General features: G+C 37.4%; 1 protein-coding gene across 1 annotated transcript; it reads left to right on the forward strand.

Moving 5' to 3' along the window:
• Positions 1-18,473: 18,473 nt before the first annotated feature.
• Positions 18,474-104,683, forward strand: TNIP3 (TNFAIP3 interacting protein 3). The gene is made up of 15 exons (XM_047798140.1): positions 18,474-18,756; positions 21,272-21,309; positions 22,514-22,599; positions 57,277-57,397; positions 71,213-71,299; positions 74,930-75,007; positions 77,090-77,155; positions 78,527-78,655; positions 80,911-81,039; positions 84,603-84,722; positions 87,575-87,700; positions 91,968-92,018; positions 92,917-93,015; positions 95,858-95,918; positions 103,223-104,683. Exons 1-15 carry the CDS (start codon positions 18,474-18,476, stop codon positions 103,252-103,254), a joined length of 1,506 nt encoding a protein of 501 aa, XP_047654096.1. The 3' UTR covers positions 103,255-104,683.
• Positions 104,684-137,580: the final 32,897 nt, after the last annotated feature.

The following is a 137,580-nucleotide window of genomic DNA, read 5'->3' on the forward strand; positions in this document are numbered from 1 at the left end:
GCATCTCAGCTGGGTCCTTCAGATCTTGGCAGGGCTGATATTGGATACCTACTCCCACTCCCATTCAGATCTCCTCTCTTACTGCTGATGCCTGTGTTGAATCAGGGGCCAAATATTTTGAATATTACCTCTGCTTCTCTAGTTCTCCTCATAGATAATAGGGGCTGGTTACCTTATTTGCTAGTTACTGGAAAAAACACATGAGATAATGCAATGCTTCTCAGAACTTACTATTTATTAACGAGATTCTCTCTCATACCCAGAGGTCTTATTAAAGTGTAGATTTTTGATTCAGTAAGTTTGAGATGGGGTCTGAGATTCTGTTTTTCTTACAAAATCTTGCTAATCTGAAGACCTCACTTTAAGTAGCAAAGACCTTACTTTGTAAAGCATCTGGTACACAATAGATGATCAGAAACTATTGCCAGTCATTATTCCCAGTTATTATCATTATCAAACTTATAAATGTAAATTGCTTCCATTTATATTTAATTATCATGCAACACAACAATGACAAAGTCATTCAATTATCCAAGCTAATTTTTCTTATAAACATAATTTTATCAATGGGCTCTGTCCATATGTGCTTATTCTTTATATTGCACGGCTCATTTATTCACAATTTTAGAAACCAGAGAGAATGACCACGAAAATCTCTTCAATTTATATATTTTTTTAAACTTCTCTCTCCATTTTTATAGATAAAGGAGAAACTACAATTCATTGAACTACAAGAAGTATTCTTAGTTTCACCCAATCAAAAATATTGTCAATCATAATTCTTATTAGAGTCATCCAGTAACGAAAGATTACACTCAGTAATGATACCAATATAATGTGTATGGAGAAGAAAAACATTGGAGGAATACACAGCAAATTTTATGAAAATGGTGTTAATTTTGGGAACCATAGCCTAATAACAGAAGTTATTTCTCCATTTTATTCTCTTTCTATATAATATAGTTTTATACTCTTAGAGTTTGCATAAGTTCTATGTTTGACATTTATAATTTAAAAATTAAAAAGAGAAAATAATTATTATTTTGAATTCTTGGTTACTCTTAACTTTCCAGAACACTAGCATCTTTGTAAGACAGAGAAAATTTCCTTCAGAGTGAAGTACTTTCCTTTACTGTCAAATATTTTTATAGAACAATGAAGGACATGATGAGAACAGTTTTTCCTAAGGCCTAGGTACTGCTTGGCAGTTAATTGGGCATTCAAGTATACGACTTCTTAATTGTGCTGGAAGTTCAACTCCTCTAGGTCTGGTACTTTGCTTTAAGAGCTAAAAGAGTTAATGTAATTCCATATGTAGAATCCACTCAGAGTAGACACACTGTAGAACAAAGTGAGAGTTATATTTTTTGTGATTTTTTTCTCATCTACACAAGAGACCTTAAAAAGCATAAAACCAATCAAAATGAAAAATTTTTTTGCTATTCAGGGTGATGCTGAACCATAGAATCTTTGACCATGATGGGATTTTAAGCATTATCTGTCCCAATCACATTTTTAGGTAAAGGAATTGAAATCTCCAGGGGTTAAATGACTTTCATATGTAATGACACTGTTAGAATATATGCCATGGGGGAATAACTCATTGGTTTAAATTAAACTTCTATAAAGAGATCTCAGCATTTTGCTCCTTGGTATACAAAATTATTTCCAATACAAGCTTCAAAATTACCTTGTGAGTTTCAAAGTTTTGCATTTGTTATGTAATCTTCTGAGTCCTTTGGGATAAAACACTGAGGGCCCCCTCTCAAACTTTAGCACAGTAAATGACTTTTCCATAAAATATCCATAAAGCTAATCATTTTAATGACAGTATCTACAGTTTTAAAGTTCCGGTCTATTCCCAAGTGTACAAACTCTGCAATGCTGCAGATTTGGACTCAAGATCTGAGGATCACATGAAAACAATTGGCAGCAGATGAGGGTCATGGAAAGTGGAAATCACAGCTTAAGATCAAAAGTCATTTTTCTAATTTAGATTTTCAATTGAAAACAAGAAGCTTCTATAAGAAAAATGTCCCTTTGTGCAGAATGTCTAGGCTTTCTAATGCTCAAACTCAGTTTTTGCACAGATGGAGAATGTGTAGACTATTCAGTGCTGGTCTTACAAAATTCAGTCCAAAATGCCTGACTTCCAAGTTAATGCTCTTTGGGTGGTAATTCCTGCAAGATAGGAATGATGAAAAGCAAATTTAATGTTGAAAACAGGTATGGTTCTTGAATTTGGATGAGAAAATACACTCATGTCTATTGAAGACAGGAAGGGATTCAGTTGTGGGGAGGGTAAAAGTCTTAGGGATCGAGTGTCAAAGAGGTCTCCTGAGATGTCTCCACTCTGTCAACACCTGGGGCGTCTTATAAAGATCTCCACATCTTTGGGCCTGGCGCATAGTGATAACTAGACTTTGTCCCAAACAGCTGCATTTCTGATTTATCTACATCCGTGATTCATGTCTATGGTTTCTTTCTCTTTAGAAATGAGATTTATGCCCCTTCTCCTCCCTAATTGCTTTTCTGATGTATCCTCTTTTTGTCAGAATTTTATAGAAAAAAAAAAAAAGATCTAGTTCTTAGGGAAAAGTAGAACTGTGATATTTTAGTAGTTTAAATTATATTCCATTTAGCCTTTTGTTATCCATGCTAGAATTTAAAAAAAAAAACAATGTATGCATACACATACACACACACAAACACACACACACGCACACACACACACACACACACACACACACACACGGTAATGAAGAACTCAGTGAAAATGCATACAATTACTCAATTCTTGAAAAGGATAGTTCTGTGGGATGGGGGAATAGACAAAAAGAAATCAAATTTGACCATTAAAGCACAACTATAACTGTTCCCAGAGTTTTATGAACAGGTATTCAATTTTTCAAAATGAAGAAAAAATTGTTCTCTATGTAAATTTTCTTCCAGATGAAGATTTATCAAACAGCGAAATCATCTGTACTCCGCATTGTTATGGGAATTTGAATCGGGGAAGGAAAAAAATGACATTTTTATGAAGTAGAAAGGGGAAATTAACACTAAGTTTTATTCTTCATAAACTAGGCTAGGAGACAGTAGAGCAGAAGTCCTAATATTACTGTTCTGCTTTGATATCCATCCAGCTGAGGCTGCTGGCATAACCATCTCCGTCCCTTAAGTACTATTACAGGTGATATCCTGAGTTCTAATGGAAATACACTCTCTGGTTGAACCTCTCATAGAAACCATGAGGACCAAAGTCTGGCAAGAGGCCATGGCCTCCCTCTTGAAGGACTCTGGAGGATTATCAAATGTCCTTCATCTGCAGGAAGCTCTCACCCAACAGATGGAATCTAGCTTGAACAACTCCTGAGAAAACTGTATTTTAATGCGACAAACATTATTAGGTTGATTTTACCACATTTCTTGGAAAACCTTACAGTGATGAAGGCTTTGAAAGTCAATTTCTTATCTGTGGTACCTAGGTGATTGTCTGCATTCAACCTCCATTCTTCCTCATGATTTGGAATCTGGGGTGTTGGGAAGCTGAGAGGAAAAGGAGCCAGAATTATGGCAGAGAGGGAGAGAAGCAGGCCTGGAATTGGGCCAGAAAGCAAGCATGTGGAAGTACTTTGCTGTCTGCCTGAGGACGCCTGTGGACGGCCTGCACATGAAGCACAGCTGAGGTCCATTGGAGCTGTGTGACTAAGTGACACATTCAGTTCATCTTTAGAGACAGGTTGGATTTGCCCTTTCCCAAGCCTAAATTTGGGAAACTTCCTTACCTTAGCCCCTCTAATACTCTCAATATTACTTCTGGACAAAGGAAGAAATATTGAATATGACTTTTTTTTCCCACATTCAACTGTCAATGGCTTTGTCTTACTTTTCCCTCAGACACTTGTACCCTCAAGCCATATGAAATTAATTTTAGATCAATCACATTAGGTACTAGTCTTCGGGTTTTATTTTCCACCCACTTCCTTATTTTTCCCAAAAGGTAAATCACCAAACAATATGCTTTTTCACGAACAGTAAAAATCACTTGGTCAGCAGATAGCCAGCTTTTGCTTGCAGTGGATGTTAAGTGGCTAAGATGTGTACTAGAGGCAACATAGTGCTTTATGGACCAGGAATGCCTTTATTTCATGACGGTGTTCTAGAGAGGGTCCAGCTTCCCCTTTATAGTTGTGTGAGGTAGAGATAATAAGACCTGTCCTTCTATTTTAGAGACCCCTCCCTTCTCCAACATTTTCGTGAGGTAAATGAAAATAATGTCTTATTCCATCTTCCGTTGATAAGCATCACCATCCTCACTGTCCATCCCATGGTTTTTAATGGAAAGAGTGTTCCTGCTTCATCTTCAATAAACTCTGAAAGAAACTTCCATGCTTTCTTCACACCTTTTAATTTAGGGGGTCGTCACAAGATTGATCCTTGGATACACTCTGGGAACACTTCAAAGTGTTTACAGCAACAATGACATGGTACATTTGTATAGCACTCTGTCATTTTAAAAGAAATTTCAGAAAAGGAAAATATCAGTTAGAACTAAATCTTCCAGGGTGTAAGAATGACTTGGCTTTCCACCTTATTGTTGTTGGCTGATAAATGTCTCCTTGCTCTTTTGGTATTACACTAAAATGGCATATTCTTGTGAAAGTATGTATTTTCCTCACATGGATAGAAACTAATGGTGTAAATGTCATTTTGTGTTAACTCAAAAGACCTTTTAAAAGACATACTCAGAAGACTTTAGGAGATCTTGAAACAATCATAGTGGTATTTTCACATCAAATATGTTTACATTAATAAATCAGATTAAAGACTATTTATTTACCCCCTAATTTCTGTTTAGATTTTTTTACTGATTGTATGTACAAACTACATTGCACTCTGAACTTTTTTTCTTGTGGAAAAAATTTGAAGTTATAGAAAAAGCAAAAAAAAATATCATAAACTCTCATGACTTCATCACTCAGCATGGATATTTATGACATTTTTGTCATTAAAAAAAGATACCTTTGAAGTTCTCTTTGGGAGTCACTGAGTTTCCAGTGTGTGTTTGTGGAGTGAAATTATAGAAGTGGAATCTTCTCACTGTGTCAATCTGTGTTTCTGAAGTACAATGCCTCTTCTGATGAGAGTTGAAATGCAATAACAACAAACTCTGATATAATCTGTCTTCTCAAGAGTGTTGATCACTTACTATTGGCCGTTTAATTAATCTCACCATGTCCACCAGAAAAAATGAATATCCAGTATAATCAAATGGCATAAATAACCACTAATTATTACTCTTGGGTATTTCATCCACAATGATTTCATTTATGAAATGGTATATTTTTTTTTACTATTTTGGAGAGGTTTGCCCCTGCCAATAGTTATACAGACTATCGTCCAGTGCAATGAGAAAAAATATGCATAATTCCTATCTTACAATGCCAGTGAAGCAATACAATTTCCCCTGTAGGAAGACACTCAGCAACTCCTTTTTATTTTATTTTTTTATAAGAGAGTGGGCTTATTTCTAAACTGTTTTAAAGAGTGGTTAAATGTTAACCGGGGTGCTAGCTCTCTCAGGGAAAGAAATAGGAAGATGAAACAGGGGAACATTCCTAGAAATGAGTGTGTGACCTATGTGGTCTTTACAGTAAATTATACTAATTCTACATTTATGTTTATGTGTTGTGGCCCTATTAAGCTGATATAACTTTTCCATTAAGTGGGCAGGTGGATTTCCTGTAGTACCTTCAAGTGCCTGAAGAGGTATATTGTTTTCTTGTGTTTCCATTACAACATAGAGACTAAGAGGGAATCCTCTGTGGTATTTTTTTACATAGGTTGTGAATCTTGTTATCTGTAGGCTGTATTTGTATCCGAAAGGTGAATATTAATAGCCTCTTGGCAGCAGAGTGACTTTCTTAAAAAAGGGGTTTCCCTGTGTATGGGTGGATTAACCTTTCAAAATATATGTTTCTACTTAAACCACTTAGTTACTGTTTGATTCAAAGGTTGTCATAAAGACAACCTCTCCACATCTTTATTAGACCTTGTAGTACGCTTACCTAGATCTGAGAGGAACTTTCAGTATAGAGCATGGTGAGTAACGGATGCCTTGTGCCTCTACTTTCGTTTCGCTTACTTGCTAGAGTTTGCTATAACGTATTTCTTTTTAAAATGCCTGAAATTTTTGTATTAAGACGGCATGTGTGATTTTTGAGTTCGCTAATATTAGCAAGATCTGGGTTCATGTATTCCAGGTGGGAAATGAGATAGAATTTATAAAATGTAATAATGTGTGATGTTCTCCTGCAAAATTTTTATAGCTTTCATGAGTTATCCCCTTTGTCCATGTCAGATAAAGTAAGCTTTTAAGATGACACATTTAACCATATGGTGTTATCCTATACACTTAACTATTCCTAACAATCCTGTAAATACTAACTAAATTTGAGAACTCACAAGAATAATCTTACTGTGTTTGTCCTCTTAGGCTATATTTCAGGGTTCAACAATCTTAATTAAGCAATGATCAGTGCAAGGTGCCAGGCAGAGTGTGTCACAGTAGTGGAGAGCCTTGCTTGTATTCTTCACGGTATTATGTAATCCTGTTGATGGGAAGCATAAAAGTTCTAAAATGATGTATTTCTAAATATGAAGTCACTGGGTTTGTTTTATTTAAATAGTCAAATTTTCCAAAAGAGATTGGAAAAAAAACTTCCCTAGGTAAAATTTAGTTGTAAGCCATCAGATGGACATCCAAGGAAGCTTCATTTTAAAATCCAGCAGTGGACAAAGACAGACCAGATAACTATAAGCACAGTGATGATTTATTTTAATTAATTTAGCAACATTAAATTTCTGGCTTAGCCACAAAAAACTTTCTGCTGTGACATTCTAAGAGACTTCATTCTTCTTGGGAATCTCGGGCAATGCCTTGTTAAAGAAACTCTGAAAGAACTTTTTTAAATGGCAAAGCATCCAAGGACCTGCTCCCATAGCCTAAGGCCCACACAGGAGCTTAACGTTATGGGTGACAAATAAGTATATGCAGGATGGGTCAGTCTTAACACAGACTATTTTTAGAAATGCTTTCCTCAAATTTTTGAGGCTATTTTTAAAAAATCAGATTTGTAATATATTTTTAGAGCCCAGAAAATAAAAGGGAAAAATTTCTCTAATTTTCTCCTTTGCTTTTCACTCTCTGTCTCCCTCTCAGCTGGCTTTTCTCTCTCTCTACCAAGTCTACACTAGTACATCATAGGCTTCCAGGATAATTTTTCCATTGAAATTTGAAACCACTGTACAATTTCCCAATATTAATGAGATAAATGAGGCATGAATTTGTAAGAAATAATAATTCTTAAACATGGGAAATTTAGTATTAAACTCAATTCCTCCTGCTAAAGGAACCTGAAACAAAGGCATCAGAGGGAACTGTGGAACAACAGAAGAGACACGCACTGTTCTACATGCCTCATCAATCAAGGTCCCTGACTCCTTGACCATCTTTTTCCACTGAGTTTAAGCATCTTCACCTAGATTGTGAGGGGGGAGGGGAAGGAGACTGAAGATGCTTAGTAAGTTCTTTGTCAATTGAATACTTCCTGCCGAGGATAAAACCTTAGGCCTCATTTTAACTGCTAACTTTTTAAAAAATTGCTCTTTAATGTTTTATTCTTAAGCACTTTAGCTATCAATTTCTAAGCTTTGCTTCCTCATTAAGATTAGATAATGCAGAACTCTCAGAGGAAAACCTTTTAGTCACGGTTGTTTTCCTATCTGTTTGGTGTTGTGACAGTTTAAATCTTTCAAATATTGTTTTCGTGAAGGAAGAAGGACTTGAAAGAAATGGACTTTACACACACATGCCCCCAAGACTTTAAGAAAGAGGCGGGAATTTTTAAAAATGTCTTTCTACTGAAATTGCACAGAACATGAGTAAAAAATTAATTTTATTTGAAAACACGGTGAAGATTAAATATCTCCAGGGTTTTTAAATAAACACAATATATGGAGGAAAATTATCCTAGTGGCTGCAAAGCACAGTCCCATCAAATGGATCTCTTGATGGACCTAAGAATGTAAAAAGTATTGGAAGACAGAGAGAGTCACAGTGGGGCAGTTAGTACACAGTTAATAGAATATTAAAATAATCAAAGCTAATTATTCTATGTTTTTGCTAATCTGACACAAAAATTATGCAAGAAGAAATATATTAAGCAGCATAATTAATAAATATATTTGAAAGTAAATTACCCCTTTTATAGTTTTAAGTTACATCTTAAATTATAAAGATAGCAAAATGTTTCCTTTTGCTGTAAATAAATATTGATCAGTAGAACAGGTTATGTCCTGATGCCCCTGAGATAGTTTGTATGCTCGCAGGTGCATCAGTACATTCTTCAATGGGTTGCTCTATTCACTTCTTTTCCTTCAATTTTGAAGAATACATTACCATTTTTCACAAGCTCTTTACCAGGAGAAGTTGTTCAAAATTGTTCTGGGAAGACAGCTTACATTATTTTAACTACAAAAGGAAAGCAGCGGTAGATATTAAAAATAAAAGAAAAATTGTTCAGCCTAAACATGAAAATATGCTTCCCTTTTGAATTTTTCTTTCTTTTTTTTTTTTTTTTGTCTTTTTGCTATTTCTTTGGGCCACTTCCACGGCGTATGGAGGTTCCCAGGCTAGGGGTTGAATCAGAGCTGTAGCCACCGGCCTACGCCAGAGCCACAGCAACGCGGGATCCGAGCCGCGTCTGCAACCTACCCCACAGCTCATGGCAGCGCCGGATCGTTAACCCACTGAGCAAAGGCAGGGACCGAACCCGCAACCTCATGGTTCCTAGTCGGATTCGCCTTTTGAATTTTTCTTATAGAGAGGAACATAAAATACTGGAACACTATCAAAACAATCAAATTTGATTTACAATTGAAAAAAGTGAGTAGGAAGGTTTTCAACTTTAAAGTGTATCATAAAGACAAATTTAATCCTACCTAAATATGTGTCAAAAAGATAAAATTCTAATTAGAGACCTTTCAGTTGCATATTTAAAAACAAAAAATATATCAAAATCTAAAACCGTAACATTAACATTTAGGTAAGACTAAGGCAGATACTATATAATTAGTCTGAAAGAATCTTGAACTTTACATGTAAAAACCAAAGGATAGATGCTGTATCTGAATGACCACGGGTCAGTTCTCATTCCAACTTTTCATTACCAACAGAATGAAATTTATTTATTAAAATTTATTATTATTATTATTTATTAAAATCTCCAGGCTGAGCCCAGTAATTATCAGTTCTTATCATACTAAAGAGTTTTTAATTTATTTTCATTTGAGTCACATTGAGATAGCATAGTTCTTTAAACATAAGTTTGTTAATCTTGTGATAATCATCTGGATGTTAAAATTCCAGGTAATTTCTACATAGTCATAGCTATTTAGATTTATCACAATTGCTTGATTTTAATAATAATTATTTTGAAAGTATAGTCAATGACATGAGTGTTTTTGCTAAAAATTTGGTGCAAGTCAGAATACACTCACCTGAAGCACATTCCCATAGAACAAACAATACTGGCTTTCATGATTTTCATGATTTTCAAGAAAACAATCAACATTCATAAATAATAACATACATAAAACAATCATGTCCCCAAAAAATCACTTTCTCTACAGGCTTTCCAATGAGTTTTGAATGTTAAACAGTATTTAAATTTTACAATGTTTATTTAGACCTTACTATTCACCAAGTAATTTGGGCAAATTTCCTTGTAGAGGAGGTGAACTGGGAATGCTTTCAGACATAATCTGTTGTTTAATCTTTATGTTTTTTCCTGTTGAAGGTAGGAAGTATTTTTCCTGCTTCACAGAGGAGGATATTGGGGCTCAGAGAGTTAAAATAATTTGCCAAAATTCACTAAGTTTGTTGAGTATAAGAGATAGTTTGTTAAGTATAAGAGATAGGACTCACATCTTTTGACTCTTAATCCAGTTATCTTTCTAATACACATATTAAGAAAGATGAATTATAATTTGGGGGACCTCACCGAAGTTCTTCAACAGAAATCCACGTATGAAAACAATTCCTCAGAGAGGAATAAAGACCAAAAGTAGGCACATGCTTGTCTTGCTGCGGGGTGAAGGACTATTCTATGGACAAGATCTTCTCTACGGGATAAAAACTGGCCATTGGTCATGTTTCAGTAAGCCTCTAAGACACATGCATCACAAGCGATACTGCACTATATATAATTCCAGGATGACCCATTTCACAGCAACTGAGTGTTGGAAAGGCTCTTAGCCATTATAATGTCCAAAGGCCCCAGATTTGAGAGATGGTGATAAACAATTTACCCAGGGACAAGCAAGTTTATGGACAGCCCTGGTGACAGAATCTTGGTCTCTTGACTCCTGTTTCAGGAAATTTTCCAATTTCAGTCCCCAAATGTTAGTTTTTCATATAGAAGTTGTTCAGGTGCCCTGAAGTGCTTGAGTTGTACAGGTGCCCAGAAGTGGTGGTAAAGAATTTTACTTTATTGCTATAAAACAAAAAAGACTTCTTAGAAGGAAATAGATGATAAAAGTCCCCTGATTTGGCACCTTTCTCAGAAATAAGAAATGGAAAAAGGGGGGGGGGTTCTTCTTTTAGGTATTTCTTTCTTTTGGTTTAACCAAACAATGTGTAGCCAAAAATCTTTCTTAGTCTCAATTTCCTCCGAGTTGTTACCGTAAATGTGAGTGAGATAAAATTTTCCTCTCTTCCAATTCCTTCCACAACCACAATCAAAAGGCCTTAAGTGCCTGTTTTGAAAAAGGAATCATATTTGCTAGAGAAAATAAATGAATGAAACCTAAAACGTATACGTATTTTTAATGGCATTATCATATTCTTAAAAAATAAAACCTTGAGCATTTGCCAAATTTAGCATAGAAATTATCTGAAATATCTTAATGAAATCCTAGCTTTGTGCTTATAAGTTTTAGGTTGATTTTTGTAATCTCCTGATATACTTTATAGTCTCTGTTCCTAGGTTAATTCGATTCCTTTTTTTTTTTCTTTTTTAATTTTTTTCAAGATAAAATGACTTTGATGGGGAATTCTGGGGATAAATTTTCTTGAACATACAAACCAGTTTAAAGAGTAATTTAGACTGAACTAAAGTATCATTAGGAAACCATGTTCAAGATTTTTAATTAAAAATATTACAATTCCATATACCACTAGCAGCTGACATAATTAATATCCTTCAATTCAATCATTCATTATGTGTGACACATTTAGCATATTTTGGCACTGCACCAGGTACAGGGAATTCAGCTGAGAGCAAAACAGATGTAAAAATCACAGGATTTAGAGTCTAGTGGAGAAGATGGCCTTAAGCAAATACTCATTTCATACCAAAACGGTGAAATTACAATTATGGTAAATGCTACAAAGGGGAGATGCATACAGTTGTAAGAGTGCATTTTAAAGGAATTTGTCCAGTGTAAATCAGGCAAGATTTAATTTGATGGAGGAAGAATCTCATGAGAAGGAACAGTACCTTCAAAGATAATAGCAGAAGGGAGCATGGCACCTTCAAGGAACTAACAAAAAGGCCAGTGGGTAATTTTTAAAAAAGAGAAAAAAAGAGGCTGGAAGATACTTCTGAGTCAGTGGGGGAAGAGGGTAGCATTTTTGGTTATCTTAATGACTATGGCTGGTAATGTTAAGCACCTTGCCATACCAGAAGAGTTGCGACAAAACAAAGAACCATCACTACCAATTATCCAATAGTGACAGTTTTGAGACATGAGAGCCCTTTAAGCTATCTTAAGGACTTTGGTCACTGTAATGGAAACCCATGAAGATGGTTTTATTGTGGGGATGAAGAGACGGGAGACGACAAGATCAAATATGTGTTTTGAAAAGTATTCTGGAGTTCCCATCGTGGCTCAGTGGTTAAGGAATCCGACTAGGAACCATGAGGTTGCAGGTTGGATCCCTGGCCTCGCTCGGTGGGTTAAGGGAGGGTCTGGCATTGCCCTGAGCTGTGATGTAGGTTGCAGACGCTGCTCGGATCCCACATTGCTGTGGCTCTGGCGTAGGCCGGCAGCTACCGTTCTGATTTGACCCCTAGCCTGGGAACCTCCATATGCTGCGCATGGGTATGGCCCAACAAAAAGACAAAAAAAAAAAGAAAGAAAGAAAGAAAAGTATTCTATGTCTACCATGTAGAGAGCAGATTGATGGGAGCCAGCAGTGGGAAGGAGCACACCAGTTAGGATGCTACTTAAGTGGTCCAGGTAAAAAGAAATGGTATTGTCAGTGGTTTGCAAGCATTGGAAAGAACCTGTAAAATACATAAAGTTATTTCTTTCCAGCCAATGTAACATAACATTAAACATAAAGAAAATTTATTTGGCCCATTAGCTCCCCACTTCTTTCTTGAGTTTTGTACAAGTCATTTAATCCTACTTTAAGGAGAACCAAACACAGACAGCAATAGACCCCTGTCACCTTCCTGCCATAAGTGTTAACCCAGTAGTGATCCTGGTCATTGTACCCAATGCTGACAACAAATATTTGGCAATGATCATCATGGAATTTTAGAACCCACGGAACATTAGATATAATCCAATCAGGCCTTGATTCTGCAGTAGAGGGCTAAAACCTAGAGAAAAGAATTAAAATGCTTAAAATTTTAATCTAATTAATTTAGGAATTGGGACCAGAAAAAAAAAGTAAAAACAAACAAAAAATTTTCTGATTTCTAATCTAGTGCATTTTTTTTCATCATTTTTTTCTTATTAATAATGACAAGAGTCTCAAAACTCATGTATTACTAGCTACATATTGGCAACAAATATGCTCATACTTCAGAAAGTTACAAAAGGCTGTGAAAAATAGATCTGATGGTTGCTGAAAGTCAACAGAAATATTGTTTAGGCATATTGCTCTTTGTTCACTTTGCTTTTTGGGGTTTTTTTAAATTGAATTTTAAAAACTTTAGGCAGGACGTTCATTTACTTGTTCTCCACAGGCCCAACCACTGCCTACTGTCACCAATTTATCTTAATTTCTTGACCCTGCCGGCATTTTCCCACTCCTGACTGAAACCGCTGCTATTTTTCCAACCTCCATTTAACCTGCTCAGCATGAACTGACCATGCATGCTACCTATTCTGTTTGTAAAATGTAGATTGGCACTCAAGGCATGCCTAATGCTGGAAGCTAAGGACATTCACTTACTTCTGTCTCCACAAGTTTAGTGGTACAAGTCAGTCATATTTATCCTCCCAAGCTATAGGGAATTGCATGATTTACTTTTTTTACAATTACGTGATTTAAATAAAATTTGTATAAGCTGATGATACATGAGTACAAAAAATATAGTTGGTCTATGCGTGGAGTTCCTGTCGTGGCTCAGTGGTTAACGAATCCGACTAGGAACCATGGGATTGTGGGTTTAATCCCTGGCCTTGTTCAGTGGGTTAAGGATCCGGTGCTTCCCTGAGCTGTGGTGTAGTTCACAGACGCGGCTCGGATCCCGAGTTGCTGTGGCTGTGGCTTACACTAGATCCCTAGCCTGGGAACCTCCATATGCCACGAGTGAGGCCCTAGAAAAGACAAAAAGACACACACACAAAATTGTTCTATGCAAGATAATTTGAGTATCTTGGAAACATCCAATAAAGGTGAGTTGTCAAATTTAGATTGGATGTGGGTGAGGCAAAATTAAAAGATTGGAAAAATAACAAAAAACCTAAAAGCATTCTATTTTCAGACAGCTTTGTAAATGTCTTATAAGTTTAATTCTCTTGTAAAGAAATTAAAATTCACAGATTTGTTGTGGGCCAGAAAGCCTAAGTGGAACACCATCGGTAGATCCCTACTGAGAAAATAGGTCTTGGCAACTGACATGCACTTGCATATTTTAAGTTACAATAAATTAATGTGGTTTTAATATATTATTCTTTATGAGTCCCAGTTTTAACCAATTTTTGGATCAATTGACTACTTGTAGGTCTCTTATGTGATCAATAAGAAAGCATTTATGTATTAGGCTCCAGTATGTCATTTCTTTAAAAGTCAATGTAAGACTATAAGTGCTTTTATATATGTACTGAGAATATAGGTATGCACGGTTTTCAGCACATTATAAAATCTTTATTATTTATCACATAAAGATGTAAGGATAATAATTTTCGTGATGGTTTAGTACTTACCTAGGACACTTCATCTTAAAAATATATTGAACCTAGTTAACATTTGATTTTGAATTCTGTTAATTAAGGTGGACTCTGGAATGAAACAGATTTTCTGGGGAAGTATTATGAGTTCTAAATTATATGCCCCAGAGAGCAGAGCATTTTATGCAGATAAAAATCACTTGTCAGCCTCAGGTTTTACTGCTTTTAGTAAAATGTTCAAGTTTTTGATTGCACATTTATTTTGATACATTCCAATGCTATAGCATAGACTTGACCAACATAACAAATTTATACAATGGTAGAATTCTTTGGCAATTTTTAATGTGATATTTCCAAGGTCTGTAAAACCCATTTCTGCATAGTTAGCAGGTAATACTCTCACCATAGTCCCTGAACCTGACTTTAAAAATCCAAGTGTATTAAATGGCAAAAAGTTAATAAAACTTGGTTTACTTCCAAAAGTAAGTTTATCCTCTAAAGCTGGGTTATTTTGGAACTGCGAATTGTGTAAACTTCTGCTTAAACAATCAAACAATTTATGATCTTCACTGATGTTCTGAAATCCATCCAAGAATCCAGGACATCTTTTGGTTAAATTAAACAGAAAGCAACAACTGCTTCTTGAGCAGTAAGAAACTCCTTAAAAAGAGGAAGAACTGGTAGGAGAGAAGAAAAGGAAGAATAAAGTAACCAAACAATGGAAACAAAGAAATGTGTTTGCTTTTAGCCAAGAGGATGCTGTCAGCCAGTTAGGTATTCTAACTTCTATGATCTTTTAATTGTAAATCTTTTGGTTCCCAGAAATTATATGTGGTTTATACTGGTTTTCTCCCATGAAAACAAAAATATAAAACAACTTTAAGTAAAAATTTAAGCCCTCTCATTTTCAAATTTCCTTGATTTAAAAGACAAAAATAAAACAATGTAAACAAACCGCTAATGTCTGAGCACTTCTGTTGGCTATAGTGAGTCCTTTTGTCCTCAAACTCTTAATTGTCACTATCACTCATTTTTCATTTTAACATCTCTCCTTTCACACAGTTAGGTATCTTAATTCTACCGTTAAAATATTTGGTCCTCACTGTGCTTTAAGCACCATGCAGGATTCTGGGGATGAAAATAAGAAACACCTGGATTTGTGCCTCTTAAGTTTAGCGTTCTATTTTCTCAGTAGGATGATGAATTCTTTGAAAGCAAGCACCTGTTTCTTTACTTGGAATCTTAGAAGCTGAGAATTTGAGAGTCAAAAGGAGCCTTCAAAGATATCACGTCTGCTAACACCTATACCAAGCTCTCCCAGTATGAGTTCCTCCCAACCACCAAGAGTTAAAGTGGCGAAATGACCGTGATTACTTCCCTCTTCCCTCCTAAGATTCCATTACAATGACACCCGTTAGCAATTAGAACTCACTAATCATATGCCAGGCACTACTGTATAAATTTTATTTTCCACTTTTAGATCTGTATGCTGGCTTATTTAAGTGATTGCTTTCCAGTTGTGGTTTCCTCCATCCTGTCTCATCTTACTTCTTTTTTATTTAGAGAAGCCCTTTCAGTATTTCTTTTAGAATGGGTTTAGTATCGCTGTTCTCTTTTAGCTTTTGTTTGTTGGAGAAATTCTTTATTTCCCCTTCTATTTCAATAATATTCTTGCTGGATAGAGTATTCTAGGCTGCAAATTTTTTCCTTTCAGAAATTTGAATATATCTTGCCACTCTTTTCTGGTTTGTAGCGTTTCTGTAGAGAAGTCAGCTGATAGACTTATGGGGGTTCCCTTATGATTAACGCTTTGTGTTTCTCTTGCTGCCCTTAGAATCCTCTCTTTAACTTTTGCTATTTTTATTATAATATGTCTTGGTGTGGGCTTGTTTGGGGCCCTCTGTGCTTCCTATATCTTGATATGTTTCCTTTAGATTTGGAAAGTTTTCAGACATAATTTTTTCAACTATATTTCAATTCCCTTTTCTTTTTCTCCTCCTTCTGGAATTCCTAATATGCATAGATTATTATATTATCCCGTAGATCTCTTACATTGCCTTCATGTTTTTTCATTTGGTTTTCTATCTGCTGTCCTGATGGGGTGATGTCCATGATTCTATCCTCCAAGTCACTAATTCATCCATCTGCATCGCTCATTCTGCTCTTTTCTGGCTTTAGCTCATTTTGCATCTCTGCAAATGAATTTTCTAACTTTTCTATATTCCTCCTTATATTTTCTAGTTCCTTCCTAAAGGAATCTGCACTTACTGTTCACATCTGCTCTTAGTTCCTTGATATTCAGCCTGAATTCCCTCAGTATTTTCACTATCTCCCTTTTGAACTCAGTGTCTGTCAGACTGCAGGGGTCTGTTTCACTGCTTGCTGCTTCAGGTGACTTCTCCTGCTCTTTTAGCTGGGAATGGTTCCTGAGCTTCTTCATCTTGCTTATGTTTTTTCTTTTTCTGTGAGTTTAGGGAAGCCAGACCGTAGTCTTGGGGGGCTACTTCTGTGCAAGAACACCCCTTTGTATCTTGTAGGGAGGTTACTATTTATTTCTGGTGTGGGAGTTTGGATATTTGCTGTCTTTTTCTTCAGTGTGAGCAGGCTGTTATCCCCACGGTGCTGAGTGTGTTTCCAGGGAGAAGGAGGCAGTGGGTAGGGCTAGTAGTCAGTGCCTGGTTGCTGGGCTCTTCACAGCAGCAAGGACCTGCAGGAAGGTGGTGCAGGCCACTCCTAGTCACAGGGCCCTGGGAAATGGTAATGAGCCTGAGGCAGATTTACAAGGTGGCCGGAGCATTTGGCAGTGGCAGGCGCAGGGTATGAGTTCCCAGGGAATGAGAGCAACAGCAGGTAGTGTTAGGTCGCAATGCCCTCCTCTGAGGTGATTGGGCTGCAAGTGGTGTCTGTTCTTGGACCCCTAGTGGTGGCAGGCCATGCCAAGCTTGTGGGCACTGCCCAGAGTGTTCAGCAGTAGCAGCAGTAGGGCCAGTTTGCTCCCAGGGGTGGGAGAGCAACAACAGGTGGTGTTTGGTCACAACGCCCTCCTCTGTGGTGCCCTCTGAGGTGGTTGGGACCGCAAGAGGTGCCTGTTCACGGTCCTCTAGTGGTGATAGGCCACACCCTCCTCTGGAGTCAGTGATAACTGTGGTGGTTTGCCTTGCCAACTGTAGACCATCCAAGAGGCACCCTGTCCCACTTAGGCCACACAGGAGGTGCTGCACAGGCTGTTCCTAGTTGCAGGATCCTGGAAGTGACAGTGATCAAGCTTGTGGGTTGAGAATTCACCTGAAGCAGCAAGCAATGAAACAAATCTCTGCAATTTGATTGGGGCCACAGTGGTGCTTGTTCACGGAGTGCCCACCTCTGGAGTCAGAGATAACCTCAGTGGCTTGCCCTTGCCACCTCTGGACCATGCAAGAAGCACCTCGTCCTCTTAACCCCCACAGGAGGCGCTGCAAAGGTTGCTCCTAATTGTAGGTTCCTGGGAAGGAACAGCGATCAAGCATCTGGGCACTGCCCAGAGCATTTGGCAATGGCAGCAGCAGTGTGTGTGAGCCCCCAGGGGAGCTAGAGCAACAACAGATGGTGTTCAGGTGCAATGCCCTCCTCTGTGGTGCCCTCTTGAGGTGGTTGGAGCTGCAAGTGTTGTGTTGCCTGTCCTCGACCCCTAGTGGCAGTAGGCCATGCCCACCCCCGGAGTCAGAGATAACTGCAGTGGTTTGCCCCCACCACCTGTAGACCACACAAGAAACACTCCGTCCTGCTTAGCCCATATAGGAAGTGCTGCACAGTCTGCTCCTAGTTGCAGGGTCTTGAGAAGGGACAGTAATCAAGCACCTTGGAGCTGCCCAGAGTGTTAGGCAGTGGTAGTGGCAGGGCAGGTGTGTTCCCAGGGAAGTGAGAGCAATAATGGGTTGTGCTCATTGGCAGTGCCTGCTTTTTTTTTTTGCAGACCCCTGAGGTGACTGGGGCTGCAGGTGGAGCCCACTCACAGGTTCCCAATGGTGGCAGACCCTCTGAGATGACTGCCGCAGTCTGTCCCTGCTGCATATACATCAGGCAAGGCCATACTTAGCCCGCCCCCCGCCCTGCTGCCCTTAGCCCACATAAGAGGTGACCATTCCTCTGAGAGCCCAACTGCGGGTGCAGGGAAATTCCTATTAGCTTCCTATTCCGCTAGCCTGCGCAAGAAGTGCCCAGTCTGCTACAGCCAACACAAGAGGCTTCTCGCCACCGGTAGCCTGCACCAGAGGGGCCCCGCCCTCTGAGAGCCCAAGCGCATGCGCACAGGGATTCCTATGGCCGGCCGCCCCTCCTCCTCTCACGTCCCCAAGAATGGCACTTTGCTCCTCCTGCAGGACCAGACCTCCTCCCAGGTTCCCTCTGCCATGGCGTCCCACTCCCCAGACCATAGGACATTGCTCCTCCACCTGCTACACACGCTCCTTAGCCCCTCAGGCTGTGCCCACACACCCAACCTTAGGCCTCTCCCCTCAACTGACCTCTGGAGCCTGAATCTCAGTGCCCAGCCGCCGCCTAAGCATTTCAGGCTGTGGTGTCCGGGTAAGTGGTGCAGATGATCTGAGCGGCTCTCGCTCTGCTTTGTCCTCCTCAGTCCAGCTGCTGCACTTTTCTCTCGACTGTGAGGTCCCTCCATCTCAGCTGATCTCCCCATCGGTTAGGTGACTTCTCAGGATTTGGGTTCATTTTCTCTTTCACAGCTCCCTCTCAGGATACCTTTTCTCTCTCTCTCTCTCCCTCTCCCTTTTTCCTTTTTTTTCTTTAGTTCTACCCAGTTATGTCAAGAGTTTCCTGCCCTTTTTGGAGGTTTAAGTTCTTCTGCCGGCATTCAGTAGAGGTTCTGTGCAAATTGTTTTATATGTAGATGTGGTTTTTTAATGTGTTTGTGGGAGAGGGTGCCATCTTGATACTTTAACGTATAAATTTTACACATATCAACATATTCAAACATCATTATAGCCCTAATGAGGTAGGTACTGTTATTATGACCCTCTTACCACAGAGGCACAGAAAGGTTGCAATCTCTCAGTCAACGAGTCACTAGAGGAGAAAGGACTGGACTTGGGCAGTCTGGCTTCCAAGCCTGCTCTTAGTCACTATGCTACCCTGCTTCTGTATGTGCAGAGAAAATACATTTTAAACGTTTACAAACAGGAGAAGGAAGCCAGCTCCATTATTTTTCACCCTACATTTTTAAACCGCTGATAGGACTAAGCTTTCCTATCTTCACTTTATTTACCAAAATTTAGCCTGATAATTTAGGCCTTTTCCAAAAATTTTCAAAAGAATGTTAATCTAATCTACTTCTTCGATTCTAGAAGTAATTTCAGAGGAGAGATTTCAGTATTTAAGTCATAGTTTTGTTGGCAGAGAGTAGTCACCTTATGGTCACACTTCTTATCAATAATAATAGTGTACAAAGCTTCTGTGTCTGGTGCACCACAAACATGAACATTTCTGGGAGAAATAAGGACTTCTCAGATGACCCTGCAGGGTAAGGGACAAATGTCACAGACATGAGAGAAAGGAAACATCTGTTGAGTTCTACCTTAAAGTTAACAGAACTAGGAGTATAGCAGGCAGAGACCATAATTAGCGTACAAAATTGAGCCGTTTATATTGTAAGGACTTCAGGATAAACTATCTGAGAAATTCACCTTGAATTGGCAAAGGTTAAGAGGAGTCTAGTATCCGATCTTTCCTTTATCTTTCTACTATTCAATATTGATACAATTTGCTTAAATGAAAGTTGCATGATCCATGTCTGGCTTGTCCAATTTAGGATTTGTTTCAAGTATTCAAAATGTTGATCAAGGCAAAAATGTTTGTGAACCTCACTTAAACTGCAACAGGCTGCAGCATGCTGCTAGAACTCAAGAGTTCTGACTACGGTGTTTCCTGGTTTGGTGGAGCAGGTGCTTTGCTTCCTGCCCATTTTCATGTTTCCACGCCTGTCAATTAAAATCCGGGAAGTCCATGCCCTCCCTTCCAGGCTGGTTTTGAGAAAAATTAAACGGAGTGAGAACTTCAGTAGAATTCCTTGTCTTATGGTTTAATGTCCTCCTGACTTACAATTAGTAGAGGTAAAGTGCAGAGAGGCACGTAAATTTCTGCTATGTCTTGGGAGACTTCTGAAGTTGTTCGTTTTCTCTCAGACTCAGAAAAAGTGTGGCACTGATACTGAGAAAGGCCCTTGGTCCTCAGGGTTGGTTTAATTTTATTTGCTTCCACTTGAAAGAGAAGCCCTTTTATTGCTGAGTGTCTTTTTCTGATTGTCTTCTTTGTTATTGTCTTTGTTCCATGTGGTAGAAATGGGTAAACTATTATAAATTACAACTGTTCCTGGGAAATGGACCTTTCTGACTATTGCTAATTGATATTTGACTTCCTGGAGAAGAATAACAAGTGTAAAATTCCAACCTATGAAAAGTCTCTTTAGAAAGGAAGTACAATATTTGGTAAACTGCACCATTGAGACTATACCTATCTTGTCTGTTTCTAGTGCCTTGGAGGCATTTTCTGTCCATTTTTAACTGTAAAATTTTAAGTTTGGAATTTTCCCTCTCCACCTGCTGTTTTGGGGGTTGTTCACCAGCAGAGCTTAAATAATACAATGCCATTGACTAAGAAATATATTTTTATGAGTTTTCATTTATAATATAAGCATTTCATATTTTACTGTTTAAATATTTCAGTATTAAAATTAGATCTCACCTTGTTTCAAATGTGAAATTTCCTCTGTTCATTAATGGAACAACAATAGAAAATCATTGAGTCAAACAGCTTGACATCTAATCTTAGATCAGCCACTAATTGGCCAAATCATTTCCTCTTTGGGCTTCTGTTTTCTCTGCTGTAAAATGATGGTGTTATAATTCTCAGTATTCTCCAAGGTCTCAAATTCTCTGATTCCCTGATACTCCAAGACTCTGTGTGTCATTTTAGTTCTACTGAGAAATTAGCATTTTTAAAAGGAACAGTGAAACCATTGAAAGCATTTTTTAAACTTATTGCAATTTTACTTTATAAATTAAATTTTAAAAACATCATCTTCCAGAAATTAGAGAGAATACTCAGGCAAGTTACTTCTGTCAGGTAGGACCTCACTTGTGTGCCTTTTTGATGCATCCGCAGAATTGTCTATAATTTCCAGAGTGTCACATGAAGAAACTGGACAATTTTGCGATTTTGTATAGGTAAAAGATTAGTTGGTGGTCTAATTCCTCCAACAGTCCTGAAAGACATTTGCTTTCATCTAGAAACTGGCTGCCATGGTGGTAATGAATGACTTTTAAACAGCTGTCACAAGCTGAAAACCAAACAAAATTAAAAAGCCACCCTCCCACACTATGTAAAGACAGCTTGCCAATAGCGAAAACAAATCCTTCTTGGAGCATTTTAACAAACAAGCTTTTTTTTTTTTTTTTTTGCTACAATTAAATAGAAACTCATAAAATTCAAACAAATGCCATATTTCAAACATGGCTTCATGTTTCCCACAGACCTGAACTGCCTAACTTTTCTAATGGGATCCCAGCAATTAGTGGTTTCCAGATGCATTTAAAATGTGTTAAGTGCCTGCAGGAATTGGCTTGTAAAATATACACAAAGTCTTCACATGTTTCAATCTCAAGAATCTACTATAATCCCCATGAGGGACTATGATGTCTGTATAATGTTCGGCCACAGTTTGGTGCTTAAGTTGCAATTAATATTAAATAGGAAAAAAAGTGGGAAATGAAAAAATTTCTGTATCTTAAACACATTTTAAAAAAATTTCCTCCTTCTGTTTTAATGATCACATTACCAGTCCCCTTGCTATCTTGAAAATCACAGAAATAGTCTCTAACTCCTATTGGAGAAAAGAGTTGAGAAGAAAACTCTTGGTGCCATTGGGTTGTTAGGCACTCCTGGAAAACTTATTCCTGGACTGTGGCTAATTGAACTACAAACATGTCAATCTGACAGCATTAACAGTTTATGACTCGTGCGTTGGAATGTCCAGCTTTCTTACTTGCTCCTGGACAATTTCTCCCTGTCATGACACTCTTCCTTCACTGAAAGACTGGGTCCTTATGTTTACACTCCATATTTTACCTCTGATTAAAACTAGGCAGAAGGCAAGTTTGCAGTCTGTCTTCTTATAATTGGCAGCACTGGAAACAAGACATGAGAATAAAAACATGGCTTTGGGGGGAAATGCATTTAACAGGTGGTTTTTCCTCCAGTGACTGACATAGTTATCTTCCCTTGAGACACAGCCAAGCCTCATGTCCTTTACATTTTTTTTTTCTTTTAGATTCCAAGGGGAAGACTCTTAAGTAAAAACGAGAAACACGAAGAGAAACTGGTCATGTTCACCAATCAATCAGAAGATTCCGAAAGGTAATAACATTTTATTTGGAGGATGTATGCCTCTAATAGTTATGTTCTAGTAGGAGCACTTTGCTTTCAGACAAGAGTGATGAGTCTATTAAGAGTAGATGAGAATCTATCTGGATACAACCATAAAGCACTGATAAGTAAGATATGGTGGTTAACAGTGTGGACTATTTGAACACATTTTCTTTCTTTTGTGGCTATTCAAGGGGCAAGAAGCATGGCAGATTATGGAAGTTATTTGATTTTTTAAAAGTATGTGATAAATTTCCCTTAACAAGTTTGGATCTTAAGAAAATTTCCCTTGAATAGCACACATTTTCTCCTGGGAATCAATTCTATTCCGTTAATAAGGGGAAGAGTAGCTATACCTTCTCTCCTGAGTTATTAAATCCTGAGCTCAGGTATAGGATGAGAAATATGCTAGGTATCTTGCCAAAAACATCTTCTTCAGTCACTTTCCTCATTCTGGCTTCAAGCTTCTCTCTATTCATTGACTTAACATAGTTTTTTCTATGACTTCTAATTTGGCACCTTTAATGTGCAAGATGTTGTGCTAGCTGTTTGCAAACCATGAGTCAGATCCAGTGCTTTTCCTCTAGCTGCTTGCAGTTTAGAAGTGAAAAGCTGCATATGTAAGTGTATGTTGAATCTTTTGTCTCATAAAAGAGGCACTGATAATCTGAGAAATCATAGGAAGGTAAGATTCTTAGTTGTAAGCATAGAGAAATACATAAATAAGGATTTGTTTGACTTAATTTCTGGCAAAAATAAAACAGGGAGAAAGATGAAAAAGGAGGGAAAAAAAAGAGTATTCCAGGCTGAAGGAATGTGTATGAAAATGTCGCGTAGTAAGTTGGTTGAGGACTTGTGTTGAGACCAGTGAGTGATTCAGTTTAGTCTCCACATCCAGCATGTAATACAAAACCTATCATGACTGAGAGACTAACTAGCTGAGAACTTATTCTAATAGGCCAATGTTTCTTCGTCTATAGAGACAAAACTTTTTTCAAGTGAAAGATAATTTAAAGAAATAATAACCATCAAGTTCTCGAGTTGCTCAAACTAAGATTCTCATAACCTGCGGATTTGGAGACATATTCTCAGGGTTCTTGTTCTGTGAAAAACTTTTCATTAAAAGGGGCCCATATGTACTTCCTCTGTGAGAATCAAGACTGTGCACAAGGGGACCCATTTGGAATTTTGAACAAGGATTAACAATAAGCTAATCTGGTAACAGTGTTTGAAACTGGCAAGAGGGACAACTAGAAACCTGAATAAACATAGAAATGCTGATTTCTCCTGTTCCTCTCAACCAGCTACATTTAGTATCAACAAGCATTTTAGCCTTTGATTTCATAAATTTGGCATTTTATTATGCATTACTCTTTATTATTCTGTAACTGTACTATGTGTATGTTTTATCTCCTTGATAAGATTTTACCTTCCTCAAGGGAAAGAACTTGACATACAACAGTATTACCTTCTTTAACAGTAGGTTTATAATAAGCATTAATTAATTTTATATAAATTGTCATAAAATGTGTAAGTAAAACATAAATTCACATCACAGGAATAGTTTGAGGACTTACTGATTACATTGACAATCTCTAGAAACTATGACTATTACAGAAGCATAGAAAACAACATATGATACTGAATGACTTCCAGGAAAGATGATCCCAACACTCCATTAGTAGCAAAGGTCCATATTTGGCAAATTTTGCATTTAAAAAAAAAAAGAATGAAAGAGAAGAAAGGAAAGAAGAATAAAGAAAGGAAGGCAGACAGACCTGTTGTTTCTGTGTTCTGAAAATATGTATATCCTGGCTTTTCTTTCAGTATGGCCATGATGCAAAAAGCAGGGATTATCCCCCCAACACACACGCGTGTGCACACAGGCACACACACCATTTTCTTCCATGTGGAGAATTATAAAGACTCTGCTCCTGAGCCCCATTCTATTACCTCCTCTCCTCAGCCACCCATATTAATGTTTAGACTCTCTCTATTTACCCATGATGAAAATTACTCAGAATTTAGTAGTTAACATGGTTTCTGCAGTAATACAATTTTGTATTTCTGAGAGAATGAGAGGTAGGTCCTTTGACAGTAGTTTAAAATGTTCCGGAGATACTTTTCAGGTTACCCTTTATGATGTATATGACTTGGGGTCCAGAAGAAGGATAGATGGATGAGGCAGATGCTGCAGTCCATGCCTTTGTCTCAGGGAAGGTGAGAAAGAGAGAAGAAAGAATGGCATGAAGACATGCCACAGGATAGGAACAGAATAGAGTGCTGGGCATCTTTCTCTCCTGAACCTACTCCTTCTACTTGGACTATTTCAGGTTCTGCAGGGATGAAACTTGCTACCTCTTGAAGGTGATACATTGGTATCATAGTTGTCAAACCAAACTTCTTTTCAGAGTAAAGGAGCAGAGTAAACAAACTTGGACCCCAGTGAAAAATTATCAAAGTAAATACAATACTTTATGGTTTTTATACTTTTCTTTAACAAAACCTTGAAGCATATTGTTTAAAAACAGCCCCACTCAATATATTATGATCCTGGGCTCATCTTTGTTTTGACATACTCTTATAGGACCAGCTCCTCACTTGAATTTTTCTAAAGCACATTATTCTAAAGCATTTAAAATTTTCCCTGTACTAACACTTATTGTAAGGAATATATTTTTAATAAATTATGTGTTCATAAAATTATAACCTAGCAAGGAAAACTGTTATGATTCATTATAGCCTCAAGTAAAGTAGTCTCTGGAGAATAAAATGAATATTAAATTCTTATGATGTGCCCCCTTTATCTGGCATTAAACTCCTTCATGTTAGTACTTGTTCAACCTATGTATTAAACAGTCAAATACAGTCTCTGTTATTCACTGCCTTCTGGGAAAAATACACTGATTTCAGATGCACTTAAGGAGCTCCCGTGTACTTCCCCATATTCAAAGTATTCAAATGTCCTTATGTAAAACATTGACGTACTTTAAAAAATTAAACAATAGGGTTTTTTTCCATGTGTATAGTATAGTAATAGTACTATAAAAATAGTATTTGTTAGCCAACAACTTCTGGCTATTAAATGTCATTTAAATATTCATATTTTTGCTCATAAAGGGAAGAGTGGCGTATGGCGGTTTATGGGGTGATAGGCAGATGTTTTGGTTGGAGCAAGACTATGTGGTAAGCGAAAGCTAAAATGACTATTTTTATGATAGTCTCCGCATTTTTACAGTTCTTTTGGCCTCTTTGTTCTTAACTTTCTTCTTACCTGACCCTAAATTAAACTATTCTGGAAGGGCAGCAATAAAGGGCCATTTATATAGTTGCTATCTACATTGTAGAGAAGTTAATGGCATCGTCTACTTTCTCAGACAGACATACATTATTTTCTACCCATTCACATTGTTTTGTCAGATAAATTACTTTATATATATAATGATTTACTTTATATAATGATTATATATATAATGATTTTTATTTTTTTCCATTATAGCTGGTTTATAGTGTTTTGTCAATTTTCTACTGTACAGTACAGCATGGTGACCCAGTTACACATACATGTATACATTCTTTTTTCTCACATTATCATGTTCCATCATAAGGGACCAGACATAGTTCCCAGTGCTACACAGCAGGATCTCATTGTTAATCCATTCCAAAGGCAACAGTCTGCATCTATTAACCCCAACCACCCCATCCATCCCACTCCCTCCCCCTCCCCCTTGGCAACCACACTGGCATGTTCATTGCAGCACTATTCACAATAGCCAAGACATGGAAACAACCCAAATGTCCATCGATGGATGATTGGATTAGAAATTACTTTTGAAGTGCTGAATAAGTATTTTTAATGACTCACAGAACATTACAGATCATAACATTTTTCTCATAAATTTTACTAATTCTTAGTCATGCTTTAATTTAAATAGTTTCAGTATTAAAATTCATGAAACAAATGTGTTAGTTTTTCAGAAATTATACTTTTTCAAACTAATAAACATCCACAGTTATATTGGGCTTCTGGACAACAGTCTAATTAAGTCTCTTCTCTTTCTAAAATAAAGAAGTAGCATCTCAAGCATGTGTTTATGTGTAGTATATTACATAAAGTTAACTTTCATTGGATGGATACATTCACAGAGATTTAAGATAGGGTGGCTTTTAGAAAACTTGTGTTTTCAGCCAGGCTCCACACATTTCAGAAAAACTTTTTCCACACAAACCACACCCATCGGGAGTTCCCATTGTGGCTCAGTGGTTAACGAATCCAACTAGGAACCATGAGGTTGTGGGTTCGATCCATGGCCTCGCTCAGTGGGTTAAGGATCTGGCATTACCGTGAGCTGTGGTGTAGATTGCAGACACGGCTCGGATCCCACATTGCTGTGACTGTGCTGTAGGCCAGCGGCTATAGCTCCTATTCGACCCATAGCCTGGGAACCTCCGTATACCGAGGGTGCAGCCCTAGAAAAGACAAAAAAAAAAAAAAAAACCACACCCATGGGATGAACACAGACATTCCATTTTCTAAGGTCCATCTTATACAAAATGCCCAAGAAGATATCTATAGTGTATCTTCCATTTTTTTATTTTTATTTTTATTTATTTATTTATTTCGCTTTTTAGAGCTGCACCCACGGCATGTGGAGGTTCCCAGGCTAGGGGTCGAATTGGAGCTACAGCTGCTGGCCTTCGCCACAGCCACAGAAACACAGGATCTGAGCCACATCTGCAACCTACACCACAGCTCACGGCAATGCCAGATCCTTAACCCACTGAGCAAGGCCAGGGATTGAACCCACATCCTCATGGTTACTAGTCCGATTCATTTCCGCTGCACCACAACGGGAACTCCTTTTATTCAGTTTTTAATATGGCTACATAAATTCTTTGATTGATCCAATGCAACAGTCTCTTATAAAGTTTCTGGTATGTGCTAGGAAGTGTCTGGGGAAATGTTATTGAAAGGAATACCAAATTAAAATTCTGCAAAGGAGCTTATCAGTAACCTGTGAAAACTGGTATTACCTCTTAGCATGAAATTTGTGTGTCTGGAGACTGGATCTGCCAGCTTTTACCTCAGTGGAAAAGTCTTTGAGATTAACTGTGAAGGCACAGAACTTACTTGGAGGTCTATAGTAGGCCCCAGGCAGGCGGCAGAAAACATGCAGCCAGTAGAAAGATTTATTAGTCTGTTCTTTGTGTGTATGACTACTCTTAAGATTTGCCCTTTTTTCACAGAAGGCTTCAGAGTTTAAGCTAACTGCATGTCCTCCAACATGGTAATTAAATACACATACCCTTTTAAAGCAATACATTTAGTTTCTGTGGCTTGAATTTGACATTGTTTAAAGCCAATTAGCATGATGGAAGATTTGGCATTAGCAAAATTCCAGTTTTCAGGGAAAGTTGGAAATAACAAATTCACAACTCTTTATGCTGACAGGAAATTATGTAAAAGCACTAAGTGAGGAAATAATGGGGAAAAAATGAAGGGACTTGGAGTTTGAAAAATTCACTTTGGTTTTGGTTTGAATCCTTCTCTTTTATTCCTTTATATATATAAATTGAAATTTTAAATTTAATATCCTCAGCGAATTGGATTTTTTCATCTCTTGTAGGCTTCTACTTTGAATACTAGTACCTCTTTGTTCAAACATAGGTTTACTTTAGAAAGTAGTCAGGTTATGTTCAGAATTTGTTTGAAATAAATTTTTATTCCCTGCTTTTAGTCATTTATATCATGCGCTAATTATTACATTGAGATAGTGCTCACTTTATATGCTGAATATATTGCTCTGCTAGGAAGGATAGCAATTTCATAAATCCCACATCACCTCACTTTCCAAGGCAACTGCACTAGACAATCATTTTTCCATTTGACATCAAGGAAATATTTCTAAGTTAGAGACATCTGCTCTCCAAATACAATTACTTTCATTGTTCTAACCATGGAAGTGCCATTATTCTCTTTATATCACCAGATCAGTGTTTACAATTACTGCAGAAAATATCAGCACATTAAAAAGTAAAATAAAATTTATTTAAAGACAAATTTTTTAGATGATTTGCCTTTTTTAAGTAATTTTTTTCTCTGTGCAGTATCACGCTTTTATTAGTTTTAGAATATAAACAGGAAGGGAAATGTAAATTAAGATGAGCTTCACACTCTACATTGTTATTGTCAGTATTTGATTATGAGATTCTTAGGGTCATATTCATAATCAGATTTACATTTATTTAATATTTTACACAGCATTGACAGTCTTTTCACATTTAAATCTAAATTTAGAGTAGATTACAAGATACACAGAAAAGTAAATTTCAGTATGTGATTCTTGATTACGTCCAATTGCTTCTGTGTCTTACCTGCTGAATAGTGATTTGCTCTTTATGGAAAAAAGAGCTGATCACAGTGAGTAGCACACAATAAATACTCTGAAATGTTTGTTGAAGGAGTAAACAGAGCATTTTTCTGATCATTACAAATTAAACTGCCACCTTCTTATTCTCTTTGTCTTCACCTTTCTCTTTCCTTTTGAAAATAGCTTTTTTATTTTCTAACTATCAAATTGAAACATAAGTTATGTCAGTTCTTTCTCTATGTAGCAACTTCTTGTTCAGTTACTTTTTTTCTAACACCCTCACTTCTTGAGCTTTCTGTCCTTCTCTCCAATCTGGATTGTCACTCTTTGGCCAATGGTGCAGCCTTTTTCCTAGAACTGTCTTTACTGCCTGATAACATCTAATCATTGGTTCTTTTCTGATCAGTTTTTTTCGTGAGGGTTTTTCCAATTTGTAGTCTTGAGATACATGAATGGCTGTAGGTATTTAGAGCAAAAGTGAGGGAGGACTTAGACTACTACAATTTATTGTGCAGATTTTCATGCAACCCCTCACTCCCAAACCAGACCTCTTCTATGTCTCCTGTCCCTGAATCCAGAGGCTTTTAGTTTCGTCTTCCTCAAAGAATCAACCTCTGGCCGTGTGAGTGGTAGTTGCTTGGCCACCGAGGTTCATGTGAGAAGAGATCTGGGGGTTCGAATGCTCCAAAAATCAGAGAACAAATCACTTCCCTTGTTTTCAACTTTTTCTTCTTCGGTCCTTTCAAGTACTCAAGCTTCTCAAAGACCCTATGGGGCAAATTGGCCTCACTTCTTGGTGGCTTCTCTCTCTAAAGACATGGGTTTTAACTTCCTCTGCTCCAGTAATTCTGTTACAACTTCTGCTTTTCTTTTTCTAAAAATGGATTGTGAAGACTTTCATCCAGTGTTGTCTCCTCTCCCAGTTCTCTTTGTCCTTGTGGGTTTATGATGGTCTAAAAAATTCATTTCTTAGGATTTTAACAGGACTTTAAGGAAAAGTTAAATTCATATGTGCTATGTACCTTACAGGTATCTTCTTGTTACAGAAGCAGACTAAATCAAGATCAATTTTGAGGATTATTTTATAAATGAGACTTGGTGTTTAGATACTATCTGAAGCTTAATGTTTTCTGACATTTTCAATTTAATGGCCAGAGACCCAGTAAATCATCAAGTGTATTTGCATCCAGTTAACTTCATAGAGTGTTAATGTGTTTCATTCAATACTTTGCACCCGAATTCTCCACATTGCTGATTTCAACCCTGGCATTTGCTGTTGTTTTCACTTGTATACTTTGCCTTGGTCCAGTCCCTTACCTTTAGCATCTCAGAATCACTTGGTTTTGGAAAGTCTTTTCTACTCACCATAGTTAGGGGTTTTGCTTTGTAAGCTACATTCAAACCTTGCTCATTAATAATCCAAGTTAAGCCTATTTATATATGTTGATTTGATCAGCATATGTGTTCTCACTACTCTTATTAATGTTAATATTAATTTTAGATTTACTGTGTTTCTCAATTTGTCTTCTTTGCTTATTTTTAGTACTTATTTTTGCATTTAGGAAAACTTATATTTCAATGAACTTATTCTAATTTATACTTTTTCCCTTCTACAATTTTTAATTTTGTCAGAACACATAATTTACATAATGCCTTTTCATACTTGTTCTCACCTTTTAATCTTGGGCATATTTTTAGATACATTATTCTAATACTAATCAGTAGTTCTTTTGTCAAAATTTCTTTTAGTTGTTTTTTTTTAAATTTCTTTTAGTTTTGATACATGTAAAACAGCTTATTTGGATACAAGATACTTTACTCATATTTTCCTAAAATTTTTTTAAGTGTTGTGTCATTTTTGTCTTGCTTTTTATATTTCAGTCAAGAAACTTCGTAAGTTTCTTGGTATTATTTTCCCAGAGGGCCAATTCTTAAAAATTGAATAGTTTCACTAGACTCTGTCTCGTAATTTTAAAGGTAAGTGGTGGTCTGGGGGGACTTTCAACAAGATTTTTTTACTTTGATTATAGTTTTAATTGTAGTTTTATTTCATTGTTTTATTTTTCTTATTCAGAAAAATCAAATGTGTATTGGATCATTTTTGCTGTTCTATACCAAGTACTTTCTTTCTGATCCTATTTATTTCTTCATTTTATTTTTGTTCCTTTACTCAAAATCTGTTATGAGTCTCTATGAGACTATCCTTCCTTGTGTACTTTGTAATTTTTTCTTCACCTATGAGATAATTTTTATCTTTTTTTCAATTTTCTTTCCTGAATTTAGTTGTATCTCATTTTAGTTTGTGCTTTTATTCACTTCTGTCCTGGGTTTTTTTGAATTTATGATTTAAGGTCCACCTTTATAACCAGAAATGCTTAATTAGAGCTGTTTAATTCTCATTAGGGTGTGTGTTTTATTACAATTTTCCTGTGCTTTGAGTCTGGATTTTTAGAGAATATTTTCATTGGCTAAAATCTTTTGATTCTCACTTGCTGTTTTCTTCTTATAGTTTGTTTGTTTGTTTGTTTGTTTGTTTTCCTTTTTTTTAGGGCTGCACCCGTGGCACATGGAAGTTCCCAGGTTAGGGGGTGAATCAGAACTACAGCTGCCAGCCTACACCATAGCCACAGCACATGGAATCCTTTACTCACTGAGCAAGGCCAAGGACTGAAGGGTTCGTTACCACTGAGCCACGAAGGGAACCCCTCTTAAAGTTTTTAATGTTCATCGCTCATCACTTTATAATCATTTTCCTGGACTAGGAATAATGTCTCTATGTAGCCTTGATGAGAATGTCTCTCTAGTTTTCTTAGTTCAAGAGAACCCTCCTCTGCTAGAAAAGAGAAATGCTTTTTTGGTGTACTTGTTCCAGGTTGATGTGTATCCTGATTTTATTTCCCTGGAGTTAATTCCACAGCCTGATTTCTTAGATCTCTTCACCACCAGACTCCACAGGATGCTTCTTCCTTCCAAGTCTCATCCTCTCCTTCTCACTGGTGCCCTCCGAAGGCCACCACTGTCAAGAGACAGATCTCCTTGCATCTCTCACATTCATGCATTCATGTATGTCTTACAAGCACAGGCACTGATTAATTGTTCTGGGTTACATTTTCAAAGATATTTATTTTTAAAACTTCTTAGAAGACAAAAGCAATGTCTTCTCTGGACTAAAGCACGTAATTGCTTAAGTCTCATAATACAGTGTCTCCCTTTGTAGCTGGGGCAGGCAGATTTATTCATTTTCCTAAGATCAGGACTCCGCCTCTGTAATGCAATAATCTTGGTCACAAGTGCCACCTGGCTTCCTTTGCACCTCATTGTGAAAACTAAACTTGAGGAATTAGCCCAGTTTAGCAAAACACTGACACACTGGCTATAGCTATTTCTGTGAGCAATAAAATCCTTTGTTTCTCATATAGAAGTCCCTCTCTTTGTCAATATCTATGAAACAACCGATGAGCTAAATTGTTAGCCTACAAGTGGGTTAAAGTCTCAGCCTCTTCACAGTTCTTGATGGTAGCATTTTAATCTTTGAGTCCCTAGGAGCTAGTTTTCAGACATATTTTGAGCATTTTCCCATTCAGAATGGGAATTTTTCCTGTTTTTTTTTTTATCAAAATATCTGGTATATTCCTTTTTTAAAAAATGCATTATGAATATTTTCAAGTACACACAAAAGCAGAGACGGTTTTATGATGAACCCCATAATCATCATGGCATTTTTTATTACATTAAATACATGCGCAATCTTATTTCATAAACATCCACAGCTACACCTCAACTTTCGAAATTTTTTAAAGAAAATCCAAAATGTCATTTCCTCTGTGAATATTTCAGTATTTCTGAAAGATAAGACTTTCTTTTAAAAAAGTATAGCCACAATATCACTGTTAAACTTCACATATTTAACAATATTAACAGCAAAACTTTCACATCAAAAAATATCTAGTGTTAAGCTTTTTCCCAATTCACTTATTTCTATTCACGCTTTATTGAGTTAAGATAAAGCATTTGAGTTTATTGATCTAGCTCCTAATTATCTTTTGGTGTACAGCTTCCTCTTATCTTTCTCTTCTTTTTTCCTTACAGATTTGTTGTTTTATTTTGCTGTTGTTGTCTCTTAAAGAAATTGGGTAATTTATAACATTTGCCAACAGCAATCATGTTGATCATATAATAGATGTTCTTCTGTCTGATGTATTTACTATAAATTGCTCTTTAGATCTAAAGGCATGGTCAGAATCAGATTTTATTTGTTCATTTGGCAAGACTGCTTTATAGGTGGCAGTGTATACATCTACCAGAAAATACTTAATGTTTGTTCATCTCTTTTTTGAATTATTATCAGCCTCTGACAGTTGCCTAGATCCATTCACGTATTGTTATGATTATAAAATAGAAATGGAGCATTCTACCATTTCTTCTTTATTGTGTAAAATACTTCTATAAATAAAAGTTTCCCCCCAAACCATGATTATTTTGAGGTACAAATTATAAAAGAGAGGCAATGTAAATAATGTGATTCTGTCATTTATCTGTTTTTGAAATAATGAGCATTTTTCCTTTCTCAGGGAGATTTTATTGATACTCATCACCACTAGAACCCAATGCTCATCACCAAGAGGACTCCAATTGCTCCTCTTTTCAACCCAGTCCTAATCAGACTCCATTCTGGCATGGTTCCCAAACCTAGCTCTATTGGTTTGGGATTGAAATTTGTAGTATTCTCTGCCTCCTATTGCTATGGACTGAATTATATTCCTCCAAAATTTATGCATTGAAGCCTTAAACCCATGTGACAGTATTTGGAGTTAGGTCCTTTAGGGGGTGATTAAAGTTAAATGAGATCATAAGGGTGGGGTCCTGATGCAATAGGATTAATGTCTTTATGGAAAGAGACACCAGAGAGCTGGCTTGAGCTCTTTCTCGCCACACATAAATACACACACACACACACAGAAGAAGAAATCATATGAGCATGCAGCAAGATGGCACAATGTGCAAGCCAAGAGAACAGCCCTCAGAATAAAATCCACTTTGCTGGCACCTTGAACTTGAACTTCCTAGCATCCAGAACTGTTAGAAATAAATTTCTGTAGTTGAAGCCACTCGGTCTGTGCTATTTTCTTATGGAAATTCAAGTAGACTAAGATACTTATTTATGCTACAGATACCAATTATGGTTTTTATTTGCCCTTCTTGTTGATCTTAAAAATTTTGGAGAATGTGTGGAGGAATGTGGATTACACAACTGCTAAAATCTAACAGAAATCTAGAAGTCCAGGCAATATACTGGGAAATATTCTCCTAAAGAAACACACATACTTTTATTATCAAAGTTAGGATTATCAAACCTGGCTCAAGACTATTAGAAATGTTGCAGAGTTCAAGGATTTATTTTCTCTATATATAGTGGTAATCTTTCTTTTTTTATTATATAGTGTAACTTATTAGAAGATAATGAAAACTCTTCTTATCAATGGCTCAGGGAAGCTTACACACATCATTTGAGCAAAGTTGATATAGTTCTTATTTATTGACAAGTAAAGAGTATCAAGCAAAGCTGATATAGTCCTTATTTATTGAAAGTATGGTGTTTCTTTCCATAAAGACACTAATCCTATTGCACCAGGACCTATCCTATTGCACCAGGACTCCACCCTATATTTATTCATTCTCTATATCAATGTCACCATTTAAAGGCAGGACTGTGGTTAAGAGTGTGGTTTCTTGAGTCAGACTGCCTGAGTTCAGGTCGTACTTTTTAGGTAAGTTACTTAACCTCTCTAAAATCCTCATTTTCTCATCTTCCTGATGGGGATAATAATAGTTGTGAGGATTAAATAAGATAATACATACAGAGCTCTTGATGCATAGTAAGCATTCAATCATCTGACAGATGTATTTTAAGCAACCAACAACCAACCAGCTTGGTTTATGTATAGAAAATATTTTGTCTTAAGAATATTTCAAATTTCAATAATTTTTTTACTTAGAAACAGTCATTAAAATTAGGTACAAGTCTATATAATACTCCAAAATGTGTCACCGACTTACTTCTTATAATAAGAAATATAAGAAGCATCTAGGACAATTTTTAGGCCATACTAAATGTCAATAAATATTTGTTGAGTGAGTGAAGTAAAACCACAATAAAATTGTGAAACTGATATTTATCTCACCCATTTGGGATCAAGGATAGAGGATCTTGAGACTTCTGTAATTATGTTATAGAGCTTCAGAGACACACATGAGTATATGTGAGATTTTCCATGACTTTACTGATCTGAATGTACAAGGCTGTATGGAACTTTGTTATTCTCTCTGGGATCAATAGCCTTTCTATTTATAATTCTACTTGGGTTTATATAAGCATCACTTATACCCACTATAGCATCTTTTTTCTGACACCAAATGAGTGATTTTTTTCCACTCCCAATTCTCCAAAACCTCTGGGTGTCCAACAATTCAATTCAATTCTGATACTAACTACCTGAATTTAGACCCCACAGATTAAGGGCTCAACCCACAAGACTACCCCCACTTTGAACTCTAGTCACAGGGGCCACCTATATTTCTGACTGACCGATTATAAACTTGGAGGTCCCATAACCCTCTCCTCAAGTTCTATAATTCACTATAATATTAATACCTTAACTCAGAGTTAGAGCAGCTAAATAGAACATTTAAAAATCATCAGACTTATAAAATAGTGTAGAGAGCTTTAAAGAAATATGGTGTCTACATAAAATTAGTTGCTTAATACATTGACATTTAATAAATCACGTACAGAGACCCCCAACTTAAGATTTATTGAATTTATGATGGTGCAAAAGCGGTATGCCTTCAGCTGAAAAGGTACATCAGATTTTGAATTTTGATCTTTTCCCAGGCTAGCAAAGTACAGTGCCTTACTCTCATGATGCAGGGCAGCAGCAGTGAGTGGGAGCTCCCACTCAGACAAGCGATCTCAAGGGTAAACAACCAATACACTTACAATCATTCTGTACCCATACAGCCATTCTGTTTTTCACTTTCAGTAAAATATTCAACAAATTACATGAGATATTCAACTCTTTATTATAAAATAGGCTCCATGTTCGATGATTTCTCCCAATTTTAGGGTAATATAAATGTCTTAGCACCTCTAAGGTAAACTAAGCTAAGCCATGATGTTCAGTATGTCAGGTGTATTAAATGCATTTTCAACTTATGATGGGTTTACTGAGATATAGACCCATCATAAATTGAAGAAGATCTGTATTGGTGCATCCTGGTTCCTACCAAACTTGAATAGATTTAATATTGATGGAATCTTCTTTGATTTTCCTGAGATTTGTTCATTATTTTCCCTGTGTAATTTAGGAGTTCCTGAATTATAGCTGTCAAAGCTTAATGCCTTCTTTATGTTTTGAGCTATATATTGTTTTTTTGTTTGCTTGTTTTATTTTTTTACTGATCTTGAGGCTGCTTTCCTCTGCACTTCTGAACAATTCTCTGAACTTTCACAGTCCCTTCACCTTTTCTCTTCAATTGTGGGTAGTTAACAATACCAACAAACAGCAAAAAAATAAAACAAATCAAAAACCCCAGACCACACACATGGTATTCTCATTAATGTGACTCTCCATAACTGTTTTTTTCCAATGAGAAGATTTTCCTCCACCTGACCACCTTTTTTTTTGCTCTTAGCTCTTTGCCCTTTGGAGTCAATATTTAAATTTATTTATGTTTTGAAGCAAAATGTCAAGATGGACATACACACCCCATAAATATAAAATTAGATAGCTCTGTACCCTCAGGAGCTTAAAACAAGGAAAAAATCCAGGTTATATCCAAGTGTAACATTTCAACACCTTTAAGTAAATTTGTATTTAAAACGTCAGAACACTAAATAATGTGTTTATGATAAAATGCCTCTGACAATAATGAATAATTCCTAGACTTCTCATTTCTCAAACAACCCAAATTTGCTCCTCCCTGAGTCTTCTGTCTCAATAAAGGGCAACCAGCATCTCTGCGCAGATTACTGAGTGGCTTTCTGACTAGACTCCCTGCCTTTACCCTTGCCTCCCTACAGACTACTCTAAACCCAGCAACCAGAGTGATCTTTCTAAAATATGTCACATATTACTCTTTTGCTCAAAACCCTCATCTCTTCATAGTAAAAGTCAAGATTTTTTAATACCCACAAGCTTCCTTGAGCTGGCTCCCTTTTGCTTTGGTAGCATGAACTACAGTTCACCCTCCAGCTCCCTCTACTCCAGGCAGACCTTCCTCCTTGAGTTCCTTGGACACAGCAGGCAAGCTCTAGTCTTGGCACTAGCTACCTCAACAGGGAATACTCTTTCCAGTAAGCCATGTGGCTCAGTCCTACACCTCCTGCAGATCTTGCTGAAATGTCACCTTCTCAATGGGCCCTGCCTTTGATCACACTATGTAAAGTTGCAATCCTTACCTCCCCAGGCCAACATTCCATAGTTTTGATCACACTTACCTTGCTTTGTATTTTTTCTATCGCATCTCTACCTGCTGAAATGCTAGCTAGACAGAGAAGTGCTACAAATGCAAAAGGGAAAAGACATCCATAAAGAAAAATCAGTCAAGAACCAAGACTAATAACTACAGAAGAGAACAAGCAAATAAAAATAAAGATATTGAAATGAGATCAACATGATTGTTAATTAGGAAAATACAAATTAAAACAACAATGGAATACTAGTTGTTGGCAAAGATATTAATACATCTAGAGCTGACATCAATTGTAGGAAAATAAGAATTTTTACACATGGCTGATATAAATAAAAATTGCTATAACAAATTTTGAAAGTAATCTAGAGGCATTTTTCAAATATTAAACTTTTATATCCTTTGACTTGATAACCTAACTTTGGTTAATCTATTCTATGTAAATAAAGTACCAGTATGTAAGAATGTATCTATACAAATATTTCTTTTACAGCATTGATTATAGTGACATTAAAAAGAAAAAACAATTAGAAACAAATTAATATTCCATCATAAGATAACACAAATTTGATCCATTTATAATTCTCAATATTTGGCCATTAAAAATGATTAGTTAGGAGTTCCCGTCGTGGCTCAGTGGTTAATGAATCCAACTAGGAACCATGAAGTTGCGGGTTCGATCCCTGGCCTTGCTCGGGGGGTTAAGGATCCGGCACTGCCGTGAGCTGTGGTGTAGGTCGCACACGTGGCTCGGATCCCATGTTACTGTGGCTCTGGCATAGGCCGGTGGCTACGGCTCCGATTGGACCCCTAGCCTGGGAACCTCCATATGCCGCGGGAGTGGCCCTAGAAAAGGCAAAAAGCCAAAAAATAAATAAAAAATAAAAATGATTAGTTATATCTATGTGTATGAACCTAGAAGAATGTTCAGAAACATGCAAGATAGCCAAATAATTAGCAGAGTAATATATAATATGACAAAATTTTAATTTTTTTGAAAAAGGAAGAAAAGAAATATATATAAATATATAAATATACACATGTCTGTATAAGCATAGAGAAAAGCATAGATACTGGTGCTAACACTAATTATCACATAAGTGGAACTGAGAGAAGAAAAGATTTTTTTTAAAGTCTTCTTTCATGTTTGCTTGTTAAAGTGCGAAAATATCCTATACAGAAAAAAATAAAATGCAATATTATTTGAAAATACATGTCTTAGTACTTTGATAATGCATAATGAGGTTATGTATCATAGCAAAGTACCTATATTTTTATCTTAGTCCTCAAAAAAAGTTTTAACATCACTTATGTGATTCCATTATTGAGTTGATCTAGGGTAGTTCCTTTAATTTGCATAGCAGGAAAATGAGCTCCTCATGGCCCAAGGCAGGTTCTCAGTATATGACTAAGGAATAAATGAATGGATGCATTAATTACTAGACAAAGAATGAGCTAAGTACTTGCCCAAATCACTGCTAGCAGTGGCAGATGTACATCGAGAATGCAGATTCCAGGTCCAGGGCTCTTTCCATTAGGAAGTAGGCATGGGAAAACAACACGGAGAAAGATGTGTGTATTGCTTACAGCAATGATAGGCTTATTTGGAAAACTCTTATAGCAGTCTGGCTCTGATTTTGCCTAAGGCCAAAATCAAGATGCACACAGTAAAGAACCATAATTATCTTTCCCTCTTAGAAAGATTATTACTTTCTGTTTTGGTTGTTTTGTTGTTGTGTTTGTATTTTGCATTTTAAAGCACACAGAATAATCCTTAGAAACTGCTTTTAAACAGATGAGAAACAAGACAGTGCCTAATACCCAAATGTTCTACCCTGGAGCCTACTGCTCTGTCAGAAGCAGGCCAGTGACCACCCACCATCTTGCATGGAACGGGCTTGTGGTTTCTGCAGTGAGGCCTCCCGCAGTCCTTCCAAGCACTAAATAAAGCTTCAGTATGGCTACCCAGTTGTTCTCTTTTGTGGAACATTTGATTAGCATGTTTTCTGGACTTTCCTTACACCCCAAAACTTCCTCTCTTGCCCCCTACTCATTCAGGCTCGTCAGAAGTGTCCACTGACGTAGCTTAAGGTCCATTCATAAATTAACCGTGGTTATCGTAGCCACCAAATTTCCCACTTGACCTTCAACTCCTACTCTCTTCCCCAACACACAGTTCTGCTTTTACTAATATTCAGAGCCTCTTACCAAAAAGTGACCTTTACTTTCACTCTCACCTAGCAGATCCAAAGAACCAGTTTCACTTTGTAATACTGCCCTGGGGGTTTAGTTCCACCTAAGGTATGTTATTTTCCAGGGCAGTTCTGTTTTCTCTCTTAATAGAGACTGAGCAGAGGACTTGAAATGGCCAGCTGGCCTCGGGGCTGCAGAAATCTGCTGGATGAAAAGGAACAAAAAGCTCTTTGAGGGAATAAAAACAAAAACAAACAAAAAATCTGTTGAGGAAACAATAGCCAACATGCCTGTTTGCTGGCAGTAATCCCCTGATCATTAAATCAACCACACTAAGTGTCAGCCACAGTTCTGTCTGAACCAGATTGTTGTGTCATAGGAAAAAGATGTTTTCTAGTCGGCAGTCGGTTGGTGGTTACCTAAAACGCCAAGGGAGCTGGGAGCCTGCTGGTCAGGACATGTGTGCTCCAGGGTCTCTTTATGCATCCAGAGACTGCCAGTGACCCAACAGCTGCCAACTGCCAGCGACCCAGCAGCTGCCAACTGCCAAAACTTTGTGTAATGATGAAAAACGTTGCTCAGAAGTGTGGAAAACCCCCTGAGCCTGGCAAGTACTAACTAGGTACAGTTTTGAGAAACTTGATCTAAATAAAGACAGTTGAGGCCCCTACTATAAGGTTTTTGAGAAACTTTGGACTTACAAGTGTCCTCTTCTTAATTTAAGATTATGCGAAGGGAATTTATAATTGTTATGGTGTCCTCTTTGTGAAGACCTTTCTGAAGTTGTCCCAGTAAAGCCATTGTCTAACACTCTTAGGTGTGGTTGGTGTCACCTATTTGGGTGAGAACAAAGGCAAGAGGAATTTCCTTTAGTGAATCTGTGTCCATTTGGGGGCATTAAAGGAACCCATTCAAAGTGGTTTCAGTGTCTCAACAAATGAACAGAAGAAATGCCAGATGCCACCCCAGTGTTGCCAGGTAAGGGCTTTATCTCTGACGATGGTTTTTCAGAGAGGACATAGTTACCAGGGCCCCACTAGCCAATAGAGTTGCCTTTGTCTAATTGTTCCTTCTCCTGGGTGTACACAGCCCCATGCAAGAGCACCTGGCTTGGCAAAAGGAGAATGGATGAAATTCCAGCCTCCCCCAACACCAGCCAGGTGCTCTTACACAGCAATCTACACAGCCGTCATCAGTGAGTTACCCTGACAAGTTACCTGCTCTGATGTCACTTCCCAAAGTTTAAGCAAGCTTCCTTAGATTCCTTTCTTATCCTAGGGTATCAAAGGGCTGCTTCAACTCCAGACCTTGTGACGTGGGGTTGACATGACCCATTTCTTCTTCTCTGGGACATTCTTCCCCAGCCATTGCAGCTTGGTACACACAAGCAGTTCCAGTTCAGTGTAGGGGAATTTGGAAGATAAAAATCAGTTCAGTTACCGGTTTAATTTCACATCTCTCAGCTTGTCAAGGGTTGAAACCTTCAATCAATTGTTCCCAGTTGCCACTTCCTTTTCTAATCCATTGACCCCCAACTCATGCCAGGAAACTTGGAGTCCTTGTTTTCCCTGCCCACTTACTTCTGCCAGGCAGGGATATTTCCAATCTACACACGTAGCATATTTCAAATAGGCCTCATGTCTAATTTTTTAGCTTTTTGTTTTTTAATTAAAAAAAAAATTTTTGGCTTTACCCTAAGCATGCAGAAGTTCCCAGGCCAGGGATTGAGCTTGTGTCAAGGCAGTGACAACGCAGGATCTTAGCCTGCTGAGCCATGAGGGTACTCCCTGACTTCTTTTACTTTTAAATGGAAACTGCTTGCAAAGTAAAAACAAACTCCATTGACTTTGCCCTGTCGCTATTACTAATATTTTACTCAACTCTTCCTGGCTCTCATATCCATCCCTTGAGTCCTTGAGGTTGGTTCCCCACACACACACCCTATCTCCTGGAACACTTCTCAGGTTTCCTTTTCTTTGGATTTCCTCCAGATTTTCTATTTGGGGGGGGTGGGGGGGGGTTGGGGCTGGGGGGTTGTTTTTGTTTGTTTTTTTGGCTTGAACTATCACTTCTCTCTTGTCCTTGCGCTGTGTTTTCAACTGGGCCTGCCATGTTGCATCTAGGTTCTCAAGTTTTTTATTTGCTTTGTTTTCATGTTCCACTAAACATTCTCTTAATTTTTCTACAAATTTGTATTTCTAGCCATCACAGAAGATCTATACCCCTTTTGAAAAGATCTCTTTAAAAATATTATGTTGAGGGAGTTCCCGTCGTGGCTCAGTGGTTAACGAATCCGACTAGGAACCATGAGGTTGCGGGTTCAATCCCTGGCCTTGCTCAGTGGGTTAAAGATCTGGCATTGCCGTGAGCTGTGGTGTAGGTTGCAGACGCGGCTCGGATCCCGCGTTGCTGTGGCTCTGGCATAGACTGGCAGCTACAGCTCCAATTCAACCCCTAGCCTGGGAACTTCCATATGCTGCAGGAGCAGCCCAAGAAATGGCAAAAAGACAAAAAAAAAAAAGTTAAAAATATTATGTTGATAATCTCTTTCCTAGTAAACTCCATAATTCTACTTTTTTTTTATTTAAATACCTTGGAGCTGTGTGAGTGTTTTATGAGGTAAAATTCTAGGTTCACATATTCACTTTTGAGAAGGTGTTGTTTTCATTACATTCCATGATTTTATTAACATTCTCTTTGAACCTACTCAAGTAGATATACTAAACTCTTGATTACCTTAAGGCAGTTAATCTTGATCAGCATAGTTAGTCCTCACTAGATCTTCTAAGCCATGTTTATTAACCAAATTGACACCAAATTCCCTGTGAGTTTGTTCAGAGGCAGGAAGATGTTATAGTTGCTATTTTTAAGAGATTCTGAAATGTAAATTCTACAAGCATAGGGATCTTTTTTTTCTTTTCTGTTCATTGATATACCAGAAAGAGTGTCTGGCATATAATAGATGTTCAATAGTTATCAGCTGAATGGATAAGTGATAAAATCTAGTCTTTTGTGTTTTCACCTCTGTAGCTCTGAGAGGATGATTTCATAAGGAAACAATCTTCAAAGCCTTCAAGGCCAAGTAAACCTCTTTGTAACTAAAAATTTAGGCCACAGATATCAAACTCATATGTTTTGGGCTATTTTTTCCTCTGAAAATGATTCTCTACAATGAAGCTCATGTACTAATTTTCAGACTATTTCTGTAAGTTTATGTATCTTTCCTGTAGTCCAGTCCTTTTGTCTTAGCATTTTGGTTTAAAAGTCTTTTTAAAATGTCATTGTAATTGTTTACCTTTTCTTTCCTGTAGTTTACAAAAAAAAAAAAAAGAAATCTTCCCTCGCCCAGATTCCTGAAAGAAACCAAATATTTATGCTACCCAGAAATTTGTCTATTACATACATCCCTTAGTTCTTTTCTAAAACATGTTTGAAAGACACAACAGAACATTTTTATATTTACTCAATTTTTAAAATTGCCTTTGCCTATAATCTTGGCAAAAAGATTTTTTGTGTATATTTAATCAATCAAGCAAGATTTATCCTTACAGAAATTCTTTCCACAGATTAAATGACTTTCGTTAGTAAATCTCTATCATAAATTCCACTGCTCATTGAAAATAATAATAATAGTCTTCTTATATGACGATTCTTATTAATTAAAACAGTATTAGCAACACTTGTGTCTCTGGTAGCTAACACATTTTAAGGAAAAATCCTAAATGTGTCTTCAAGTTGTTTCAGAATTCTTGGATGAATCCCAATATTTTGTTTATGTTTAGCTTTATAGATAGGTTTAGAATAGATCTTGTGTATACTTAAGCTTGGACTTAGATGTTAAAGAACACTCAAAGTCTTTAACAGTTAAGTCAAAAATCATTCTTAACAACCATCTACTTGATAAATACAACTTTTGCATTGTACCGATATCCCCCTCCCTGCTGTTTTTTGAGTGGTTTTTGCCTGTCTTTGGTGTATTGAAATACATTGTATTTTCTTAAAGTTCATTAACCCTAATACTTGGCGCCAAGTCTATTAATGTTTGTTCTTAAATGTTTTAAACCGAATTTCTATTCTACCCACGGATCTCTTTACTAAAGGAAAAGCCTTTAATGCTCTGATGATGTATTAACAAGAAAAGGTAAAATATAATACTTTACATTCTCATATTCCCAATTTACAAAAATACATGTACATATAAAGAAAAAGGATAAATTTACCATGATTTTACTCTAAAATTTCTATATTAAAGTTGTATTACTATTATAGTAATTATTGTAAAATTTTTACTACAGAGGATTGCAATATGTGTTATCCCTATTTATCCATTTACCATTTATTATGACTTGATGCTGCTAGAGATGCATACTTATATTTGGTATGAATGTATGTTTTTAAGCAATTATTAATTTTTTTCATCTTCAAAACTAAATACCTTTCCCTGAGTATTTTATAATTCCATTTTTCTAAAAATAAGTCTAATTCTTTGGTTATCTAAATTTCACTAGAATTCGGAATATAATTGTGTTATGATCTCCATTAAACAGTCAAGCATACATAATTACTTCCTGTTTCAGTTCCTAATTTTTAGCTCTTAAAAACCAGATGTCGTACATGGCCCTTTCTTGTCTTACTGTCTTTAAACGAAAGCACATATCATAGAAAAAAGAACTGTTTATGAAAAGATATAAAAAAAAAAAAAAGGGTGTTCCTGTCATGGCTCAGTGGTTAACGAACCGACTAGTATACATGAGGATGTGGGTTCGATCCCCGACCTTGCACAGTGGGTTGAGAATCCCGCGTTGCCATGGGCTGTGGTGTAGGTCACAGACACAGCTCGTATCCTGAGTTGCTGTGGTTGTGGCATAGGTCAGCAGCTACAGCTCCAATTCAGCCCTTAGCTGGGAACCTCCATATGCCTAAGAAGACAAAAAGACCAAAAAAAATTGTTTTAAATAAAAAGATCTATCACTACAACTACCACTGGTTGATCTGTTCTAATTTTTTTACCTTTGGCAATCTATACAAAAGCCCTGCTCAATAAAACACAATGGTTGAGAAGGACTCAACTTGGGCAGGTTACTTCATCTCTATGAACTTCCATTTCCTAAACTATTAGACAAGGGAAGCAGTCCCTACCTCAAGGAGCCTTTCTATGGATTGAATGGGATAAAGCATAGACGGTGCTTAATGCAGTGCCTGGCTAAATAGATGCTGTCATCGCTGTGACTAGCCTGGCCGGGGGACTGTGTGTACATGTTTCAGTACATGTCATCTGAGTAAGAGTAAATGTCATTTTTTTAGTAGAATGCTACTGTTTCCCATTCATAAAAATAATGTCATCTCATCCACCTGCTGGTCCTTGTTTTCACTACAGAATGCTTCCGGGCCTTTGGAGGTGATCTTTTTTCACTTGCTCACAGAAATGCCAGGTATATGTGAGGTTCACTTCTGCTTGCCAAATATTCTAACTTACTCAGTTTTTTAATTCCTTCCCTGGTCTTTGTATAGTTGCATTTATACAAATATGTGAATTGCTTTTATGTCCATCCTGTAAGGATATTTGAAGAACAACAGCAAAAAAATTTATACCAAATAACCATTTCACTTCACTGGTTTCTCACATAATCATGACCCTTGATAATTTCCATCTGAATTAAATAATTTGATATTTTGTAAAAAAAAAAAAAAAAAAGGAAGCCAGTGTTTTTTTCCATTTCACTCTAGAATAAATGATCCATTTTCTATACTCAGAAATAGACAAAGTCAATAATAGTTTTATTTTATAGGTTTTGTATCTAAAAATAATGCTGTGATTAAAAATCCATTTTAAATCCCTGTGATAGTCTTTGATGCCAGTGATCATGTCGCTGTGTTTTAAAAAAGTAATTAATGAAAAAAATCTTATTTGATGCGCATTTCTTTTAGAATCCTATCCAAAATCATGAAGAAATAGACTTTTGAAGGTTAATGGGCTTTTTACATAAAGAAGTTTTAGAGAAATATTTGTTGAATTAAAAGAAAAAGTCTTTGAGTTTGGGTTTTTGGTTGGTTTGGTATTTTTTGGTGTTTTTCTGTTTGTTGGTTTTGTTTTTTTCGATTGTGCATGGGTTTTAGCACTAGCTCACATTTCTAAACTCAGGCTTCTATAATCTGAGGATTTCAACAGATCCTGTATGTTTATTGTAAGAAATCCACGGGGAGGTGAAATGCCAGACATTACAGAGCAAAGATGAAGACATTCAAGGTTTGAGGCCTTTTTTTTGTGTTTTTTTCCTATCTGGGCTTAAAATATTATGGTGAAAATAGCTCGTTTCATTTTTGGAATCCCTTTGCTAGACCAGACTATCAGAGTAATTTAATTCACATGAATGCTTTTCTTCCATAATCTTTGAGAAAAGCATAATAAAACACTAAATCAGCTTGCTTTCTTTTGGTTTGCACTAATTTCACAATCTGAAAGATTTATTGGCCTGCATCTTAGTTTCTGCAACATAATGAAATGCTAATTTCATTTTTAAATTCTGTTTTTATTATAGTTGATTTACAGTGTTGTGTTCATTTCTGCTATACAGCATACTGACCCAGTTCTAATACATTGAGTATAGATGTCAAATCCAATTTTGTTTTATAGGTTTACTCTTTACATACATTTTTATTCTAAAATAATTTCAAGCTTCCAAGAATATCCAAGTGTACAAAGATTTGTTTTTCCCCCCAAGTCATTCAGAAACAAATTGCCACTGGATTATTTAGTGTGATGTTCCCACAACCAAGGACATTCTCCTATGTAATCACCAGATGAGCATCTATCAAGAAGGAAAGCACATTTCCTCTACCTTCTTAGGTTCAGGGTCAGGGCCTGCTAATTTTAACTGACAAAGACAGTAACAGGATAAAAAAATATACATTATTAATATTTTATTTGCATTTGAGTTCACAGAAAAGAAATAAAATTTAAAAAAGCAGTTAGACTAAGGAGCTTCTATACCCTTCTTAGCAAAGGAAAGAAGGTTTGGACTTGAGGGGACAATAACTTGTAGAGAAGTGACTGGGAGACACATGTGCATCTTAGTAAGGTTTATGCAGACTCATTTTGGTTGCCAGCTCTTCAGCTGCAGCGATGAGTTCTTCCTCTCATCCTGGGACAGGAAAAAGGCAAAAATTATGCTACCTTCACAAAAAGAAATTTATGCCCTGCTTTTAGGAAGATCAGGGAAGAGCACATGCCTCTTCCAGTACTAGTTTTTAATTGCCTTCAGCTCAAAATAATCCTCATATCAAAGTGGCATATTTTGAGGGTGGTATATCCTGATCCTTTTCATATCCAAATCAGAAAATGAACATTACAATACTACCATCTAATCCGTGAAGCCATTCAATCTTTTGCCAGTTTTTCTGTTTGTGTCATTAGAGAAAGAAGGATCCAATCCAGGATAATAGATTGCAGGTAGTTTTCATGATTTTTAGCCTCCTTTCAATCTGGGACAGTTTCCCAATTTTTGCTTGACTTTCATGACCTGACACTTGATATATATTTTCAGCAGGAATACCACAGATGTGAAGCTATGTTTTTGATACATCCTATCAGATAGTCAGTGTAGATTTTCCTCACTACGGCTGATTTTAATCTTGATCATTTGATTCAGGTGGAGTCTGCCAAGATTCTCCAATGTAAAGTTACTCTGAAGTATTTCCTTTAATGTTCACTAAGTATTAGGGGAGGAAATTACATAAGTATGAAATTATGTAACTATCTCATTCCTCATCAAAATTTCAGCCCCAAGTTTTAGCATCCATTGATATTTCCTATTTAAATTATTACTATAATGGCTGGAGTTCCCATCGTGGCTCAGTCGTTAACGACTCTGACTAGCATCCATGAGGACACAGGCTCGATCAGTGGGATGCAGGCTTGCTTAGTAGGTTAAGGATCTGGAGTTGTCATGAGCTGTGGTGTAAGTCGCAGATGTGGCTCGTATCCTGTGTTGCTGGGGCTGTAGCAACGGCAGCTATAGTACCGATTTGACCCCTAGTCTGGGAACATCCACATGCCATGGGTGAAGCCTAAAAAAAACGCTACGATGGCTATGAAACTGATTTTCTAATACCGTAACTTCTTCTATATTTATTAGTAAGTATTCTAATATAAAGATTTCTCCTGTCCCCACTTACGTCTATTTCTAAATTTATTATCAGTATAAATTAACTAATCCTATTTAATGAGTTATAATGCATTTTTATCAGCACTTATTTTGATGCTGAAATTGTTCTATATTTAACCAGTTCTTTAAGTACTTCCTAATTTCTGGCACAAAAAAATTCTAGGCTCATCAATTTCACATCCACATGAACATCACAGGAAAAAAAAGAAAAAGAAATAAATTAATATGGACCATTGCAATCTTTAATAATGTCAGCTTACACTGTAGCAGGAAAGTTATCAGAGGAAAATCTATTATGTAAAATTTAAACAATGACTGCAAACTAAAATAAAAAACTTTTATTAAAAAAGGAATATAACTTTATTAAAAGTTTAAAATCCAAAAAAAAATGACTTGCAGTTACTACAGAGGTATACACCACACATTTCTTTTTCCTGAACTCAAAATTTAAAGTAAAAAAAATTTTTTCCTTATAATTTTTATTAAAATATAGTTGATTTATGATGTTTTATCAAGTTCTGTTATACAAAGTGATCCAGTCACACACATTTCCCTGTGCTGTACAGTAGGATCCCATTGCCCATCCATTCCAAATACAACAGTTTGCATCCCCAAACCCCCCAAATGCCCATCCATCCTACTCCCTCCCTTTCCCCCCCAAGGAACCCAAAGTCTGCTCTTCTTGGCCATGATCTGTTTCTGTTTTTTGTTTGTTTGTATGTTTGTTATTTTTACATAGGATCATCTGTTTCATATTTTCAATTCCACAAATAAGTGAAAATTTTAACAAAATGTGAGCAACATCAGAAACTAGTTTCTACCTGAACTGAATGCACAGTGCCCTCTAGAGGGATCATTTAATCAATGCACTATTTCCAACTGCAAAAGAACCTGTTTGTATCTCGGGACAAAGTTTCAGAAGTTCTCATTAAATACGTAGGTTTACTTTACACATTCTAATAACTGATCATGATATGATTCATCATATTATTTACTACCTCTAACAAAACTAATGTAAGGAATCCAACAAAAAGTGGCTGGCACTTTATGAGGTAAAGAATTGGGTCATGTGATCACAAGATAAGAAAAGACATCAAATTTTCTTATGTCAGTTTGTGACTTTTGGTAAAGCTTTTATTAATCTCCCAAAAATTTCATGCAGAAAAAATGCCTCCATAATTTATTCCATTATTTCCTCACCATCCATAGACAAATCAGGTGTAGATTCAGCTTGGAATCTGCTTCACTTGTCAGTCTTCCCTTGGCTCTGTTCTGCAAGTCCTGCTGCATATTCCAAAACTGCTGATTAATTAAAATCAGAACTGTAGTCATGTCTTGAAATGACATTCTAGTACAGATGTGAAAAATTCACATTTAAACTGATAGAGTTTAAATAAATATTACTTGATGGTCAAATAAATGAAAGATAAACTATTTCTCCCATTATAAAAATTTTATACTGTTCTCAAGTATATGGCATTTAAATTACTTAATACCTCAGATATAGTTATAAAAATATCTCTTTTTTATATCCCTTGCAGTAATGCTAAATAATCTGAATAAAATTATTTCACTAGTGGCTATCCATTTTTTTCTTTATTCATTTTTAGGGCTGCACCCAGGGCATATGGAAGTTCCCAGCTAGGGAGTCAAATCAGAGCTACAGCCGCTGGCTTACACCACAGCCACAGTTACACAGCATCCAGACTGCATCTGCAACCTACACGACAGCCCACAGCAGTTCTGGGTCCTTAACCCAGTAAGCAGGGCAAGGGATCAAGCCTGTATCCTCATGATACTAGTGGGATTCGTTTCTGCTGCGCCACCATGGGAACTCCCTAGCTATCCATTAAAAAAAGTTCTTTCCAGTATTTTCCCCAATAAAATTCAGCTTTAACAATACAAATTTGAGTTGAGAATAGTTTTAACATAATATTGTTTTATTTGATGATATTTTTACCTAACTATAGTCAAGACTAAATAGAAATGAGATTCTAGGGAAAATATAAATATTAGACATGACTCAAATTTACTCTTCCGGTCTTCCTAGGTAATGTTGCAACTTGATATTGTGTAGAGATTTGAGAGATACATTTTGATAAAACAAGGGAAAACTATAGTTGACACCAAAATGTGGTTACATCAGAGGTGTATAACCAGATCTCACTGATCTACTTTGCTTTTTTGATACAGACATAATTTCATAATATATAATTTAATGTACCTGTTAAAAATGCCCATTTCCAAATACAATGTAGTAGAGGAAAGTTCCCAACTGGGGCTCATAAGAAAAGACAGCTTAGTAACAGAAAAACACACAAACAAATTTTCTGTAACATGGGAGCCCTCTTAAGGAAATAAACACCCAATGAAGTGGCAAAACCTAAATGCTTTTATTCTAAATCAAACAAAGACAGACAATTGTGGAAAACTAACTGAAGCATATGGTGAGGCTAAAGGAAGATAAGAATTATTTTAACAAGGTCTGTTTGAACAGATTTCTCTTGGTCTGAATTTCCCATCCTCAACGATAAGAATGCTTCTTTCTTCCTAGGTAGGGAGGGCATCTTTCCCAAGGGAGCTTCATCTCATTTTCAGGAAGAAAGCAGGGAGATTAGAATGCTCTTTTTATATCTGCTGTTTTTCAAGAGTCTTTTGCTCAGAATAATCCTTGTGCTGAAGTGGCGTATTTTGGGGTGGCATACTCTGATTGTTCAACATTCACAGTAAAATATATAATTTTGCTCTGCATGTAATTTGTTTTCAATAAATAAATATTAGCATATTTTCCCTGTAGAACAATATCCAAAAATATTCACTACATGATACAAGGTTAGATTAAGTGCCAAGGTTTCCTTGACCTAAAAATAGAAGGTCTTAACTTAACAATGCCGGTTGAGAATTATGTTTCCTATCACCTGAATCTTTGAGATTTTTCACTTTTTATAGTCTCTGCTTCTTCAAAAGAATGAAATTTTAAATAAATAAGAAACAACCTTGATGATACAGTATGTATATATTATACATAATATAAACAACCTTGATGATGATAGTATCAAAACAATAATAATAACAAAAATACCAAGGACTCTACCCCTCTAATGACCCATAAAGCTGTTGAGCTATGTCCTTCCTATATCCTTGTTAGAGGGTGCATTTTGCATCATTTTCAATTCTGTAATATATGTCAGGGAGGGGAGCAATGTTCGCATGACTTTTCCATTTTTCTGCTGTTCCTCTACTAGGGTCTCTGCTCCCTGAAGGAGAGAAATGCACATTCTAACAAATTCACATCCTGGTTTTCTAGGCTCGGAGAGCTTGCTGGAGGAAAGAATTATGCTTACTGCTTGCTCCTGGATAAGATTGTAGCCTCACATTTCTCCTCAAGAATCAACCTGACTGCACGTTTAATTCCAGGGAACTGGGAATGACTCCTCGACTCCTAAATCCCTCCAGAATCCTGTTTGCTGATGCCTAAAACTCTATGGCTTGTCACAGATAGGTGTGTCCCCCCTTATCATCTTCATAGCTATTGGGGCTTTGTCAGCTCCTCTTGCCAGAGGCAGGTGTATTAAAATGAGGAAGGAAGAAATCACATTGGTTCCATGGAAAGAATGCAGAGAGGACAGAGGAGCAGCCTACATGTGACTTTTTAATACAAGCATCCCCTCCGTAAGGATTACCCAGCATCCTTGTTGGCCTCAGACCTAGTTCTTGACTATTTGTTCTCTTGCCAAACATTCAATGACCACACTGAGGCTCTGGAGATATGGTGATAAGCAAGCAAGTGGAGCCTGTGTCTGGCTCCAGGGGCTTCTGATCTAAGGGAGGATCTATGTGAGGAAACACAATTACAATCAAGTGTAATAAGCTGCCTAACAGGGGAGATACAGGTTGCTAATGGAAATACATAGCTGGAATATCTCATGCAACCTAGGATTTGGTCACCATCCCATATTTAAGGTGAGAAGTGCAGGATGGCTAACATTTAGACAGACAGAAAGGCCAAGTTATATGTATCAGAGTATCTTCCAGTGAAACTGTGTGTATTCACAGAGGCCGTCTCCTGTCTCTGTCACTCCGTTCTTGTGAACCAGAATGCTTTGCTGGTGCAAAACAGTTCCAATAAGGAGACCAAACCTGTCTCAGTAGGATAGTTGTTGGAGGATGTAGTTTCTACAGAAGTGTGCTCACCTGTAATTTCTCACGGTCTAAGCAGCACCTGCAGCCCCCCTTTATCTCCACTCCAATCTGACTCCTCTGCCTGTGTGTTCATCCAGCGCACAGCCACAAGTAGTTTGGCTTGGGTATGGGGCGTCAGTTCAGCAACCTGGCCCATCACAAAAGCAGAGAGGAAATAAATAGGGATCCAGCCAAGAATGCAGATTGAGGGCAATAACAGAGTCCATGTTTATAAGAAATATCCATATCCTCTAGGCTTTCATTTCAGACATGCAAAGACCATTTTCAGACACAGAGCCTTGGGTTAAACTCTAGGAATATTCATTCTTGCCTAAGGCCAATGCTACTTTGAAAATTCTGTTAGCAAAACTTTTCTATTACTTCCTTAAGCCACAACTGTTAGAGTTCTCAAACAATGAAGACGCCATGACTTGTGGACCTAAAACAAATTTACACAGAGTCACTTCTTCAGTAGGTAATTTGTTTCTCCTCAAAATAGCCAGGAGCATGCTTAGGGTACTAATCATAATCACAAAAAGTAAAACCTAAAAATTACTGCTTAATTATACTCTTTTATACAACAATTCTCATTCTGGATCCCAAAGGTTACAATTCCTGGTCTTTGAACATCTGGAAGCATTTCTATTATAGAAGAAACTGCTCTTGATTTTTCCTTGTCTTATGTTTGGAAATATGCTTTGTTCTCCAGAACCTTCCCTAAAAAGACTTGGCTTGTGACATAAGATCAAAGCATAACATATGACCTTGGCAGTAGGGTGGAAGGAAGTATGGACATTTGAGGGGGGCGTATGTGTGCAGGAAGAACACTAGTGTCCTTAATTCTTGCTCTGGCTTTGCTCTCTGCCGTTTAACCCCTCTGAGCCTCATTCCTCTATTTTCTAAATTCAGGGGAGGAATTAAATGATCTTCAGGGTATTTCCAAAATTGTGGTTTCTGTTTTTTCTATTGATTGTAATTATTTTCTTTAGGAATTTACACGACTTGCCAATACTAATGAGGCAACCACAAGTAACCATGAAAAACAGGTCTGGGGGTTTGGGTTGCATGCTCCTCAGAAATTGTTATTAGCGACTGGACATTCCATGGTCTCAAAGTGTAGATATCCAGTGGTGTTAATGTACAAGGCACAAAAAGTTAAAAACATGACAGTCCTACAAATATAAGATGAATGTATGTCCTCTGTTTTAATTCAACTTATTAATTAATGAGTTATCCAGAGAGGTAAGAAGGCTCATTCAAAGAGCATTTGAAGAGCTGGATGTTTACAGGCAATTTAGTAAAGGAATGGCAGAACAGGATATTGGATTAGATGCAAAAATGGTAATGCCTTGCAAGGCAGTAAACCAAAGATTTTGAGGTTATCTTTTCTACAAATTAACAATATATTGACTCTAATCAAATAATAAAATGTAAATAAATATTTCTTTGTACTGGAGACCCTTGAATATGTAATAGAAGTCTGAGGGTATCAAATATACCAAAAACCTATTCACCTCTTTCCCTGTTCTCTCTGGTTGCTCACCGGGCAGATTGCTACTTCCCAACCCTAGACTAGGGGAAACCAGTTTGTACATCATATGTAACTTAGAGAAAACTTAAAAAAAAAAAAAAAGCTTCATATTCACATTGGCTTATCCTCTTGGTAAAATCTAATTCATATTAATATCATTTCTATTTATTTTATTCTTCTGAGTGAAAGACAGGAAGAAGGGACAGTAACATAGGAGATTTATATCCATGTAAGTTTAAAACAACCAACAAATAAGCCAAGGGTCCAACAGGGATTTACTGGACTTAGTTGAATTCTGTTATCCTCATCTTGAAAAATTCCTAGCCTAGCAGTACTGCCTTGTAATTCTCTCTTCACTTGCAATGTCCTAAAGAGGCCACTTTGAAGTTCCCACTGTGGAACAAAGGGTCAAGGATCCAGTACTGTCTCTGAGGCGGTGCAGGTTTGATCCCTGGCATGATGCAGTGGGTTAAGGTTTCAGCATTGCCACAGCCGTGGTGTAGGTCACAGCTGCAGCTTGTATTCAGTCCTTGGCCCAGGAACTTCCAAATGCCATGGGTGTGGCCAAAAAAGGAAAAGATGAGGCTACCTCAAATAGACTTTAGTTAATAGTATTTGATTCAGAGTGATTTCTGAATTTTCATAGATCCTCCACAATTTAAAAAAATAATAATCAAAGTATATTCTTAAAGAAACCATGATGAGATTTGAATTTAAAACAGTCACTTGTGGCAATAACAAACTGGGTCAGTGATTTTTAGCATTTGGGGAGATCAAGAAAAAGCTATAGACTCTCTCCAGAAAGAGACAATAAGCATATAAGACATACAATATAATGTATATGATTTTATACTTAATTTGATTTGGGATGATTCCTGGACCCTCTATGTCTCATCCTGGATGCTGGTCCACAGCTCCCAACTTAGAAAAACAAGGAGCCACACAAAGGCTATCGGTGAAACACCTGGACCTCAAAGCTTGTCTCTCAAGCCTCTCCTGAAACTAGTCTTTGTAAGACAGCTGTATTTCATTTGCAGGCACCAATAGGTTGTTTTTTTGGGGATGGAAACAGAAATGCCCATCAGAATGGAAAACCTAAACCCAATTATTTGGGAATAACACAGTTCTCTATGGTCCTGCAGTAGTTAACAGCTCCTAAAATCACTGGCAACCCAAAGGTAAATGAAAAAGTCATGGGCTTCAGGGTACATTTTCACTCTGTCCCTCATAAGTCAAGTGACCTTAAGAAAAGATACTTGGAGTTCCCGTCGTGGCGCAGTGGTTGACGAATCTGACTAGGAACCATGAGGTTGCGGGTTTGGTCCCTGCCCTTGCTCAGTGGGTTAATGATCCGGCGTTGCCGTGAGCTGTGGTGTAGGTTGCAGGCACGGCTCGGATCCCACGTTGCTATGGCTCTGGTGTAGGCCAGTGGCTACAGCTCTGATTCAACCCCTAGCCTGGGAACCTCCATATGCCGCGGGAGCGGCCCTAGAAAAGGCAAAAAAAAACAAAAAAGAAAGAAAAGATACTTAACCTCACTGAGACTCAAGTTTCTTAACTGAAAAATAAGAATAATTAAGGGGTAGGGCCCAGAACACAGAAAACTAGAGCCAAATCCCTTACCTAATCAGCCGAGTAGAATCGGGGAACATGCTCCCCATGAATGGCATGGGGGGAGCAAGACGTGTGGAGGAAACAGCAAACACCAATCCCCAGTGAGGGAAGCAGGTTTGGTATGTTCTGTACACTGTGCTGGGGCAGTTGTGCCTGGAAGAATGAGGCAAGGTGGAGGGGAGCAGAAGATGAGCTCAGAAACACAGCAAGGGAGCCAGTTTGTTCTGGGACTTGAAGGTGACAGCAGGTTGTATCAAAATGATCCCCTTTGGGGTTTGGGCTCAGTAATATGTGACATGCCACAGAGGAATGGATTACCAGAAAGGATTGTGACCTGTTGAAAGCCAAGTCTGGTTCAGAATAGGTCATAATGCTGCCCCAGGGCTAAACATTCAGTCTAGTCCAAGTCCATTGGACTAATTAGTTAATTGGGAATCTAATTAACCTGAAGGATTTGGAGGGAGTTTATGAAAGGAGTTTTGTGATTCTTCTCTGGGAGTTGTGGGAAATCTCGAGGATAGGTCCAAACTCAAGGCTGCATATGTACAAAATTTTGGGCCATGAAGGGTTTACTGTACACCCAGTAGCTTGCTGTATATGGTAGCATCATACAGCAGACATGAGGTACAGATATTTCATAGCCCAAAAGAAAGAAAAATAAATATGGAGGTTAAGTTATCTAGAGTTTTTTTCTATAACAAGTAAAGGACACCAAAAAGCTAGCTTAAGAAAAATAAAAAACATAATTCGTTATAAGGAGCGATTAGCAGAATGTAGAGATAGGAAGGCAGCCATGCCTTAGAAAAAGCTGATTTGGCACTAGAAAATTGCCAAGCCTCTCTCTAGCTCCCTTCCTCTCTGCATTTCCCTTCCTAGCTGCTTCATTCTTAGCTCCCCCAACACACAGAAGAAAATCTCATTGGCCAAGCTGGGATCAGTTGTTTACTTTTGGTCCAATCAGCTATAACTAAGGAAGTGAGGCCACAGAACATCAGCAAGCATGGCTGTCAGTCCTCTTCCTGGGAACCACTCTCAAAGAAGCCAGAGCTTTGGGCAGACAGCCCAGGCAACCACTGCCACAGGGACATGCCATTAGGTCATCCACCTAAATATTTATTTTACTTGGAGACAATTTTGAGAAGTACTCCTGAAAGAGCTCCTACCCCAATCCAAGGGATTATTTTTAGAGGGTGAAAATGAAGATAGGTTAAAAATATATATATATATAAATATATATAAATTGTAAATATATAAAAATATATATTTATTATTTTTATATTATATTTAATATATAAAATATATTAAATATATATTATATATAATATTTATATATATAAATATATATAAATCACAAAATGAATGCATTTTTCTCTTGAATTCAGTTTTTAATAAGAAAATTTCTCCATCATGCCAACATGATATAGTGGAGAGAAAAATGGACTTGAGTCAGAAAATCTGATTTAAATATTGATATTATCAGTTAATAGTCATAGGAATCTAGGCAGTTCATTCTGGTTCTCATATAAATTATGCCAGTTAGACAAGATTCTCCTTAACATAACTTCCAGATACTCTTTGACTCTAATATACTATTTTCATTTGGTGACAAATAATTGCTTAAGGATTTGTTCTCAGGTTAATTGAAGACATACAGCAAAAACAGACAAGAGACAGGTTATAGGATCTGAGCTTGATCTTAGCCCTGCCAATGTTTTTTGGTTTGATGTCACATAAATAAGTAGATTAGTTAAATTCCTAATCCCAAGTTTGTTCACCTGTAAAATGCAGGCAGTGCTGACTACTTCAGTGGGTTGCTGTGTCCACTTAATAAGAAAATGGTTGTAAAGCACCTGGTTTACTGTGAGTGCTCAGTCCTGGTCATTGTTATCAGTGAAACAATAAATCCCTAAACTTGCCTGTATCTTACTCAATTACTTTTAATAAACCTGTAAGTAAGGGAAAATTAAACTCTAATGCTGTTTAAAGTTCTCTAATGGCAGCAACTAATGACTACAAAATGAGATTAGAGATCTGGAGATTCTAAAGGGGTATCATACACAAATAACACCCCCATATCATTCACGGGCTCATAATAATTTTTAATTACCTTGTAAAATGTGCCTTTCCCACGTCCCCGGGGCAGATGCGAAAGCATGGAGCTGGATAATAAAATCTGCGATCTGATTGAGAGGAATGCTTCTTTTGATCCCAAAGGGGTCACTCCGGGGGCCATGCTGAGTCACAAAAGTCTGTGTCCTGTAAAGGTAAGAAAACACCTTCTTTCTACCATTTCTCAATATAGCCTTCAGCAGTATGTTCACCAAGAAGAACACATGGGGACAGTCCTCAAATCATTTACAGTAATGCACTTCCTTGATGGCTGAGAGGACAAAAGTGAACCCATATAAACTTCTTTTACACAGTCACTTCCTGTTACCAAAGAAACCCTCACCAGATGGTCTTTCCAGTTTAAAGTGTGGTACCAGGCAACTGTGACTACAGGAAAGGGAGGCGGAGCTCAAGCCATTAGCAAGAATGCATAATGCCATGACAGCTCTTTTACTGGGAGGAGTTCATCTAATTTGCGTAAACCCACTTACATTGGGTTACTAAAATCAGCACATCTCATGTCCACTTTTTAAAGAAAACATAAGACTTTTGAAAACATAAGAAAATTCAAAGGAGTTGTTTGAATTTCCTCTTGTTTCAGGATACTTGTCTATGGTGTTTCAAGCAAATAAAATTCAGTGGTAAGCTCAAGCTAGGAGTTTTGTGGATGACTTTCCAGAAATAATCATAAATGACAACATAAGTGATTAAGCTCTGCAGCCCTTATGAAACTGTCTCTAATGATCATTAAGAAAAAAAAAAAAGACCTAACATAAGTCAGTTAGAGAGTATGGCTGACTTTAAAAACATTTACCTAACTTCTACTTTGGCTCTTAGTTCTAAAGTAATTCATGCTCATTGTGGAAAAGATGTACTAAGCACAGGGAAAACTATAAAAATCATGAAGAGACATGATTTTTTGAGATTTATTGTAGAGCTAATTAAGCTTGAATTCCCCTAAATAAATATTAACTCTTGTAACTAAATTGCATTCACAAATTTGTGTCTTTTTCTCTTAGAGAAGTTCCTAGAATTGTATAAGCCTCAGGTCTCGCCAAACCTGTATCAGCCTCAGAAATCCCCTCCATGTCCACTGCTCCTAGAGAGCCTAGCCTCTCTTAGCACTGGGATCTGTCTGTGTTTCTCCTTTCCTCTCTCTCTGTCTCTCCCACATACACACACACATACACACACACTCACACACACACACACTTTGTTAAACTTAACCTTTTTGCACTTAATAATATGTTGTGTATTCTTTCCTTTATTTAATGAACAAATAGTATTGTGTATGTTCTTCCCACTTCTCCCTGAAAAAGAAGTATGTCTTTTCCAAGTTAGAAATGACCCTTGCTAGCATAAGGGGCCAAGAGGCTTCTCCCCCACTCCTTCCTTTCTTCTCTTCTCACCCCCATTCCCAACCCATACCTCTAACTTGCACTTTCTTCCTTCATGGAAATATGTGTTTTTTTGTAGTGGCCGTCTTGTCCAATCCCGGAAAGTTAACAATAACAACTTCAAAACATATGCTGATGACTTCCAACACATACACTTACTAAACATGGAGATCTTTTCTATTTTTATATGAACTTCACTCAGGATTTTTAAAGGTGAAGTCAATATCTTTCCTGCTAAAACTGCTTAATTTTTTTCCCACTCTCCATTTCCCACTTCCCCAAGTACGTGTTTGTCCTACCACCCCATAATCCTTTAATGGACCACTCAGTTTCATGTGCTAGACCTTTTCACATGCTGTTTATTCTTCATGGAAACCCTTGCCTCCTTGCCATTGGATTAACTGTCTTTTATAACAAGGTTTGAACATTTCACGGTACCTCTTTAGTCCCATAGAGTTCTCCAGCCCCTTTTTGCTCTGTTCTAAATAAATACCTTCTTTATGCCTCATTTGGAGGCTTTATCACCTTAGTTCTATAATTATTTAGGTATAGACGTGTCTTTCCCACTAGTCATGGACTTCCTAAGGATGGGATATTGTGTCACCTGAATATATAAAGTATCACAACATAAGTTTTTCTAGAAAGTACCAATGTTATGTAACATGTTCGGCTTCATGAACCATAATAAAACTAGATTTACAATCACTTTATCTCTAGAATCCCTCCATAAATAATTCTCAAAATCTACAGGGGAATATTGCATATACACTCATAAAACTAGTCTCTTATCCTAAAGCTGTTGACTGCCAGTGGTTGTCAGATACTCACCTACACTGCTGCTTCTAGAGTCAGCTGTACCACTCTCGATGGCATTACTGTGGTACCACTCATTGTGACAAGTAAGCCTAATATTTAGATATATTCTCCAGAGCCCAAGTGCAGCTAAACACTATTGTTCTCTCCACTTCAGTGCAAAGGACTTTTTCTTTCTCAACTTTTGCCTCATGGGTTCCCAGTGCTACTTTATACATCCAGTGTTTGACAGAAATATGTGTAACAGTCTTTTTGATGTTCCATTCTTTGGGTTTTAGCTATCATCTATTGAGTGACTATTCTAGGTTAGCAGTTTGCAAAGCATTTCTATACATCAACTTACTTGATCCTTATCTTTCCACAGATGGGAAAACTGAGGTTCACTGAGGTGAAATAATTCTCTCATGATCTTACAGCTAATAGAATTGGATCCTGGACCTAAACCTAGATCTGTCTGACTGTCCACTGCCCTGTACATCCTGCTCTTAATATTCCCTCCCTCACACAAGAATCATTTGGTGACTGGGCCCACGCCCAAGCTGGTATCAGGAACATTGCTGTTGTCAGAGAAACCCCTCCTTTTCTGGCTTAAATCATCACTCTTGGAGCAAGCTACTGTGCCTTTACTCTCTCTGAAGGTGAGGTCTCCCAGGAACAAGCCCTGAAAGTTTTTCTCTATCTCACCAACTTCCGGCATTTCCTCTTCAATTGTCATCTGATGTATCTTCAAATATTTGATTCCTTAGGTAAACACAGCTTAGTTTCCAGCTGGAATCTCTGCCAAATCAGTATTTACATTAGCACTCTGCAGAAGGAAATCCTACATTCAAAACAAACAAAAGCTTTTATATTGTGAGATATTGATGAAACTGAAAAAAAGTTTAAGAAAAACTCTTTGGGGGTGAGATGAAGTTAAGCCAATGACAGAGGAACAGTAATGGGCATTTCTCATTTTCCCACTGAATGAAGTAAGCATAACAACAGTAAGACAGACTCCCATTCCAGGAGGAGGAAATAAATTTATGACTTTATGAGATGGGAAGAGTGTAGCTGAATAAAATTAATATGATTTAATGAAAAGGCCTAAGACATATGTCATGTTCCCTTTTTGCTCTATCTTTGCCAAGGATAACAGGGAGAATTACTATAAGAGAGAATGAACAGACTGACTCATTGGTTTGAGGAAACAAAAAAAAATTATTGATAAACAAGGAATTCCATCAAGTATTAAAGTAGGTTTTAATATTCTAGGGGAACTCAAGAAGAAAGTTGGCAAACAGAAGGCATTGAAAGTCTTGTAAACAAAGGATAAATAATTTTCTCAGTAGGAATAATATTCAATTCCAAAATGAGTCAAATGGAAGTTATATTAAACTAAGACATGGTTTTAATACTATGAGAAAATTAATATATAAACATTAATTTATAACTCTCTAATTTTATATCTTCAAATACGAAAGAAAATGATAGAAGGCTTGAGCTATATATCCTGAACAAAGACATTCCAGTAATGCTTGCAAACAAGGATGCAACTTGGTATCGGGAAGAGAAAGTGTCCAGATTTTAAGAAGATACACCAGAACCAAATTTTCTTGAGATCATTTTCTTATCTTTAGACACTATTTTGCTCTTCTGATTTTACCTAAGAAACAGCACTAGAAATTGGCTTTTAATAAATTCTGTGCTAGCTGAGGGAAGATTTCAAAGTAACTAAAGACAAATTCTAGCTCTGGACATTCTTCTCACAGTGAAAAGCCTTGGGAAAATGCTTTGAATGGTCCAGAGAGTAATACGAACTTATGACACTTTGAAAGGTTATAAGGGAAAAAACTTCTTGGAAACTACAGTAAGTTGACACACGTTTTCTGTAACCACATTGAAAAAAAAGGTCTAGTTTCCCTTTCCTTATTTCTCGTTTTCGAAAGTTAAGCTATTTCTTTATCAAAACCAAAGTTTGATTAGCAGAATCTTGTTTTCTCATCTCTAAAATGGGTTGAGACAAAACTATAATGAAGTGAGCGAAAGCGTGAAAGCATTTTGTAAGTGTAAAGAGCTAAAGAAACACAACACTCTTTATTATGATGATGATGTCATGATGATGGTGATGCTATGCTAGTGGAATTAGCTTGAGCTTCAAAGTCCTCTTGGGTTTTTTCATACAATTACTGGCTTGCTTTTTGAATCCCATTTTTTAATTTTCAGTGGTGATAACTATGGAGTATTTCAATCCTTTTTTTCTGTTAGGAAAAAGAGTTGCATTGTTGTGTGAGGATCTGTTTACTATTCTCTAAGAAATGTCTGAATAACCGGTTAGAAAAACAGAAAGTTAAACACCAAGAAGGCCTTGTCTCAATTTAGCTGCTGCACTTTGTGGTGTTTGAGGCTCACAGTTGGCAACCTGGATGAAGTCATTTAAAAGAACTATGTATCTTTCTATTATCTCTAAATTCAACTAGTAGTTTTTAGTCTTATAGTTCTAAAAATATATTCAAATCTCAGAAGCAAATAGATTAGTGGATAGAGAAGCCAGGATGTGTTTCCCAAAATATCACCATAGAGGCTAATCTGTGACATATTACTCCTTCCATTCATCACAAAGATTTTAAAAGCTTCTGCTCTCTGAATATCATGTATATGCCCAGATAAGGAGATCCTGCCATGTGTGCTCATCTTGAACTTGAAGACCATAAGATATAACACCACCAGATGCCACAGGAAAACAAAGATACAAGTCTGTAAGCTAAAATCAAAACCTGAGGCTTGAGAATTAAAATTCTTACTAAAGAAAGGAGACAAAAGCTCTCACCGATATTTGAGAAGCAGACGGCCATCTATAGGACGAGAGAGGTGAGGCGATGAACTCAGGCTCCTCTTGGTTGACAGTAAGAGATACTTTTGAATAGGACACTCTTTCTTACTCAAAGGTTTTCTTTTCCTTCACTGGGAGGATTTGACCCAAGTTCTACAAGAGAGGGAGTTAGACAAAAGTTGAAGATTCAAGTTTGGAAGATGTAAGCAGTAATAATTCTGGAAGCTCCAATGCAAGCTGCATTGGTGGCCAGAGGAGCAATGCAACAACACGAAGGGGTGCTGGTGGATGATGCCACCAAGCGTTAAGGAGAAGGGTGACATCCGGGTGGAAATTATAGTATGTGTTATAATTTTAACGATTTAAAGAATGTAAGGCACCCAGGAGCCTGCAAAGAAAAGAAAGAGAATTTAGAGTCTCAGGATTTCTACTGAACAGCCACTTGGAGTTAAAGGTATTAGACATACTTTCGGAATCATCACTCTAATTTTGGTTGTCTTCTCTTAAAGTTATATGACTTCAGAAATTACATTTGAAAAGAATTTAGATATGTCTCTCTGATGCAAAAGGAATAACATCAGCCTCTGTGTTCAGAAATTTGTAAATTTAAGGAAGCAAAATTCTTGGCTTGGGAGATACTATAAATGAACATGTTCATAAGAGTTGTTTAGCAAATATGTGTTCTTTAATCTGTTTAGATTTGTGACAGAATGTGGATCTCTTATAGAGAATTCAAAACCTAAGCCGGGGTTTGGAATATAATGTTTCAATTAGCCTTCTTTCTCAAGCAAGCCTTCTAGTTTGGCTAGAAATATTTTATTTAACATGTATGTGGAAAATACTAGCAAAATGGGCACCTTCGTCTCTCACTGAAGAAGGCTCATATCCTTCTAACATCTACCTTCTAGATGAAATGCATCTTAAGACTCTTGTTACCTTCTTTTATACTTGGAAGGAGAATGAAGCTTGATCCACCAAATATATAGATATATTTTCCTATGGGATTCTGGGACAAGTAGCAAAAAGTGAGATCATTTATTATTTTTTTTCCCTCCAATGCAAAAAATTTACTTTTTGAAATAAATGTTCTTTAAACCATTAAAATGGGTTAACAAATATTTGCAATTTTTTTAGGCTATCATATTGAGAGATTTTCTTTAAGTCAGGCTCATTTTCGGACAAAACCCTCCCAAAAGACAGTATTTGATCACTTGTGTTTCCACAAGTCATCGCTATAGGCTCCCTTTGTTTCTGCCATCTCTATAAGTACATGCTCTTTCTTAGTTATTATACATAATTATCTAAAAATAGTACCTAAATCTAGGGTCTGTTGTTGTCTCGGGAAAGGACTGTCTCTTTCACCTGAGTTCTTGAAGCTGATCACTGGTGATTATGAAACAATGAGGAAAGGATGTCATCATCAATGGAGTGGTCCCTTTAATCTTTAGGTTTTATACTCAAAACCCAGAAAATACATGAAAGATATATCTGTGTTGCTCATCTGGTACTTAGCAGATGAGCCAATCCACAATCCATAATCAATAAACATTTATTATAAGAATGAGTACATGAATGAAGCAGAGTACAAGAGAAAAATAAAATGATTTGCAGTGATAGTGAGTGATGGATCATGGATTAAGGTCCTGGCAGATAAGGGAACATTTTTAGAAAGTTCAAATGCAGGATTACAATTTTGAAGGGTAAATTTCTCTTTTCTGACCACCAGTCATGAGAAATAGAAATTAATCTCTAGGCAAGTAGTGGTGAGAACTGGCAAGATTTTGTTTGGATATGATCTGAGGTCAAGCCAGTTCATATGTAGACCTCAAGAAAGTTTAATTCCCTTGAAACTTTTCTAAATTACATTTCTAATGGTTCAATATCCTGCATCAAACAAGCAACTTATGTTTTGTCCAATAACTTTTAGCTATGTTATTCCTGTCTCCTAATATAGGTAAAAGATAGTCTGTAGTGAAAAGCCAGGGGGGGACTCAGTTCTGGTATGAGTTCAGCCACCCACTCATCATGGAATGACCATGTGCAAAAGTCACTTCACATCTCTCAACTTCAACTTACTCCTCATTAACATCAAATATGCCTCTGCTGACAGCCTCACAGCTGTCAGGAAGTTCAAATTTAAGCAGATAAAATGCTTCAAACCACAGAACTCACACCTGTAAAATTGTAATTTTCCTTGTTTTTTAAGCTGAATTTAGTTCCTAGGACCCCTATCCTGTCTTTCAGAAGATAATTTAATCCAGTTGACTGCAAGAAATCTCAGCCACTCTGGTGCTTTCTCAGGCAATTTATAGTTTCAATGCAGTCATATTTAGGAATTCTTTCCTCTGTCTCAGTCTCCCCATAGCAGCACCTATAGTCTATGAAGCAGATTTTGTGAAGAAATCCAGATGGAGTAGGGTTGCCAGACATGGAAGATAAAAATACAAGGTGCCCAGTTAAATTTGAATTTCATATAAACAACAAAATATTACATGTTTACTTTTACCAAAAAAAGTATTGTTCGTCTAAAATTCAGATGTATCTAGACGTCCTATCTTTTTCTGGCAACTTTAGAGTCAGGGCACTGGTTTGCGGTACTCCACCATCACTGCCATCAGCACTAGTGTAATCCACTCCTATGGTCTTTTCATTGGCTTAGAGCCTCACTGCTAATCACTGAAGCTTCTAGGTCTCTCTTCTCATCTCCCTTCCTCAGATACATGTGGTAAACATTGCATTTCCCTTAATCTGACACCCAAGTATCTTAAATCCACAAAATTGTAATTAACCACTTTTACATCCTTCTCAGGAATGCAGGAAATTTCTGGCTCTGCTTCCACACCACCCTGGGGTTGAAGTATCTATTTCAGGACTTCTCTAGGTAGACATGCCCCAAAGTCCCAGCTGTGTGCCGTCGTGTTATGGAGAATTTCTCTTCAAGACTTGCCCCTTCCCCAGGTTTAAGCCAAGGGGTAAGGCTAAAGCTCTGCCTGCTCTGTTCAATCTGAGCAGTGTAGTAGATGATGAATCAGTCCCTGGGAGTAGAAAAGTTGGGCTCACTTTCCTCAAGAGGACTCTCAGCATTCAGTACTCTTTTCCTCTGATTCTTTTCCCATTTTCCCTCAGCCCTTGATATGTTAATCTGCTCTTCTCTGGGTGGTTGATGTGGAAAGAGGTAAGGAATAAGTTATACTATCTCTTCCCTGCCCTCTTCTCTATTAGTTGTTTATGGCATAAGACTTTATGCCTCAATTCTGATTGTTTCTCAAACATTTTATTATGACAATTTCAAATATATAGCCAAGTTAAAAGGATGTTATGGTGTCTGCCACATAGATTTTACCATTAAAAATTTCATTCTACTTGGTTATCCTATATCTATCCACTCATCCACTGCTTCTTTCATCTATTGATCCATGTTAGTTTTTGAGGCATTTCAACTGTCACAAAAGGAATTCATCTTTAAAATTTTGTTTTAATATATTATTTTCAAAAACACTCACTCTTGCAATTCAAAGTTTTGGTTTTCAGGATGATCTGTAGAATTTGGAGAATCTGTTTTGAAATTCAAAGGCTGAACTGGGGCTGTTTTGCCCTTTGCATTCAATGGCAAACTTATTCAGCCCTTACACAAAAAATATCTCTTATGAGCAAAGAAAGGACTAGTCACATGAAGACAAAGTACTATGTGTTCAGAGGATCATCGGTTATTACTTCAAGATATTAACTTATAAGATATAATAAAGCATTTTATACACATAGGAAATGCTATTGAAGACCATATGTATGCCTTTTAAAAATTCCCTCAAAGCATGTATAATTATTTGTATTCTTATTAGATGTTCACCAAGATCAGGAGAAAAAAAAATATTGAGGGGGTTTTGTGTGATAGAAAAATAGTAGTGATCACATAGCCAAAATAAGAAAGGATGAAATATTTACCTATGAAATGAATGAAAAGAAAATACATTGAAACAGAACAGTTTTTTAAAAACATGGATTGATATTCTTACTTGATCCTTTCTGATTTGAAGGCAAAACATGTAACTTTGTCTATCCCTGTGAACATTCTCCTCTGGACTATGTTCCAAGAAGCAGGAGTTTACTATGATTTCCTACTAAAGATTTATGCATAGATAGATTAAGTAAAAATGTATATATCACTACACTGAACTCTGAAGTTAGTATGTTAGTTCTGAAGGCTAAGATGATGTATATCGACCCTACCTTCCAGAAGCTTACAGCCTCTCTGATGAGAAAGGCACATAAAATTAATGACAGTTTTACAATAAGTGCTAGAATTGATGCTTCACAAAGTGCCCTAGGATCACAAAAGAGAAGATAACTAACTGCTCTGGAAAACCAGGGGAGCGTCCAAAGGGGTTGGTGGCCAGGCGGGGTCAGATGGTTTACTGCTTTGGGCAGCACTGAGAAATCTTTAGACATGGAAGTTTCATAAAGTCTGCAGTTTCCTAAAGATTACCGACTAGTCAATGAAATCCAGTTTGCCCTATGATGAATCTGAGATGCACTAAAAACTAAAAGTGTGCAGTGGAAGTAGACATCTATGTACTGCACAGAAGAACTGCTTCAGAGTTTCCAACCTGGAGAGACACGAGCATATGTCCCCCATGAGACACATCCCTCATGGGGCTCTTCTGGTCCAAGTCCAAGTTTGGTGTTTGAAAGAGAGCAGTTTATTAGTTTGGAGGTCAAGCAGTTGATATTTCTGAACTTTAGATCTTTTACAAACTCTTGAGAAGACATCCAATTCAACATTATAGATTTAGTCTGGGTTAAGGAGGAAGCTTTATGTGTGTCTGGGCACTATGTCTACTTGCATAGGCACTAAGATAATTGGCACTATTTTAGGTTCAAGAAATATAGAATGAACACATCAGCTAAAAATTTCTGTCATGGAGTTTACATTCTAATGGTGGGAGGCAATGAACAAAGAAGAAAATTACATAGAATATGATATACAGTGTTATGGAAAAATATACCAGGGAAGCTCTGGAATGGAGAGCAATTTTAAGTAGGGAGACCAGGTAAGATCTCAATAATAAAGAGATGACATTGAAGCAATTACCTGTTGCAGGTGAAGAGATGGATGGGGATGTGGTTATTTAAGAGAAAGACAGTTCTGGGCAGACAGAATAGGAAGTGACAATAATAGGTTCACGGACCAGCAGTGTGGCCAGGGCATAAAGCAGAGTAAGCAGGAGTGCACTGAGAAAGAGGTCAGAGCAGTACAGATTTGAGTGTGTAGGACCCTGTGGGCCACTCTAAAGTGTTCTGCTTTACTCTGAGTGAGATGAGAAGCCACTGAAAGGTTCTGAGTAGAGGAGTGATGTGAGATGGCATATTTTAAAGATTTACAGTGGCTACCGGATTGATAATATATGGGAGAGGAGCAAGTGGGAGCAAGGAGACTGTCAGGTTATTGCAATAAACCAGGTAGGAGATGATTGTGGTTTGGTCAAGTCAAAAGATGCTAATCATTTTGCTCAAGGTCACATAACTAGTAAATGATGAAACGAGGATTTGACAGACATATATCAGTTACTGCTGGTTGCTCCCTTAAGAATTTTCATGTGAATAAAATCAGAAAGAAAACATTTAAGTTCTCATTTTGAAAAGCTATAAAAATGATCCTGGGAAGTCTCTAGGCTTTTGTGGCAACATGCTCCTCTCCTTTCTGGATATATGTTCAGAGAGCTTAAAAAATGTTCAGATCGATTGAGCACATAAGGTTCTTAGTTCAGAGCATGAAAGTTGTCACTGATTGTGCTGGAGAAGACAAGTTTTGTGGGAGAAGATCAGGGAATAGCTTTTATACAAGTGGAGAAGGAGATACCTATTAAACATCCAAATAGGGATGGCAAGTAGGTATTAATATAGGCATTTGGAGTTCAGAGCTGTGGTTCATTCTGAGTGCCCCAGGTGAACTGATTATTAAATATTTTTATTACCAGGAGTTGTGAAATATTTTGAATATTACTTTTGATACTGTCTATTAAGTTGGTATTGCATCTGTCAATCTAGTCCTTCAATATGTAGTGTACACATCCAGTGTTATTTTTATTAAAAAGCCACTTTGATCATTTAATTCCTTTACTCAAGGGTCTTCAGTATTGCCCTATGACCTATGCGATAAACTTAAAATTTCTTGGTCTGATACTGAAAGTTTTTCACAATTTGGTCCAGGTCAACTTTAGATAGACTCAACAAGCCCCACTCTAGTTATAATGGTCTTGCTAGAATCCTTCATACTTAGGTTTGTCCATCTCTATTTCATTTAAGCTGCTTCCCTTATGGTAATATAGCTCAGCTATGAGATTGATGGCCTTATATTTAAGGTTATAATATTATTAATATCTAAGCTTTTATTTATATTATCATAAACAGCAACCCTAGGAAGAGGACACTATTACTATCCCTATTTTACAAAAGTAGAAGTTGAGCCTTAGAGCCCTCAAGTGTCATTTCCAAATTTACAACCAGTGAATGGCAGAGCTGAGATATGAATTCAAATGACTGGACTAAAAGCATTTAGTCACCACTAGATACACTGTCCCCTACCTGGAAAGAACATTCACTTAAAAGTCCATGCACATAGATCTGAGGTGCAAAGAAGGTTTTTCAACTCCAATTTCTAAAAGGATATTAAAGAAAAAGCTATGTTTATTTTGCCTGCTAAAAATACCCCTCCAAGCATTTATAGAAATATGATGATCTCTCTTGGACTAATTTTGAATTATCACCAATGTGAATGGTAGTTACAGACCACTGGTAGTTCCTTGGTCCTTTACTTCACCGTATTTCTCTTTGTTATTTTCCTCTAGATGTTATTTTAGTCACTTAAGGAATGAGGACTCTTCAGAATTGCTTTGGAACCATGGAATGATATCTCCATTTCTCTGAAAGTTATTGCAGCTAGTAAGACTTCTCATGAAACAAAACTTGACTAAAAGGGAGACTCTTAAAGTAGATAGCACATGTGAAAGGGGTGGAGGTGAGGGGAAGAGGCATATGTAACAGAAAATATCCAGTTTAGTCCTAGGACTGCACTAGTGCAAATTCCTCTTTTCTCAAACCCAACTTAGGGCTCTCCAGAAGAGTTATTCCACAAATAAAAACATATTCATAAATCACCACAAGGTTCTCTGGAGCTAATAGGAAATCTGTTTGTGGTTAAACTACCATTAGCAGAAGAGGCAAAGAAATTATAATGAAAACTGCAAAGATACAGGATTTCCATTCAGTGGAATCAATCACACCATGATGGGCTATAAAAATGTGTGTATAAAGGACACCTGTACAGAGAGGACCCAAAGGCAGTAGTGCCAAGGATAGTACTTTCAGCAAGAAAATGTTCTAACTACTTCTTTTGGCAGAGTTACCACATCCACTGGGTTGTTCTTATCAATCACCCAGATAAAGGTAAAGAGAACCTTAAACCATATATAACTGTAAAGGAGGGGGAGCTGAGGCAGAGGTATTGGGGTGGCAAGAACAATATGTTATTGTCCTTCTTTTCTGATGAGGAGATTTTAGTGTTAATGAAGTGTCAGTCTCCAGGAAACCCTGGCTTATATCCTCTAAAATCAGATCATGTGTGAGTCATGAGCTTTACCTTTAGAACTCTGAACAATTTGATTCCCACTTGTGTTTTTGGATGTTGCCTTAAGGAAGTATCATTCTATTTCACTCAAGTGCACCCCTAAAACAGACTAAGAAGCCAGCAGGAAGCAAACACACCCACACATTCTAGGTGGAGAAAGCCACTGATATCAGGAAGCAAAGAGAATTCAGCAGGGCTGGGACACAGGGGAAGTTGGGGAGTGGCAGATCTGAAGGAGACAAAGGAAGGTCAAATCTTGGCCACCCATTCATTCCCTTTTAAAGGATTTTAATTGGGGGGGGGGATGTACAATTTATCCTACTTAAATTGTGGATATCAACTGGGGGCGGTGGTCTAAAGAAAAATGTAAATTAAGTGATTTACTGTAAACTTTCTTTTCTCCTTTCATCAACACATTCTTTCCTTTCATATTCTTGCCTTTTCTTTTTGCTCTCTCTCCTCCAAGTCCAGAAGGGGGTCTTCTGCTCTGTCTTAGCCCAAGTGTATAGCTTCAAGCATTTGTTTTTCATGCTTTAATCTGAGTAACTATCAAGTGCTCCATTACCTCAATGCCCTGTAAAATGACAATTCAACTCATTAAAGCTAGATGTTAGTGCAAAAATGATTTGTGCATGACCTATGGAAAAGATAGTCTTAAGCTTGAGAACCAAGTTTATAAACTTTCTGAAATGTAGATTAGCTTTACAAACAATACCCAATATCTTTGTAATGAATTCTTTTCTCTTTCAATTCCATAAGAATTAGTATCACTTACAGAATTATGTATGACTCATTAAATTCCAAATAGCTAAAATGACATGTATAAGGCATTGCCAGAAAATCCTGCCTTTAGGGAAGCAAATAACCGAGTTGTCAAAAAGTCAACAGTTACCTAACCGCCCTGGGAAACACAATGAAGTTTTGGCAGTTAGGCTGCTGAGGAAAGACTTGGTTTGCCCAGGCTTTCTGTGGTAACTTCCTCCTCTAGTGGGAGAAACTGCCAGTAAAGGAAGAATGACAATTTACATACCAAGGCAAGGCTAATCTGCCTTGTGTGTTAGTCACAGCCTGCCTACTTGAGACATCCTGGGAAATCCCTAGCTGGTAGAGAAGAAAAGTTAAAATCGTAGTTGCTGTGTTTATAACCTTACTCTGTGTAATTCACATACAGAGTTACTTCTGTACGTTTTAGTGAAAAACTGTTACTATTATTTTCTATCATGAGTTAACTATTTGTGCAGTATTTTTAAAGTTATGTGTATTTGCTCTCACTTTAAAAGACAACGTAAGAGGCATTTTCTTTGTTTTTTTCTTTTGGTTCTCCAAGACTCCAGGAAAAACGGCTTCTGTGGCACATTTTGTCCCGAGCACAAGTAGAATGAGTGGTGCAGAAAGTTCTACAGAGCATGCAGAGGTAAGAACACATTTCTAGGGTATCAATGGACCATGTGAAGCTTGGGCAGCATTGCTAATGCAATGATTAATAAGAGTAGAAATGGCTAGTTTGTTTTCTTTAGCTAAGATCTGCTCTAAATTTTTCAACAATGTTATTCAACAAGGAAAAATATCTAGGTTATCGTTGCATTTCCTATGGCTTCTCTGAAGTGCATTTCTTCTTCTACAAAATGAGAAATCAAATCCTGTCCTTTCAGCTTTTCAATTCTGTGTTTCATACTTTGCTCTTGATTTAAAGGAATCAGGTTTAATGTAAATTTAAAAATATTATGTTGGTGTGGTTAGAAATACAATCTATTATAGCAATAGAGTACCTAGGGTAAAACATTTATAGACATGCAATTAATACCATAGTTTTTGTTCTGTTATTGGTTAGTGTACCAGACTTACTAATTGAATGAATGTGTTTTCTTAAAGTTTTTCTTAAAGATAACTAAGATGTAATAGGAAACAGATTCTTTTGTCCATTTAGGTGTTTAATTTAGCAATGTCAGAACTTGAATATCTTAGAAGTTGGTCTGGATATTAGGGGAAATGAGAAAGCAAGGCCCAAATACTTTGAACACAGATTACATTTTATAGGGAATAATTGCTATTCTCTAAATGGGACTTAGAAGAACTAGTGTGACTAAAAATCTTTCTAATGCTTCATCAGAAACTGGCAAGCAAAGCAAATACAAGTGAAAAGTTTCGACCAAACTGTTTACTTAATTGATCTTTTTTCATTTTAATACACACCTAAGACATATGAACTGAATGATGATTAATCGTTAAAGAAGTCTCTAGTGATAAACTTATGGCTTATAAACCATACCTGTTGCTGTGCTCGCTCTCCCTCAGATTTAGTATTTTAACTAAATTATTTTATAATTTTTATAGAGTCATTTATAAATAACTCTTATGTATAAAAAAAATCCAGTGTCAAAATATTTCATAATTTTTTCTAGAGAAAATTATATATGGAAAAAAGTGTATACTATCTGATTACTCTTAATCTAGATTCCCAGAAGGCAGGGTCATACAAATGTTTGCTGGACACAGATTTTTTTTCTTTTTTCTTTTGTCTATATCATACACACACAAAAAGACTTTTTGAGGACCCCAAATCCATGTTCCCAAGCATAGTTTGCAGTGAAAGAAACTTGAACTTTAGAATGAATCATGACAACCTGTGTGTGAAATGTTTTAAAAATAGAGGTGGGATAAATAGGTGGAACACATGGAACACAGGATTTTTAGAACAGTGAAACTACTGGGCATGATATTATACTGATAGATAATGTCATTACACATTCATCTAAATCTATAGAATGTACAACAGCGAGAGGGAACCCTAATGTAAACTGTGAATTTGGGTGATGATGTGTCACTGTCAGCTCATCTGTTAATAAATATGCCAACCTGGTGGAGGAATGCCAATAACTGGGGAAGCCTACATGTACAGGTATAAGAGAAATCTTTATACTTTCCACTCAATTTGGCTGGAAACCTAAAACTGCTATAAAAGGTAAGGTCTATTAAAAATTTTGATCAATGTCAGGGTGCCCCATGTTTGGCAAGCTCCCAGGGTGACTCTGATGCATTCCTGGGTTGAGAACCACTAGTCTAGAATCCAGTTTCCCTGCACCTCTGCTTTGCTCCTCCCACCCAGGACACACTAAGGTTGGCTCGCAGCATTTTCCAAATCAAAGATGCCTATATTTCATCTGCTCTGATCCAGCATAAATCCAGTCCCTGGGAAGTCTTCCTAAAAAAAGAGAAAGGTCAATTGCAGGACCTAATATACCTGTCATCTGGAAAGTGATGTCGCTTCTAACCCTGGGCCAAACCAGCTTGAGGTCAGAAGCAGGTAAAATCATTCTGATTTTGTGGACCTACAGAAGAATGTTTTTTGTTAAATGCAGTCTTACTTATACATGGGTCTGAATAAGAAGTGGCTAAGAAAACTAAAAACAGCATCTATGAAAATGTAAAATATCATCAAACACTAAAGCATTGAGTGAGACAAAGGTAATTAGAGAAAAGATAGGAAAATAGTTTTATAGGATTTCCCGTTGTGGTACAGCAGAAATTAATTTGACTAGGAACCAAGAGATTGCAGGTCAGATCCCTGGCCTTGCTCATTGGGTTAAGGATCTGGCATTGCTATGAGCTGTGGTGTCCGTCGCAGACATGGCTCCGATCCTGCATTGCTGTGGCTCTGGCATAGGCCAGCAGCTGTAGCTCTGATTCGACCCCTACCCTGGGAACCTCCATATGCCGTGAGTGTGGCCCTGAAAAAAAAAAAAAAAGAAAAAAAAGTAGTTTCATAAATAATTTCTAATGAAAAAAGTCCTTGAAATCCCTTGATGATTGCAAAACAACATTTCCTGTAATATTTCTGGCAAAGGCCAACATGTTTTGAAAATAGTTCTTAATTGTTCATGAATACCCTTAAGCAAGTTCATTGTCCACAATAACAATTGAGCCTGAAACTGAATAGCAGATTCAGGGGCTATCTTCATTTTATTTATTACTTATATGACTCAGCCATGAGATGATTATAAGACTATTGAGTTAGAACAAACAATACTTAAGTGAACTTTGTTGGTGGTCGATTTAGACAGATGGCAGGCAGAGCCTTTGTACTTTCTTTAAGAAAACTGAAAAGGATGATTAATTTTCACTGTGCCAGTGATTTATTGTTAATCTAAATTTGTAACCTAGGGGCTTTATACAAAGAGCTGGTTAAAAGTACACAATACCAGATCATCTATACCCACCTCTGTAACATAAGCATATGATGGTCACTGAGGTAGCTAGTTTATTGTACTATTATTTCAGAATCAGTTTTTTGCCATTTAACTGTAATTGGTCTTTTTTTCTTGATGATTCTATCACTCTTCTGACTTTTGCCAGAGGCCACGCTTCAGATCATGGCACATCTATAAAAATGATTTTTTAGAGATGTTTACTGGGTAAATACCTAACATGTGCCCATGAAACTTACCTGATTTCTATACACATTATACTCGGAATATTCATTTTTTGGAAAAAGAAAGAACTCCAAATTCATAAAATCCTAATATCTTGCATGCCTATTCTATAGATACATTTGTAACTTATTACAGAATTATTTTGGTACTTCATTCATATAAAGGAATCTAAAATATAAAGCTTATTTATCAACAGGTCTCTATGGAGGACTACAGTGTGAGGATTATTACTGCTAAAATATCTTTTTTTTTTTTTTTGGTCTTTTTGCTATTTTGTGGGCCGCTCTCGCGGCATATGGAGGTTCCCAGGCTAGGGGTCGAATCGGAGCTATAGCTGCCAGCCTATGCCAGAGCCACAGCAACGCAGGATCCCAGCTGCGTCTGCGACCTACACCACAGCTCACAGCAACGCCGGATTGTTAACCCACTGAGCAAGGGCAGGGACAGAACCCGCAACCTCATGGTTCCTAGTCGGATTCGTTAACCACTGCGCCACGACGGGAACTCCTAAAATATCTTTATAAATCACATGAGAGTTTGTGAAGGACAGCATTTCTCCTGTTTATTTCATAGACTATTTTGATTCACTCTTTTTTTTTTTTTCCTTTTTTAAGTGTGCTCAATCGTCTAGAAGAAAGAATTTAAATTCTCTTGAACAAAAGATACGGTCCCTGGAAAAACAGAGAAAAGAGGTAATTTTGAAATAGCAGTTAAAGCAACATGTGCCATGGATTATTGCTGAAAATAAAATAGTGTGTCACCTAGCACCTTTTACTTTTGTTCCTGGGTCACAGTACTTTTCCTCTAGGATACTTGACTGCATTATTTTGAGGGCAAATATTTCTTTCTTGAAATATTCACCCATATATCTCTTACTCGGTCTCTTGGTGTTTGAGCAAATGATTTTTAAAAAATGACAAAGTCATAAATCCAGTAATTATAATCTTATTTTTTTTTCAAAACTGAAAATGTTTCTTCCACATGCACTAGTTGAATTTATCATCTGTGCCTTTTATGCCCTGCAAATTGACACACCCTAAAACTCAAATTGTCAGAGGCTTTGTTGTGTGGTTGACTTAGGTGCTATGACATCATGAGTTGGGCATCCCACCAATTGGGGTTAAGGAGCATTATCATTTCAAACAGCTTGTTTCTAAAGTGTTATTGGGAATCTGATGGATATTATCTTGAGTTCTGTTTTTCTCAGTTTAATAAGTATTCGAACCTCTCTTTTCTCCTTGACAGAAGAGGTGAAGAAAGTTAACAATTTTAGCACTATGTTACCAATTTTGTAATTTCTTTTCTAAATCATTTTCTGTATCACAGCCTTCATCTTTTTTTCTACCATACCTTTTACCCTTCTTTGATACTATATAAAATATTGTGCCCATCTGGAAAATTACTGAACTATAGCAGAGTGATGTTACCATAGCATAGAAATGTCCCTAAAATGACAACAGATCAGAGATCTTTATATAATAATAAAATATAGTCTTATACTAAACAGTCATATCTATTTCCAGCATAAGAGCTATCTAGTAACTGCCACTCTGGATTAGATATTTTGTTTTTTAATTAAGAGAAAGTCTTGCTGACTATCTTCTTAATGTCTGTCCCATATGGATAGGTGTTGGAATTTCATTGTGACTATCTTCTTAATGTCTGTCCCATATGGATAGGTGTTGGAATTTCTCTAAATGTGGCAAGTTGTAAACTTCCCTTAAAGAAAACTAAGAACAGATCATAGGTTTGTTCTTTTTAATCTACTTAGCACATATTTTTAAAACTTTCAAGTTGTTTGCAGCCTGAATTATTTCTAAATATTATTATTAACTATTCTTCCTTAAAATCTATGTTTTCAAAAAGCTGATATTATCCACTTGGTGAGTATAACAAATCATGTGCTGACTTTAAAAAACACATTATTGCAAGTAAATCATTATCCATTAATAGAGCTTAGAATTTTTAAATATATATTCTGCTTTTAAAAAACTAGAAGAAATATTTCATTAAAATAATCAATGTAAACATACAGAAAAACATAAAGAGGTTTAAAAAAGACCCTTCATATATTAATAGATCAGAAAACCATTAATACTTAAAATTTTTACCAGATTCTGGTTGGCTTAAACAAAGATGAATATTCATATAACTAAGCAAAGTTAAAAGTTGCTAATTAACTGCTCAGCTGACTAGTCAAGGTATATCTAAAACTTAATAGTTTTTCATATGTGAACCAAGTATGAAAGAGTGCAGGGTGTTCAATTAAATCATCCCAGATCTAGGGAATTCCCGTCGTGGCACAGTGGTTAACAAATCTGACTAGGAACCATGAGGTTGCGGGTTCGGTCCCTGCCCTTGCTCAGTGGGTTAACGATCCGGCGTTGCCGTGAGCTGTGGTGTAGGTTGCAGACGCGGCTCGGATCCCGCGTTGCTGTGGCTCTGGCGTAGGCCGGTGGCTACAGCTCTGATTCAACCCCTAGCCTGTTCAACCCCTAGCCTGGGAACCTCCATATGCTGCGGGAGCGGCCCAAGAAATAGCAACAACAACAACAAGAACAACAAAAAAAAAGACAAAAGACAAAATAAATAAATAAATAAATAAATAAATAAATAAATAAATCATCCCAGATCTACCAGAATTTAGTGGAAGGAATACTGTCTTCACACACGGCTTCAAAAATCTTAGTAACCTCGAAAAATGATTTTATTTTGGCTAAATTTCCAAATGGGCAGAAATCCTTTGTTGATTTACTAACTTTTAATCATTTCAGCTCCTGGAAGTTAACCAGCAATGGGATCAGCAATTTAGAAATATGAAAGAGTTATATGAAAGAAAGGTAAACATCTGTCTGGTATTTGCTTTAAATCAGTAATCTGGGGGAGCCAGTTCTGTGAAGATTCTCATTGATTTCAACTACAGGAAATTTGTGAATAGCCAGCCATCTGTTGAAAAATGATAAAGGGGAGGGTGCCAGGTTCATCATTGGCCTCTTGGTGCTGAAAACTAAGGAAGGAACAGTATCAGTGAATTGTCTTGAGCATGGCAAAAGAAAGGTACTAAAAATAGCCTCTAGTGATGTCTCCAGTGTTCTTATGCGCAATTATCACAGCTCGCAGAGTATCCTGGCCTTGGCTTTGTTACAAGCAGCCATAAAAACACAAGGTGATAATGTGAGGTGAGAGATGGCTTTGAAGTTCATACTGTGTTGTTCAAGGCTAGCTCTCCAATTCTTTAAAGCATGAAGCTATTCTCCATAGGTAAAGAAACAGTGTTAACAGTGTAAGGGGAAGTGGGGCTATCCTCTCTTTTCTCCAAAGCATGTTCTCTATAACATAAACTGGTTTCAGTGAGAGAGAAATTTTTTTGGAGAAAATATATTTTAATGGCTGAAAGTCAACATAATTTAAAATCACTCCACATTCAAAAGAGAGAAAAAAAGTAATTCCCCCTAGATAATTCAGAATTAAGAAACGTGACCACAAGTGAGTAATACAGCAGTATTGGTCTTTTCTTCCCCATTTTGATACTCAGAAGTATTACATTTAGCAAGAGCAGGATAGTGTTCCCACTACACCTGGCCATGGTCACCCATCTTGTACTATTCAATCTGGAGCAGTTTGGGGGTCTCCAAGAACATGATCCCAGAGAGAATGTTTAAATTTCCTTCCTGAATGGCTTTCAGGTGCTTGAAGACTAGGGTTAACAATGAGCGGCACAATCCCCATTCTTGATTAAGTGCCTGTTCCTAAGGCTTCTGTCTCGGACAGTTGGCATTTGGTAGCAGGTCTAGTGCTACAGGTTACTGAGCGGGCAAGGCCATGTCTGTTTTTCTGTGATGTAGGCATATTCATTTATCCCCTGACCCGCGCTGTCCTTTTCAGCTTAGGCCTGGCACACATTGAGACTTGAAAATAGAATGACAAGCTTAGAAGACCCTCTGAGGCCCAAAGATTTATTCCCTCGAAGGTGGTTTGAGAAAGGAGGGAAGCGCTGAAGGCTGTTTTAGTGTTGGCTTTTATCTGTGGGGGAAGCTTCTTTTTAAATGCACATGTCCTAGTAATGGTTTGGGGCGGCGGGAAGTAGAGCCTCCGTAGGGGACGCCTAGAGGTAGGCCGTTCTGTCCAGGGTGCTTAAGGCGCCAATAAACTCAAGGGTTATATGGACCTCAGACCAGGTGCCTGCAACTGCCTGTGAACCACTTTCTCAGGTCGCAGAGCTGAAAACGAAATTGGATGCAGCAGAAAAAGTCCTGGGCACGCTGGAGAAAGAGCGGCAGCCAAGTTTGAGAGAGAGCGGCGCACGGAGCGACCAGACCTGGGACAAGCTGCGTGAGGAGGTGGGCGGAGCTCGGGGGGCACCGCCCCGCCCCCAGGAGCGGGCTGGGCTCCGCCTGCAGACGGTTGAAAGCCGACCGTTTATTCAGATTTACTGTCTGCCTAGCAGGACCCACGTGCAAGGGTGTACAGGTTGCGCAAGTCCCCCGAGCCAAAAATAAGGGCCGCTTCTCTAGAATCTAAAGGAAGGGGATGCCCTGCTCCCTTCCTCCTTTGTTGCACAAACAGGCAAGCTTTAATTTTCCAGGCGTCACCCGCAGGGAGAACTGATTCCGGGATTTGAGGATATCTTTCTATTGCCTTTCAGCCTAAGAGAAAATTCATTCTGCGTTTTTGCTTTTACTCACATAGATTAGTTTTATGACCAGTGTTGATAACATGACAATACCTTGTGTTTTTGCAGCTGCTTTTCAGCTTACAGAGAGCTTTACAAATAAGTGTTACTTTTGTCATCTTAAAAAAGTAACATTTTTAAAAAGTATCTCACCATCATCTCATTTAATATTCTCAGCCCATCTGTGAGGAGAATCTTACCTTTGCCATTTTAAAGATGAGAAGGCAGAGATGTAGAGTTTAGATGCTTTGTCAACGTCGATAATGTAATACATAAGAAAATGGGACTTGAACCCAGTCTCCAGGTTCTAAGACCCACTTACATCCTCCCCTGAGATGGCAGCTTCTCTGAAAATAGATTCCCCGCGGTTTATTTTAAGTTATGGAACCTCCTGGATATTGTAGAAAATGGGAGGAGGCCCTTGAACCTAAATGACTTCACATTTTTTGAGGTATGTTAGGAGATAACAGAAAGTGTAAATTTTCCCAGGTCAAGTCTGGTGGCTGATACTGTAATGCACTGGCTGTATTTTAAAATGTGAACAAATCTTAAGCCAATGTCACAAGATGCACAAGACAGTCCAGTTTTCCTGCCTCACTAAAGGTATCTTTGGCACAGTAAGTCTGAGGAAAACAAAGTTTAGCTACTTGATTCCTGCCATTTAAGAGCCCCTTTCTGCTCCATGTACACCCAGCACAGGACTCATGGCAATTTTTTCCTTAGGACCATTTTCTAGTTGAAATAAATTTCTCTAACATCATACTAAAGTAGAAAAAGACTGGTAAGTTTTCTACCTGTAGAAATAGGCCTAGTCTATTTAAAATAAACCAAAGAGAAATGTTTTCACTTTTGGAGTTTCCACTGTGGTGCAGTGGGATTGGCGGCATCTTGGAAGCACTGGGACTGGGTTGGACCCCCACCCAGAGTTGCAACGCAGCAGCAGCTGCGGCTTAGACTGAGTCTGGGATCTAATTCCTGGCCCAGATCTTCGTGGGCCCCGGGGCAGCCAAAAAAAGAAAAAAAAAGTTTTCATTTTTAAAGGAAGCCACTCACCTAAAGTAGATTTCCTAAATCTAACCATTGTGTTGAGAAATATTAATTATCAAAATAATATACATTTAACATATATATTAGCTATTTTCTCATCTTGGTTTTCCTAAATTCCAGAATGTTTATTTTACTAGATTAAAATCACAATCTCATTAAGATCCAGTTTACGCCACAAAAAGCTTATTGTCTAGAATATAAAATTAATAGTAGGAGATAGACATTGTCTGAACCCAGAGCTTATTAATATCTAAGCCACCAACCTTGCTTCAGTTATTAAGAACACTGGATTCCTTGAAGGTCATCTAAAATGTGAAGGAGTGATGGCAGTTGCACTAGCTCATCTCTACTTTTTAAAAGTAATAATTGCAACAATACAGTATTCTGAATAATTATCTGTAGTGAAGGGTTTTATTAGCCTGATATTTTATCCTCTTCTTCCTCTCTCTAGTCCAGAATGATGCAGGACTGGACTTTGGTATTTTTTGTTGCGATGACCCTTTTTGTTTTTTCAGAACTTTCAAGTACTTTTACTGAATCACTTATTCACCACCTTGTAACAGTACATGGCAAGTAGCTTATTATGCAGATTCATTTGACCCTGGAAAGTGAGGAATGGATTTTTCTATCTTTTTCTGGGGTCACAAAACTTAGCACCACTAGGGTAACAAAGATTTCTTCTATCCTTATTCTGACCTCCACCCAGAGAGTATTGCTCAAATGGAAATGTTAAGTGAAAAATCTAGCAGGTCCTATTTTTATTTATATTGTTGTTTTATTATATCTAAGAAGCATTATCACCTACAGTATCATCTACAATTTCATCTCATCTGAATTTTATTAATTTTGATTTTGTTTTCTTGCTCTTTACTTCAGAAGGAAAAGGAGAGCCTAAACGAAGAATTACATGAATTGAAGAAAGAAAATAAGCTGTTGAAGGAAAAAAATGCTCTGGCAAACCAGAAGAAGCAACGTTATGAATATGAAATAAAACGCCTCAATAAGGTATCAAGCCAGCTCAAGCTAGAGAGGTCAGATGAGAAGTCTCTGTATAAAAAGCACTTTCTTGCCTGAGACACAGCAAAATCTACAATGCAGTTTGGCTCACAGTCCAGGGGGCTTGCACAGAGTCTCTGTAATTTTACAGATCACACTCACTTGCCTTGTTCAACAGTATTTAGCTAGGTAGTGTTTTGGGAATTCATGTCCCTGCAAAGAATTGTCATGAAAAAGAGAGATGAGAGGACATTATAGAAGAGAGTAAGAACTTCGTGTGTGTGTGTGTATGTGTGTGTGTGTGTGTGTGTGTAGTTCAAAAAACCACATAAAGCTAGTGGGTGTTTGTGAACAGTAACATATCTCTTGGTCAACCACAAAAGTTTCCTGAGGAAACAGGCTGCTCTTTAAAATCATCACAGTGGAGCTGCCGGGTGTGATGTAGACTATGTGGAAGCATATGCTAAATGCCAAACTCAAGGCTGAGATGGTGATCTTCCTGGGAATAAGCCTAAAACTCACCAGCAGTGGGACATGAGGAAGTAGGGGGGAGGTCTATTAAGAAACTGCTGGTGATTTAATGCCTTTGCTCCAACTTAACTATTCAAAGGGGCTGCCCATGAATTGCTGCAAAAGGATGACATGTGTGCGTGTTCATGTGTGTGTGTGTATGTGTGCGGTTTTATGGACTAAACTAAACCCTAAGTTTCTGGGGGAAGGGATTACTGACTTGCTCAGGAAAAAATTAAGTCCTTTGCTGCTGACTTTTCCAAGAGCCAGGTCATATGTGGACCACAGGAATACTTGCATTGCATGATTGAATAGAGATATTCATCTCTCAAGCTAAATTTTTTGACCAAAGTAACAGAAATTGTCTTCTAAAACAAGAATAGGTGACTAGCTGTCTTCTAAAACAAGAGTAATTAAACACATGCTTGATGCTTATATTTTGGACTAAGTCATCTTGCAGTTAACTAGTGTTCAGAGATGTTCAAATCCCCAAGGTATTAAGTACATGCCTGTACAGTTGATACGGTGCTTTACAAAGGTGATTCTATATTTGATCTGGTTGTGGGGCAAGTTATATGGGAGAAAATGGGAAATTTGGGGACTGACTTAATAAACAATGTATTTTGCTATCCTTTAAGAGAGAAAACCAATGTTCAGAGATACAAATTCGGGGCAAATGAATTTCCCTTTTTATTCTCTGCTGGAAATCCTCTACAAATGAATTAGAGGAACTAACATTAATTGAAATTATCTTTGAAATCTCTCCCTATTTGATATGTTATTTACTTATCAGTTTTCTTCTATTCCCTAATTCATTTCTGTGTCATATATGCACAAGGATATAAAGTCTATAAAAATTAGAACAGCCAAGAACTTTTTGTACAACTAAGTGTACCCAGTTATACTTATTTTCGTTGAAGGAGATACCCAAGGGCATTCTTTTCATCAAGTTCTTGATGAGACTCCAGATGAGAAGCCAAAGTGGGAGAAATTACATAAGTCTAGTTAACCAGTACCCCTGTGGGCAAAATTGATTTGTCTGACATCTCACCTTTGTGAGATGAGTAGATATGTTTAATATATTTGTGGTGATGGTAAATTGCTATTCTAGAATAGGTTACATGTATTTGTTCAAGGAAGTTGGGAAACCCCAAGTTGAAATAAATGTCGATTAGACTCACCTTTCATTTATGACTCATTTGCAAAATTTCTAGAAATCTAAATAGCTTGAAAGGTATACCAGGAAATTCAAATATAATAAGACCCATAAAAATAGTCTATTCATAGTTATAGAATATTGACCCAACATGTTAGACTGTCTCAACTTATTTGGCTCACCCCACCCTAGATTCTCTGTGCTACTACTACTGACACATTTTGAAAATATACAATTATTATGATACTTCCTAGAACCATGTAGCTTAGCAACAAATTCTAACAAAACATAAATTATTAAACAACTTCTGCTGTTTAGTAATTCCTGGAGGAAGAAAAACATTCTTGTTTTTCTTATGACTTCCTGAAAAATGATATTTACATCAGGCTAGACAGTATCCATAGACCTTTAAGACATCTATAAGGAAATTTCTAAGCTAACTACACATAAATTTAAGACCATAAACTTGCTTTTCTTTTCCACTTTTATGACAATATTGTATAGTAATGCAGGTAAGTGAATTACTAATAGTGTCATCAAATGAACATCATTGAAGCTACTAAAGAAATACAGAGGAAGTGAATTTTTGGAGCTCTGAAAGTGAACCTTTTCTATTTGTATAGAGGACTCATTTGATAATAAGCAAGTAGTCATATTGTGGGTGGGCTCTGAGACCACAACAGGATGAGATATGTTCTGTCACAGTTTTGAAAGTCATTTTATTGAGCCCATCATGTACCAAACCTCTTCAGAATAGACAGTGTCTTTTATATAATCTTAACAAAGTATTATATATGTGAGAGTGCCATGGCCTCATGAGTAAGGATGATGATGTGGTGGCAAACCTAAGTGTCTGTTATTTCCTTCACTTCCTCACCCCATGGTGAAAACACCAAGTTGTAAGTTGTCAAAAACCAGAGCACTCTCTTCACCCTATAGTGGGTTAACCGATGTTTTATTGGAGAATAAATATGACTGTGGTTAGGTCAGAGCATGGTATGCTGAAGGTGTACAGAGCAGAAGAGTATGGATGTAATGGATAGTGAATCTGCATGGGTTCCCATTTATGAATTTCCCTCTCTGTTGTTGGGGAGGTGACTATATAGCAGAAATATATTACTCAAAATATCATCTGAGATCAGCAGCATCAGCTTTAGAGGAACGCAGGTTCTCAGACCCTATCCCTAGATGCACTGATTCAGGATCCTTGATGGCAATGCCCAGGGGTGGGCATGTTTGTTACCTCTCCTGGTGATTATGATGCTCCCTAAAGTTTGAGCTTTATTGCTAAAGCATATATTTGACTGAAGCAGAGACTCTAGAGAAGGCTATAGATGTTTTTTTTTTTCATGGTTGGCTAGGTGGAGGGGGCTCTAGCATCAAGGCCTTCTCAAATAACAATGAGTTGAATAACATAAGCAGAAAAGAAAAGACAGAGATTCTGAAAAAAAAAAATGCATATAAGCTAGAAAATCAGAAGAAAGTTATTCAGTGATGAAAGTGGCATTGAAAATGAAATTCTGGAGTTCCCGTCGTGGCGCAGTGGTTAACAAATCCGACTGGGAACCATGAGGTTGCGGGTTCGATCCCTGGCCTTGCTCAGTGGGTTAAGGATCCGGCGTTGCTGTGAGCTGTGGTGTATTTCACAGACGCAGCTCGGATCCCGCATTGCTGTGCTCTGGCGTAGGCCGGTGGCTACAGCTCCGATTCGACCCCTAACCTGGGAATCTCCATATGCCGTGGGAGCGGCCTAAGAAATAGCAAAAAGACAAAATAAATAAATAAATAAATAAATAAAAGTGAAATTCTACCTTATGAGTACATTTGATATTAGTGTAACAATTGTAGAGAAATTCATATGAAGTGGCAACACTTAGGTCAACAGTGTGCTTATCTTATAACATAGGCTCTTCAGGATGCCTTGAAGTTAGAAAGTTCTTCATCTCCTGAAGACTGTTTGGGGACGTGTGAAATGGAGTGCAGCCATGAGGAGATGAAAACAGAAATGGAAGTTCTCAAACAGCAGGTGAGAATTTGAAAGTGGCATGATTGTGCGGTGAATTTAGGTCCGGTGTTCATGCTGTTTTCGACATTGCTAGCAGTCCTGCTATTCAAAATGTACCGAAGATTTTTGCATGTGTTTTAATGAGAATTACCTAATTTTAAAGCTTGATGGAAAAATATAGATCAACTAGCCCAACTCTCACACTTTATAAATGAGAAAATTGAGTTTCAGTTGGGTTAAGTGGCTTGCCCAAGATCACACACTTAAAAGAGGGGCAATCTAATTAACCTTTTGGTGAGTTTCTATTAGCACTGAGTCTAGAGAGTCTCATGTAGACACAATTTATTTTGAAGATACTATTAACCCAAACTCTGGACCTTTTCAGAAAATGGTAGTAGCTGGGCTGTTATTCAGTAGCTACAGGCCTCCAGGCTTTTGAACCGTGAGGGCAGTTTTCAAGGGAATACTCTGCTCTGATCACTGAAGAGCCAGATTTGTTCATCTACCCTTACATACTGTTGGTACAGCCTAGGAATTTATTGATGCACAATGGCTTCCTCTTTCCCACTCACCCAGCTTCACTGACTGTTGCCAAGTGCACAGCAAGAGTTAGGGATGTTCTCTCTACACTTCTGCACATGTCAACAGCATAGGGTTGTGGGGATAGAACATACTTGAGTCTAAATTTAGTTCAGCCAGCTGAAGCTAGCTTAGCTTAGGGACCACCCATCATATCACATCTCTTTTCCTAAGAGAGCTTAAATAAGCTAATATAAGTAAAGGGCTAGAACAACTCGTGGTGATATAGATAAATACAGAAAATATAAAAATTCCAGTCTCTGAAGCATACATTGTCAGTAATACATTAGCAGTGAGGGAGAGGGTGTCATATAACAAAACTTGGAAAGTACTATTTTCTGATGTCCCTGGGTATGACTTGGCTGTTTTGCTCTGATCAAGTTCCAGTTACAAGGATTCATGATGCAATACATGGAAGTATTGAGCAATTGTGATATTGTTGTTACTCACTTTATTATTACTTCATAGGAAGTAATCTATAAATCTAAAAAATTCAGAGCATTTGATTTAAAGTTGATTTTTTTTTTCTTCTATCAACCCCATTTGAATAATCTGCTTCATTACACTCAGGATCAAATATATAGCTTAAATAAATCCATGGAGAGAATAAGGTTATAGTCAGAACGTCAAATCTCTGCCAAATTCTCAACCCCTAAAGTACCATTGGCACTAGCCAGGATTCCTCTGAAAAAAGTACTGCTTACATTCAAACACTTGAGTCATCTTCAATGCTCTCACATAATATATACCACATGCCAGAAAATTGCTCTTAAACATGGTGTGCTTGCTTACACATGCTCTTTACAGTAATGGTTTAGTTCATATTCGATACAAACAATGGCAGGTTTTCTTTTTTTCATAATCCCCAGGAGTAGACCAGAGTCGATCTCCTTAGTTTTTGTGTGGCTCTTTTGCTTACTTTCTACATTCGCATTTTAACTGTGTACATTTCTAATTGAACATCTACAATCATTATATCACCAATGCTGCATAAAACCCTAAAGGATTTAAATTCACAAAGAAACTGAGCTAGAATCTTGGCCACCTAAGTGATGACATCGCTCTCAGTGTTGTGTTTGATAGAGTGTTCTGTTCTAATCAGATGGGCTTCTCCCACTTCAAATGCCTCTGGTAATTATTTACAGAGCCTTGGTTTAACTCATCTGGATTTGAACCTCAGCTCTCAATCAAAAAACAAAAAACAAAACAGAGCAAAAGGTCAGCTTGGCTGGGTATATTCCCTTGCAACACTTCTGCCAAATAAAAGCCTTAAAATTAATAAGTATATATATAAAATCTGCCTCTAGGGTCAGGTAAAATGTTTAATTTCTTCCTCTCTTGGCTATTACATTTGGTCTTGTTATTATTGACTTAAATTGGATAATCATTTAGTTAAAATTTGTTGCACTGTTAGCGATGATGGTATAATGTGCATTAATGTTAATAGACAAAATCTAGCTGCTGAGTTCCCATGTAAGTTGTAATTTAAATCTGGTTTTAGAGGAATTCCTTTGTCTCATTCCTTAAACTTCATTGTGTTCACAACTCCACATTCTAGTCTCCAGACCATCAGTCAACACTATGCCAATTAAAACAACAATAATTAAATCTGGGGTTTTTTTTGTTTTGTTTTGTTCTGGTTTGATTACTTTTCCAGAATATTTGGAGTCCCTCTCAAAAGGCATTACTCCTTTTTTAATGATACACCCCCACAATTGCTTATAAAGGGCAACTCTGTTGAACATATTTCAACAAACATGCTTTGCTTTCCCATGTATATGAGCCTTTCATTTCTATCTTCTGCTCAGCTTATAAGTTATATTTAGAAACTTGGGCATGCCAACATTTAGTGGCTTCACTTAACAGCTATTGTCAGTAAACTGTCTTTAAGAACTTCAAGCAGTATTCATACATCAAAGCCTTGTTTTAAGGATGGATAATTTGCCCAAAACTGTGACAACACTGGGTAGGGGGAGGGGAGAGTGGAGTGAGGTGTCATGAAATAGAGGTGAGGGGAATTTTTTTTCTCAAAGTATCCATGTTATTATTTTACTTCTGAATTCCTGATACATGCTCAAGGAGGAAAACATTGCAAACTTCCCTCCTGGACAAAGTGAAAAAATAAAATTATAGCCATATGTATCAAGGTGGAGTCCCCCCCTTGAAGAAATATTCATGAAAACAGGACAGGAGTATCTCAGATTGGACAAACCCAGATAACACTTCTTCTGAACTCATTTAAATGACTTAAGAGAAAAGGAAGCTAAGAGTAACAGCAAGTTAATATTTCCTAGGTACAAATATATGAAGAAGACTTCAAAAAGGAGCGATCAGACCGAGAAAGACTTAATCAAGAAAAAGTGGAACTACAGAAAATTAATCAAACTTCTCAATCCCAGCTGAACAAGCTGAATTCTCAGGTATAAGTCAAAATCATCTTTGCCAGAACATGTATATATTTTTTTTTATTTTCTTAATTTAAAAAAATAGACTTTTTGGCTTCTGTTAATTGGCACTGGATTTTTTTTTTTTTTTTTTTTTTTTTTGAGAGAGAGGGAGAGAAAGAGGTTAGCACCTGGAATGAAATCATTCTTAAACCATCTTGTAAAGAGATGAAAATGACTGGAGAGTCCTTTTAACTTAAGTATATTAAGAAGTTACCAAGAACTTGGATTCCATAGTCTTTTATAAAATCCAATTCTTTTGATCTTTTTCTCATAATATTTATCTTGCTAGAAAAGGAATTGAACTACCTAGCACTCAAACTCAAAGCCAAAACACTCCAGTACAGTGAAATTGTTTCTAAACTTGTCATTTTCTTTGAAGGACTATGTTAGAATGTTCCTGGCTTCCAAAAACATAACATATTGCTAAATGTCATTAGTGAAACCAATAATTTTGTTCAATAGGTTCCCAGATTTAATGTAAGTGGAGCACTCTCAAGGAAGCCAGAGAGTGTTAGCCAGTTTATTAGAATAGAGTATTAAATGTAAGTATACTAAAATTAAGAGTAATAGAATTTATTAAAAGTAAGCTCAAGAAGTTGCCATGGTGGGTAAATATTGCTGTTAATGAGGAAAATGTAGCTAACTCAATTTTGGCTTGAGTAAAGAAAATAAAACACAAATTTCAATTTGCAAAATTATGCTGTGCTTTTCAATAAATAGGAAATCGCTGTGGGACATGGCTGTGACAGCTCTTTAGCTTCAAAATTCTTAGTCTTAGAAGCGAATTTAAACTATTTGTCATCCTCTCTTTCCTAATACAAAGTAGACTGTGAATTAAATTTAATTTTTTCTTTGACATCTTTTTCAAGGAATAGCTTGAAATCCCTAGTTTTATACAGATAATTATTTGACAGAACCATTTCCTTTCTAAAAAATTAGAAGGAATAAGATAGTGGTAAAACTATAATAAAGACACTTTTTCTGAAAATAATTCATACAACCTACTTTCTACAGCAGTGGGTAAGAAAATGTTCTGATTGTTCTCAACAAAGAAATTACTGTCTCAACTTTAGGTCTTTATATGCAAAGCAGCCTTAATTTCTTTTAAGTTGTCACTGCACAAATTATTTTACTTCCTGCCATATTTTAATTTTATTCATTCTGCTATGTTAAATTCAGATTCATTATAAATATTTGTCTGAATTGGCAATGTTCCTGCCATTATAGAAGTTCTAGTACAACCAGAAACACAACTATCTACTTAAATTATAGACTATAATCCATAGTTATTTTTGTTCCTGTGTCATCTGTGATTTTATTTGTTATCAACAAAATAAATATATTGTCTATAGTATGGTATAACCATGCTTATGAACTAAGGGAGGATCTTAATGATATGTTAAAACTATCAAAATTTTCCTTATAATGTTAGTACAAGCATCTGTTCTTCAGAAGTCTCATTTCTTCAGGTTAAATGATGATAGAATTCAAGATAAGTAACAGATAGCTTAAAAGTCTATGTTAAATGAATTAACAGCCAATTAAATGCCATTATATTATCGAATCAGCTTTACCTCTTGAATAGCATATTACTTGAGGTCCAAATTTGACCAAAAAGGAAATTTTAGGTCAGATAAAAGGTATTAGTTGGTATTATATTGCTGGTATTAGTTGCTTGTATACCAGAGTTTATCCCTCCTATCCCTGAGGATGTTTTAAGACAATCACCGGTAAAATAGTCAGTGTGGAGAGAGATACTTAGGAAGAATTCAAGGATGAGAGCCCAGTGTTCATGCTTGCTTTGACAATAGGTGAGAACCTTGAGCAAATATTCAAATTTTCTCTGCTTCCTTTTCTTCATCTGTAAAATGACAAAGTTGTTTCTAATAACTCTGAAACCTATGTCTCAAAGTAAGTTGCTTAGCCTCTCTCAATACATTCATCTGTAAAATAGAGTAATGATACCTACCTCATAATTCACAAAGTTGTTCTCAGGATTAAGTTAAAAAAAAAATCTATATAAAAACATCTAGCGCAAGCCATGGCTCATAGGTATTTCATAGTCTCTTGGAAGGGGAAGTTTTAATGCTTTCATTTAGTTGTATAATTAGCCTGCTACATTCAGTTCCTCAAAATTTTGATGCTTTCTTTCTGCAAGGCATTCTGTTATATGCTGTGAGGGAATTTAAGTGATCTGTGCTACTATAAGACTCATATAATGTGGGGGACATATCTAGTCTATGGCAATGGCAATGCAGATTCCATTTCTGTGAATTTGTCTACTCACTAAAATATTCTTGTCACACCAAATCAATGCTTGTGCCACCTTCAAGGTCATTTGCAAATTTGCAGAGAGCAGCAAAAAACTTCACTTTCCTCACACACTTGTTCCCAGTGGAGGTCCAACAAGATGATGCTGTCTCCTTGTTTTAGCTCTCATACTGCAAGAAGTGTCCTTTTCATGATCTATTTAGTGCCACATTTTTCATATTTTTATGCTTTTTGTTGGTGATTTCATGGGGAGGGGGTTGGTTTTTTTAGGGCCATACCTGTGACATATGGAAGTTCCAGGCTAGGGATCCAATTGGAGCTGTAGCTGCCAGCCACAGCCACAGACACAGCAACTCCAGATCCAAGCCATGTCTGCAACCTACACCACTACTCACAGCAACACTGGATCCTTAACCCACTGAACAAGGCCAGGGATTGAACCTGAGTCCTCATGGATGCTAGTCGGGTTCATTACTGCTAAGCCACAATGGGACTCTGATTCCATATTTTAAGGGGCACGCCAGGTTTAGTGCTGAAGTGTTGGTCAGTGTTCCTAAGCACAGGAAGACTGTGAGGTGCCTTACAGAGAAAAGATGTGTCAGATAGGTTCAATCAGGGATGACTATAGTGCTATTGGCCATGAGTTCAATGATCGTGGGTCTATAATATACATTAAATAAGGTATCTTTAACAGAAACACACATAACACAAGATTATGTATTGATTTGTTAACAAAAATGATATGACCAGAAGCTGGTAGGAACCTAAGCCTGCATTTCCCTGGGAGCAGTGGTTCAGTACTTGCTGCTTCAGTGTTCACGGTGACTTTATGGAACATAACTACTGTGAATCATGAGAATTGACTGTACATAGTACACATTAGGCTATTAAAAAGTCATAGTAAGTATTAAATGCTATATGAAAGGACCAGGAAGGAAGGAATAATTCTGATAGATGGGCGTTGGAAAGGTGTCATTCAGTAGGAGACATTTGACCATGCTATATAGGGATGTGGAACATTGGATACAGGGAAGAAAGTAGCATGACTTGAGTCCAGGAAAACCAGCTTTCCCTAGGTATGTCAGATGTTGGGGGAACCCAGGGTAAGTGGCTCTTCTGGATGAGGTTGGCCTTTAATAGTGAGAAGCATAGGAAGTTCCCTTCATGGCTCAGCAGTTAACGACCCTGAGTAGGATCCAGGAGGATGCGGGTTCAATCCCTGGCCTCACTCACTGGGTTAAGGATCTGGCATAGGTCACAGACATGGCTGGGATCCCAAGTTGCTATGGCTGTGGTGTAGGCCTACAGCTGTAGCGCCGATTTGACCACTAGCCTGGTAACTTCCATATGCTACAAGTGCACCCCCTCCCCCAAAAAGCAAAAAAATAAATAAAATAAAATAAAATAAAATGAAAGCATAAAGTATAACTGTGACTTTGAACAGGTTACTAGGCATCTCATACCTCAGTGACCTCATCTGTAAAATAGGAATAATAACATTAAATATCACATTGGAGTTTGAATGTGAGTTATTAAGTGTAAAGCACTGATCAGTGTCTGGCATATACTAAGTGCACAAACAACTTCTAAAACTTCTTAAAATTTATTTAAGCCTTTGAATGTATAATGACCAATTCCAAATACATTCAACAAACAATAGAAGATGTTTTTGTATCCATAGCTATATCTATATTTATAGAGAGAGCTAAATATATCAACCTAAAACTGAGAATTATAATGACTTCAACAAGTTGGAACAATTTTAAATTATCCCAACTTTCCAAACTTCATTTGGGAATTTCAAGATAGAACCAATGCATGTGTGGAAAATCCAAAACTCAACTATTTTCGTCAGCATTGCTGTTATCAATGCATCACTTCTGAGCAGATCACTGCCAGCTGGGTCAAGAATAGCTTTAGAACATTTGAGTTCTTTCTGATATACAAATGCCTTTATTTTTTTCCACAGTTAAAAGCTTGTCAGATGGAGAAAGAAAAACTAGAAAGGCAGTTAAAACAGGTATGTTGATCTTTATTTAAATTCAGCAGCACCCTTAACACATTAAAATTTCCAACTTTGTTTTACCCACACATTTATTCCCAAGAACGGCAGTTCCTTGTGGTCCAAATTAAAGACATATTCAAACTCTGCTACAGATGACCTAGAAAAATCTGTGTTTTTCATTGTTGACTGAAAGGTCAGTGAAGAGATAATGCTTAATACCTTCAAGGCCTCTCAACCCTAACACTCATGAAATACACATACTTTACAGACATGTTTTTACAGTAGCACAAGCCTCGGTGTGTTTCCATTCAAATGAAGGTTCCTTCATAGACCCACAAACACCTGAGAAATACATTTCTTTGGTATTTCTTGCAGTGGCTTACACAATTTAGAGTGGAATGCTACTTCAAAGACTTGTGCCTTCTTTTAGAAAGTAGAGTGTCTTCTTGGGCATTGAAGCATTCTATCTCATTGATTCTCCAGTAGCTTTAAGGAATGGATATTATTTTTCTTATTCCTAATTTCCTCTCTGGACTTTAGTTATATCATAGGAGTCTCTGGCTGGAGTTTAAGAAAATATTTTAAGGCTTAATGGCTGTTTCTTCTTAAGCAGGGACCCTCTGTGAAGAACTCAGAAACATAAAGTTAACTCTACATACATTTCAAGCATTTCTCATTTATTTAACATGGAAAAATAGCTGCAGTTTCATCTGAAGTAAAATTTGTCCTTTGAACATGTTCTGTATCAGTCCAGAGTCTGCATTGACAGGCCTTCTATCTTGAATTAGGATTATGCCAGATTTAGGACAAACCTTAAGATTTAAACCAAACCTTGTGGTTGTATAAAGCAAGTGTCGGCATGGCTCCCCAATTTCACCCACTTTCAGTGAACCAACAGTATTGTTCTCCTCAGATGTATTTCCCAACCTGTAATTGCGGCTGGAATTTCCATCTGCGGGATCCATGTGTACCAACAGGTCCTGGGGCTGTGCAGGATCTACAAAAGCACCCGGTAAGTAAGAGCTCTCATTCCAACAAATAAGCATTTATATCTCTAATAAGTGCTAATATTCTCTTTTGGTAGAAATTATGTCTGCCTTTGGAATTTTGGCACACAATACTGTCGACATAAAAAAACCTCTATTGATCTCAGCCTCTAATTTTCAGAGTTACAGTGGCCAATGTACATTACAATTATCTTTGAGACACTATATCCACAGGATATATAGATATAAATAAAATAGCTGAAAGGTATCAAATTCAGCTAAAATTGCTTGAATGAACATATAACATATGAGTCTTTTTAAATAACATACTTGACTCTACCTAAAGGACATTTCTATGAATGAGGAAGAACAAAGTGAATATAACAAAGCAATCTGGAAGATGCTATTTTCAGTTTTAAACTTATATTGAACTACTATGAATATTGCTACATTTGTGCAAAATAGTTTTTGACATTTTCCAATTGAAAGGATATTCTTAAAGGATCCAAGAAAAAGTGACCCACTTAAGTTTCTCTCATGTCTACCCAGGCAAAATGAAGTGAACAGTAGAGCAATTATTTATGAGTAAAATTGATTGAGACAGTCAGCCTGAATAAGTCAGAGCCAAAGCACCCTCCTTTTCCTTCTCTGTAGCGGTATTCCACCCACCCTCTCCCATGATCTGGATGCTTGTCTCTACTCTCTATTTTGCCTACACAGACAGAATCTTTATACAGGAAATATATTATGCAGTTTTCTGCATCTTGGATTGGCTCAGACAACCACCTCCCATGTAGTTATTATTAACTGCATTTGTAACTATGCAAAGAATCTGAAATTTTTCCAGCAGAGGTCTAAAGGAGTGCATGTTGCTCTTTGTTGCCTAAACTGCTCATACTTTTGTATTTGAGTGTGGTGCAAAGACGTTTTCCCAAGGGAGGAGATAACGGCTCTTTGGGTGGCGGAAGGATGTCAGAATTTAATGAGCATCTCTTATTTGACCCTGATGTGACACTGCACACAGCTGAGAATTTGGTTCTTTTTGTGTTGTTGTTACTTCTGTCTGCTCTCCCTCCTCCATTTTCTTTTTTCCTTTACCTGTTTGCTTACTTTTTACTGTACACCAGAAATATTTCTGGCAATCTCCAAGTGCAAATATCATTTCTTAGATTTTTTTTCAGAATGTAGATGTAAATTAATATCATAGGAAACATAAAGAGATAGAAATTTACTAAGGAGATAGTGTCTTCAGATTGGGGAACTAGGGAAATACTCTTGTGAAGAGTTAACTATTAAAACCAAGTTTATCTAGAAGTAAAAATGACTATTTTCTTCAAAATATCATTTATGGAAAGAAGGAAGAAATTCACCTACTGTAAAAAAGCTCATCAAACTTTTTCTATCCATTACAAGAGATAAGGTAGTCCAGATCATATAAAATTATCACCAGATAAAGGTCTGTATTTGAAAATATATTCCAAGTCATGTATAATGGCCACATTTTCAACCAGCTAAACAAAATCTCGGTATAATGATAGAACTTAGAAAAATTCCTGGAGTTCATTTTAAAAGCATATTTCATGTTCCATGCTTATTTCTAAGCCTGAATTAAAGCTGGTGCTATAGTTTTTGTAAAATTATGGTATATTCACCTTCCTTTGGCAACTGTCCTGGAATATAAAACTGAGGCTCACGTCACTTATCCTATGTGTTATTTGAGACATCTAAAAATAAACGAGGAGATGAAAAACAGAGGTGATCTCATTTCCTCTTTTAGATTTTTCATGGACCAAAGGGAGCCAAGAGCCTAGGTGTCTGAGTGAGGGTAAAGTGGGGTCAGACTATACAAGTGCAGAATTTCTTAGTGTCTTGTCAGATAATTGAACTTTTAGGCTACTTTCAGTGGTATGGCAGCCCTGTAAAATGCTCCCTATTGGCTTATTGTCAGAGAAATTTTCCCTGAGTTATTTTCAGAAGGTAATTGAATAATAGAACAAAAAGTCTATATTCTCTGTGTCTTAAGAAGGGGTCGGAGACAGGGATAAGCATCTGGATCATGAAGACAGACCCACCTCTTGGGTAGGCAAAGCTGAGATTGCTCTGTTCCAAGTGGTTAAATGCAAAGATTCTGGCCCTCAAACTGTATTTAGAAATTCAGGTCTATTGCTTATGATTTATCTCAATGCGGTTTGTTTGACATGTTCCCTGATGTTCAATATCTAGCTGTTCTAATTGGTGTAAATCTAAGAGAAAATCCCAAGAGAAAAATCCCAGTCTGCCCTCTCTTCACATTGCCTCTCTAGTCTAAACTATCTGAGCAATTTAGAATAGTTTCTGCAGAGGCACAATACAGAGGAAAAGATTTTCTCTGCTTTATCATCATGAGCCTCTATAAGCCATGTCCTCACTTAATGACCTATATTTCTTCCTTGAACCACCAGAAGACATTAAACGTGTACCTTTTTGTCATAGTCATCCCATTGCCTCCTATGTGAGGGTTTTTTTTAAAAAAGTGTTTGTTGATAATAAATTGTTTAATTTACAGGCTATAGTAAGTTTTACAAAAGTGTTTATACTTCTGCACATATATCCAAAACACATCTGTATCCAAAAAAAAAAAAAAAGCCATAATCCCAAAGTAGTAGAAATTCTGACCAAATACAGAGTGGATTTAGGAGGGAGGTAGGGAGATGTAAGAGTGATAAGAGAAGTAAAAGAGGTGGACGAGACTGGCAACAGGTTTGGATAGAAACTACTTTCGTGTTGCCTGCATAACAAAAACAACATAGTATAGTTATATTTTTAACACGCCACTATGTTTTGTTTGAAGCCCATATTGCTATAATAACTTTTTATTGTTCCACACAGCCAGACTATCGGTGGTATGCTCCTGACCAATTTCCGCCAGATGTGCAGCACAAGGCAAATGGTAAGACCACAGCTGTATGGAGCATTCTTTCATGTTTACATTTTAATGGGATCTTTTGGGGATGTTTACTCAACATCCACTCACTGGTACTCAGGGAGGACCTACTATAAAGTTGTGTTGCATACACAACTGTAATGTGATGCACCTGGGGTTAAATTGCACTCCTTTAGAAAAAGAAAATGTTGGAATGCAGAAATGCATGGATCTCAATTCTGGCTTCTGTTCCTGTTCAGTCTCAGAGTCAGTATTCCATCTGGGGTTAGAAATGACAACTTCCATTTCTAACCCCAGCAGAGCTGTATTATAACAACAACAGCAACAAAGCTCTGTGATTCTACTACAAAGGACAGATGCACATCCACCAACCTAGGTTGAGTTTGCTAGACAGATGTTTTAAATGTCATTGGCAGACAGACAGAGGAAACTAAAGGCTCAGAGCTGTATTCCCTAATGACCAAATGTCAGACTCCAAGTTCAGGCCAGAGATGCCCCCAGCGCCCTTCTCTAAGTATGCTGGGAAAACCTAAAAAGTCACCTACGAAGTACTCACAACTAAGAGCACTCGTTTATTTTTCTTTGGTTTTCCATTCTCCTCTTTCTTTCCAGAATCTGCTATACTCTCTACCGCTTATTCTTCTGGTCTCATGAGGCCACCAGGTGTGGGCTGGAAAAACTGGGCTATATTCATAATCTCACTTCTGTTCTCATCACCTATAATCAAAGTGAGCAATGTCTGCTACATGTTTAAAATCCCATATGACACACACCTGTTACTCTTAAGTTGTTAATTTTGAAATATTGGAATCTATCTAAAAACCTGAACATGAACCGTATTTCAATTTCAGGCCATACTTGAAATGTTATCTCATTTAGTTCAGATCTGAGATCACAAAATTCTCATTTTCAGTACAAGGAGTCCACTGCAGAGTGAAAGTAAGGAGCCAGGGATACCACATGTAGTTTTTCAGGCTGTGAACTTCACAAGTTCAAGAGGCTTTTCATGGTAGTTGTAAATGGAGCCTCCTACAGTTGTGCAGTGCACAACCTGGACAGCTTTTCATAGCGGCACTGGGAGTGGCACTGTACATAGCAGCATTTGGAGAAAAAAGATAAAAAGTGAGAACTCTATAATAAAATGTCTAGGTGTTTATCAGAAAACTGTAGGGCTTTCTTTTTTCTTTTTGTTACTAATATAATAATTAGTTTTAATGAAATTCTTGGGTTCCAATCATAATGGAGAGTTTTTAATAGAAAGGCATACTGTTGACCATGATTGTTGCATAATGCCTTTGTTTTAGAAATCCATCATTGCTTAATAGCTCACCAAATTATAATTGCCACCCAATTATAATTTTCCATTTTATTATTCTATTGGTCTGGAATGAATATTAAAGATATTTTCTCCTGAATTGGAATTTAATCACTGGAAAATACAACTATGCAGTAGTGAATTCAGTAACATCATAAAGCCATTTATATATCGCTGTTGCATTCTTCCTGGATCAATGTAATAGAAATAATGATTATGTAAAATAGAAATGAATTGTGATGGCCTTCATAAACTAAATAATATGTAAAAATTATTGAAACCTACTGATTTTTGTATACTTGGGAAGAAATATAGAGCTTTGGGATATATAAACTATTGTGTGAGAGTGTCTACAGAAGAAAAATTACAATAAAAAATAAACCTCTATTAGGTAGCAACTTAAATATTTTTAAAACATTCTTTTTTGATCTTCACAGCAATGCTATAAAGTAGGTTTTATTATCAAACCCTTTACAGATTAGGAAATTGTGGCTTGGGGAATTTAAATATATAGATTTTTTTTTCTTTTTCAGATTCTTTTCCTTTATAGGTGATTACAAAATATTGAGTTTAGTTTCTTGTGCTATGCAGTAGATCCTTGTTGATTATTTTATATATAGAAAATATTTTATTTATGTGTAAATGAAATGTATCCTTAAAATGTATAAATTTAAATTAATATTAATTTGTACATGTGCTTTATAGATTGTCCTAGTTCTCACTTTCTATGAATTTCCTTTGACTCCTGACAAATTTATTTTTCTGACCTCAATATATGTAGGATATTTTTATCCTAGTATCTTCCTTTATAATTATTTTTCTTATTATAATCTAACCTGAAATAATGGCTCTGATGTCTATGTGTGAGATGTTTCTAGAGCAGTAGGTAGACTTGTGATTTTTAAAAGGTACTGTGGATGTGTAATTGGCAACTAAATTTCTGTGACACCACTGATCCTCCTCTGACATCCCCAAGGTCTGGGGCAAGCATACAAGGAAAGCTACATAATTTATGTATAAATAGTTAAATGTTATGAATCAAGCTTAGAAGCTATTAAAGGATAGTCTATCCTCCTATTGATAAATACACCTTGGAGGCTAGGGTCAAATTTAGAATGCTCAAATTCCAACCAGTTCTGGGCCAGAACACAGTGGACACAGAGGACAGCCCAGCTGGCACATCCCAACTTCGTCTATATTCCTCGTCACCCCACTGCAAACAGCACCCCTTGGCTTCCAGCCTAGGGAAGAGGACCACCTGGGGCCTAGAAACATTCACATGGCAGAGAATTTAGGGATCTGCGTGTGGTTGCCAGGAGCTTGTTCCAGAGGAAGGCAGGCTCACACAGTGAGGAGGTCTGGCTGGAGGAGGGCCAGACCAGGGTCTTCTGAACAGTGGGGACACAGGGAAGAACTCCCTGGCCCTGGCCGAGGATTAAGGTCAGTAGCTACCGAGTACCACATGGAATAGTCTTCAGGTCAACTAATTTTCAGCCTTGCTCACAGTTACCGTTTGCCATTATTTTAGAGTGTTTGGGGGACACATTGAAAATCAAATTTCTTTCAAAACTAAAGATTTAAATAAAGGTTTTAAAGGCTTTGAGAATTACTTGACTTTCCCTCTGCATAGCATTAAATAATGGCATTTTTCTACATTGAAGTCCGCAGATGTTAATGGGTTACAGTTTCTGTTTAAACATGTAATTTTATGAAGAACATTTTAATCTCATTTTATCTGTTATCAGAATGGGATGCAAAATGAGTTCCATGTTTCCAAAACAGTTATGGCACAGTAGAGTCAGTATAACCTTGAAAGCATGTTGTTTCCTTTCTCCTTTGTGAAATGTCAAAAGGCTATGCTTTCTGACTGTATTGTATGCAGTCACTTCCATAACTTCCAAACTTTTCATGTGGGGCAGAGTTGAACTTTGTCTAATGAGCTGGAGCTCAATTGTTACCCACTTGAAACAGCATGAAATGTAGGTATATGAGAGCGTGTTGTGAGCAGACATTATTTCTTTACAATATAAAAAATAAAAGCCCAGCTATTTTAACTGGCCTTTACCAATGCCTAAAAACAACTAATTAACTGAACACTGACTGATTTTGTTTCCTAGGGCTACCATAACAGAGTGTACCACAAACTAGGGGCTTTAAAACAGCAAAAACCTTATGCTCTCACAGCCCTGGAGGCTAGGAGTCCAAAATCAAGGTGTTGGCAGGATCGTTCTCCCTCCACAGCCTCTAGGGGAGGGTCCTTCCTTGCCTCTTTCAGTCTGTGGCAGGCTCAGGTGTTCCTTGGCCCTGGCAGCATAATTCCAATCTCTGCCTCTTAACTTCACATGGTCATCTTTCCTCTGTGTCCATCTGTGTCTAAATGCTCCTCTTATTATAAGGACACTGGACATATTGGATTAGGCTAATCAAGAGTAACCTCATATTAACCTGATTAAGTCTTCAAAGTCCCCATTCCCAAATAAGGACATGTTCACAGGGGCAAGTCCTTCAACATATCTTTGGAGGGAACATGATTAACCCCATAACACTAACTGTGTGCCAGAAACTATTTTTAGGTGCTTTATATTTATTTCTTCTCATGAAAACCTAATAGTAACCTTTGTCCTTGTTTTCTAAGTGTGGAAACCCAGGAGCAGGGAGAAAATGTAACTTATCCAATCCCCACGGCTAGTTATTGGCTAGGATACAAACAAGCCCTATCTAGCTCCAAAGCCCACGTTGTAACCACTAGGCAATATGGAACACCCCATGTTCTACATTAAGTAAAATGTAATAAGCACTTTTGGATTTAAATACATTCTAACAGTCCTGTGCTGAAAGCCAGAATCTTTATTTCTCAGTGTGTGTGTCTTTTTATAACTGCCTTTATATTTTATACGTTACAGATGATTTTATATTGGTAATTGGCTTGAATTAGTTGGATTTTTTTTCCCCAGTTCCTTATAGTGATGAAGAGATAAAGGAACCAGTGTAAAACATGAAAAACTACTTAAGAAATATAAGAAATAGGAGAAACTTGAGACCATACTTTTTATAATTTTGAATACAGATGAATAAAGTATTAATAATATTTTTCTTTTATAAGACACCCTACTTTTTAAATTATCTTACCAGTGGTTAATAGACTTGCCCCTGTGAACATTAACCACTGGTGGTGGTTAAGAGAGAAGATTAATCGAAACTTAGATGATTTTAGCCTGTTTCTAGATTGTTAGAGAAGAATTACAGAAGAAATGCCACCTCACCTTCAATACTCTAAAATTCAGCCTATCAGTAAACTAAGTGATTTTGCTAAGGAAATATTAAATAAACGGCAAGGGTACATTTACATTTCAGGAACATATGAAAATACAGATGAGTAAATATATTCCTTCTCAAACATTGAGTTTATAAGCAAAGACTAGACATTCGAATTAACGGTCTGTGTAGAAAGGCAGATAGATAGTGCTTAGAAGAGAAAAATACCCACAATAAATCTAGACTAGTCACAATCCTACCAGGTAAACTGAACTGTAGTAATTTTTTTAAATGGAAGATAAAAATCCATAGGGAAGGAAAGCAAAGTGTATATTATATAATTGCATCTCAAATGGGAAGAACATTTAGTAACCCAGGTTTCCTTACTGTTCATGCCATTCTCAGAGGTTAGCAGGTGTATAGAGAGTAGAGTCCCTGCAATGCTTTTAAAACCTCTCTGCTGCCCTAGTCCCCCTCCCCTCTTAGTACCAACTGTACTTCAGATTCAGCTAATCCTTGATGTGGAGTAGCCACAGACATGGCCTCGGCCACCAAGATTTCAGGGTCCTATTCAGATCACTTTGGCATCAGGCTACTTAACCAACAATTTTGTGACCACAGAAGCCTAGAGTGTAACTGACACCATTATTAAATAGTCAGGCACACAATTAGTGGGTGGAATTTCTCACCAACAAATAAGGCAAAGCCAAGGCTTCCTAGCACTGGGATGACCCATGTTCCCTTGTGGCATTTCTCTTGTCTGCCCTCAGAACTGTGGAGCCAAGTCTCATGACAGAAGTCTCTTTCCACCTTCACTGCCTTCCTTTCAAGGAACTGAGAACCTCTCTTTGCCTTTGTTCAGACTTCCATGCTGCTGTGGATCACCTCATGGGCCACAGCCTCTCTCCATCTAAAACACGGGATAGTAACAACTCTTGCCTCTGTAACTATTTCGCAAGAGTACAGTAAAAACTACACAGGAACTAATTTTCTCCAATGTTTTCCTAAGATACCTAAGGATAGGTGCCATCAGTGGATTAATTCTAAACTTCAGGATTGATTAGACCACTGGTATTGTGCTTCTGGGTCCAAATTTATGTTCTCACCATATCAGGTATCTTTTTTTTTTTTTACATGTAAAAGTTTTTTAATCAAATTAAGGAATGATTCCAGACTTTTAAAAATTATTATAAAGTTATAAAGTCCCATGTAAATAATTCTACCTATATTTCTTATTTTTGTCCAATTTAGTGAATAATCATATAAATTCTGTCTTAAAAATATTCCAAAAATTCAGAAACATACATACATATCAATTATAATTTGGTGCCATAAATTGCATGTAATTTCAAAAATAACACAAATATGTTAAGAATGTTAAATGGCTAGGTTCCTATAGAAAATGTAGATATCATTTCCAAGAAAGTATGATATTGCTATATTTAATGTAACTTTAAAAAAGGCATTTTAATTGATATATAGTTGATTTACAATATTATATGTTTCAGATACACAACATAGAGACTCACAGTTTAAAGGTTATACTCTATTTATAGTTAAAAAATATTGGCTATATTCCCTGTGCTATGCAATAAACCTCTGTAACATTTATTTTATACATAGTAGTTTGTATCACTTAATCCCCTACCCTTATCCTTCCCCCTCCCCACTGGTAACCACTAGTTTCTTCTCTATATCTGAGAATCTGTTTTTTTCCTTTTTTAATTTACTTTTTTCTTTTTTTTTTAGGGCCACGCCCATGGCACATGGAGGTTCCCAGGCTAGAGGTTGAATTGGAGCTGTAGCCACCGGCCTACACCAGAGCCACAGCAACATGGGATCCAAACCGCGCCTTCGAACCTACACCACAGCTCGCAGCAACAGCGGATCCTTAACCCACTAAGTTGAGGCCAGGGATCAAACCTGTGTCCTTATGGATGCTAGTCAGATTTATTTCTGCTGAGCCACGACAGGAACTCTTTTTTTTTTTTTTTGCTTTTTTTAATGTAATTTATTTTTTGAGAGTGAACTCCAAGAGTCTGTTTCTTTTTGTTGTTGTTATATTCACTAGTTTATTTTTTACATTCCACATATAAGTGATATCATAGAATATTTTCCTTTCTCTGACTTATTTCACTAAGCATAATACCCTCTAAGTTCATCCATGTTCAATCCATGGCATTTATGATTCTTTTTCCTGTGACTATGAGTAGACTTTGATTTTGTCTTCCCTGTGATACTTATTTGTGGCATTCTATCTTCCTCCTATTAAAATGTTCTGAATTTTTCATATTGGCTTCCCTGATATATGATCACATCTTAGAAACTGTGATCTTTTCTATGGCTTTGGCAATAAGGCATCCAGTACCATATTTTTAAAGTAGTTTATTTGGCAGTTAGTACTGAACTGAATAATAACATATGACTTACTTTTGTAAGCAAATGCCCAAGCCATCAAAATGCCAACAAGAATGGAAAGTAGTATAGAACATTCCTCTTCAGGCATGATTAGAACTAGGCCACGAGTGATTTCACAAAATGCTAAGCCTATGTCAATTCTGAAAATAATAACTCTCCATTTGCTGCCTCTTGATTTCTCAGTGTAAATTTGTGGGGGCTCATGAGTAAAATATTTCTTTTCTTTTCTTGCCAGCCACAAAGTTTATGTTAGCCCTAAGCCAGGGGAAGAGAAATGAATTTTTAATTTTTAATCTGAAACATTTTCTGATGTTTTTCATAGCTTTCTCCTCAGAAAAGAAAGCCAATCAGTAGAAGCACACCAGCGGAGGAGCACAGAGGCCAAGGGAGCCCTTGGCCCGAGGCCCTCGTTCTTCTCTCTACTGTGGTCTGTGTCTGCACATCGTCTACTCCACCGTTTGTGTCGGTAATGTTTCCCTTTGGCATGGATGGAGGATAAGGCTGTAACAGCTGAGATCCTGACCAAGTCTGAGGAGGCGGAATCTCACAACCTCATAACATCAGTTTCCTCGAAATGAGATTTGACAGATGGATTATGGGCCTTTCCTAGAAACTCTCTTCAGCATATTGCTATTGGATTTTCAGGGATGATTTCATGATTTCAGCCACTCCACTTGAAGTGCAGTGATATTGTATGTTGATTTAAATATATGTTCCCTGGGGGAAAAGTTTTTGCAGTTGTAAAATTTTAACATTGCTCCCATTATTTTTATAGGGGCATAGTTCTTTAGTCAGTTTAACTCGATGCCACTATGTTCGTCATTGTTGGCCTTAGTGAACTGTAAATAGAACTGAAGAGGTGTATGTACTTCACCTCTATACTAAATGAGTGGTTAAATCTGTATAAAATGGTAAACTTGAAACTATTCTTTAAACAAATCATTTCTTTAAGATGAGAAATTGTGAGCATACCTCATTTTTAGGTGAACTAGATTGTGAAAGATAAAATCCTTATGTGATGGTGATAGCTTTGCTGTGTACATGTATACTCACAGAAGTAGTTCAGAGATAGTTGGATTTGCATTAAATCTATGTTTTTTCTTCCTGTACATTTGAGTAATCATTACCAAAAAACATGGCTCTCTTTTCTCAAACCAACAAAAAATGGAAAATGAATGTCTCCAAATTTTATTGCAATTAAATTATACAGTGACATGACAGATGTCTAAAAAATAAGCAGATTTAAAAAGGATTAAGTTCATCCATTTAATAAGGATTCTGCTAGGACCATCTGGAGATCCTTCGTGGGCTGGTATAAAGCAGGAGTGTGAGGTCCACAGATAAAAGAAAACCAGGAGTATCTGCTGTAGCTGCAGTCAAACAATCCAGAGATGTAGCTGAGACTATCTGGCTCCAACTTCCAGAAGTTAGTCTGCTTAATTCCAGCTCAGTTTTTTTTTTCAATTTATGGAAATATTTGAAGCTTTGTCTAACACGATGGCAAAAGAGCCTTAGGCAGTTGAATACTTTCAATCTCAGTCTGGCTACTTAATGCTTGATAATTCTTGAGAATGAATTATCCTTCTCTTACGTTAATTCACTAAAGGGTTATTTCTTCTATTCCTTATTAAAGAAACAAACCATTCTTGGCCACTACTTCAGTATAAGTGAATCAGAAAAACAACAATTGTATCAAAACGTTCCCTTGTGGCACAGAGGAAAGGAACCCGATTGGTACCCATGAGGATTTGCGTTCGATCCCTGGCCTCGCCCAGTGTGTCGGGGATCCAGCATTGTGGTGAGCTGTGGTGAAGGCCACAGATGCAGCTTGGATCCAGCGTTGCTGTGGCTGTGGAGAAGGCCAACAGCTGTAGCTCTGGACTCAACCCCTAGCTTGGGAACTTCCATATGCCACAGGTGTGGCCCTAAAAAAGTGAAATTAAAAAAAAAAATAGTGTATTTTTTAAAATTACTATTTCCTTGGATTAGTGAAAAAGTCATTGTAATACCAGCTTCTAGTAGTGGATTAAGTTTGTCAACTGTTTCCACCAGAAAAAAAAAAATTGAACAAATATGCAAGAAGTACCCTTTGATTGGCTTGTTATAGGTCAATTCAACAGCAGTAAAACATGATTTAACCATTCTATTACTATTACTGAAGTCATCCTATCAACTAATTAGCAAGCTACCAAGCACTGACAAGATTGTACAAATACTAATGTATTGGGAAAAAATCCAATTTAGGTGAGACCTAATTTTATTTCAATTCCCAGCAGGTGACTACAAATGTGCAAAGAAGACCCCCTTGCTCAGAGTACTATTGTCATTCTGAAAGGAGATTTCCACAGCCCTGGCCTGAGAGTCAGCCAGTTGCTCCTGTGTCCTTTTCCCCAGAACATTTCTTTGGAGACTCTCTGTCTCAGCTCATTATAAAGGTTATACTCCTCTGTTGTGGCACTTACTTCATTATCATACATAATTTGTAGAAACTGTTTGAGGAAAAAATGTGCCACTTTGAAAGGAGAGGAAGTCATACCACATAGTCTGTTTACTTTGGAAATGTAAGATCAGGCATATTTTAAGTTTTCAGTGATCATGGAGAATTTGATCTTTGACTTGAAGGCGTATTCACTTTGCCATGGTTGTGATGTGATGTCAGAAGGAAACATTCTTCCTTGGGGTCTAGTTAGGTCTGGGAGTTAGGCCAGCCTCTAACACTCACTGGCATAGATTTCTTAATTCCGTTTTCTTTATCAAAAAAAAGAGGATATATTAGTCCAAAATCCTAATATTATTAAGCATACACTAACTTCCAGATAATTTTCCTTCATTTAGTTATTGAGTTCTGTCACCCAGTAAGAGAGGTTTAATTATCCCCTTGTTATAGGTGATTGATCAGTGTCTCATGAAAAGAAAATGGCAGAGCCAGGATTCAAAACTACCTGGCCCAGGGCCAACCAGTTCTGTACATGCTATAATTCTGCTTCCTAGATTACACCAGCAGGTTCTATTTGTTTTAATGGTTCTTTGGTTCTTCATCAAGTTTAAGGACAAGAGCATAACTTCTTAAAAGAAAATATCTTTTTTTTTTTTTCCTTATTATGACCACACCTGCAGTACGTGGAAGTTCCCAGGCTTGGGGTTGAATTAGGAGCTACAGCTTCTGGCCTACACCACAGCCACGGCAAAGCCGGATCTGAGCCTTATCTGAGACTTATACCAGGCTAGGGGTTGAATTGGAGCTACAGCTGCCGGCCTACACCATAGCTCACAGCAACACCAGGATCCTTAACCCACTGAACAGGGCCAGGGATTGAACCCTAATCCTCATGGATACTAGTTGGGTTCTTAACCCACTGAGCCACAATAAGAACTCCCAGAAGATAATATCTTGTTAAGAAAAAATACCATATAATGTGTAGAATGTATGTTACCCTCTGAATTAAAAGAAGTTAGGAGAAATATCTCATTTAAGCTCCTACATAGAAAAATAGACATTTAATGTTAAAATGTATTAAAGATACAAGTGTGGGCCTTATTGGTTGCTTTTGTGTATTAATACTTTTTCATGTAGCTTGGTCACAGGTAGAATTGAATCTAAAAGACATATCTCCCAATTCAATAATTCAATTTAACAATTATTCTTAAAATACTCATTTTCAAAAATGTCCAGGTAACTCAAAACATCTCACACTGCTTCTTTATGTGTTAATTTTGGTTGAATCTATATTTGGAGGAAATGCACAGTCATTTAGCAGCCATCATTCTCCACAATTTGAGGGTCCCTTCTCCACATTTCATTTCTGTCGTTTTTCTCCTAATCTCCCTGGGCACCTGGATGATATTAAATCCTAGGGAGATATAAAATCATTTGCATTGCTCCTACAGCCACACTATGATCTTTTTAGTAGCTTAAAATTGCTTAAGATCTTTGTACATACTCGAAAGAAAAATATTTGCTATAATCCTTACTTTCAGTAGTTTTGAAATTTTAATTAAAATGATTTTAATTTTTCTTGCCTAGTTTTCTTCATATATATATATATATATATATATATATATATATATATGTACCTCTTCAATTACATCAGTCTTTGCTCCAAGGGAAAAATATGTCATGGGGAAATAGTTCTACCTGCAGCCTTTGTAATTCATAGAAAAGGAAAGTTTTACCACCACATACACATACTACACACATACACACATACACCAGACACCACAAACATACCACCCAGGCTTCACATGCACATGCACCACACACACACACATGCACACACATGTACACGCTGCCTCTACCTCCTTAACCTTCCAGGCAACACTGTGGGTCTCTAGGTTTTCCATTTGTGGCTGGGTAGATTTATTCAAATTGGAAATTTTGTATAATAAAGCTAATTTTTTTCCATTTTGCTTCAAATCCTTGTGTGTATAATATATTGCCAAGAATATTGACAAACTCTATCTTAAGCCTCCTGCAGGAAGTGATAATGTTGAGATCTAGAGCCAATTAACTTGCCAGTAATTGCTGACTAATATGAGAGGAATGTAATGTTTGGAGAAATGTGTGAGTTTGTGTGTCCTACACTCAGAAGTTAAAATAACTTCTCTCTGCTCATCTTCCAATTTATTCACTCCAACATAAGAAGAAAGAACACTATTTATGAGGCTCACGAAGTACTGCTTTGATCAAATAAATCCAACCCTTAGGGCTTCCCAATATGCTTGACTTATTAACAAGAATTAATTTGCAGGGAGAAATCCATCTCATGAACTCCTTTTCCTGAGTCTGCCCTTGAAGGGTGGAGTGTGCCTAGATGGACTGGTGATCCTGTTTGCACATCTGTGGGAGAAACTCACGTCTCCATTCTTCCTCCTCTGCTGCCATAGGGCCATAGCGTGATGAACTATGTCAGCCAACACAGATCCACAGGCAGCTGGCGAGCACCAACCCTATCCACTCAGAGACGCCTCTGCAGACAGGGGCTGGCTTTGTGCTGTTGAAGCTGTTTAGAGTGTCACTTCACATTCATTTACCACATGTGGGCCGTATCCATGTGCCCTGGGAAGGGAGGCTGAGGAATATGTATGCAAGATCTCAGGGTCTGGTCTAGGCTGAGATACCCTGCATTTCTCACAAGGGATTATAGCACTGAGCAAGATTTAGCACATAAAGAATGAAATAGGTCTCCTCCCCTCCTTTGAGTCTAACTTCCATAGGTTCTTTCTGTCTTCCTGCTTCCTGACGTCTCCTGAATTCCTTAAACCAAAAACATATCTTTCCCTTAAATTTCCTCTATTTCTTCTTTTGTCTTCTCATATTTCTTTTAAGTAACTGAAGTTTCAAAAGGACAAGCTGGATGCTAGCATAAATGTAAACAGTATGATCTCGAGTTCTCTTAGGAAATGTAGTAACTTATGTGGGGGTCTCAAGATTCCAGTTTCTTAATCCAGACCCTCTCCTGATTCTTAATAAAGAATTCAGTGTGTCCCAAACTGTTATGAATGGCATCTTCACTTCCAAACACCCTCTGTCTTCTCTTCCCTATTTTTATCTACAGAATTGTCATGCAAGTCCCACAAACCAGAGACCTGGGAAATATCAGCCCCTCCACACTCTGCTTCTTCTAATCAGCCTTCAGCTGCAACCCATTCTGCCTCCCCAACACCTCTTGTTCCTCTCCAGAACCTCACCTTTGGCATCTGTTCATGCTTGCATCACCTCTCACCTGAGCTACCCCTGTATCCAAATGTCAGTGGACACCTTGCCCTTTACCCTCCTAACCTCTCCAGGAGTGGCTTACATTTTTTAGTAGCACAGGGCCCTGAGCTCCTGCTTCTGCTGAATGAGCTCAGCTTTGTGGAACATCTCAATGCTGCTCATGCTGCACACTGAGCAACCCCAGTCATTCGGCCACATCCCTGACTTCTTTCCTCTGCACTCTAACACATACTTTTGTGTGTAGTGAAAGATTTGGGGGAAATCAGTGAGGACACTACCATAGTGAAACACAGCTGGACTCCATAGTCCCCCGCCCCCATGTTCTCCACTTGCCTTCCATTTATAGAAAAAAACTTTGGTCAAAGAATAAGTTTAACCAGAAAAGTGAGAAAATGCAGAAGCAAAGCAAAAGAGTCAAAGGAGGCCAAATAATAATAGTTTAGTATAACCATTAAGCAAAATCAGGGACCATCTCAATTCCTTCTCAAGAGCTATAGATAGTATTTGGAGCCATATCCTCTGCCTTGTAGAGACTGAAACACCCTTTTAAAAGCTCTTGTCCACTAATTGTCAGTGGAGGGAGTTAGCTTTGGACCCGAATCTGCTCTCCCCTGCTCCCCGCAGTTGCCAGCCTCTGAAATAAGGTAAACTTTCCTTTGTATCCACCTTGCCTTTGTATTTTATTGGCTTTAGAGCAGCAAGCCGGACCCCAGCTTTGCTAACAGCTTCTGGTGCCCAGCGTGACGCTGAGCTCTCGCGATAACTGGCTCCTCCGGGTTTTCCAGAGGAGAGGCGCCCGCCATGGCAAGACAGACAGATGGTTGCTTTGCTCCAACTTCTTGTGGCCAGCTGATCCTGAGAGGGGTTTGGGGGACAGTTTTTCAGCAGCTGCTAAAACCGTTTCGGGGATCCTCCCTGTTTCTCTCGTGCTCAGCACTGGCTGCCAACTTACATTTTCCCTTGGTGGAAAGGAAAGGTGCATCTGGACAAGCCGAAAACCTCCAAGCCCGGGTAAGTCCACCCAAGAGCACCACACAAACTTCTCTTTTGAATATGAAGAGCTATTGGGGCATTTTGCCAATTGGTTCTGACGTGTATCTAACACGAGGACTGTGTGTTTGGGAGAAGTACTTGTTTGGGACTCCGTATCAGTCGTCATCAGAGGTTTTGTGACATTTCTGTTTTCTGGTGCATCTGTGTTCCATTGTGTGATTGGTGGTCTTGTTGTGTTTTGTAAAATGACAAACTCAGATTCAATTCATTAGAAAGATTTTACCTCTGAAACTATGACTAAAGAAAAAAAGATGATTAAAAAAAAAAAAAAAACATGACAGCAGTACGCTTTGGACTCCAAAGAAAATTGATTAAGTGAAACTCAAAAAAAATAATAGGGAGTTCCCGTTGTGGTGCAGTGGAAATGAATCCAACTAGTATCCCTGAGGGTGCGGGTTTGATCCCTGGCCTCGCTTAGTGGGTCGGGGATGTGGCATTGCCCTGAGCTGCGGTGTAGGTCGCAGTCTGGTGGGCTTGGATCCCGAGTTGCTGTGGCTGTGGCATAGGCTAGCAGCTGCAGCTCTGATTCAACCGCTTAGCCTGGGAACTTCCATATGCTGTGGGTGTGGACCTAAAACAAAGAAAAAAAAAGTGGGCAAATTAATATGGATACAGAAGGTGATAAAAGTTTTGTAAAGGTGATTTGATGAGAGAATTGTGTACATTGTTAAGATCAATTTAAGATTAGATTGAATTTAGGTAAATGAATTTTATCATTAACAGTAACCTGGTGCAAAGCTGAAATTTGGTTTCCTCTCTGTTAAGAGAAGTTTTCCTGGAATATTGAGGTGCTTTTGATAACAGATTATAAATTTCTATATCTAGCTAATTTTGAGATTTCCAGAGGACCCCAAGGCATCTCAGTGAGAAATATTGGTTAAAAAATTTAAAGAATTCTAATAAAAAGATATTATTTTACTTGATTTTTTTTTTTGGCTTTTTAGGGCCGCATATGCAGCACATGGAGGTTCCCAGGCTAGGGGTCTAATCGGAGCTACAGCTGCCGGTCTGTGTCCCAGTCACAGCAACACAGTATCCGAGCTGTTTCCGACCTGCACCACAGCTCACAGCAATGCTGGATCCTTAACCCACTGAGGGAGGCCAGGGATCAAACCTGCAATGTCATGGTTCCTAGTCAGATTCATTTCGTTTCCTCTGTGATGGGAACTCCTATTTTACTTCTGATCATGCTTTTGACCCCAAAGTTCAGGATGGAAAAACTTATTCAGTGAAGTTGTCACAGAGAATAAATACTTATGATATGTGCCACTGCTGGCTTTAAGTTTACTGCTTGAAGCACATATACAACGTTTATGTGATGATTGGGTATAATTGATAAAATGTATAACCATCTATAAAATGTTTCACATTCAACATACCTCTGTACTTGTTTGTTATGTCTGATTAGTTTACCCTAATGTGAATAACTAGGCCAATATGTAACAAAAAGTAGGCCATAAGTAGGGACATAAATGGACCCAAAGTAGGCCACTGAGCCACTCTGGAAACATTGGGAAAATATATTATCAATGCTTTCTATGGAAACATTTGCAATTAAACTGGGGGGAAATGATAGAAAAATCTTCACATACTGAGATATGGGGAAGTCATTCTGGCCTATACATGATTTAATTTGAACTTTAGGCCAACCAAAACAGCCTGTGCTTTAATCATTAGGGGGAAAGAAAAACACATTCAGGGAATAATACAAAGATGCATTTTGATTATTACACTCATTGTACTACTAATTTTCAAATGTTTTTCCGGGTACTATGACAAAGTAATCAAAGAGAGAGGTAATGTTTTCGTAATACAAAATACTGATTTTAAGCTTAGAACTTGAAATTATTTCCAACTGTGTCCATTCCCCAAATTAGGTAGGACTACTCCCCATTTCGGCAGAAAGTAACCAAAGCAATCAGTGCCCCATTCCCTCAAGCACTGGAAAAAATTGGAACGGAAATGGAACTAAAACAGAGTTCCTCAGCCAAGTTTATGATTAACCTCTCTATCCAAAACTTGATTCCCTTTCTTGTTTTGTTCCTGTCCCTCCTCAAGACTGAGGAGTGTTAAAGAAAAGGGGGAAACTAAAACACAGCTGGACTCTATGCCCCCCACCCCACCCCCCGCCCGCCATGTACTTTGCCTGCCTTTTGCCTGCAGGAAAACTTTGGTCAGAGTTTAATCAGAGAAGTGAGAAAATGCAGAAGTAAAGCAAAAGAGTTAAATGAGACCAAATAATAATAGTTTAGTTTAGTCGTTAAGCAAAATCAAGGACCTTCTTAAGGTTCCTTCTCGAGAGCTATAGATAATATTTGGAGCTATATCCTGTGAGCTGTCTTGTAGAGACTGCAATTCCTGTTTACAAGCTCTTTTCACTGATTGTCAGTGGGGAAAGTCAGCCTTTGGACGTGAGTCTACTCTCCCCTGCTCCCCCAGTTACCAGCCTCTGAAATAAAGCAAACTTTCCTTTCTATCTACCTTGCCTCTTTATTAGCTTTAGAGTGATGAGCAGCCAGACCCCACTTTTGATACCAGTAGTATTTGATACCAATATTATCATATATAATATGTTAGTATATGATACCAATTGTGTACGATACCAGTAGTATGTTATTGCTTGTAAACAAGGCTCTCTGTAATTGCTTAGGTCTTCTAGAGGAGATATTGTGGGACCATAGTTCATGTTGTGAAAAAAGGAATCTGTGTACAGCTCCAGTACACTCACAGAGAATAGAATGGGAGAGAAAAAGTGGAAACAATAAATTTCAAGCAATGAATCTGAGAGTTTATTTTCACTTTTTGGCAGCCCAGTAAAACAGGTAGGGGCTCTGGTATTTTCAAACTGTGTGCAGTGAAGCTCTAGGAAGCAATCCTAAGAGCCACCACCAGGGGGTGAAAAAGAGACAAGTGCTCAAGGTCCTGGCCATTTATCTGATCCACCGAGAGAAGTTCCACTGCCCTGGGATGTGGCGACTAGAGCTCCATTTAAGAGTTAACTTGAGGAGACCCTGTCCTGGCTCAGTGGAAACAAATCTGAGTAGCATCCATGAGGATGTAGGTTCGATCCCTGGCCCCACTCAGCAGGTTAAGGATCCCGCCTTAACATGAGCTCTGGTGTAGGTTGCAAACACAGCTGGGATCCAGTGTGGCTGTGGTGCAGGCCAGGAGCTACAGCTCCGATTTGCCCCCTAGCCTGGGGACCTCCACATGTCACAGGTGCGGCCCTAAAAAGACAGAAAAGAAAGAAAAAAAAAAACTTAAAAAGCAGTGGCCTGAATAATGCACAAATCCTTATTATGGCTTCCAAGACAATTCACTTCCAAGTAGTTCCTCCTCAGACATCCTCCCACTGCCAATAATCAGTGGCCTCCTTCCTGGCCTCCTAGAGATCTTCCCCTCAGAGAAGTCTTCCCCAGACACTGGCTCATTCCCTCTTCTATGCTTTCAACCACACCTGCTTCATACATTTAGCCATCATTATATTAGTAACATTGTTTTAGAAACTTTTGGTTTATGTGCCAGTTTTCCTTGCTTATCTATTTGCTCTAGAGAGAAGCACTTTAGTTATTTTTATATCTCTGACATGCAGCACAGTAATTCTGTGAGTTTGACAAAAATACTCAGCCTCCATGAGCTTCAGATTTTCCTTGAATAAGTATCCCACATATTATTTGGGGCCTTCGAGACCCTCTGATATGGCTTGTCATCTCTGTCTTACCAACTCACCATGACTTCCAAAGCTCATGTCACCCTGGATGTAAACCTGAATATAAAATTCAGAACCTTCCAGAGTTTCCACAAGTAATCTAATCCCTACAAAGAGTTTCTCACAGTTTGTAAAGTCCTTCCTGAAGATTTGTGGGGTCAAAGGGATTGCTTTCATACAATCCTACAAGTTCCTGTCTAGTATTTATGTACCCTGCCTTGCCTTCTATTACAGTTTTATTGCCCTGTTATTTTTATTTTTACTTTCTCTTTTGCCTTTTTCCACTTAGTATTCAGTTTCTGAGCTTTTATCCAACTTCCACTTCTTTCTTTTATGTCAATAGCAACAAATATTCTCCCCTTTGTCATAAATACAATGATGGTCACTTATATTTCAAATATGTGCTTGAGGTCTTACCCTGTTCCCGAGAAGATTATCTCTACATTCTGTCACCAAAACAACAAACAAAAGGCAAGGCTCTCTCTGAAATGAATTCTGATAAATTCAATTTTCTCTAGATGTTAAGGCACAAAATGAAGAAAATAGTTATTAATATATGGAATTATTTAAGGATTAAATTATATAATGTATATAAAGAGCATAACATGGTGACTGGTACATGGTAGGAACTCAGTACATTCTTTGGTTTCTATAAAGAAAAATGTCAATGTTGATAAAGGCTGATCAAGAACTGTAAAAGTTTGAAATGTACAAGTCAGCCTGCCACAGTTTCAGGGATGAGCAGAAGACAAATGACTCCAGGGTCAGAGACAAGATTTCATTACTCCCAGTGATAGGAGTAGCCACAGTATCAGCATTTTCTCATGTCATTTCTCTGAGCCTGATTCCCACAGAATAAAGTAGAGACTACCAGGTGACATCTTCACATGCAGTCGGCTACATTACAGGAAAGGAACCCTGACTTAAAGGACCCAAGCCTTTTATGATGGGCAGTAAGCCTGCCTGAACTTTGCTCTGGAAAGAGACATTGTCTTTATTATACCAGACTGAAAACCAGTCTGCCATTTCCTCCAGGAGATAGTTCCTCTATTTACTGAATCTGTTTACTATGAAAATATTAAAAAAAAAAAAACAATTTTTTGCAGAATTTCTGTTTGCAGGATGTACAGAAATGGGAGACCCCAATGGAGAATTATCTCCCAGCAGATATTTATGAATAAAATCACAAATTTTCTAAAAACTGTAATAAATTTAATCTGTATGAGCTCTGAACTAAAACTTGGGTTACATGTACAATAACTATCATTTATAAAATGGGAAGCCTCCAATTAACTCAGTCTTAGATATATCTTGATACCCTTATCAACAGTATGTCTTAAAGTCAGAGTTCTCATCATGGCTCAGCAGAAACAAATCCAACTAGGAATCATGAGGTTGCAGGTTCGATCCCTGGCCTCACTCAGTGGGTTAAGGATCCGGCGTTGCTATGAGCTGTGGTGTAGGTCACAGATGTGGCTCAGATCTGGCATGGCTGTGGCGTAGGCTGACAGCTGTAGCTCCAAGTAGACCTCTAGCCTGGAAAGCTCCATATGCCACGGGTGCGGCCCTCAAAAGCCAAATAAAAAGACCAAAAAAAAAAAAAAAACCCAGTATGTCTTAAAGTCAGTTATTAGGCAGTATCATTCCTTATATATCTTTGGTTTCTATTGTATGTGATACTCAAAAGAATGATTTAAAAAAATAAGATTTCCTCGTTCTCTGAAGAAAGTTACTCTAGTATAATACTTTTTTAAAGGTATTCAAGAAATCGTTGCTTTCTTGCTTTCCACCATCTTTTTGGAATAGCACCTCAATGTCCTTTAGGAAATTTATCTTTTTCCTCTCTGGACCCATTTTGATCGAAAGTGTCCTGTTCTCTCCTAGGCAAGGGATAACCATGTGATCCAAAACAGGCCAGTTGGATACTCCTTTGCTGGAATTTGAATTTCAAGCCAGCAATTTGCCTTGAGGAATCAGTGGTTTCTACATTTCCCCCTTAGATTGACCATGTTCTACAACTTTCCTGATATTCATGTAACTCAGCATCTCTTTGATCAATTCTTTGTCAGTTAGAGTTAGTTTCTCTAGTTTGAAACAAAAGAATCTTAATCACAAATGTTGTCCTTAAAGCTGAGATTATTTCAAGGGTGTTATGAGAAATATACATACCATGCATATACTTTTTTTTCTTTATCTTTGAAAATGCTAAGTCGGACTGGTGGTAGCCTTATAATGACATAATCAGATCCAGTATGATCAGATGAGCTAAACAATTCAAATGTCACGCTTGCTAGTCTTACAAAATATTACGTCAGATCATTACACAGTACATTTTAATATATTTTAAAGTGGAAAACACCATAATAAAAATAAACAATTATTCACTTGGATTTTCTCTGAAATCTGACAAAACGCCTTAAGAAGATATTTTAATGAAGCACCTTTGGGAAAAATTCCAATGAAATAAAACCACCAAAGCCCACATCTAATGTCCTTATTTATTTAGCCAAAGTGCTTACATGCATGTAACTGATAATTTACATTTTAATAGATTGTTAATAAATAAATCATAGGAAATAGAATTCTTTTGTGTAAAAACTATACCAAATGAGTTTTGTTTTAAAAAAATATCAATGGGATGATGATGTTTCTTTCCAGCAAAGTTAAATTCTAGTGTTATAAACTTCAGATTATTCTGTAGCAAAATGTTAACTTAGTACAGAGCAGCTCCTCAATGAGAAATTAAGGTAAAATTCCTGATGGCTTCCATATTTTCTGTAAATCAGTACATTTTGGACAGTTGTTTGATTCCACACATATCCTAACTCTAACCTTGATCAACTGTCTATTTTGGATGTTATTGTTTGTCAGTGTCATTTACTAGAAATTCCTTTTGTGTGCATGAAACTATTGTGTGTGGAGTGTTGGGTGATATAAAAGAGAGGCCATTCCCATGTTTTCTGTTGTCTATGGAAAAGCATTCTAGCAGCTCTGGGGAGAATGCATTGAAGCCAGGGGAGCTTGAAGCTCCTTTTAATTTCCAATCTACTCCTTGATCTTTCAATGTCTCTAGCAGTATCATCTTCCTTTTATATATCACAGGAGGCAATCAGTCAAATTTGGCAATTTAAAGTGAGCAAAATATTGTAATATTCAAGTATTCTACCAAAATTTTGTAAGATTTTTTTTTCTTTTGCCAAAATATATTATTTAACAATTCACAAAATGTGGAATCATTTTTTCCAAAAAGATTACTAGCTTTTAATTTATTTTTATGTTATACCTAGTTTGATAATGTTCTAACAGTATGACAGAAATCTGTCTTTAATGTAAAGTATTAAAATTAATCCCAGAATACAAATTAATTACCAAGAAAATTAACAAATTTAAAATGAATTTTTTATAACATAGGGAAATGGAGAACCAATATTTCTGACATAACTTCATATTATAATCATAAATTTAATTTTTTCCACTTTTATTATGTGTTTTTCAGAAGGAATTACCATTAACAATATTTGGCAAACTTTTAATTTACCTTTGGACATTAATTATTGCTTTATTACCAAATAATTTAGCATCTATTTTCTTTACCCTCTACAGATTGCTTTCAAGTAAACTGAAAAAATCATCAGATGAAAATAAGGTTTTTATTGATAGATGTAGTTGAGATTGTTTAAGAGCTTTTATCCTAAGTCCTGCAAAAGATTCACTTTTATCAAATAAGAAAGTAATAAGTAAGCAAATTTTGTAGAAAATTTTATAGAAAGTGCATAGAATTTGGAGTCAGGTACAGATTCTGTTCCAGCCAATGCTGGACAACTTGACATGCAAGGAGATAATGGAGCAGCAGTTGTCATTCTTTTTTGACATTATACTTTCATTTTTCATTTACCTTTTCAGTCATCTTTCAGATCCTTATATAAATAATATGCAAAAAATTTAATTACATTGCATTTTATATAAATAGCTTTATAATATCTTTATGACAAATCAATTATAAATACTTGGTGTTAGTAATATATACTTACATTTTAAAAATACATTAAAGTGCTACCATACCTAGGGTTAGTAAGAATGTAGCAATTGTACAATGCAAGGACCAGGCCTCCCTGAGAGTTTATCTTTCAGTTTTAAAAATCTGAGTTATTAATTTCATAATATTTAAGTCACAATTCAAAGCCAAGGGCTACTTGAGTCAGAAGTGTTTACTTTTAAAACGTAAGAGTATTTAACATTTTAGCTATTACACAAAATTCTTTTCATAATTTTTATTCTTTCTTGAAATTCTGAAAAATTTCAAGTTAAACTCAGATTCCAGGAGCATTTATCTTTAGAAAAATAAATCATATCACTCAAGGAGAAGCTAAATCACAGGTGTGGATTTAGGGTTAACAATTTGTAGAATGAGGACCTTTTATGTTATAGTCTAGTTTGGAGGCATCCTGATGAAGCCGAACTTACGTATATCATTTTATGTAGAGACATTTTATAGATCAGACAGTATTCCAGAGTAAACAGTTTCAAGCACATTCTTGATATTAGTGTCTGCAAGACATCTCCAGTTTCCAAAAGACAATCAGATTGTCAATTAGTTTCTACAGAATATGCACCCTAGTTCCTAATTAGATTATTTCTAAGACTGGAGGTACAGATTCTCCAAGGTGCCCCTGAAATTTAAGTAAAAGGACATTAATGGTAAGAAGCATATAAGCCAAATGCCTTTCTTTTACAATTCCCTGTGAAAATTTATATATGATTTTGTGCATGTTAAATCTCTTATATATAAATATTTAATTATAGCATTAAATAGTCAGATTGACAATTAAACTATTCCAGCAAAAAACTAACCAAGAAAGAAAAGCTAAGATTCTGGTAAACATTTTTCTTCCTTCTGATAACTTTCTGAATGTTCTTTTACACCAATAAACATGCCACCTGAGTGCATTTCAAATTCTTTATAAAGGATGTCCAAATTGATTGCTAAAGAAGTTACGTGGCAGCTTGTAAAAGTTAGCAACAGTCATGCCAGTGTGGCATTTACATGTCCTTGAACCGAGGATTGCTGGAATAAGAAGCAGAATTTAAAGCTTTAAAAAATTATTCTCCCATTTTCATCTGAATTGGCCTCTTCGCAATCTTCTGTTTGACTAGGCTTTGGCAGGGGGAAAGAGGGAGTTGGCAGAAAGAGGGAAGGTTGAGGGTTGTTAGTGGAATGGAGGAAGGATGACATCAAAGAACATCCATCCTCTGACACTCCATAAGAAAAACCAGTTAACTTCATACATTGCAGCCAGAGGCCAATTTAAGTGTCAGTGCCTTGGAGGCATTGAGGTCATCTTTGGTAAATTAGCAGCCACATCATGATGCAAAGCTACATCATGATCATCAGCCAGGCCAACAGAGAACACTTCCTGAGAAAGGCCATCTGTTATGGTTCTTTGTAGAATAAGAGTCATCAAGTTCTTTTTTGGAGTTTCTGAATCTTGGCATGTGGTTCATGGCCTAAGATTTGATGTGCAGAAGCAACCATAAGTGTGTAAATGCTGCATTTACCATATGTGGTACTTAAAGGTAACACATGTAAATATTTTTAAAACAATATAAGGAGTTCCTCTTGTGGCTCAGCAAGTTACAAACCTGGCTAGTAGCCATGAGGATGCAGATTTGATCCCTGGCCTCACCCAGTGGGTTAAGGATCTGGCAATGCTGTGAGCTGTGGCATAGGCCGCAGCTACAGCTCCAGTTTGACCCCTATCCCAGGAACTTCCATATGCCACACCTGCAGCCCTGAAAAATAAGCAACAATAAAGTTTCCATTGCTGACCAAGCCCTTTGAGTAAAAGCCAAGGGCATGCCTCTTCAGCATCATGGTGGCAGCTAATTTACACACACTTGAGCCTGGCTTGGCTACTTGCTATATAGCAATGCATCCTTACATGTTTTGGGTTGGTTCTTATTTTTGTCAACTTCAGTCTTTGATTTCATTTTGAGAAATCATTTAGAAATTTTGAAGTGGTCTGTGTATTGTTGGGCTGCACCTAAGCCCTTTACTTTCTGATAAAGCAAAATAGAACACAAAGGCATGTGTGACAAAAAAAAAAAAAATCTGAGTATCTAATTAGGGCAAACCAAACAACAAATAGACTCACAGCAGTCTTATTTCAAAGCTATTCTTTGAACTTAAATTTTCAGCCTTAATTTGAGTCCTTCATTATATAGAATAGATGTTTTTCAGAATGTTGGCTGTGATATGAAGCTAATACTGGTGATTTTTTCATTATCTTACATGATAAAGGCATATTTATAACCCCAAACTCCTCCAAACAGAATTGAATTCCAAAATTTCTAGCAAAAAGAGACTGAGTATCAGGTTAGACATGAGATTGCTCTTGGCCTTACTAGACTTCACGCACAGTCCCTTGAGAATTTGCAGAATTACCACCCCTACTGTAGATGTTTATTCTATCATTGCTGCCAATTTTCAATGATTCCGAAGTGATAGAACTTCCCACATTCCCCAAATTCTTTTGACCACATGTTCATGATTCCCCAAATTGAACATGTTTTTCTCTTTTGATTGGGTATATACTATGCAAATGTGGGTCCTGCAGTGAATTCAGATGGAACAAATGAAGAACGAGTCTGGAACTCGGTCTTCCCTGAACTTGTCTCTGAGGCTAGACTCAGAGCTAGACCATGATTCCTACATGTTCCACATCTTTCCTACAAAGGAAATGAGCTAAACCAAATATTTCTAAAAGATTTCACTGAAGAACCTCTATTGAGAAGAAAAAATGAATGTGTTTGAAACATAGACCCTTTAGGAAGATTTCTATCATAGGCTAAAAATTCAGGCTATTTGTGAAAAGTCTTAAGTCACAATATGTATTTGTTTTCATATATAAAATATTGAATAAAACTGAGATGTCAGCAAGATGGACCATGCATATTTTGTAACAACTTATACTCCAGACTAGTATATTTCTCCGGTAAGATGCATTCTGTAGTTTTAAAACCTGACAAAATGTTTCTTCCTGTATTAAAGTCTTCAGAACTTGTTTCTAATGATGCTAGGCTGTAATACCATACATCGTCAGTAGGTGTCACCACTTCACATAATTTACTAGAAGGTGAAATTCCTTTGTTCACTGTCCAGCAACAAATTAGTATATTTTAAATTTAGCATCATTAATGTAGAAGGGGCAGAAGGTAGCTTTATTTAAAATCAGGATATTTTCTACTAGGAATCTAGAAAAAGTTAAATTCTGTAGATAAATGCTATGTGAAATCAATGGGGGGATAATGGCTGCGTCCCTTGGAGAGGCATCCATTGTTTTCCTAGAATTTGGGATAACAAACGTACTTTTTTGATGGATTTTGTTCCTATTCTGCCTGCAAAATTTTAAAATAAATATATAATATTGTTTCTAAATATACTAAAATAACTTTCTTCTTAAAGGGGAAAAAAAAATAACACAGTATTGTGGAAACTCATGGGATTTGGAGTCAGATCTAAATTTGGGCCCATCTCTTCCGCTTACTATGTGGACACTTAAACAATTTACTTAAACTTTTTTGTTCTTTTTCTTTTCTTTTTTTGCCAGAGTCCTTACAAGGTTTACACATCTGACAGTTTTTAGATGATGAATAATGTATGTAAATCTCCTTGCACATAGTAGGCATTCAAAGGCCATAGTTATTAGCAGTAGTCATGTTTCAGCAAAGCCTCAGAAACTACATTACCAGCATGGCATATGGTAGTATTGAACATTATTATTAATAGTAGTAATATTAAAGTTAATTGTAATTTGCTCTAATGCAATATGAATCTAACATTGAAGAGGTAAGTATATTTCCATATCAAATCAAGTTCCACTTAACTTTGAATTTGATATTAAATCTGCTCTTTTCCTTGGACTCATTTACAATAAGCACACTGTCTGAGGGCCAGGCAGTAGGGAATAAACTGTAAAGATCAGGACATCCTCCCCAATGGGAAGGCCCAAATCCAAGTATGGAGGATATAAGGGTGCTGGGTACATTGTGGTGCTTAAAAGAACATGAGCTGCATGATTGAGTCTTTTCCAATCAGCCCATCTGGGATTTTGATTACCTACCTCTGTCCCATGCACAGAATGGAAAACGGCAACCATTGAAAAACTTACATCATGGGCAGAGGTCTAATTGAGGAGGTTTTGTGTGTACAGTTAAAACAACACTCTACATTGGTCTTGGCATTTTGCATTTATAGGGACACATTCAGCACACTCATACCACATAAGCATAGCATGCAACTAGAAGGGAAATAAACATGTTTTTTCCCAGTATAACAGAGCCATATCTGCCGAGGCTCTGACACATTGATCTCAGCTGGTCTTTATTTCACCATCTGGCCCCCTTTCCAGAGCTCCCTCAAAAGGGATATCTCTAACTAACCCATCAGGGCCTTCTCTCCCATACATCAGTCCATGTAGAAACAACAAAGGAAGTCAATTGTGCTGATTTTCTGTGTAAGGCACCATACCAGGCTTGTTAGCAGAAGCCTCCTCCTTCACCCAGCCTGGCTGGCCTCCCCTTCACAGTCAGGAGTCTCCATTTAAGTCCCTTTTAATGAGAGGAGCTGAGAGCGAACTCAATAGTCCCAACCTTCCTCTTAAAGGAACTAGGCTCCACCCTCCCATCACAGCTACTTCCAACAGCATTCCTAATAAGACTCAGTAATGTTTTCCTGTGATACTTACTCAGTGCCTATGCATTTTTATTTTCGGAAACAACAGTGCTGTTGGTTCACCAGTTTGAGCTTATTCCATTAGTAGTTCTGGACCACTTCTCAGTTTGTTGGATGAAACTTTTTTACTGATGAGATGTGTTCAAAGAGAGGACAGTGTGCAGAAGCTCTTTCTGCTTCCAATTATTTCAGTGATTTATTTGGGGCCAAATAAGCCACTTAATCAAGGAGTGTTTAAATAATGCAGGGGTCAGCTGTAGCTGAATCTTTGATAGCTTTTTTGATTTAAGATGCATACGGACTCCCAGACCTGCCTATGGACATCACCAGGAAATCTATTCTATAGTATTCTCTTTGTGTTTGTTTCCACCTGATGGTGTTCTTCAAATATGGAGTGGCACATTCAAAGATACATGTAGCACAAATCTTGCTCTCACAAATGATTGAAGCAAATATATGCCATCACATTTTCCTCCAAGAAAACTTTTTGTGGAAAATTAAAAACTCGTCCACAGTTTTCACATCCTCTGTTTACTTGGTATGACCTAGTCAGCCTTGCCTGACAGTATAATCAGCTCTCACCCACTGAGGTCACATTTACACAACACTTCCAGATTGCACTTGTCACTTGGGTTATGAGATCTTTGGCAAGCAGACCGGGCAAAATCGGCAGTATCTCTTTGTGGTAGAGATAGAGGTGCCCATATTTCCTCGGGTGTTGTTTTGACTCAGTGGCTTTACCACAATGCTTTATGAACTGTCCAAAAGCTGTGACTTTGGGCATTAAGACACTGATTTCTTCACTGTAAAAAATGACATTATTAACATTTATAAACGATGGTTCTCAAGTGTGGCGCCCAGACCAGGTATATCAGCAACAGCACAGAACTTGTTAGCAATACAAATTCTCAGGTCATACTCGAGAAGTTGAATCAGAAACACCAGAGGGTGTTTTAACAGTCTCTCCTGGGGCCTTTGATGCATGCTGAGCTTTCACCTGTGAGATCCTTAGCAGACAGCAGATTTTACCTGCACCTTAATTGGATAACAGAGAAGATTCTCTCTTGCTGAGAAAAGTCTGAACAAAGCACTGTACAAAGGTGCCTAAATAATGTTTTTGAAGCCTTTTGACTTTACTACAGAATCTGAATCTGAAAGTCCTGTTGAAAAGAAGCAGGTAAATAATTCTAGGCAGTGGAAACAGCCTAGGTGTATACAGCAGGTTCCCACAAAATAACTGGAAGGCTGTGTGCCTCTTTTACATGTTTTAAAAATGAGAATCTTCATCTGTAGGCTATTCCCTTTTTTCCCTACTAAGCACAACCTCTTATTTAGGATGTTATTTTGCCCAAGTACTCTAGACTTCTCCTAATAGGCTTTCTTCTCAAGCAAGGTTTTCTTAATCCTCTCAGGTCAACTCCAAACATAGCCATTCTAATCATCTTTTCTGTTGTTGTTTCTTGACTTGATGTGCTGGTAATTTCCTTTAATCTCCTCCCATTAATCACCAAGTTTATGTCTTGGGCATTTATATTCTCCAGTAATCTTCACCAGGCTTTTTGGTCCTGTATGGTCTTCTGCACTCATTCACCATCTTCTATCCAAGCCATTATTTTATTAGTTTCCTTCAGTTGGTCCTTTGAGTCCCTCATCTTTGCCTTTTCCTGGCATCTGTTTAATATCTTACAGCATCACGTGGCCTAAATGTAGGTAAGCTGAAGGGCTGTCCACAGTGACAGGATGGATCCAAGACAAGATGAAATGGGGACAACCTCCTTGTGGGTGAAACATTTTAAAATAGAATCTCTGGAAGAGGATCAAGGTTGTTGGGTGTAATAGACCACAGATGGAGGTCAGGTTGGCCAGCTTGGAGCTATATCCGTGTCATCACTTTTTTTTGTTCCAGGCACTGTGAGCTACCTCCAGTTTTGTCCTACATGCCTTGCATGTTGCTTCCCATCTTTGGTTTACCCCGTGCCTTTGTACAAGTTACGCAAGGTGGGCCCTCTGAGCAAGTACACCCACAAGGCAGACATTTATCAAAGGGACCCGCCTGGGTGGACAAAATACAGACAGGTGGCCCTTCTCTTATAGGGCTCTGGGCTTAGAAAGTACAGAAAGGGCTGGATTTCAATGTCCATTGTCACTCCACTGCTCTCCCTTGTGCCTTTGTTTTATGCTAAAACTGTATAATACGACCCATTGCGCTGCTTGTCTTTTCCCCCATTTCTCACTGCTCTGTCTAAAAACGTGGTTCTCAAAATACACTTCTTGGATCTATAGCACCATCACCTAGAAACACGTTAAAAATACAAATTCTCAAACCCTGCTGCAGACCTTCTGCCTCAGCAAGCAGCAGTCTGTGTTTAAACAGGCCTTCTGGATGGTTCTGATGCATATGAAAGTTTGGAGACAATGGAAAAATACCTGGCACATAGCAGGTACTTAGTAAATGTTGGTTGGTTAAATGAGTAAATTAATTTCTCTATCAAAATTAAGCTCAAGCACTATTTCCCTGAGGCTTCCCTGGCCTCCATCTCATTTGGCTATGCCCCTTCTGTGTTCTCACCTGCACTGTGCAGTGAGGTTTAATGCCCTGCAGGAAATCAGTGGACAACTTGGCTGTTTCTATGACTTAAATTGGTGCTCCTTCAGGAGTAGGATAGGGTAGGAACTCTGTTTACTGAACTTTGTCTTTGTACCCCTCAGCACATTCCTTTATCCATAATAAGAACTCAGTTCACATAGAAGGAAGCAAAGGAGGAAGATGCAAACAAGCAAATAGGCAAAGAACAACACAGTAGTCACCAGGCTGGGAATTGATACTCCCCAAAGGACCTGGACTAGAAGTTTTCTCTGTATAAAATTCCCATCAGTTCAAAAGCTCATGCTCGAAAAGATCTGTCCTTGTTGTGCCTGAAATAATGTGCTATTTCCTCTTGCACATTATTAGGTTGTCTTGCTTTTACCTTAATAAGCAATGTATTTATTCAAGTATTTAAGCCACTCGTGTCTAAGGCAGCGTTCGTTTTTATTTCTAGGTCTATATCGAAACAGGGTCAGAGAATGAACATGGCCAGATACTTAAAATACCAATCCAGTCAAGAGCAAGAGTCCAAGGATACTGGGAAGTTGGCCTCATGTGGGTGAAGCCCCAGGGGAGGGAATGTTTGACAACCATAGAAAATGGTCCTTGAATCTTCCTGTCTAGACAACTGCTCCTCAGGTCACCACAAAACCATGCTTATCAGGGTTTTCCCCTTCACTTCCCCTTTAGCATCCTTCTTCAGCACAGCCTATGAAGGATTAGCACCTATATCTATAAAACTATAGAACTAGGATGTCCCAAGAAACTTGTTTTAGTGTTTTACTTTGCTAGGGCTACCACAGCAAAACACCACAGACTAGGGGCTTAAATGTCAGAAATTTATTTTTTCACGGTTCTGAAGGCTGAAAGGCCAAGATAATGTGTCAGCTTGGTTTCCTCTTGGCTTGCAGATGGCTGCCTTCTCTCAGTCCTCACATGGTCTTTCTTCTGTGTGTTCTCCTTGGAATCTCTGTGTGTATCCAAATTTCATCTTCTTGCAAGGATACCAGTCGTATTGGATTAGGGTCCACTGTAATAGCCTCATTTCAACTTAGTCATCTCTTTAAAGGTCTTATCTTCAAATACAGTCATATTCTGAGCTACTGAGCACCAGCTTCAACATACACATTTGGCCCATGTCATATGGGAAAGCCTGTTCCTGGGTTGATTTGGAAGTAGGTTCAGCCATTAATCAAGATCTTAGGCAAATAAATGCACTTTCTCAGGTAGGTTGATGTGCTCTTTGCCCTATCTCCCTTGATTACCTGTACACAGACTTACCTGTATCCAGACTTATCTGAACTCTTGATCCCAACTCAGTACCAGAAATGTCCAGGATCTATCCTCTGGCTTTTCTGGATGTGCAAACTACCATTTTAACCATTTTTAAGTGTCCAACTCAGTATCATTAAATATATTCACTATGGCTCTTTCCACCATGAGGGTCTTGCAGAGAAGCTGGCAGTCTGCAACATGGATGAGGAATCTCATCAGAATCTGACTGTGCTGACATGCTAATCTCAGACTTTCAGCCTCTAAACTTACCCACCTTGCAGAAGAAGATTGTCATCCTCATTTTGCAGTGAGAAGCCAAGTCCAAAAAGCTTCAAGTGACCATACTCTTCAGGTGTTTTAGAACTTCCCGTATATAGAGAAGGGATTAAGATGGCAGAATAGAAGGACTGGAACTCAACTTCTCTCCTAAAAACAACAAAATTTGCAACTAAATACTGATCAATCTTCACCCAAATGGACAGGAAACTTTCAAAAAGATATCCTACTCCAGAAGACAAAGAGGAGGCCACATCAAGAGGTAGGAGGGGCAATTATGCAATATAAACAACTCCATACCTCCCGGGTGGGAAGCCCCACAGACTGGAAGGTAACTGGTTCACAGAGAATCACCTATAGGAGTGAGAGTTCTGAGCCCCACATCAAACTCCCACGTGTGGGGATCTGGTACTGGGAGAAGGAGCCCCTGGAGCATCTGGCATTGAAGGCCAGTGGGGCTTGTGCACAGGAACTCCACAAGACTGGGGGAAACAGAGACCCCATTCTTGAAAGACGCACACAGACTTTCACGTGCACTGGGTCTCGGCAAAGCAAAGCCTCCATAGGAATCTGGGGCAGGCCTGAATGCAGTTCTTGGTGGATCTCCTGGGAAAACGGGGTGAATGTGGCTTGTTGTGGGGGAAGGGCATAGGAGGCAAAGCTTTTGGAAATATTTATCAGTATGGTTCCTCTGCAGGTGGCTATTTTGGGAAAATCTGTCCCTACCCATCAGCGCTGAGAAGCCCCAGGCCAAACAACAATCCAGGTGGGATCACAGCTCTGCCCATCAGTAAACAGGGGGCCTAAAGACCCCCTAGGCACACAGCTGCCTCTAATATTACCAAGAGACAAAGCCCCACCCACCAGAGGGATGGGAGTCAGCTCCACCCACCAGTGGGCAGGCACCAGTCCCTCCCATCAGGAAGCCTACAGCAAGCCCCTGTACCAGCTTCAGCCACAAGGGGGGCAGACACCAGAAGTAAGAGAAGCTAAACTCTATTATCTGCAAAAAGGTCACCACACCAAAAACCTATAAAAATGAAAAGACAGAGAACTATAACTCAGATAAGGGAGAAAGAAAAAAAACCCAGAAAAACAGCTAAGTGATCAGGAGATTCTCAGCCCCCAGGGAAAAGACTTTAGACTGTTGATGCTGAAGATGATGCAAGACATTGGAAATAAACTGGAGGTAAAGATGGATAATTTACAGGAAATAGCAAAAAAATACAAGATATAAAACTTAAGAAATGCAGAATATAATAACTGAAATTAAAAATTCATTAGTAGCAGCTAACAGCAGAATACAGGAGGCAGAAGAACAAAAAGTGAGGTGGACAGACTAGTGGAAATCACTGATATGGAAAAGAAAAGAGAAAAAAGATTGAAAAGAAATGAAGACAGTCTAAGAGTACTCTGGGACAACATTAAATGCACCAACGTCTGTATTATAGGGGTGCCAGAAGGAGAAGAGAGAGAGAGAAAGGGACAGAAAAATTACTCAAAGAGATAATAGCTGAAAACTTCCCTAACATGGGAAAGCAACCACTCACTCAAATCCAGGAAGCACAATGAGTACCATATAAAATAAACCCAAGGAGGAACACCCCAAGACACATATTAATCAAACTGATTAAATATATTCACTGTGTTGTATAGTCATCATCACTATTTTCAGAATTACTCATTATCCCAAACTGTACTTATTAAACAATAACTTCTCATCTCTCCCCCAACCTCCAGCCTTTGGTATCCTCCATTCTATTTTCAGTATTAATGAATTAGCCCTTTATGTGTACCTCATAGAAGTGAAATCATAAAATATTTGTCCTTTTGTGTCTGGCTTATTTCACTTAGCTTATTTCACTTAATGTTTTCAAGGTTCATCCGTGTTGTAGTGTGTATCAGAAAGTCACTCCTTTTGAAGGCTGAATACTATCCCATTGATGTACACACCACATTTGCTTATCCACACACCTCTTGATGGACACTTGGGTTGTTTCCACCTTTGGCTACTATGAATAATGCTACTGTGAACAATAGAGCTTTTACTGTATAGAGTAATGTAATAGTTTCAAATTGCTGGAGGGGGTGTAGAGAAAAGGGAACCCTCCTGCACTGTTGGTGGGAAGGTAAGCTGGTACAACTACTATGGAGATCAGTATAGAGATACCTTAGAAATTTATATGTAGAACTACCATATGACCCAGCAATTCCACTCTTGGGCATATATCCTGACAAAACTTTCCTTAAAAAAGACAAAAGCACCCACATGTTCATTGCAGCTCTATTCGCAATAGCCAAGACATGGAAACAACCCAAATGTCCATCGACAGATGATTGGATTTGGACCATGTGGTATATATACACAATGGAATACTACTCAGCCATAAAAAAGAACAAAATAATGCCATTTGCAGCAACATGGATGGAACTAGAGACTCTCATCCTGAGTGAAGTAAGTCAGAAAGAGAAAGACAAATACCATATGATATCACTTATGTCTAGAATCTAATATAAGGCACAAATGAACCTTTCCACAGAAAAGAAAATCATGGACTTGCAGAATAGATGTGTGGTTTCCAAGGGGGATGGGGAGAGAGTGGGGGTGGTTGGGGAGCTTGGGGTTAATAGATACAAACTGTTGCCTTTGGAGTGGATTGGCAATGAGATCCTGCTGTGTAGCACTGGGAACTATGTCTAGTCACTTACGATGGAGCATGATAATGTGGAAAAATAGAATGTATACATGTATGTAATGTGTACATGTATGTAATGTGAGAAAATAGAATGTGTACACCATGCTGTACAGTAGAAAAAAATTGTATTGGGGAAATAACCATTAAAAATAAATAAATTAGTTAATTACTTTCCATGAATGTTTATTTGCTTTGTATATCAGCGTTCTGTTTGAGGGTTAAAAATAATAGTTTTATTGGTAAAGTAGAACAAACTAATGCTTTAAACTCAAACTAGATGCCATTTCTGTCTTCTATTTACCATGTACGCTTGGGCAAGTGATTTAACTTCTCTGGGACTTAATTTCTTCATCTGTTAAATAGATTGATATAATAATGCCTGTTGTATAGGTTGTAGTGAGGATGAATGAAAGAGCATACATAAAGCACCTGATCTAATGTTTGGCAACAAGTACAATAGTAGAAACTGGTAGCCATTAGCATTATTTCCAAATGGCCAAATACTCCAACCCCTATACTTTTCATTTAACCAAACTGCTTTCTTCATCCCATTGTCACCTATCTGACCTTTGTTCCCATTGCTGTTAAGAGTTATCTCAGTCACTTGCATAGGTCATACCACCACTTCCCAATTTTCTACCTGTTTAATATTTTATTATCAGAGATCTGTTTTATCAAGTTTACCTTCTGCTCTAGTTTATAACTTCAAGAAAGATTGTAGGAGAATATATTTTTAGGTGTTTTTAGAAATTTAAGATTGTTCATGTATGAATTAATTTGAGGCCCATCTATTAAAAAGTGCTTATATGACAAAGACTCCTTCCATCTCAGTGAAAGGGCAAGGGTGATTGACCTTTAAGGCCTAGATAGAAGACATTCATGGACCATATGACTGAACTATTCATTTGTAATTTCAAAGTGGCATTTTGTTACCCTGCAAATACATGGGGATCCCTGGGTGGGGGCCTCCCAGCTCATAGGCCTAAATCCAAGAAAAACATTGAGGAGCCCTAGAATTTGTCCCAGTGTAGGCAAAAGGTGCAGAGATTCTATTCAACCCAAGACTGCCCTGGTATACAGTTTGTCTGCCCTGGGTTGAGCCACTCATAGTCAAGGAATATAAGGGATAAAAGAAATGTCCTGCTTCAATCCAGAGACCCTCTCACCTGGAAATACAGTCTGCAAGTTTTAAAAGTTTTGTTCAGAACTTAATCATTTTAATTTTAAACCAAATGAAAAATAATGATCCAACCAGCCTTGTCAGTCTTTTGAAATAAAAGGCATCAGCTTTACACAGATCCATTCATTTGTAGATTTGGGTTTTAAGTTCATGAAACCAAGATAACAATAATAAGAACTTTGACTTCAGAATTACTTTATTCCAAGTGTCCAGAGGTTTTTTACTCAATAGGCTTTTTTTTTTATTACTCAAATGAATTCATCACATCTGTAGTTGTATAATGATCATAACAGTCCAATTTCACAAGATTTCCATCCCACAGCCTAAGCACATCCTCCCACCCCCCAAACTGTCTCCACCGGAGACCATAAGTTTTTCAATGTCTGTGAGTCAGCATCTGTTCTGCAAAGAAGTTCAGTCTGTCCTTTTTTCAGATTCCACATGTCAGTGAAAGCATTTGATATTGGTGTCTCATTGTATGGCTGACTTCACTTAGCATGATAATTTCTAGGTCCATCCATGTTGCTAAAAATGCTGGTATTTCGTTCTTTTTGATGGCTGAGTAATATTCCATTGTGTATATGTACCACATCTTCTGGATCCACTCCTCTGTCAACGGACATTTAGGTTGTTTCCATGTCTTGGCTACTGCAAATAGTGCTGAGATGAACATTGGAGTACATGTGTCTTTGCAAGTCGTGGTTTTCTCTGGGTAGATGCCCAGGAGTGGGATTGCTAGATCAAATGGGAGTTCTATGTTTAGTTTTCTGAGGCATCTCCATACTGCTTTCCACAGTGGTTGCACCAATTTACAATCCCACCAACAGTGTACTAGGGTTCCTTTTTCTCCACACCCTCTCCAGCACTTATTGTTTCTAGACTTTTGGATGATGGCCATTCTTGCTGGTGTAAGGTGGTACCTCATCGTGGTTTTGTTTTGCATTTCTCTAATCAATAGGCTTTTAATCTGCTTTTAGACACAGTGTGATTGGAAGTAGCACTGCCAAATCAATAAAAAAATATCCAGTCCAGCTACTATTTTGGAATCATTTAAATGAAACATTTGAATAGATTGACCATTTTGCTAGTATGTTGCAAATTAGAGCCATTTTCAGAGGTCAAGTTTTCATGTTTCTAATATTTCACTTTAGAGGGCACTGATATTGAGAGGAAGCCCTTCTTGTGCTGTATGACTAAAGCAGTTGTCAGTGTCATAGCTAGGGAGTGACCAGCATATATCTGAAGTCAAAGTCTAATAAATATTGCTGAAATGAATAAATGAATCATTTATATTACTCTGTATTTTTGGAGACATTTGTACCAGATTGTTTTAAATTAAATTGTAATTTTATCTCATCACAGTCACTCCAGAGTTATGTAGTTTGTCCACATTGCTTAGATTATCTAATTTTTTCTATCAAATTCCTAGTGTGTTCTTTTTTTTTTTTTTGGCTATTTCTTGGGCCGCTCCCGCGGCATATGGAGGTTCCCAGGCTAGGGGTCCAATCGGAGCTGTAGCCACCGGCCCACGCCAGAGCCACAGCAACGTGGGATCCGAGCCGCATCTGCAACCTACACCACAGCTCACGGCAATGCCAGATCGTTAACCCACTGAGCAAGGACAGGGACCGAACCCGCAACCTCATGGTTCCTAGTCGGATTCGTTAACCACTGCACCACGACGGGAACTCCCCTAGTGTGTTCTTAAACATAGGAAAGTGTTTTATTCACAGGTAGATATTTCTCTTTGTTTTTCAGCTTAATCATTTGGTTTCTCCTTGTTAATTGTAATTTTAATATTTTAAATTACTTCTGCTATTATCCTTGTTATTTTCCTTTAATGCTGATTTCATTAAAGAGGAAAAAAAAAAACAGCCCCTAACTTTTGGAATCAAAGGTTTGTTTCTAAGTAAATGTCCACTAGATGGAACTATTGTTTCAAAAGAACAAGAGTGATGCCTTAGCATTTCTAAAGCTTTCCCATTGAAACTTACCTCATAAAAACTGATAGATAACATCTTTTTCTTTCTTTTTTTTTGCTAACTCTTTTTATATAAGTGACATTACCATTTACAACATATGCCATTCAAACGCTTATGTTTTAAAAATCTTTGCATCTCTAAGACTTTATTTAGTTGAGGCTTCAACACATTGATAAGCTTCCTCTACATGTTATCCTACAAGTGTATGCTTTCAACAATTGATAAAGAGAAATCTATTTGCTCCTCAGCAAACTCCTTGAGGTAGTGATTGAATATCAAAGGGTACATATTTCATAAAACAAGTCTGAGTTACCATGATATCATTGAAAATACTGTGATTCCTTTTTTCTTTATAAAAACTGAATTTTTTGATCATTATTATATAAGTTTCAGGTATACAGCATCGTAATTCAGGTATACAGCATCATAATTCAGGTATACAGCATCATAATCTATATATGCTACAAAGTGATCACTACCACAAATCTAGTTGCTATCCATCACCATAGAGTTTACTTTTTAAAAAGTAAACTTTTAAAAAGTAGAGGAGACTTTTTAAAAATTAAATTGTAATAGTCATAATACCTTCTTAAAGCTTTTCTTCAAAGCCCTCACAACTAAAAAGTAATTTTTAAAGTTTTGAGAGTAAATGTTCTTCCTTACATAATTTACTTAATAGTAAAACTTAGGAAATAAATTAAGGTCCTCAAAAACTAATAGCAAAGTAAAGTCAAAAGTTAGAGTTTTTTCCCAGTTTATTGAGAAATAATTGACACACATCACTGTATAAGTTTAGGGCATACAGCAGGTTTGATTTACATATATTGCGAAAAGTATCATCATTATAGGTTCAGCTAATATTCATTTTCTCATGTAGATACAATAAATAGAAAAGAAAGAAGAAAAGAAAAAAGGGAAATAATTTTTCCTTGTGATGAAAACTTAGGATTTACTTTCTTAGCAACTTTCCTATATGTCATACATCAGTATTAGCTGTAGTCACCATGTTGTACATTACATCCCTAGAATTTACTTATCTTAAAACCAGAAATTTCTACCTTTTGATCCCTTTCTTCCAATTCTCCCTCCTTCCACCCACCACCTCTGATAAGCACAAGATCTCTTTTTCTATAATTTTTTAAAAAACATATTCCACAGATTAGTGAGATCATACAGTATTTGTCTCTGTCTGACATTTCACTTAGCATAACGCCTACAGGGTCCACTTGTGTTGTCACAAATGGTAGGAGTTCCTCATTTTTTATGGCTGAATAATATTCCTGTGTGTGTGTGTGTGTGTGTGTACCACAACTTCTTATCTATTCATTCATCAGTGAACACTGAGGATATTTCCATGTCATGGCTGTTGTAAATAATGCAGCATTGAACACTGGGGTATGGATGTCTTTCCAAGTTGGTATCTTTGTTCCCTTTGGATGTATTCCCAGAAGTGGAATTGCTGGATCATATAGAAGTTCCACTTGTGCCTTGGATGTCATATCCAAAAAATCATTACCAAGACCCATGTCAAGGAGCTGTATTCCTCTGTCTTCTTCTGGGAGTCTTTTGGTGATACATTTAAGCCTTAATCCATTTGGAGTTAATTTTCGTGAATGTAAGATATGGATCTCTTTTCATGCTTTTACATGTGAATATCCAATTATTCCAACACCAGTTGTTAAAGAGACTGTCTTTTCTTCATTAAGTACTCTTGGATCACTTGACAAATATTAGCCCTATAATGCTTGGGTTTATTTGTGGGCTCTTTACTTTGTTCCACTAATCTATTTTTATGCCAGTACTGTACAGTTTGATGACTGTGTGGTATTATGATATTGCTTGAAATAAGAAAGTGTGATGCCTCCTGCTTTGTTGTCCTTTCTTATGATTTCCTTGGCTATTCCGCATCTTTGTGGTTTCATATAAATTTAGGAGTGTTTTTTCCACTTCTGTAAAAAATGCCATTGGAATCTTGATAGGGATTACATTGAATGTAGAGATGGCTTTTGGTAATATTGACACTTTAACAATATTAATTCTTCCAATCCATGAACAATATACATTTCCATCTATTTGTGTCTTCTTTTATTTCTTTCATTAATGTCTTGTAGTTCTCAGAGTAGAGATCTTTCACCTCCTTAGGTAAATTTATTATAAATATGTTGTTTTTTGATGCTATTATAAATGAAATTGATTTCTTTCTTTTTTCCCTGAAAGTTTGGTTTTAGTGTATGGAAACGCCACTGATTTTTGTATGTTAATTTTGTATCCTGCAACTTTACTGGATTAACTGATTAGACCTCATGATTTTTTAATTTTTTTTCTGGTCCGATTGCTCTAGCTAGGACTTCTAGTACTATGTTAAATAGGAGGGGTGAGAATAGCCATTCTTTCCTTCCTCCTGATCTTATAGGAAAAGTTTCAGCCTTTCAAATTAGTATGATCTTAGCTGTGGTGTTATCATATATAGCCTTTACTGTGTTGTTTTGTTACTTCTATGACTAGATTTTAGAGTTTTTATCATGAATCGATGTTGAATTTTGTCAAATGCTTTTTCCACATCTATTGAGATGATCATCTTGAGATGATTCTTATCTTTCATTCTAGTTGGTTTGTGTTTGTTTTTGTTTTTGTTTTTGTCCACACCTGTGGCATGTAGAAATTCCCCGGCCAGGGAGTGAACCCATGCCACAGCAGCAACCCAAGATGCTGAGTGACAATGCTGGATCCTTAACCCACTGAGTCACAAGAGAACACTTTGTCTTTCAATCTGTTAATGCGATGCATTGATTTGTGTATGTTGAACCATTCTTATATCCCAAAGATATTAAAAATTTGGTTTTGACTTAATGTTATATGTACAAATACAAAAGTAGTTCACACACTGTAAGTTTCACTTATAAAATCTTTATACTTTGAAACATCTAGAAACTCTTTTTCCAGGCCTAAAAGATAAACAACGAAGTTAATCTACTGTGAGATTGTGAGCCAGTTTTTTATATAAATGGCTGCATGCTATTGATGTTTGGCATAAATGGCAGAGGTAGAACTGAAGTCAGCCTCCTCACGTAATTTCGCTAGTAAATGCAAAGCAGTGTGAATCCTTAACTCCAGTGTTAGAATGATTGCATGATCATTGTTTGTTTATCCATCCAGTTACCCCTTCATTCACTAACTAGCATTTCTCAGATTCCTAATAATAGTGTTTTTAGCATTCAGTGTTTTCTACGTCTTTGTTTTTAGTATGTTATCATGCTTTTCTCATTTGATTCCCAAATGTTCTACATTTTTAAACATAAAAAAAAAAATTCTATAACTTCCCACCACCTATTGAAAACTAGTCCAGCTCTAGACTCCTTGGTCTGACGTGGTGGATTTCTTCATTGCAGCCCCAACTTACATTTTGACATTCATCATCTATTATTTCATCTATTTTACCTTTCATTCAGATATTATCTAGTCACCATTCCCTAAAGATCACCTTCATTTCATTTATATTTTCCCTTTGCTTAAACTGTTCTCTTGGTAATGAGCTCCACCTCTGAGTTCCTCACAAATTTCAAGAACTGTCTCAGATTTTACCTCCATTATGAGTTCCTAATCCATCCCAAATCACTACCAACCTTTCCATTCAGTAAGCTATCATTCTTTGCCTTTTATTTCTAAGTCTCTCATGTCATCTATCATTTTCTTTTTGTCTTTTTACGGCCACACCTGCGGCACATGGAGGGGCCCAGGCTTGGGGTCCAGTTGGAGCTGTAGCAACCAGCCTACGCCAGAGCCACAGCAACGCAGGATCCGAACTGCATCTGTGATCTACACCACAGCTCATGGCAATGCTGGATCCTCAATCCACTGAGCAGGGCCAGGGACAGAACCCTCATCCTCATGGATGCCTGTCAGGCTCGTTAACCACTGAGCCAAGACAGGAACTCCCATCTATCACTTTTTACTTAACAACAGAGTTATTAGCATGTTTTATCTCCCTCTTCCAAACTGAGAGAGAGGACTGAGCTCTTGGCATATTTGTCTTTGCATCTTGAAAGCTCTTATCACTCTATCTCCCATTACCCAGCGTGGGACCATCTGGACCATCATTGCTCTGTCCTCCTGATACTAGGAGGGATTACCTCTTCCTGGTAAAGACTAATGCTTCCACCAGTGCACTGTATCCCATACCCTCATTCCCACCTCCTTAGGTATCTCCTGTCACCAGCTATTCTCTTTTCCTCCTTTATTGGATTCTTCCCATCAGCACATAAACATGCTTAAGCCTCTCCTAAAATCTTTTCAACCTGATACACTCTTTCAACTAGCACACTGTCTCTCTTCTCCCTTAACAGCCAAACTTCTTGAAAGCATTTTCTACACACACTGTCACCATGTCCTTGTCCACTCACTTCTGAACCCTGTATCATCTGACTTGCATCCCCATCACTCAAATGAAGCTGTTATCACAAGGGATACCCATTACCTTCTGGTTGCTAAATCCAATGGGTACTTCTTAAAATATTTTTTTTGGGGGGGTTCTTTAGATCACCTAAGACTATTGACCATTCTTTCCTCTTTCAAGTACTCTCTTTCCTTGAACTTCTGTGACATTTTATGTTCCTGGATATCCTCCTGAGTCTCAAATCACCTCTTAAAATGTGAATTTTGGCCAGTGTTCTGTCCTTGGCTTACCTCTGTTCTAAGTCTACCTGCTTTCCCTGAAAGGTCATCTAATCCATAGTTTCAGATGCCATTAGACTGGTAACTTTTTGGTCTTTGTTTTATCTCCAGCCTAGTCTTCTAAACTTTATATCTACATAAAGCCTGATAGACTTTCTGTTTGAATGGTCCATATGCACCCAAAGTACAACATATCCCAAAAAAATGCATCACATTTTCTCCCTTAACTGAAATCTGTTGTTTATTTTTTAACTCCTCATCACATGGAAAGGTAGTACCATAAATCATATTTCCCAAGTCAGAAACCAGAGTATCTTCCCGGAATTAATCCTTCTTTTTTATTCTGTGTATTCAATTAATTCATGAACCCTGCTAATTCTAACTTCAAAGCTTTTGATTACTGTTCCTTTTCTCCAGTCTCTCTCCTTTTACCCTGGTTAAGACCACCAAAATTTCTAACCTGAATTTCTGCCATAACTTCTAACTCATCATTCTGCCTTTCAGTCTTGGGTTTTGGTAATTGATTTTCCATACTGAGGGTTGAGTAAACTTGACAAATACAAATCACCACACTGGTCAAACACACAGTCATGCTAATGATTTGTAGAAGAAAGTCCGACTTCCTTAAGATAGTTTATAATAGTGTGCATGACCTGATTGCTGCTCATATTTCTGGCCTTTTCTGTGGTCACAGCCCCTTCAAACTCAACATTTCTGCTCTCTTATCATCTCCAAGTTCCCTCCACATACTCTGCTCTCTCACCTTGGGCTCTATATATGTGCTGTTTCCTGTATCTAGACCAT

Source organism: Phacochoerus africanus, chromosome 10, assembly GCF_016906955.1.
Source record: "Phacochoerus africanus isolate WHEZ1 chromosome 10, ROS_Pafr_v1, whole genome shotgun sequence".
NCBI classification, from domain to species: Eukaryota; Metazoa; Chordata; class Mammalia; order Artiodactyla; family Suidae; genus Phacochoerus; species Phacochoerus africanus.

Coding starts and splice junctions, on each gene's coding strand:
- TNIP3 (XM_047798140.1), top strand. CDS start 18,474: ATGCGCACAGGGATTCCTATGGCCGGCCGCCCCTCCTCCTCTCACGTC. Junction 21,310..22,513: donor AGGCAAGTTACTTCTGTCAG/GTAGGACCTCAC, acceptor TTTTTCTTTTAG/ATTCCAAGGGGAAGACTCTT. Junction 87,701..91,967: donor TGAACAAGCTGAATTCTCAG/GTATAAGTCAAA, acceptor TTTTTTCCACAG/TTAAAAGCTTGTCAGATGGA.